The following is a 129,742-nucleotide window of genomic DNA, read 5'->3' on the forward strand; positions in this document are numbered from 1 at the left end:
AAATGTGCATTCCAGGACCTTTTCTGTTTCTAAATTGGGTAAATGGACTGATAGATATTAAATGATATCCTCAATGGCACAAGGAAACTTGATTTAAATCAGGAAAAAAAAGTCAGTAGGGCAGATCACCAATCACCATTAGTTCAAGTCCTCTCTTTTAATAGAATAAGCAGCCTCTAAATTGAGAAAAATTGCAGTGGAAGTACAATGTGGTAATTGAGTTCATGTTGTAATCTCCTTCAATGCACTAATATTTCAATGCATTCAAAGGCAGAACATACCAAGGCATGTTTAACCTCCCTTCATATTCATTTTCTTTCACAGCAGGCAATTGAGAAGCCACACAAAAGAGCAAACTCCCCATGTTTGATTTGCTGGATGGTCACTTAGAAGAAAGAAGAAAATAATTAAATCTATTCACTTGCAATTTGTATTTATAATGTATTCATGTCCAAAGCTCAGCCCTGGTTTTGCATTTCTATTTCCACAAAGCAGAGTACAACCTGATTTTTATCACACTTTCTACACCAAACTACAGAGGTATCCCATACTCAGAAGGGACATGGACCAAATATAAAATATCTTCAGGGAAACTCAACACCGCATGATGTCACAAAATACTCATAATTATTGTGCAGATAAAGACCCCATTTTCCAGAGTGTTTTCCTTGAGACAAGGAAATTCACACATTGTAAATTCCCTTGTGTAATAACTGGCTGTCCCCACTCCTGTCACCTCTCAGAACAAAGGCTCCTCATTTGTCACAGTCAGATTTTCTGGAAAAATCGTTTTGACTCCATGGCGAATCAGGGTCAAGACTCTGGAGAGAGTCACGAATTTTATTATTACCTTTTTAGCCTTGTATAAGTATCCTGTATGCTTTAGTATAGCATTCTTTAATATAATATACTATTATAAAATGATAAATTAGCCTTCTGAGAACATGGAGTCAGATTCATCTGGGAACACCACAAACAATTCTCTTTAATATAACATACTATTATAAAATGATAAATTAGCCTTCTGAGAACATGGAGTCAGATTCATCTGGGAATCCCACAAACACAAGACTCAGAGAAACTCTGATGGGAACGTGAAAATTATTTATTAGTGAAAAACTCCTATTTACAGAATAGAGGGTGTACAAGACCAGCACACCTGTGGACGTGGCTGTGCACCACAAACAATTCTCATTCAGAGAAACTCTGATGAGAACGTGAAAATCATTTATTAGTGAAAAACCCCTATTTAGAGAATACAGGGTGTACAAGACCAGCACACCTGTGGACGTGGCTGTGACATTTAACTGAATTTGGACTCTGTGGGACAAGGCTGCAGGTCCAGCCTTGCTCTGGGCTCTCAGGAGAGCTGCAAAGCCAGGTCTGGGCAGGGCTGGGGAGTTTTCCTTGGGGAATGTGGGCTGGAATCACCTGCTCTGCCAAAGCTTCTCCAGCAGCACCCAGGGGAGGGAGGGCAGGGGCACCTCGAGTGCTGGGAGCTCCTGAAGCCAGGAATTCATCCCCAGGGACACAGATTTAGTACCTGCTGAGGGAGTCACTCCATTCAGGTGACTTTTACGTGGCTTGAAATGTGTTCTTTCCACTCCATCAGCACTGGACAATGGGCATTTCATCTCCTTAATCAGAAAGGATTATACTTTAAAACCTGAGCCCTAAGGAAAGCTCTGCACTTGCTTCACACTTTTAAAGAGATGTGACCACGTTGGTAGGAACATAAAATATTTGATGCTTAGAGATAATCCTCCTTTTAGAAGTTTGTATTTGCCAGTTGTTCAGGGCAGTGAGATTTGTTTTCAGTTGGGTATGTTTGGGGGGGAAAAAAAACAACCAACAAATAAAAATAAATATGTTTAGTTTTGATCTAATAAGTTTTTACATTGTGTGGCAGTAATACAAATGGGGGAGAAAGTTTTAGAGCATAAACTCAATCTCCATTTAGTGATTTATCTTTAAAACTGCACTTTTACTCACAACATGACAACGTTAAATCACAGTTTCTGAAATAATAAATTATAGTAAATTATTAAAATCCCCAGAGAAACATTTCAGATAGTGTTTCTATCATATTTAATACAGTAAGTGAGAAAGAAAACTGTGGAATGGTCACACTTGTACTGTTATTTTTGTTCTTATGAATGGACTTGCACAAGAAAAACACACTTTATTGCCAGCCCCCAAGTCAGTAGGCTGGAAAATAATTAAATACACAGGAAATCTTATTTCCTAGACAGATTTTCACCGTGTTCCCTGATTAGATATCTTCCTGCATCCCTGTTGATTCCCAATAACTTCCTGAGCAAGGAACTGATATTTTGCCAGGAGAAATTTCACACAGTTTGCCATCAGATGCTTCTCACACACATTAGACCAACTCCATTGCACTTGCACATTTCAGGAAAAAATTCCTTTTGGGTTTTCTGGGCTGAAAATCCCTCCCTAGCTGCAACTACCAGAGTTCAAAAGGAAAAGATTAAAAACCACTGCTCATGAAGTCTCCTGCTGTTTCAGTTCTTACTCCAAGTCTGGAAAATACCTTGGCATAAAACCACAGCCACATCTCTCCCTGTTTAGTAGCTGCAAAAAGTGCCCCACTGCTTATTTTCCATGTTCAATTAAAGGTTTCAGAAAAAGCTGACAAACCACAGCTGGATCCCCAGAAATATTTAACATTTAATGTATCCTTTTCTTCTCAAATTTGATAAATGGCTCTGAGAAGTTCAATATTACAGGAAGAGATACATTAGAACTTGCTGAGCTACCAGGCATTCTGCATTTTTTCATTTGATCCCACACAATTAAAACATCAAGGTGATATTAAATTTTTATGGAGATTGATTCCCACAGATACTTCAAAGACTTTTTCCCCTTTACAAAGACATAATTACACAAAAAACACCCCTTTTCTAACAAAGTCAAGCTTTCTACATAGAAACTATTGCTGCTAGTCTGGATTAAAATAACTATGTTCTAAAATTTTAAGAGTTTATCATCAAAACCTCACTTTTATTACACAGTGAAGCATATTGTTACATAATTTTAACAATAATAATAGAAATACTTCTGACAGAATTACCTATAGCATCCCTGTAGCCATATTTGTAGATTGGCACAAGATAAATGGACTACGAGTTCCTATAAATGGGCTGAAAATTGTCCAGGCTGGAAAAATAAAAGGGTTTTAATTAATATCCTAAATCCAGCTGCCAATCAGTACCAGTGGCATGGCTGGGAGTGTTTGCATATGGACAAAGCATATATATAATTTACTTCATATTTATCATCAAGTGCCAGGCAGCAGGAGAAATTGTACTCAGCTAAAAGCATGGCTTAAATATTAGCTATTAAAATAAAAATAATTAAAATTAATACTTTAACTGCCTGTGTAAAGTCCAATTACAGCTGTAGAACCAGAAAACAGAGTGGTAAAGCTATTAAGTACTAATACAGCATTGTACTTACTACAAACAGAACAGCTCAATTAATTCAGTTTAATTACTGCAAACCAGCAGAAAATGTATCAATTTACTACATATTAAGTCAACAGTTTAAAGCCCAGCCAAACACTGATGCACAAAAACCCACAAGAGATGAGCAAGTGATAAAATTCTCCTCTGAACAAATGAGCAAACAGTAAAAGCAGTAACATTCCAAATTCACAAAGCTCAGCTGGGTAAAGCCAACGAGAGAAAACTGGTTCAGCTGAATTTTTGCTAAAGTAAGGGTAGTTTGGTTTTGGTTTTTTAAAATCTTTATATCAGGTACACACACAGAAGACTAATCTAATTTTCAAGCCAAAATCACCAATTCTTAAAACTTTTAGTTGTCACTTTGATTCATTAAGACTGATGAAAGTTGTTATTGATTTTGGGCAGTAAAATCCTTTAAAGCAGCTGTACAGAAACCATCAATATATTTTGGACTGCTTTTCCCAGAGCACCTCTGTCCACCACGACCTCCTGTTCCTCCTCCCTCCCCCAAGATCTTTGGTTCTATTTTCAGTCTGGCACATGACAAATTTGAATTTTATTTCCCCCACCTTTGTAATGGACAGCAAAGTGTTAAATTTAAGTTAGTTCAATATTTTCTTGAGGCAAATATAACTTTTTAACAAAAAGACTTAAAAAAAAAGAAGTATTGATGCACAAATTTGCATCCCAGCTGCAATTTCCCTGCATTCCACATTTAAAAAAAAGTATTGATGCACAAATTTGCATCCCAGCTGCAATTTCCCTGCATTCCACAAAATAAATAACAAAAAAAACCAAAACAAAACAAAACACAAACTACTTCAGCAAACTCAGCTCAGTGAAATTCAGGATTGGGACTAAAAATCATAAAAAGCCCAAAATAAAAGAAATAAAGAACAAGGGGGGAAAATGCATAGTGAATTGTGATTCGGGGTGGATAATGGCACACACAGCAAGAACATCCTGCCTACAGAACTTCTCACACTGTTCAACAAGGAATTTCTACAAACAGATTTCCAGGTCACTGACTCACCTGGAATTAAAACCTGGTCCTGAATTTGACACTTTCTACAGCAAATATTCAATTTTGAGCTCAAACTCAGAAAGAGTTCCTAAACAATCCTTTAACATGTCTAGAAAGGTGTAAAGCTGGAAGGCAAATTCACTGATAGTTTTACTCTCAGACACAAAAAACAACCCCTGGACACTTTGCCACCCTCCCTAAAAATCCTGAGAATTGCACAGAGCCCCAGACAGTTGTTAGGCTGATTTAAAAGCTCTCTGAGGTGAAAACTCAGTATAACCTGTTTATTAGCAGAGCAGAGCTCAAACACGAAGTGCCAGCAGTGAAGATCTGTGCCAGCACAGAGGTGTGGGTGCAGTCAGTGCTGCTCACTCCTCTTGTGTTCGTGAGGACAGCTCTGTCCTGGCTGTATTTCAGTTTTTAATCTCAGAAACAAAGGGCTTGGCTCTATCAGGTGTGGGAGAGAAGCCACCAAGGTGCCACCAAGGTCCCCTAAAGCCACCCCTGCCGTGGCCAGGACCCCCAGCAGCACCCAGGGACACGGCTGTGGTTGTCTTACAAAAACAACCCAAATCCCGAAAACCCACAGAGCAGCCAACACCAAGCCCCAAAGCCAATCCCACCCCCCAAACCATCAGCTGCTTCCAGTGCCACAGCTCTGGGCACGGCTCTGGAATTCGGGTTGGGTGCCTGAAGTGGGTGTGGATCCCAAACTGGCACTGACAGCACTCCTGTGATATGAGACACCGCAGAAAATGCTGACAGAGAGGAAACAAGTGACAAAGGCAAGCAGCAAGACCTGAAATCCTGAAACACTTCATCGTATCCCACTCAGGTTGCTCATCCAAGCAGGCCCAGCCCACTGCAGAACCGTCCATGCAAGAAGTGACAATTCCCTGACATTTAAGCAGAGTTATTTATTCTGAGTGGTGTCAGTGGGAACATTTGTGCTTGATTTGAAGCAGCATTTTGTCTCCTGAAGGACTGCAGCAATCACAAGGCAGGGCTGGAGAGTTAAACAGCAGCTCAGGGAGGGCAAAGCTGAAGATTGTAACTATTAGGCTCAGATCAGGATGTTTAAAGATAAGCAGAGTTGTCCCTCACTGAAAAGTCATCTTAATAATAATTCAAAATATGCTGCATCTCTGAAGGTGGAGTGAAAATAAAGAGTTTGCACACAATATAAAAGGAGAGGGAAAAGGATTCAGTCTGCCTTGCAGATACAGACTTGTTCAGGCTACAGCTGTACAAGGGAGAGAGAAAATCTTTCACCATTGCCTCACCAATGGGATGAATTTTATGTGTTCATTAATAAGATTTGATTCTGGCTGATCTGCTCTCCTCCTTTGGAACACTTAAAATTCTGTGTAAAACTCTGCTGGCTCAGCTGGAATATTGATGGAAAAGTGGGTTTTTTATATTTTTTTTATACTATCACTAACCTATTTTTCACTGCTCTCTAAAGTAGGCAACCCGGAAGTTTTGTTATGCAAATTCCAAAAACAATGTCACACCACTGGTATGTCAAAATGGAATCCTCAATAATAAATATGTTCAAGTCAGCCATGGTCTCAAAGTCATTCTTCAAGATTATTCCACTAATCATTTACAACACATTAGAGGTAAGTCTAATGTGCCATTAAACATTTGCAAGAAAAAAATTACTTTCACTGAATACATTACCCTCTGTGAAGTATTTATCCTGAACAATCCAGTAAATTTCACCACTTTTTTTCCCTACCATGTTCAAAAAGCTGATTATGTACAAGGTACAAGAATAATTCCAGAATGCCTAAAGCACATCCACTCTTTTTTTGTTTCTCTTCCCAGTAATCACTGCTACTGTCAGTATTTGGTTTATTGGCTCACATGAGCCTGTTTTCATCTCCTAACTGCCATGCTAAGATTTATTTTGATTCTTTCAAACCTTACATAGAGGTCAAAAGAAGACCCAAAAGTCTGACACGCAGCATTTCGTTCACAAATTACCTCACTGAAGGCAAACTCTGCAGTCTTGTCAACCTTGCTACTCCCTTGAAGCACACCCACCAACTCTTTTTCTTTAATTACTCTTCCAGTGGCAGACCCATGGAGTTCTCCAGTAATTGCACACCTTCACAGCTTTTTTCTGTGCAGTGTTAATGCCTGAATTCATACTAGCCTCCACATTTGTTATTAAAAGTTCCACAAATATATTGCCTTGGAATTATTACAACCTGAGGGATTTAGAAAATGTCACCAAAACATTCAGGTGCTTCTGCAGGAGTTGTTTTCCAATAACAATAAGAATGTATTAAAAGAAAATTAACGAGTCTTAATCAAGAATATACATATCATAAACAATCACCATCTTGCCTTTGTGAGCCTTCCTTAGAAATCAACAATATTCCACTCATTTTTAAAATATAATTAATTTTCTCAGCACAAATACTCATTCCATTGTACTAGCAGTGAATTTGCACTCTGTGATTCTCATTTTCAACTTCTCCTTGCTACCACACAGGCAGAACTTCCAGAAATTTCTAGTAAAATGTCATTTTGGGTCTCTTTGATAGTGTTGAGCTCTAACAGCTTCAGAAAACCCTTGGGGATATCAGCAAGTGTTTCATAAGTTTAGCAGCTGAGTTTTCACACCAGGCTGCATTTTCTGTCTTGTAATCTAAAAAGCCTACACCTGCACAGGATCATCAGTTTCTGCTTTCCACTGAGCTACCAGATGAAAATACTTGTTCCACAGCAAGCAGTAATGACACACTGTCCTTCCTGCAGGCTCCTCTGCAGAAGCAGAATGACAACTGGCACGCCTCAAACTCACACAAATCCTTGGCAGAAATTGCTGCCAGTGCAGGAAGGACAAAAGAACAAAATCTCTGCCACAAACAATCTACAAGTTTGAAGGTTAAACGTGAAAATTTCTTTTTTTCATACATTTTTAATGGATCAATGCCAGTTTGAAAACTTGCATCAGCTGTTTTTCATATAGAAGCAAATAAAAAGCTGACTGGCAAAGGCAAATCCAGAATTGTTTCAGGAATGGAATTTCCATCTCTGAATGGAATTTACTCTCCATGTTCCTACTCTTAAACTCCACAGCTGATGAATTCCATCCTTGTACCAGAATGTATTTACAAAATCAACTCTGGCCCAGATGGAGGAATTTGAGCCAAATCTTATTTTTTAGTCAGCAAAGAATCATAATACTTCATTAATATTTTACTTGCCAATATCTGAGTTCAAGGCCAGCTACAGAAATTGTGTATTTTTTAATATCCAGTGATTGGAAATTACTGTGAAACACCCATCAGAGAAGGGAATATAAGAACTTGCTTCCAGAACAGAGCCCTCCTCTTCCAACTCAAGACACTACCACAGGTTCTGCTGTAGGGGAATTTCACTGGGATCTTAAAAATTCCAAAGAGCAAATGTTTTGGGTTTAGTCTGAACTTTAGCTTTGGAGATTAGTAAAGGACATGCAAGATCTTACATCAGCCAGACATAGTGTGGCCGTAAATAAATTCAGGTGAGAAATCACAAAGAGGTTTTTTACCATGGGAAGGAGAAAGCTTTGTAATATCCTCACAACTGGAAGACAACAATTAAGCTACTTTTAATCAGCACAACTGATTTATTTTCATCCAGACAGAGCTCTTACATACACAGCTGACTAATAGCTAGGGAGAGGCAAGCTAGAAATGGAAAGAAATTTTTCAGCCAATGTTTCCAAATTCTTCTACCCATTCATTTTGGAACAAAAGGATATGTGTGTATGTGCTCCATAAACAATTCATCAATTCAAAACAAATAAATGCAGTGTGTATATTTCAAGCGTGTGGTAATTTTGAAGTAATTTCTATCATTTTAATTTAAAAATATCTTCTTGGAGATATTTATGATTAAGTATCAGCTGCAGTTACTTTGTGCAGAAGTGGAAAAAAACATCTGTTACTGAAAACCAGACCCTGAGCATGCTGACACAGTTGGAATCAAGTGAATGGGATGCAGGAGAGAACTCATAAATCCTGCCTAGGACAACACACTGAAGTTTCTTGAGCAGTCTCCAAACCAGAAATGATTGCTCAGAAAACCAACTTCAGAGTTCTGTCCTTTATTGCATTAAAAACTTGCTCTTGTAAACTGCAAAAGCTTTACCGGAGATCCACACCTGTGTTCTTTTGGTTCTCAAACCTGGCCAGATGTTAAATTGGCAAAACCTGGAGACACAAACCCCACCACTCTGTCAGCCACCACATATTTACTATTTCTGGGTGCCCTTGCAGACTGCGTCTCCCACTGGCTGCAGAGTTTGTGTGAGAGGATGCAGAAATCCATCCAGGATTGAGAAAATGCAGAAATTCATCCAGGATATAAAGGAGACTTTGTCAGAGATGAGGAAGTTCCCCACCTTCAATCCCTAACTGAAACCAGATATCATTACAGCATCCTTCAATTCAGCTACTAGATTGCATATTCTATATTTTTTAATTCTTTTTCTTCAATAATCATAGAAGAGGTGAAAAAAAAGTCATCTTGAGATATGTATATGTGACTGCTTAAAAATCTCTCTAGAGCAGATGAGAAAGAAATTGTTCCCAAATTCTGAATGTTTCACAACAAGTGGTGATTCCTCACCATCACCCAAAAAAACTCCACCAGAAAGAAGTCAACATGTTCAACTTCCAAAATGCAAAAGCATTCATTTAAAAAAATCAAGCCAAGCAAAAACCAAACAGAAAACTCAAGAAAACCACACTGTTTTGAAACAACATTCAAGCAAATGGCAAAGTTTCTCAGTGAAACTGAATTTATCAGATATTCCATTTTTAAAAATTTTGGATTTGTAGGTTTTTTTAAGTAGATTAAAAAAAAAAATCCCTCAATGTAAATCAAGTATAACACCAAAGGTCATCTGAGAATGAAAGTATCTTATTACATAACCTTTTAAGGTAAGAGTTGAGGAATATCCCAAAAGCACAAAAGAACTTCAGCATGTGAATAAATTCCATATCTTAGAAGTTGTAAAATAATTCAAAGGTCAGTATCTTATTACATAACCTTTTAAGGTAAGAGTTGAGGAATATCCCAAAAGCACAAAAGAACTTCATCATGTGAATAAATTCCATATCTTAGAAGTTGTAAAATAATTCAGTAGGACTAGAGCCTCATTTTTTTTCATGAAAGATGCCTATTTATGAAATGCACACTGAACACAAAATGCTCCTTTCCCTTCACTCACAGCTGCTGTTTGAATGTGTCTCCCAGGATTTGATTTGATCAGAAAAGCCTCGGTGATGCCCTCAGAGGGCAGGAGAGGACTGATGGCACCAGCTCTGGGTTTGCCATAAATCTGAACGAGCTGAACAACGGCAAACTCATTTTACAGACTCTGTTTCCATTACTGTAAGATGTGAAGTGCAATTGAATATGTAAAGTGTGGGAGCATTTTAAAGCACGGGGTGATCCATTCTGTCCCCAAACCCTCAGGCTGAATTCAAACAATGGCTGGAAGCAGCAGTCAGCACAAGCTCTTCATCATTCCTGACTCTAAGAGGTGTTCCTGGACTTAAGTCAACAGTTATTTTATTCAGGTTACATATTTACTTCAGGCAACTTTTTATTTTTAATTTCCTAATGCTCACTGGCCCTTTTCAGTGTAATCAACTGGACACAATACAGATCTAGTCTAAAAAATAAACCAGGATTTATTTCTAATTGGCCTCCTCTTTCCTGGCTTGGGACAGCTCTCGGGGTCGCCCATGGCACAGAGAACTCTGAAATTGCTGCTAAATGAGAATTTGTGGGCACGGGCAGCTCTGCTGCCTCCTGCACAGCCACAGACCCCCTGCCCCTTCCCTCACCTGGCAAGAAGCATAAATTAGCTATTCATATGAACCGTGTTTGATTAGTTCTCCCAGCTACCTGAGAGAGAAAAGGAAAACATGACAAAGGTTTGCCATTTGAGTCCCGCCGAGCTGCCGCACTAGAGGGCACGATTTAGCCAAAAATGTGCTTTAGTAGGCAGCGACGGGGTGGGGGGATGGAGGAGAACAAAAAGCTCTTCTCTAGAATGCAGAGAAAATGGCCAGCAAAACGTTAAAACTAATTTTATTAGAATTATCCTTTTCATCACGCCTAAAACAAGATCACAGCCAGGCTTTTCAGAAAGGTGTCCCTCCCTGTCTCCAGCACCCCCAACCCAAGAGGGTGGATGAGGGAAGATGTAAACTAAGCTTTAATGAAGGTGTGGCTGGGGAAAAGCTCCCCAAGAGCACACAAGTGTTCAGGGAAAAGAGCAGACTGGTCACAACTAATGTCTTGGGAAAGCCAGGAGAAATTATTTGGGGTTTGCATTGCATTTGCTGCAGTGTGTCCTTTCCATCATCACTTCACAGCCAGCAGCCTAAAAGGTACCACTCCCTTTCCAATCAAAAGGAACCCCAAAGGTGCCCAAAATCAGGATATTTAAATACAGCCTTCCTCCTGGAAGTGAAACCTGGAGGATCACACCTCCCCTGGAGCCAACGCTGGACAAGGACAAACCCTGCAGTATTCCCTGCAGCTCCCTCACCTCACTTAGCCCCACCCGGTGGGTTTGCAATCCAGAATCAAGCCCACAACCCAGCCAGTGGATGGCTCATCCCTTCCAAGCGCTACAACCGCTGCAGCGGCATCGCCAGGGCCAGCAAGATCTCTGCTGCAAAGCCTGTGATGGGCACGTCCACAGCAGAGACCCAACTGCTCCCCAGCACTGAGCTTATCTCAAAGGCATGTCGATGTTTCTAAGGCATTTCTGGTTTTCAGTAGGTTTCAGATATCAACAAGAGCCAGGGAAATGCTGCAAATGGAATTCAGCAATGCTCAGCGCTAGGGATGGTACCAGGAGAGCAGAGCATATTTTCTCTATAAAGCAGTTTAACCTCTGGCTCCCCAGCTTTAAGGCAATTGTGTTGCCTAATCAGCCACTGCATCTCTGGGTCATCTTCCTGCAGCTGCTGAAATCATTAGTCAGGGAATTGGTGAGGAAGCCGTGGAAACTCACAGTAACAGCAGGGAATAAAAGTCTTTAATGGTGATAACTCACATTGGAAATGACAATTTATGGCTTTTTACAGCATGTACCATAATTTATGGCATGTTGCATGCTGATGTAGATGTCTAATGAGTGTTGTAGGAAGCCATAAATCATCAGGGTTTCCAACTTTCCATTAAAACCTCATTTATTTCTCTGCTCCAGAAGTAAATCTGACAATAACCACACCCTTGACTTCCTTTATTAAAAGACAGATAAAAGACAGAAAAGGCAAGTCTAACTGTGGCCTCATTCAGGATTAATTCAAAAACCACTCTCCAATAAATACAACAGAATAAAAAACCAGATGAGACTCTGCTAAGAAATGCATTGACTTGCCTGATCTTATTTATTTTATTAACAACTGGGGGAATGCACAAAGAAACATTTTACCACATTTATCCCCTGAAATGTAACATCTCATTTAAAGAGGCAATATATAAGGGAAAAACAGGACAGGCAGGCTGTCTCCAGAGCAGCAAAATTCTCCCCACTGGTGGCTATCTCCAAACTTCATCTACTATTACAGGGTAGTGGAGTTGTAGGATTCATAAAGGTACAATTCAGAGCTGAAGACCCAATCTTAAATAAGTACACGCTACCCTAAAAAAGGTCTTAACATCGAGAAGAGGAAAAAAAATATAGAGAGCATTCTGGGGAAATAAAATGTTGAGCAATAAAAAAAAAAATTCAAATAAAATTAGGACAAGTATGCTATGTCTGAGTATTGTCTTAGGTTTGCCTGGGCTTTTTCCTTTGAGCATTATTTTCTAAGCCTTGGGTAAGTATTGGTCTATTTCAGACCAAAATCAAGTGAAATTTCCTGTTTCAGATGAGCTGTTTTAAGTTTCACCTGGTATTTTATTAAGGAATGTTCTTTCAATAGAAATTCTCAAGGACAGGACAACTGGTCAAACTCTCAGATCTGTTAACAACCTGTAGATCACTCACTGGATAACAACACAGATATTTATAATTTCTTTTTAGACACAGTTCTGATGGCTCATACATACAAAACAGTATTTATCCATAAACTCAAGTGCAATTAAAACCATTGAGATTATGCCAACCATAAAACAAACACATCTGGTTTATGTTTTAGCCGTAAATATTAATTAATTAAGCAGCACAACAGCTCCACAAAAGCAGGGATGGGTTTCAAAAGCAATCATTTTATTTGAGGCAGTCTTAAGAAACAACATTCCCAGGACTCCCTACAGAAGTCACCCATCTGCCCATGGGATAAAAGTTTGCAACACCAAAAGGCAAATTCTGTAGAACTGGAAACACAGCCCACATATTTTCTGTTAAGATCAGCCCAAGAGAGGAAAGTAAACTTCCAGCTTCCTGTTGCAGTAATTACATCACACGCATGGCCCGGGCAAATACAACAAAAGCCACAAAGCAGTTTGGGTTGGAAAGACCCTGCTGAGTTCACCTGATCCCACCCCAGCCTCAGAGCAGAGACAGTTTCCAACAGGATCTATATGCTCTCTATACTCCCCAAACCTTCTTCTAGAGGCAGGATAACAAAAACCATTAGCCATAAAATAAACTCAGTGCTAGAACACTTTGTATGACAAAAAAACGCAATATTTCTCAGTCTTCTCTGAAAGCTGTAACAGAAGTGTGTAATTCATGGAAACAGAATGAAAAGGACCCTGCTGGAGCCAAACATTTTAATTTGTCCAAACCAGAGCTCCCAGATCTGCATTATGCTAAGAACCTCCAGGTTATGCCCTGACTGCAAGAGTAAGCAGTTCAGCAGTTTCCAGATGTTTCTTTCATTGGTATATGTTTAGTGCACCCCCTGAGGCAAATTAAGCACGTTTGTGTTGGGACATGGAAAAAAGGAAAAGCAAATAAATGAAAGAGCAACACCTTGGGTGTTGTCCTGTGGCCACAAGTTCTACAAGGGGTCTACAAGGAGGCACCACAGGCAGGTTCCTTCACACCCTCACAGCAAAATCCCTCCTGAGCAGCACACGAACCCATCCTGCTGCCCAAGGGAGCTCTGTGATATCCACAGGGCAACGCTGGGGCTGCTCCTTACTCACCACCCAGGCAGCTCCACTCACTCCCAAGCTGCTCCACCTCTGGCATTCCTGCTCCCAGACAGGTGAGCCCCTAGCTCCACCCAACCCCTCTTACCCCCACACCAGCTCCTCCCTTCATCACAGATCTGAGCAGCTGCAAATCAAATTTCCCCTCCAATTCTCCCCAGGACCAATGAAACCCCAGCACACTGAAAACTGACAGCAGCCACAGCCCAGGTTTTATCCAGGTGAAAGGACTTGTCTTGAAATTCAGCTCACAGTGATTTCTTTTAAACACACTGCAATTATCTCACATTTTCTTCTGATGGTAAGATCTGGAAACACGAATTGCCAGTTTGGAGGGGAAAAGGTCAGGAATGGTTCTGAGCTACAAGGAAAGCACAGTATTCCATCTAGAGCACGCTGTCAGCTGAGAAAGCCTCAGAAATCTTGCACATCTCCAAAGCACACCACTCAAGCCCTCGAGCACTTCAGCCTGGCCAGACATGACAAAGCTTCCAGCTTCTGCTACACCTTCCAAACAATTCTCTCACAAAAATCCCATTCCATGCAGAGCCACAGACAGGACTGACCCCACGTTCTGAAAAGCCTCCAGTTCTCCTTACACAGCTGCCACTACAACGCTGCACCAAGAGCCAGAAGCAGCATCTGTGAAGCTGCAGTCCTTGCCACCATTTTCAAAGCTTTAATGATTTTATGGCATGTGGTTGTTTTCAAGGGTTCCCCCAGGACAAGGGAAGAGATGAGAATATTGACTCCATTAGAAGGCTGATTTATTATATTATGATATTATATTATATTAAAATACTATACTAAAAAGAATAGAGAAAAAAATCCATCAGAAAGCTAGAAAATAATTAAACAGAATAATAAAAGTCGTGACAGACAGAGACTCCGACACAGCCGGTCTGCGATTGGTCATTAAGTCAAAACAACTCAAATGAGACTAATCAAAGATGCACTTGTTAATAAACAACCTCCAGACCACATTCCACAACCATCATAGTTATTGTTTACATTTCTTTTCTGAGACTTCTCAGTGGAAAATCCTAGCAAAGGGAATTTCATAAAATATCATGGTAACAATGGGGGGGGTTTATCTACCAAAGGTTCCGTCTCTGCCACTTCAAAGTACAAAAGAGCAGCAGCTGCTCTCAGTGAGAGCTGTTTATCCACCATCAAGACTCTTGGATGGGAGGAGAAAGCAAAAGCAGGAACAGCCAGCCCTCCTCTTAAAGAAATTGAAAATTAATATATTTTTTATTGTATAAGAAAATCCCTGCCTGAAGCAACACTTGAACGTTATGGAGAAACTTGAGGAAATTACAGAGCTAAGATCAGCTCTCCAGGTCTGAAACAGAACTCCCAATAAGAAGTTCAGAGTCCAATTAATTAGACCAAAGTAATCTAATAATAAAATCTTGGGACAGCAAAGAAATCTGGAAAGGAAATGTCACTTATTTGCTCTTTACTCTTCCTCTACTAATAGAGGTGAGTTTTCCACATGCAGAGTTTCTTCCATATCCTAAGGTTTGGCCATTAAAATTACAGATTGTATTGATAAATGTGCACTTTAAAAAGTATTAGCCACATTAGGGATAGATGCAATTTACTGCAAGGCAGAATTTGTGGCCAAAGCCCCTTTTTTTCTAATAAGGTTGGGAGATTTACACCAAGTAAGAGCAAACTAATGAACAATCCTGATAATGCTTTAACTTATCCAGCTTTAACTCCTTCAGTAACTCCATGTGCAAGTCCTCAAAATGGTCAAATGCAAAAGACAAAGAGGAAAATCTGCATTTGGACTTCTCAGTTCCTCCAAGTATTTCTAGTGCTGGATCTGAAAGAAAAAAAGCTGGAGGAATGTTTATGACTTGAACTTAAAACCAGAATTTCAGACACTAGGAATGAGTCAGCACTCAGTAGGAAGATTTTGGGGTGCCAGACCAATCTCAAGATCTCTGTGTATTTAATCTCACATTTATAATCTAAGGACTGAGACTACAGATCCTCTTGGTGATTTATGAGCTGTGTGAGATCGAATGAATGGAAATCAAAGAAGCAACAGGTATGCACTGCCTGCAACACCCAAATCCATCTGCAGAAAAAAGAAAGTGGTGATGAAAGCAAGCAGAATTTTTAAAATTTCATTTTCCCAAAGGGAATTAAAAAAGATATAAACAGAAAAAAGTTAACTCCCTCTCGATTCATTTAAAACCTCTCTCCCTTGGAAATTACTAGTTCTGAAGGAAAAAAAAAAAAAGTCATTGGTGAAAATTTGGTTTATGCAAAAGTCATTAAAATTAATGAGAATATTTGATATTTAATTCCAAGGGAAAAAAAAAAAAGTCTATTTTTTCTGCATGAGAAAAATCTCCAGTGTCCCAGGAACAGGGTTAAGAAATAAACTATCAGGTATTGGAAGTCTCTGAATCAAACTCCAGCCTCAAATCCTCACTGAATTTTCCTCAGCTCTTTTTATGAGTTACCTATTTACATTGTATAATAAAAGTTGTTTCTCAGCACAGTAAACTTTATTTAGCCTATTCTTTCTGTCTAAGAAAAGATACTTCAGCCTCATGCTGTAGCACACAGTTTCCATCATAAAGAACGTAGGTGTGGTAAAGCTAGAAATTGATTTTCACTTTTCTGTGACCAGTGGACATTTCAAGGGGCAGGTCCCCTACACCCTGCAATATTCAGAATTCTGTCTGAAGGAGCTGCTGAGCTTGTGCTGTGCACACAGCTCACAGGGGACCATGCACATTCATGCACTCGTGCAGCTTTTGAGCTGCAACTTTTGCCTTTTTAGACTAGATCAAAAATTTGAATGAATGAATGTTTGAATTCATTGAAATTGAAAATTGAAATTGAAATTTCGTTGAATTTGAAAGTTGGAATGTCTGAATGACAATGTGACTGTCTAACTGTCTAATGTTGGTCTAACTGGTGTTTAATTAAATTTATTTAAACTGTAGCTGGTTCTTCCCACCCACTAGCACTGTTGGTGGGGAAGCACACACAGGGATGCTGCTCCATCTCAGTTTTTCACTCAGCATTTGATCCAAGGTTCCTCTCTGCCCAAACAAAGCAAACAAAACCCCCACCACTACTGCACACACTTTATTCTGCCAAAACTCCCTGAGAAATTCAGTCAGCAGTGCAGGGAGCTTTTGGCTTTTCTGGGCCTCACTTAAAAAGGGTAAAACCACACAGAGGAAGAGCTGGTAATAGTCAGCATTTCCCTGGCTGGGCAATTCCTGATAGAACCTGGCACATCAGCACACCCCAAACACCAAGAAAAAACCTCTCTGGGGGGATCCTAACAAGTTCTCAAAGGCAGAGTTAGGCATGCTGTTCTACACAGTTATTTTCATGTGCCTTTCATGGTCTTGACAAACGATTTTCAAATGTAAAAACTGCAAGGGACAGAAAATTCTGCTCTGAAACGCTGCCATTTCTTTCCCAGCTAGCCAGCAGAGATCAAATATACTCACAACATCTAATGCAAAGATTTTTAACTCTCCTTGAAAGGTGACTGACATTTGCCTATCCTGTGTTAAATTCCTACAGCCCACGGGTACGACCCAAAACACAGGCCATGATTAAATCTGTTTCATTAATAAAGAGATTTATTATTTACATTTGTCCCACACAAAGCTGAATGCACAGGGAAACACCCTTGAGCTAAAGCTGCCTTGTCACCTTATCAGGTAAATGAACCAAGAGAAAAAGCATTATAATATGATTTGTAACCCAACAAGAGGCCAGATATTATCTTGGTTCTCAGCAGACTTCATGGAAACAGCTTTGGGGCCCTGAAGAGCTCTGAGAGCTTTCACCTCTCAGCCTGTCAGCCAAAATATGTTGGCCCCACCAAAAAAAATACGTGTTGGTCTTGCTGAGCACAGCAGCTACTTGGATTTGGGCTTTGTTAAAAACAAAAGCAGCAAATTCCTCTGAAAAAATTAATATTGTTACAAAAAAGGAGGAATGTTTTGTATCATGTTCAGAGCTTATCCTGCTTCCATCAGCCTGCCCTTGTAGCCTGCAGGGTGACAGAGCCCACGTGTAATGCACCTCAAAGTTACCAGAGTGAAATTCATCAACATCACAAAAATGTCAGCCGGGTTCTTAGAGCTTAGAAGTAAAGGAAATAGCAAAGGTCAGTGAGGTTTGTAAAACAGGACAGAGTCCAAACACACTGATTGCATGTCTTAGGTGTTATTTTTTTCACCAAACATTCCCAACATCTCACAGGAAAGAAATTATATTTATGATCCCAATCAGAAAAGAAGCTGCCAGCCAAACTCAGCAATTAATTTTTTTTTCCCTTGGTGAATATTTACATCCCAGCACTTTACCTCGTCCTCTTTATTACTCTGCTGCTCATCTCAAAGTCAATGGTTTATTTCATTATTTCTTGCTGCTTGGAATGTTACATTTCAAACCAGGGCGTGGATTAAAAGCCAGCCCCTGTCCAGAGTGAAAGCAGAGCTGTATTTAAGAGCACCCTGGGCAGATGGAAGGGAAGCAGGGCTGCACCTGCAGCAACCATCACTCCTGAGCATCCTCATGGAGACAGGATCCTGCTGAGGAGCTCAGAGCAGAAATCTTCACTCCAGCAGCACCAGGGGCTTGGCTTAGTGGTGCTTTGAGTGTGCTGTGCACGCTCTGGGCACCAGCAAAGGAACAATCAGCATTTAACTGAGCTCATTAAACTCGGTCTGAGCTAGGGCTTTTCTGTTCCAGGAAAAGAGGATGGAACACAGACAGATTTAATAATATTAATTAATGTTTGTCTTCCCGTTCTTTGTACACTATGTAATATATATATATTTATCTTTACACACTGTGACATGGATTTTAATAGCTGGGAAATCTGCCTTCAGATCTTGCAGTAAGAAGGATGTAACAGGACTAAGTCTAAAAAGGTTTCCCAGAGTTAATGAGTATATTTGAGAGGGCCACAGATATAATTCACCTTGATATAACCAAGACTTCTCTGCTGTTAAAAATATAACTCTAAAATCAAAGAATATGCATTGATAATGACAAAAACTTTATATTTCCAGGATTCTTGCTGCAAAGTCACTTTGAAGAAAGAAGAAACATTCTTTAAACCAAAGGCAAGAATATTATCATCATAATTAATGGGTCCTACAAAAGGAATCTTCATCCCATAATCACATTTATTTGAGAGTAAAGCCCCACAACCTCAATAAACCTCAAGGTTTGTGCAATTAAAGCCCCATACTTTTAATTGTGCTAATTAAATGCAGTACTGAATAACTGACGTTTAAAAAAAAAGGGTGCAAGAAAGGTGTGGGGAGTTTGCTGTTTCCCTAGTAAAAGTCAGAGTAAACAAAGCAGTGTTTTTGTGTGCCATGCACCACATCTGTGCTCCCAGGCACTATTTAGTCTCTTTACAAGAAAATAAAGTTGTGCAGGACAAGAAAATAAAGTTATGCAAGAAAATAAAGTTGTACTGCACACACGGTGGCATGGACTGTGCTCCTGGCGGTATCACCCTTGGACAGGACACTCCTGTGTCAATCCATCCTTCAGAAATGAAACACGCTTGGAAAGGTGGGATTTTCTCTAAAACCCAGCAAATAACTTACATGGAAACCTTTAGTTTCAAAATCCCAGTATGAATCAAAAAATTACACATAAAATGGGACTTTGTCATAGCATTTACCTGCTGGATGCCTTCAACACACACAGTTTGAGAAGTGGTGACCAGAAAAGCTCTTTGGGAAACTCAGTTTTTTATTCAAGCTGAACCAGCTCAGTTTTGTAAATATATTTTATTTTTAAAAGGTATTTTATTAAAATACTTTTAATTTTTAAAAATAATTTATTTTTTTAACTAAAACACTCAGAACGTGACAGTAAGCACAGAGTGAAGTATAAAGTTCATGTCAGGGGTAGCGTATGTGTGATCTTGGCTCTTGGAAGAGAGGAAATCTAATCCAGATTTCCATTTCAGCAAAGATGTAGCACACTAATCACTTTTACAAATTGCAGGGAGATTCTTAGACCAGAAGTATTTACTGAAGATTTTCTTGCAGATTTGCCTGTCAATAAAATGTTGGTTAGAAGATTCTTATTAAACACTACATCAAGAGAAGATAAATACTAAGTCAGAGGAGAGTTTGTTTATGATTTTATGATGAGTTTTGAGGAGGCACGTAGTAGACAGAAGACTTAGGTATTTAAACCAATTTAACATAGGAAATGTGTCAGTTCAATTAGTCTGGAAAAAGAGAATTTTAATTTAAAAGCGTTGCTCGGTGGAGAGTCTGACTCTTCTCCCATTTATTACAAGACGTACAGAAGTGTTTTTTGTATCACTGACTGGTGTATTGATTAATTTCTAAAATTCATGTCCTAACCTAACAAATTGCCTTAGTCTGTGGCATCCCAAAAACACAGCAAGTTTGCTCAAGCAGTTCATCACACACGTTCTATCAAGAGAACTCTGGATTCCTTTTATTTGCACTCAGGTTTTTCACGAGGTGCCCAGAATAACAATGGTGTTGATTAGCACCAACCCTCCAACGCCAACATGGAGAGCTGCAATTTACCTCAAAGCTAATTGAGCACCCGGAATGTAGAACAAGAGGTACATAAAAACCAAAGGGAAATATTTTTATCTTACAAAGGAAGAGCTGGGAAGTCCCTGGAGGCAGAGAGCTGCCATCCATTCTGGGTCTGGGGGTGAAGGTGACACCACATCCATTTTCACAGTATTTCCATCACGGGCTGTGACAATGCACAGAGGAATCTCAGTGGCAAAATGCTAACATCCATTTTCTCTGCCGGGAGAAGGAAATGAAATGCAAAGGTGTCAGGTTACGTACAAACAACCTTTCAGCGCTGTTTAACAAGGTTCAGATGTAGCACGTTGCATTAAAATGAGTCATCTGCCAGCTGCAGAGCTGTGTTTTCACAACACTGCATTTCCAAGCCCACCGCACAACAAACAGCCCCACACACAAAGCTGCTCCAAAAGTCCCACTGATGCAAGGTGGAAAAGGTGGAAAAGCAGCAGCCAGCTTCTGCAGGAGCTGGGGTTAACTTCAGCCAGTGCAGAGGAGATGAAGGCACACCCAGAACAGCTTTGGAGCAGATTTTGGCATGTCTGGATTTGGGTAACACAACAGCAATACCAATAGGCCACCAGGGATTTTTATCTCAGTTATTGGTAACAATTTAAAATCCCCTGAGAAACCCAGTGCTTTCAGCACAAGCTTGATGAAGTTTTGATTTCAAAGTCAAAATATGGAAATGTTCAAGCAAGTCTGGTCTGTAATGATGCCTTTCCCTCAGGGAAATGACCCAGACAATCACTGGCAAGGAGGAGAGTAAGAGCAAAGGGAATTGAAGATGCACAGGCTGTTGGAATGAGACACTGAAGGGATTTTCTTGTCCCACAAAACCTGACCAGAGTCAGGACAGAGCTCACTGAAGTGAATTTCTTGTCAGAAGGCAGGCAGGGATCCAAGTGTCAGAAATCAGATGACAAGCACGGGTGATTGAATCGTGTGAAGGAGATGGAACAAAATCACAGGGAGAAAAGTGTGTAAAAGTGATCCACATTTTGTTAAGAAGCCTATTGAGAACATGCACTTTCTCCCTGCTCCCTGTGCTCTTTCTGCACCAGAGCAGCTGAAAAATCCAACAGTCATTAAAATCTCCATTCCATTCTATATAAAAAGGAAATTCATGTCAAATGCTATGCAGGATGGAGGCTAAAGCATAAGATGTGCTTTGTACAATTTAAAGCTTAAAAAACCCAAAGGTGAATGGAGCAGACTGCCTTTAGAAAGGTACAGAAAAGCAATTTCTTATAGTTCAAACTCTTTTTTAGGCATTTAATGAGGTAGGGAGACTGAGCATTCACTCTGAGGATGCTTTAGGAGTGATACTGCAAGGACACTAAAATGTTTATGCTACACATGTATAAAATTGTTACATAACTCCCTGGATCATAACTAATAATATCCACTAACACCATTAAGGCAGGTGGACTTACTGCTGCTCTGCTTTTCCAATAAATCCTCTTTTAGTTTCCTTGAATAAAGACAGACAAACCCAACTGCAGTTTCACAAACTGGGGTGATTCTTTATTTTCCTGTCCCATTCATTGTCACTCAGGACTTGCAGGGTCCTTTCTCTTGCCAGCTGCAGTCCTTGGCAGAAATGATGCTTTACTCTTAATTTAAAATGCCACAGGAATTGTGGGAAGGGGAACTCAGGTAGCTCTTTAATACCAGCAATGAAAGTTAATATAAATACACATAAACAGAACTCATTTTACTTGGACTGAAATAAACTGTGGGGGAAGGAAAGTGATTTCTCAGTTGCTCTTCAGTCTGCTGCTGAATTCCTTTTCTCTGAGTTGGTGCAAATTCACAATTCAAGGCTGGTTTTCCTGAATGTTCAATAATTACTGAGCATTTGGAAGTTTTGGGTGTTAAAAGAACCAGGGTTTGCATTTGTCTCACCTGTGATTGATGGAAGACTTACAGAAATTGGAATTTAATCTAGATTTGTCATCTCATTGCACATGACTGAATGCCATTTTACTGCTGTCATCTGAAAAGTTGTGTAATGTTTCTACCTCAGTAGAAAATGACAATATTTATAAAATATAATGGTATTTAATACCAGCCACAACTTTCTGAGAATATAATGTAAAAATAAAGTTTCATCAAGCATTTTCTTACAGAAATGTGTTATTAGCAGATTTAGAATAAAATTATTTTATTGGAGATAAGAATCAAAACAATGCTGTACACATTTATTTCTTTTAAAGACTTTTAAATGTCTTTTTAAAATAAATTTTCCCTAAAGAAGAAGATGTAACTGATAAGGAAATGGATAGCATTTTTTTTCCTTTTGGCCTTCTGCTGAACTTGTTCTCCCTTTTCATGAGGGGATCTAGACCTGGCCTGCCCACTCAGAATGATGTCCTGAAAGTGCTGAACAAGGAGGAAAGAAACTCTGGTTTTGTACATTGCATTAAATAGTTTGAAATCTTTTAACACAATTGTGACATTATTCTCTTTCATTTCTGTATCAGCAGCGCTTTTTGTTCGTGTACTGAAGGATTTGGAACTTTCATTTGTCATTTCAATTTTGCTATTTAGCTATGCTGTTTTCTGAGATGCAGTTCAGGTTTTGGTGAGCACTGAATAAAAGCAAGCAGTAAGTGATAGGATTAGGTTTTCTTGGCAGGGAACCTTTTGAAAGAGGGAAAAGAAGATCCCAGCTGAATATATATATATATATATATATAAAGTCCTTTGTTCTATACATTAAGAATTTAAAGAGAAAGTTCAGAAATGCAGATTTAAGATTGTTGCCATTTGACTTTTGTGAAGTGTCACTGTAAACGGAGTGATTTGGCTTTTCTGACACAATTATTAATTGCATTAAATAAGTGCTGCTTTGGCCACCTCTGAAGATCTTGGCAAGGCTGAGAGCCATAAATCTTTCAGTTCCTGTGTCAAATGCTGCCCTGATCACAGTGGCTGGAGCCTCAGAGAAGATGAAGTGCAGCATACATGTCTTTAGAATTAGTGTGCTCTCTGTGCCACGGGACTCAGCCCTGGCAGGAGGATGCTCTGGGATACATAAATCAGGAGCTAACCTGGATGTGTCCTGATTTGGGATGCTGGGATCCAGCTGTCTCTCTGGTAATATGTTCTTGAAGGCTTCATTGAGCCTGCTCTCACAGAAATGAAAATGCATGTGTTTGACACGCTCCTGTGCTCGGCTGGTTGATCAAAATAGATTTTTCTCAGCCTTTTTTTCTCACTCATCTTTTCATGGGCATCATTATCCATTACTTAAAATTATTCTGAAGCTTCGTTCCCAAACTTATTTGAATATGCCTGTATAATCTACACAAAGCAGTGTCCTTTTGGACATGTGATAAAAAATTAATAGGGCTTCACATTTTTTAACAGTTGGCTCCAGCTGCTGGATTTCTTCCTGTATTAAAATCACTTAAAATCTCTTTGCAGTTCAGTTCAGAAGGCAAATTATCTAGGAAGGGTAGATAAAGCAAAACTGGCAGATTGAGTATTTCCTGGTGAGATGTGTGTATTTTAAAATATGCAGTTCTGAGAGGCAACACATAAAACATGCATAATCTATTCTAATGAGATTCCAGAAAGTTCCATTCCCAGGTCTGAAATGTTTGGAAGTGATAGGAAGGAATGTGCAGCCTCAGATGGGAGCCTGAGTCCTGTGAAATTAGGGGCGAGTTATCTGTGCAGTCCAGAACAAAATGCAAACAAAATGCACCTGGTACTGTCCACACTACTCAGCAGCATAGGGAAAATGTCCTTTTTAACTTAAAATAAAAGAAGAACAAGAAGCTGAGCCGTGTTTTACTAAATATCCCACACTGCACTGTAAAATCACCGTGCAGAGAGCTCCTCTTCCTCTGCTCTCCCTTCCTGCCCAATGTGATAGAAGGGAGGAGAGGGAAGAGCAATTCTGTTCCCAATATTTTGGAGGCCGAAAGATGTTAATGGATTTTTTCTGGCATTAGGCAAATAGTCTGACAGGACAATGAATCATTTTTAAAATCTCTGCTCTCACAGTGTAAGAGCAGAACACTTCTGTGTTCTGCACATTTTAAAATTTTCAATAAGATAAATGATGTTGTAAGAGGAATGATTATTTGGCTCAGAATTGCACTATCGTTTTCAGTAATAATTTATTAGCAAAATATTTGAAATGTTTACATGATGATAGGTAGTGTCCTGTTTTGCCTCATATTTACTAATAAATTACTGGTAGTCTGTTAATTAATCCATCTTTTTTCAGTTGTCTGAATCTAAGAAAAACTTTTGAGTATTACTTAGGACATTTCATGCTATGAACACAGAATTCCACAGGCAAATTAAACCTGATATCTTATTAAATCAATACCAGATCTATTTATGTCAGTCCAGCAGAAATGGCCCTGAATAAACCCAAAATTTGAGAATGCAAATGACAGATTTCCTCAATGGGACACCTGGGGCAGCTGATGATGGGTACTGAAATGTGAGTTGTGTCTGGAGTCTTTGGCTTATTTTTCTGGGGTTTTGTTTAGGTTTGGGTGTTTTTTGTTGGGTTTTTTGGGGGGTTTCATAAGGGCATTTCCAGCACTGTTGAAGGAAATGTGAGAAAAAGATTCTGCCAAAAAAGAGCAATCATATTGTATCTTTATATATATTTTATATATATACATATATGTGTGTGTGTGTGTGTGTGTGTGTATAATATATATATAAACCTTTTATCTGTCCTTTGGCACAAACTGGAGTTCAGTGGGGTGTCAGACACAAAACTGAATTTGATTTTCTGAGTCCCTCTGCCGGTGACCAGCCATCCCTGTCCCTGGGTGCTGGCTGTGCTGTTTAAGTGCTGAGGTTCCAGTGGATGCTCTGAGAGAGGATCCAAACTTCCCACATCAATTCCTGTCCCTCCTGAGGCACAACATTGCTGGCAAGCTCCAGGAATACTCTTGAAGTCACCTTGTGATTTGAAATGCTCCATGTCTTTTAAATCCCAGCATATAATTGATATTAAAACCAAAAAATATCTGCTGTCTTTATATTACAGTTATATCAGCATTACAGCCAGCAGGAAAATCCCTCCTTTCCTGGCTTGCCCATCATCCTCTCTTTTCCCTTTTTTTTGTCCATGTACATGCTTGGGAGGTGCTGCTGTGACAAAAATTAGCCCTCATTTGTTTGCTATTTTAAAAGATAACTGCAAAGAAATAAGAACAGCAATTACTGTGGAAGCTGAGTAAGAGGCAGCACTCAAAGAGGAGGAGAAGCAAATATTTCAAAACAAAAATCACCTTTTTTAGTTGCACCAACCTCTGTGGCCACAGTTTGCAGGGACTGAAGTGCCTTTTGTAATTCTCCAACGTGGTCCTACTGTAAGCAATCAATACCTGGGCTTATCCCTCTGACCAAACCAGATTGATCACCTGCACCAGTGCTATTTTTAGGAATAATTCATCAAGGTTGTACAGACACCTTGTGCCTACAGCAACATTAACACCTTTGAAGCCTCCCCTCTCCTCCCCATCACAGTCAATCTTGCTTCAGCCTTTTACAGCTTAGAAAGAATTAATCTGTGGGTGCAAACAAGGCAAGGACAGGGTGTGCTGACAAGTCTCAAACTCACAGGAGCCATTTAACATCTCCTAATAAAATCAGAAGGTCCCTGGGTGACCCAGGCCGGGTCTCTGCAGGGGCAGCTGAAGGAGTTCCCCAGTTTGCTGGAGTTCCAGAGGCAGCTGCTGGCCCCAGGAAAAAGCAGCAGCAGAGTGATTATTGTCTGTAACCCCTCCTGATCCTTAGGCAGAACTTGTTCCACCCTATTCCTTCTTGTCCCACCCTATTCCTTCTTGCCCACTTGTGTCACAGACATATTCTATGAAAAATCCTTTTGCCAGGAATCTTTTCTCCTGAGAAGCTGGGAAGCTTCAGCTTCTTCATGTTGTGCTGCTGTGGAATGTGATTTGGAGAATTTTTTACCCAGCATGTGAAATTGTTTTTACTTGATGACCAATGACAGCCACCTGTGTCGAGGCTGTGAGCAGTCACAAGATTTTATTATAATTTCTTTCCTTTCTTTTCCAGCCTTCTGATGGATCCTTTTTCTCTCTACCCTTTTTAGTATAGTTTTAGTATAGCATTAGAATAGAATAGAATAGAATAGAATAGAATATTATAATAAATGAGCCTTCTGAAACATGGAGACAAGATTCTCATCTCTTCCCTCATCCTGGGACCCTCAAACACAACCTACACTTGTTCCCAGGATCTGGAGAAAGGCAAACTGGGGTTTCTGAGGGGGAGGCAGAGGGGATGGCTCTTTGCTGGCTGGCAGCAGAAAGGGGATCTGGATCCTAGAGAGGGATGGGGATAAAAAGGCTGCTCAGAGAGCACAGGAGAGATCCTGCAAACTCCAGGAGGGGGAGAAAGGCATTTCTTTCATTGAAATGTGGGAGGGGAAAGGGATCTTAGAAGACAGATGAATAGGATAGGCTGGGGAAGAGAGAAATCCAGAACTCTGAACCACTCACAATCCTGTGAAGTTTCTGGCAGTCCCTCGGGCCTGACTGACCCTTATTTAACAGAAGCTCACTGTAATTCCTTTGTGCTTCTGTGTCCTGCCTTTCATCCAGGATACTGCCTGAAATTCCAGGACAGTCTGATACTCCTCCTGCATGGAGGAGTATCCTCATTGTTCACTCTCTCCTGTGCTAACTGCTCCTGTTCTCCCTTTCCTTTGAATTTTGCATAATTGCAGAGCTTCCCCAGCCCTTATCACACACCTGGGAGCTCTCTGATTGTGAAAGGAACATTCTGTCATTCATTCCCCACCTCTGCTTCCCCTGCACTCTGGAAGAAACAAATAGATCGAGCTGCAATTAAAATTAACCAAGTCATGTGGGCTTGCCTGTGCTCCTGAAAGCTTTTCCCAGGGACTCAAGACTCAAAAAACTTGTTGAGAAATAGAAGCAAAATTATTTGTTAGCTGCAAACCAGGGCAGGAGCCCCCTGCTCCACCACAGTGCAGCTGACTCTGCTGCACCTTTTTCAGAAGAAGAATATAATCCATATTCTTGTTTACCAGATTTCTTTCTGAGCCATGGAAATTACCGTGAATGAGTATGAAAATGACAACAGAGAAATTGGATGTTCTGAGATGGGAGTTCAGAGGCAATTCCAGCTGCTCTTTTAACAAGAAAAGAATGTCAGATTTCTCACTGTGTGATTATACAGGCATTCCAGACAATTTTTATTTGTTCTTGGTATAGAATTGTGTTTCTAAACTTGATTTATGTCTGAAAATGGTTGCTGATGTTAGGCAGACCAATTCAAAAGAATAAATTCTTGTGGCTTGGGAAGCTTCAGTGCAGAATGTTTAATGGTTGATTATTGTGGATCATTAAACTCCTTTCTGGAATAGTGTTAAACTGGTGCATGGGGGGGTGTTATTGGTCTGAATTAATTTCATGTGTACTGGAACCATATGGGATGATTTCCTAAGGGATGTATTGATTACTTTATCTTTCTGTGATACTTGAAAAATTTTGGCTTAAAAGTGTTCACAAGCAAAGCTTTTTGTACTTCTCCTGTTCTACAGACAGGAAGGGAATGAAAATTGTTTCTTTAACCACAGAAGAGAATTTCTTTGTATTTCTGGCTGTTCTGTGTTATTGGCAGTTCTCTGCTGACCTCTTTTTCAAATCTGAAACTTTGGCTTTACTGTGGAAATTAAAGAGATTATGAATTAATTATATCCTCTGAGACAACATGGATTATTTTGACCCTGCATGACAATAACAGAATGATAATTACACAGTAACTTTTGTTACAAACCTGCTTTGTCCACATGGTACCAGATCTTGCCATGTGCATCCTGAGATGAACATCACTGCTGCTCAACATAACCCAGGCTGGTGGGTGTGATAAAATGGGAATACACTGAAATAACACAGGGGAATACAAGGAAAATAATACATGAAATAACATACACGGGAATACCTTGAAATAACACAAGGGAATACATTGAAAATAACAAATGAAATAACACAGGGGAATACAAGGAAAATAACACATGAAATAACATACATGGGAATCCATTGAAATAACACAGGGGAATACACTGAAAATAACACTGAAAATAACATGCATGGGAATACATTGAAATAACACAGGGGAATACACTGAAAATAACACTGAAAATAACATACATGGGAATACATTGAAATAACACAGGGGAATACACTGAAAATAACACATGAAATAACATACATGGGAATACATTGAAAATAATACATGGGAATACATTAAAATAACACAGGGGAATACACTGAAAATAACACTGAAAATAACATACATGGGAATACATTGAAATAACACGAGGGAATACACTGAAAATAACACTGAAAATAACATACATGGGAATACATTGAAATAACACAGGGGAATACATTGAAAATAACACATGAAATAACATGCATGGGAATACATTGAAAATAATACATGGGAATACATTAAAATAACACGGGGAATACACTGAAAATAACACAGGAAATAACATACATGGGAATACATTGAAATAACACAGGGGAATGCACTGAAAATAATGCATGAAGTAACATACATGGGAATACATTGAAATAACACAAGGGAATACATTGAAAACAATAAATGAAATAACACAGGGGAATACACTGAAAATAACACAGGGGAATACAAGGAAAATAACACATGAAATAACATACATGAGAATACATTGCAATAACCCAGGGGCGAGCTGTGTTCATGTGACAGCCAGACAATTCAGGCCTTGAGGCTTTGTAGCTCCTCTGAGAAATAAATGATCAGGGTGAGAGGCTGTAATTTAGTGAGGGAAGAGGGAATCCAGTGCTTCTCTTCAGGCAGGGCTGCAGCCCTAAATTCTGCTAGGATGAGGGGGTTAATAATTGAGAATACTCCCCTATCTGTTTCAGATTAGCCATTTCACTCTTTCTCACACTCCAACGTGAAAATCTTAGGAGGGCAAACCACTGCTAACACTGTGTTTTTATTTTTGATTTCTGCAGCAAGCAGCAAAGAAAATTCTGTCAGCTTAATCAGCCAGTATTATGCAAATGTGGGGGAAATTACAGTAGTTGATGTTTGAAGAGGGTTGTCAGCAGTGAAAGTGTTCATAATGTTTGATAAAGTTAAGGCCTTTTTTTTTGCAAACAAGTAAAAATAAAGCATGCATCACCACAATTTTCCATCCATTTAAGTTTTAGATTCCCAGTGAAACTCAAATTCAACTGCATCAAGTTTTGCCTAATCAGTGCAAGTAGCTGACCAGTGTTTACTGCTTGTGTAATATATTTTTGTATTGATTTTGTTCACTCTTTTCAACAGTTGAAAAAATAATGAACAAAACGAAGGAGGGGGAAAAAAAGCTGGAGCTGCATTAGCTGTGGTGGGGGCATTTTGTGCCCAAGGAATGGTGTGTTCACAGAAGAGAGCAGAAAATATGGACCTCCATATCTGCCTCTAGAGAGGGATGCTGGGTGGTGATGGCTTCATTGTGTTATTTTTGTGACCCTGAAATACCAGAACACGTGAGATTTATTGTAGATTCAGAAATAAATAACCACAGTGGGTGAACTATTATAAATTAAATGCATCAGAATAAGCTGGAGTTACCTAAGGCTTGTAGAATTCAATGGAAAACCTGGAAATTAAGAACAAGGGAATGGGAAAAGCTGCAGTATTTCCATCACTGGATGTTAAAAATGAAGAATCATAGAATGGTTTGGGTTGAAGGGCCCATCCAGTGCCACCCCTGTCATGGCAGGGACACCTTCCACTGTCCCAGGCTGCTCCAAGCTCTGTCCAGCCTGGCCTGGAACATTCCAGGGATCCAGGGGCAGCCCCAGCTGCTCTGGGCACCATGCCAGGGCCTCAAACTGACAGACAGAATCTCTGTGCAGATGGGTACAGCAGAATTCTTGCTGATTTCACAATGAAAAGTAAAATAATATGAAGTTTTTCCTACTGAAAGACACCTGCACTGCACTTGGAAATACCTGGCTGCTCCCACAGAAATCCCAGTTTAAGCAGGACCCTGTCCTGGGATTCAGGACTGGTGACTTTCCCTGTTTCAACAGTCCCATATCCTGCTGATTACACTCCTGTTTAAGCAGCTCTGAAAAAGAATTACCTCGTGGATCATTCAATTGAATTTCAACCTAGAAGTCTTTTCAGCGTAATTCAGTGAACTTTGATTTTTCATTAGTCTAAAATTGGAAGCTGAAATTGGTAGCATGTATAATTGCATGTCACAGTGGCTGCAATATACTTTACTTGCAGCTGTAGTTCCTTGATTTTCTTTTTGTGTTGTAGGGTACCTGCATTGTTGTGAAATAGAAAATAATACTTCTGAGGTAGCATGCATAAAAATAATTACTTCATGTACTGGGCTGCTCTGGATAGAATTCTTTTCTGTTTTAGAATTGCTTTAGCTAACTTACAGCTCTGTTGGTTGACATATATCAACAAAAATAGATGCAGACAGTCAATTATTTGAATTATGTTCAAAGGTATTCTCATCTCTGTTTTATAAGAAAAGAAATTTGAATGGAGCAGAGCTTTTGCTGTGCCAATTACTGCTGTGCAGCCTCCTGGGAGGACGGAGCCACTCAAGCCAGGGTTTTGGGGTTTGGGTGGTTTTTGGTTGGTTGTAGTTTGTTTGGTTTCTCACATTGTGGTCAAAAATCAGACCTGAGAGAACATCAGATTAATTTAGGGGTAAAAACTGCACTGACTTCAGCCTTTTCATCTGAACAGAGTCCTGCAAAAGCCAGTGTATAAAATACACTAAATGGTGATGCTGCTTTTGAGAGAGAACAAAAATTTGGGGTGGAGATCTTAAAGGGCTTTTTGTGGTTCCTATTTACAATTTCAATGCTGCTGTCCAAAAATCAGTACCTTGGACAGCGAACCCCGCAGAGTGGGTGGAAGATTTTGTCTCCTGGAGCAACCAGCGTGTGTTCACTGCCGTGGCTGAGCATTTTCTGCTGTCCCCAGATAAAGATTTGGGATTGATCAGGTCAGGGAGATTGCCTGTGCCTCTTTAGGGATGGGGGAATTGTGTGTCCTGTGAGGATTTTGCTCTGACAGAGAACTCACAGGCATTCATGATGCCATTTGCATTGAGAACACATTCCTCACCCTTACACAGTCAATAATTTTAATAAACCATAAAACAATTTTGCACTTAAAAGTTTTCTTCCCTTCCAAGTTTCTTTTAATGTGTCCACAAGCTTGATTTACTGTAAGGTAAAGAGACTTCCTCTTCTAAATCACCAAGATATTTCTGTTTTTTCATAATGAAATAGCTGGATTTTTTCAATCTCTTGTGTTTGGTGGCCGAAGTTAACCTGGCTATCTGTGTTTGGGAGAATAAAGGAAAATCTCTGAACACAGTGACAGCAAATACAACTGACAGCAGTAAGAAATTTTAAAGATAAATATGTGAGGGGAGAAGAAAGAATCCTTAATAAAATTAAGGGTTTATCAAGCCTTGTTCTTTGGCTGAAAATTATGTTTTTTGTATGTAATTTTCATGATATAAAGTGCTATCAATTACTGAAAATAATTCCTGGCTCCACAGTTACCTACTTCTGCTCAAATTGACTTGTCAAATATTTGACATCCAGATTATTCTCTCTGTTTGAGTGCAACTGCAGAGACTGTTATGGAAAAATACAAGCATTCAGAAATTCAGGCTTTTCACTGGAATTTCATATTAACATTTTAATATAGATTTCTTAATGTTTTCAAGGCACAGAGCAAAGAAAAACAAACTAACAGAGCTTCTGCTGGTGACCAACATACGAGTTTAGATGCTGAAAATCGGGTTTCCAGATTATCAAAGGACAAAGTTGCAAAGTACCAGGTGTTCTTTAGTTTATTGCAAAATGGAGCTGATTGCTGTTCTGGCTCCTTTCCTGATTTTCATAATCTTCATTGGAATCATCTAATAAATAACAAGCTGAATCAGCATTTTGATGAAGGAGATTATTCTAATAACAAATTAATAGGCTTTTTACCTTTGAGCAAAATAGCAGCCAGAGAACTCTTAAAGCTTTTGTTTCTATGAGCCTTATCTTCCCAGGAGGTTCTGGAGCTCCCAAATTTTCTTCATTTGACTGCACCAGGAGGATAAACTGCATTCCATGGCAGCTCTGCTATTTCATATTGCCCTTAAGAACAGAAAGCTCAAGCTTGAAGCTTCTAGAAAAACTTCTGTAATGAGCAGAACAGTGTAGGTTTATAAAATGAAGCTCATTTATTTAACATTTATTAACAACAATATCAAACCCAGCAACTAAGTCCCAATTAAATCCCTGACTGGAATGAATAGAGGTGCTCACTGGGACAGGGTGAGAGCATTGATGTGTTACCCCTTTGTTATCCTCAGTTCATCACCTCTCGGTATTTAAATTCATCCTAATAAAGCAGACTTTTAAAGAGAAATACTGGCAAGTACATGAAGGATTTGGGGGAGTGCTGTTCATGATCATTTCCACTTGTTCTGTCATCATCAGGAACCTTTAACATATTTCCCACAGTCCTGAGCTAAGGTATTTTTCTGTCTCTTTCTGGTTTACATTTCTTGTGCAATAGTGCTCCCAAACCTTTCCTTCTAATTCTCTTTCCCATGGGAAATAATAAAGGCTGTTTTGTTATCCTAACTTAAAAACAATCAATGAAATGAAAATGAACTGTCATCTAACAGAAATGCAAATGCAATCTGCCTTAGTCATTTCCCTGCCCTTGCTCATCAACAGATACCCTCAAAGAGCTCTCTGCATACAAGATTGCCTTCTATTTATCTCTGTTTATCTCTCTGTTTCATCTCCAGAGAGCAGTGATGCCTTCTGATTCTTTACAGACCCTACCAGAGTTACCTCAGTAATTTAAGATGATGCTCTATGACTTTCACCCAAAAAAACCCACATTAAATATTTCTGACAGAGCAACGAGATGTTGGGGGAAAAAAAAAAAAAAAAAAAAAAAAAAACCTCACAAATTACTCCTTGGAAAAAATAGACTCTAAAGATAGAATATAGAGATAATCTCATTTCAGCTTATTAATTATGCCTTGTAAGCAATGAATCAAATCACTGCTGTATAATACAATTACTGCTGTAATTTGTAGTCATTACAGTTTGCACTGAGGTATAATTGTGTAATTCATTTTCTGCAGGTTATTGACAGAGAAGGTCTTAACAACTTCAGCATGGAGGCTTTGGGTTTGCTACAGTTTAATTTGCAGATCATTAGCACAATAGACCTAATAGCTTGCTGTGCCTACCCATCAAGGAGTTATTTATGTTTGGAGCAGGCACAAAAGAGAAAGATGAAGAAGAGACTGGAGGTAGAGGCATTATTACCTGGTGCCTGGCTCCCCTTGCAGTCTGCAGCTCTGTGGCATCAGTCCTGGGCAGAGTTAATTCTCTGGTCAGCTGTATCTCCTAGCAGCTCGTTTGAAGATGAGGTGGCTTTCCTGCCTGCAGTGAATTATTCCAATTAACAAGTTAATATTTTGGCACAGTCGTCTGCATCTGATTAATGTTCATTAAATCAATCGTGATTTGATTGAAATACATTTTTAAGTGTCAACCTTCCCATTGAAGTGGAGCACAAGAAGTGCTGTTCCTGCTGACACCTGCCATGGAATAAAATATAACAAATAAGTCATGTTCCAACTGTGGTTTTTCTTCTGGTTCTGTTAAATATCTGTCCTGACTCTTATTCATGGTGGCTTTGGGTTTTTTGGTTTGTTTTCCTTTTTTTTTGTTTTGTTTTGATGTGTCTCTACAGTATTTTAAGAATGATTGTTTTCACACTTATTCCAACTCCTTCTCAAGTACCTGGCTGTGCTTCTAAGTTATTGTGAGTACAATTATTCACAATAAATGCAAGATGAGATTAAATGTGCCCATTGAGGTGAAGGGGAGAAAGAAAGGATCTTGTACTTGACCCAAGCAACAGCACCCAGGAAATTTATATTCAGGATTATGAAAAATATATCCTGTATGGAAACCATAATTAATTTTCCACACTTCCTGCCATTATTGGAAATTTCCTTTAATTGACCATTCTCAATTAGCATGTTTTCATGGAGTCATAATTTCTACACCCATCTGCTGAGACTTACATACATCTTACACTGTATTTAGAAAATTATAAGAAATTATATTCCTTACTGTTTGCATGTGACTTTTTTTTAAAACTACTCTTTAGGGGGAAAGAAATAAATTTATAAGTTGCCATTAGGGCCTGCAACCAAATAAAGTTCTTCCATTCTTTTCCTTGATGCAAACTTTATCCTCAGAATGCCGAATTCAAATTGTAGAGCCTCAGAAATTCTTTGAAAAAATAATAATGGCAAATGTTGCTATGGTTACAGAGCCATTCCCATTTGCTTTGCTTTTCTGCCTCAGTAATGAAAGTGGAATGAGGGATTTTTATTCCAACTGTCTGTACCATGCTTTGTAGGGGAAATGCATATCACACTAAATATTCCCCATTAATTTTTGAAACCAGAATGTTTTGGGGGTTGGTGTTTCTGAAGCTCTTTCCCCCGTTTTCTTATTAAAGTTGATTAAAGACAAATATCATCTTAAAAGCTGCAGTGAAAGTGTGAGTTTTGCCCACAATTCCACTTGGATAAAGGGCAGACTCAATTTCTATCCTTCCTCAGTCTAACACCCCTTGGGTATAAAATACTGAGCTTGGATTGCCTTAATTTACTGAGTTACCTTATTCTCAGGAGTGACTGGCACTGGGGCTTTTATTTTAAGACTGAAGCACAGGATATCCTCAAGATTACTCAAGCTCATGTGGAACAGATAAAGTAGTGCTTTGGGATGTTCAGTTTTATCCCTCTGGGTTGCTGTTTTTTGTTTGGTTTGGTTTTTTTTTAAGTTGTACTTTTGTGATCAGCTTGCATTTCCTTGTCCTTCCAATAACACAAACCTCTGTGACCCCAGAAAAACCCTCACAAATGCTTCACTTCCCAAGGCACTTCCCTCACTGTCATTTCCACTGTGGCAGAACTTTAAACATTTGGGAAAATCTCCTGATTTTCTTATCAACAAAAGCATCATCAGCAGCATTCCCTGAGAATCAAAATGCATTTGGAAGCAGGGATTTGCAGCTGAACTGCTCTCCTGAGGGCCATGAGCAGCTCTGTAAGGCAGCAGAGATGTGGCATCACAGAATCACCCATGCCTCCCCTGGGGCGTCCAGTCCTGCTGCAGAGAGATTTTTGGGAAAAGACAATGCAAATAAAGGCACAGAAACACACCAGAGATTGTGCAGGGGGTTCAGGGTTTGGGGTTTTTTTTCCCCCAAAACCCCATTTGGGATGAGAGCAGGGTTCCATTTCCCAGGAGCTGAAGTCCTGCACTATTTCACAGAGCCCCGTCAGGCTGAGGTTCTTTGCTGTCTGCCTCAGTAGCACAAACATTTGGAGTGGGGATGGCAGCAGGACCCTCATTAAGGTTTTCTGATACTTTTCTTAGTAACAAGCAGTTCTCACTAGCTCCCAGTTTTGCCGAGCAGCTATGTGAATTTTTCCATTCTGCATGGCTTTTCTAGATTCTCAGACACACACCCACACAGAGCCAGATTCCCTGTGATGCTGGGTTCCAGTTTATTTGATTATTTCAGCCAAAGCAGTTGAGAGTTAACCTAAGGAAGCAGTATATTATTGTGGGTTTATTTTATTTTGGGGAATATTTTCAGGGTGGATTTCAGTTTCCCTTCATTCTCTCAAGCCTTTGATTTTTGGAAGACTTTGCTGCAGAAACTACACTCAGTGGACTTTAGCACTTGCCTGCCTTTGCTGCCCCCACGAAAACCTGTCCACATTTTCTAAACCACAAGACTAAGATCTCCAGCTAATTCCTGGGCAGCATTGGTAATGAAACCGAGCCCTTCATGAGTGTTTTTGCCTGGATATTGTCTGTTCTCACACAGCAACTGCCTGTGCAGACTCCTAATGAACCTGCTCAGACTGGGCAGGCAGGAAGGGGAAAGCTCTGGGAATTTGCCAGCCTGGGGTGCAGCAGTTATTCCAACTGTCTGTACCATGCTTTGTAGGGGAAATGCATATCACACTAAATATTCCCCATTAATTTTTGAAACCAGAATGTTTTGGGGGTTGGTGTTTCTGAAGCTCTTTCCCCCGTTTTCTTATTAAAGTTGATTAAAGACAAATATCATCTTAAAAGCTGCAGTGAAAGTGTGAGTTTTGCCCACAATTCCACTTGGATAAAGGGCAGACTCAATTTCTATCCTTCCTCAGTCTAACACCCCTTGGGTATAAAATACTGAGCTTGAGTTGCTTGAGCATTTCCTACTTGAGGCTGGAAGGAGGGGTGCAGAAAGAGGGCTGGGAGCTGCTGCTCCTCTGAATCCCCTGCTGATGTGGGGGACAAACCAGGCAGGATCTGAATGTGGACACTCTGAGCAGTGTCATAATCTAAGAATATTTTAAAGATCCCAAGTAACTTGGTGCCTAAAGCTTCCTCTGACAGAAAAAGTAACTTACAGAAGGGACAGAAGCCTAAAAGTGCAACAGCTGCCGTGCCCTTGGGCTGGGAACTTTAGTTTGAGAGCCAAGCAGCAGCAAAGGACACGGAGCAGTTTGTGATGGAGATCTGAGGCTTGCTCAGATTGCTCAGATTTCCTGCTATGTGCTGACAGCACAGAACTGGGGAGATAAGAGGACCTTTGTGATGTGCAGGCAGAGCTGAGGCTTTGCAGCACTGTAAAGAAAGAAATAAGTGGGTTTTTTTTTTCTTTTTGCACTGGCAGTTGACTGGGCTCTTGAGAAATGGGGAGGAATGGAAGAGAGGAATTGCAGGAATTTTAGAAATGGAAGTTAAAAGTTGAGAATTCAAGAGGACTGCAGATAGGAAGGTGAGTAGAAAAGGGCTGAGAGGAGTCTGGTATTTCAGGAGGGAGAGGAGGGGACCCATGAGATTCTCAGACTGCAGCTGACAGAATAAACATTGTGGAGAGCAGAATAAAGCTCAGGAAAGAACGCAGTAGAACGAATTTTTCCAATTTCAGAAAGAAGAAAGAGTTTATCCACATAAACTTGCAGAGTCTGGATTTAGAGTTGGACAGCAGCAGAAAAATCAGCCACTAACGGTGTCACACCCAAAGCCAGCCATGCCAGGGAGGGGTTTAGCATTTGCTGCTGCTCCTGTAGAATTAGTTAGGTGATGATGATGATGATGATGATGATGATGATGATTATTATTATTATTATTATCCAATATTTAGCTGTGTTTCTTAAGTGAGAGTCAAATTATAAACTCCTTCAATCTTTTCAAATTATAAAGTGACCAGAAGTGGGTTAATCTGGAGTACAGTTGATATTCACTGCTCAGGGTTTACTCTGACTGACCTCTCAAAAGCACAGAAATGGACACTGGAGCCTTTAGAGACAGCTACAGACCCAAAAACTTGACTGAAAAGCCCCTGTAATATGCTTGAAAAAAAATAAAGCCATTTTTGTCCAAATATATTATGGAAGCTGCCTTAAACAATAAATGTTTCTGATTCTTACTTGCTAACACTGTCAAAGAATTTGGACACTCTGTGCAACATCATAATCTAGGGATATTTTAAAGATTCTGAGAAACTTGGTGCCTAAAGCTGCTTTGACAGAAAAAGTAACTTATTCAAGTTTTAGTTTTGTATTTCTGTGAAATTTATCTTCAAATATTTGACTGAAGTTTTGAGACGTCTCTCTTGATTTCGTGAGATGTGAAACGTTTAATTAAAATTGACTTAAAATCTAAAGAAATACATGGAGAACTGGTTCAGATAACTTAAACACGGGGTAGGGAAAGACTTTATATATTTGCATATTTTATTGCTGGATATAAAAAGCAATTTTTCAAATAAATGCTAGTTCTTCTGAGCCTTCCACATTTATCTGCAGAAAGATCAAACAGAGTATGAAATTTCAGAATGCTCTGACTTCCTGAGCTGCACTAAAAATATTTTAGTTCTGGCTGTCCAATGTAAGTTACTGGAGGATGTTCTGTGATTTAATTGGTCTCTACTGGTTTTATGCTCAAAGGACAGTTCCTTTCAGATAGCTGGCAAAACTCTTGTAAGAAAAATAGCAATCAATATCTAAGATGGGGTTATTAAAGGAAAATCTTATCTTCTTTGTCTAGCTCAGTTTAAATTTTCATACATTTTTTCAATTGTAGTCACTGAAATAATTTTTTTAATTATTAATGCTGCTCTGTCTGTAATTTTATGCCCTTTGTTGTTTCCTTGAACTGACTTCACTGTGGGATGAGAGCTGCTGAAGTTTAGATTGACATCCTTTGCCATTTCCCAGACAGAATTCCCACCCACCCCAACGCCTGAACCTCTGAGAGCAGCACGAGCACCCCTGAGCACTGGGAGCATCTGCAGAGAGTTAAATAAAGAGGATTTTAATGCCTTAAATGATTTCCCATTTAAACCTTCCCAGCTGCTAGGAGATGTGTCCTACTAAAAACACTCTATGCTGTCCAAATATGCTGTTTTATGAAGTATAAATCATTTTCCAAGTGATTCTTTATCTGGGTTTTTACTGTTTACACCTGCAGATATCTAAAATTTGCCATCAGTCTGTGCATTTTGGGCCTGGAGCTGTCTTTGTCACACCCCACACATTCCCTGGTGTGACAGATTTATACACACAAATTGTTTTGGTTGTCCACACCCCAAAACCAAAGTGATTGCTGATATCGATTCTTGCTTAATACAAAGGGTGATCACAGGATTATTAAGGTTGGAAAACATCTCCAAGGTGACCAAACCCAGCCTCCTGGAGATGGTTGAGTGGGCATGGTGGTTTTGGGGCAAAGTGCCACCAGCTCCACTCATTTATTGAACCCATCCAGGGTTTGTGGTTCCTCCACTTCCCTGGGCAGCTCATCCCAATGCCAGACCACTCCTGCAATTAAGGAATTTTGGAATTTTTCCTTCTATCCAACCTGATTATTGATTTTTACTTTAAAAAAAAAATAAATAAGAGAGAGAGAGAGAGAGAGAGTAAATAAAAGAGAGAGAGAGAGGGAGAGAAGCTGATTATTGAGTGATTCTTTATCTAGTGAATTCAGCCCACTACTTACAGTGAATGTTAGAATAATCAGCTTTTAACAAGTGGAAATAAAGGTGTAGCAGGAGGGCAAAGGAGTCTGCAGAACTTCATATGTTTTTGGCAGGTGGAAACTCATTAAAACTGCACATGCTTGAGGAGGTGGCAGACAGATTCTGTGCTGCTCTTGAGACAATGCTCACAGAAATATTCCTGTTTCATCTGCCTGATAAATGGTGATCTTGGAAAAGAAAGCGGTTCTTCTGCAGGCAGCTGTGCAATTCAGTGCCTCACACTTCCCCTCTCTGAGCACCATAAAGATGAAGTCTATTGCCTTAGACATTTACAAATCAAATCTTTTCATGCCACTAAGTGCTGCCGGAGAGAAGCACAGGTGGAAAATCCCTGCTTGGCTCTGGAGGGAGGCCAGCAGCAGGGCTCCCCCTGCCCCAGCAGAGCCTGCACTCCTGAGCAGCACCAGTGCTGAGAACAGCTCTGCTTTTGGCACTTCCAGTGCTGGAAGAGGGACACAGCTCCAGGATGGCTAACTTCTCATTTAAGATTACTAACTTCTCATTTAAGATGGCTAACTTCTCATTTAAGATGTATAACTTCTGATTTAAGATGGATAACTTCTCATTTAAGATGGCTAACTTCTCATTTAAAATGGCTAACTTCTCATTTAAGTCCTGCACTTCGAACCAAAACCCACCTGTCCATCCCCTCTCTGATGCTGCAGCTCTGGGGTTTGAGCTGCACTGCAGAAATATCTGAATTTTATGGGTGGGATTGCTTTTTTAATTTATTTTTCCTTTTTATTTTCTTTTTTATATATATATATATTTATGGAAGCACAGGCGTTTCTTTTTTCTGTGTGCACACACAGCTCCCAGCCACAGGTTTGGGGAAGGGCTGAAGGTCTGAGGAGGCTCTGGAAGGGGCAGGGCAAAGCCCCTGCCTGGATTGCAGTTGTTTTTCATCCAGTGCCACTGGCCATGCACCTGCATAAAGCTTCCACACACTTTAATAATTTGGAGGATTTTAATTAAAAGGAAATTATAGCAGTTCTGTCACTCTCCCCTTTCTTTTTCTCCCCTTTCTTTCTCCCCTTTCTTTGTGGAAGTAGATAAACTGATTGAACACTGTTTTCTTTTTTTGGTCTTCAGTTGTAATGTTTCATAATATCAAACCACCATCAGAGCACTCACGACTAAAACAACAATGTCAATTTGATTTTAGTTTAATCTAATTCAGGATAGAGCTTTAAATCTTATATAACACATATGGCAATCTTTATTTTTATCTTCTGGGAAACTTATACCAAGAGTTTGAAGCAATTTAAGCCTTTAAACTGAGAATTATATCAACCCAAAGATTGGTCAATATTGGGACAAAAGCTGATTTTTGAGCCCTCAGCAGATCTGGAATTGCTCTCATGAACTGACCCCCAGTTTTGTTCTTTTTTTTTTATTATTTTTGAGATATAAAGATGTGAGTGGTATGAAGATGTCAGTGTATAAAGTTCTTTCTTCCACAAAAACACAGCATGTTAAAATTCCAAGTGATAGAGGAGGCTTTTCTGGCATGTAGCAGGAAATATTCTGAGTGACTCCAGCATGGTTTTCCTCTTGTCAACAAGTTAATTTGAAGAAAAATAGCTGTGCTTCCAAAATAATAGTGTCTCCTGTCATAGAATTGCTGAACACTTGGTTCTGCTACACGGATTTTTATTAGAGAGAAGCAAGACTAATTTACAAACATCAAGAGGCAGAATGTGATAAACCTGGCTGTGCTTGGATGTTTAGAGAATCTGCACTGTCAGTTTAGCTACAAATGTGCTGTGGCAGTCAGGAACACTTGCCAAACTTCACTGCAGCCAAAGCCCACTTTGTATTCTCAAAGGATTTCTTGGTTTTCTGAGACAGACAAAGGTCATCAAGTCTGACTTGATGTATGTCTCCATCATCTGGGTATTCAAAAGACAGAAGCTGAAGTCCTTGAAGTCCATTGCAGCTATTCAGCTACATGGATTAGAAATGTACACTTGAATTTCTTTCGTCTGGTATTTTCATTTGAGATGTGCAAGAGAGGTGGAGGGAAAGAATGAAGCAGCAGTAATGGATTAAAAAAGCTTTTAAGCTCATCTGAAAAAGAAATATATTGCATCTATCCATCAGTTACATTGCCCATGACCATTTTAAAAATTCTAAAAGTCCAACACCTTTTTGACAGTGTCCATAAATGTGTACTGTAATTCACTGCTTCGTTCACTATTCTGCACTGATGCAAAATATATGAATTCATAATTGCCCACAGCATGGCTGGAGACCCACCTGAGTTTTGCTAATGACAATTTCCCAAACTTCTCGAACTCTGTCAGCACAGCCTTCAGTAATTTGCCTCCTTTTGTATTCTGATGGAGCCTGGAAACAGCTACAAAATCTGATAGTGTGCTCCTGGGTCTGGCTTTGCGTGGCCTCGTTGCCTTCTTTCTCCTAAAAAGAAACACATCATTATGACCTCCCTGCCACCTTTGTGAACACAAGCTGTTACATCTCTCTCTCTCTCTCCCCTGGATATTTTTCAGAACTTCCACATGGACTTTTTTATCACTGTTCACCTCAAAAGATCCAAGGCACCTGCTGAGGTACTCCCTGTGCACCCCTAGTCCTTGTGATGCAAACACTAAATGGCATTTACAGTGCAAAGCTGGTTTGATTTTTTTCTTCAGCAGCAAATCAGAGGGTGGATTTTTAACTCTAAGGACACCTTCTTGTCTCCAGAAAGAGATGGAGCACTGCTACCTGTGCTGCATGTAAATGAGAGTCAGCCCTGTAAGCGGGAGGCTGAGCGCGGGGCAATTCTGACCTCTGAAATGGATGTTGTGTTTATTAGAGCACATATGTATCCCAGCTACAAATCAACACTAAATTATACAAGTCAAGGCCTCTTTGACTTGAAACAGCTGCTAAAGGCAGAAATCAAACACACAGAGACACCCAACAGAACCCAGCCCTGGCAGGCTGCAGTGGGAGCTTTCAAACACCACCCAGGGCTTTTACCAATAGTTTTGCTTTCACTTTCATCAGTGTAAAGGCATTACGTGATTCTCTCTGAAAATAAAGATATCCAAGGAAGATGAAATAAGAGAAAAATCTATATCTGAATGTATTATTTGCCTGTTGCCTCAGAGAACAGCTCATTGCTGCAGTGTTCTAACGAGCCACTCTGTGCTGGGCTCTGACTGCATTCCTAATGACACAGTTCTGCTCTCTGCAGTCTCAAACAGCATTTCTGTAGTGGCACACAAAGGCAGAGCACTTTACTTTTGATTCCACAGGAAAAGTTGGAGGATGTTCAGAACTCCCAGCCTCAGCACGTCCAGAGCAAATTTGCTTGGACAGAAAGAACGAGGGAAGGGGAAAGGGGAGAGGGGAAAGGGATTTCAGTTAATGCAGAAGGGAGCTGCCACCCCAGACTGGCACATGGGACTGTGTCAGAGTCAGGGATCTTGGTCCTTGCTGGGCAATTCCCTGTGCCTTCAGTGAGAGAGAGGGAACATTGCAAAAAAAGTGCTGTGAAGTGACTGAGGCAGTGAGAGAATGAGGGAGGGGCTCAGGTGAAACCATGACCAGAGTCAAAATCCCAGAATGGTTTGGGCTGGGAGGGAGCCTAAAGCCCATCCCATTCCACCCTGCCATGGCAGGGACACCTTCCACTGTCCCAGGCTGCTCCAAGCCCTTGGGCACTAGTGAAACCATGACCGGAGTCAGAATCTCAGAATGGTTTGGGCTGGGAGGGAGCCTAAAGCCCATCCCATTCCACCCTGCCATGGCAGGGACACCTTCCACTGTCCCAGGCTGCTCCAAGCCCTTGGGCACTTCACAGCTCTTTGGGCAGCCTGTGGCAGAGCATCACCATCCTTCCAGGGAGATTTTTTCCTAATATCTACTTCAAACTTGTATATTCACTCTTACAGGGGAGAATTTTTCCTAATATCTACTTCAAACTTCCTCCCTGTCATTTGAAGCCATTCCCCCTTGTCCTGGCACTATATGCCCTTGTAAAAAGTTTCTTGATGAAAGGTATCTAGGCAAAAATAATTTAGTTTTTCTCCTGGCTTTCTCAGTCTCTGCTAACCTGAAGTTTTCTGAGGGAGAGGACAGGAATAGACATTAAATCAGACCTAAGATCTTCCTCCTCTCACCCCTTAATGAATGCCATAAAACCCAGGCTGCTGGGTCTCTCATTATCAGGTAATCATGCTGGACCTAAAATAACTTCCCTTCTGAAGCTTTATCAGAACCTGACCTTTCCTTAAAACCTTTTTAATAAATTGTCACTTTCATATGAAATTAATCTTGGAAAAAGACCTGGCCAAGGGTTTGTTCATGGACTTTTACTTTAGACATCAGCATGATTGTGCATCCATGGCTACAAACACACTGTCCTCCCAGCACTACTGACCAACCAGCATTTTAATTTTATTTTCAGCCATAGGCTTTTTTCCTGATCTTTTTGTGTAACTAAAAAGCTTTGGGAACTATAGATACAGGCATAATTAATAAAGCCTCGTGTATTTATGGCAGTATTTTAAACTTCTCAGTGGAGCGCTTCGATTTTGAGAGCAAATGTGTAAAGTCTCCATCTCTTTTCATGCCAGTCTGATAACAGAGGAACAGTTTCAGAGCTCTGTCACTCCTTTCACATTCTGTTTACAATAGCAGCCAGCCTTTTTTGCTTTATACTTGCTTGAACAGTTATCTGGCAATCCTGGGGACTGGTTTGTGCTTTTCTCCCGTGGCAGGAAAGAGAACCAAGCCATAACTATACCACAAATAAATACCTGAGAGATTTAACCTCTGGCCAAGTACAGGCTGAGGATAGATGGCATTGCACGTGCCTATGAGCATCACCAAAATAAGCAGAGTCTCCTCAGGAAGCTAGCAATACATCACACAGTAACTCCCAGCTGAGGAGGAATTCCTGGATAATCCCCTCAAACACAGGCACTGCCAGGATTCCCTGCACCACCCAGCAGAGCCCTTCACTGCTGGACACCACTGGGTTATATAAACCCCCACTAAGTAAAGCAGCTTATTCTGAATTTATGGGTTTTGTCTGACTCACTTTCCTCAGAGTAACACTGCTCCCTCACTGTCCAACAGCTAAAGAAGTTTCCAGCATAAATTCATCCCAGGACAAGGCATTTATACCTGTCCTTTGCTAAAAATCAAACAGCAACTAAGCAGTGAAACAAAACAAACAAAAAAACCCACAGAACCCAACAATCCACCTTTTCAGCAGCTCAGCCTTCTGTTCATGGGTACAGCTAATAGAGAATTGTTATGGTAACCTGACAAAGCCAGAGTCACTGTGATATCAGTCTTTGTTATCAGCATGTCAGCCACCTAATAAATACATTCCATCATCTCTGTGGGAGTTTCAGTCATTTAGATGGTAATTCCTCTTCATAGGTATGTTCTACACCAGGTGCCAAATATAATCATCTGTAATATTACTGGTGATGTATTTTAACACTTTTCATGCCCCTACACTTGTGTGTGGTTTCATTATGTAGGAAGTGTCTCAATTTAAATTTGTATGTCCCATCCACGCAGGACATCTTCCTCTTGAAACTTGAAAACATTACTGCACTTCTGAAATGCGACAGCAAGGCAAAGTAACAAAAATTTATCTCAAATCCAATTAAAATTTTTTGAGCAGTCTAAGCTACCATTGAATATATTTTTATCCTGGTCTGTTTGTGAAGGGTCCTATGAGCTTGGTGGTGTACCAGAAGTGATTTTACAATATTTTCTTGTCTCAGCTTTAGATATTCAGGGTGCTTCTCTCCAGCCTGCCAGCCAGCTGCAAATGGCTCTGCAGCTGTCTCTCCACACTTACAGATTGGCCTTCTGGGAGGGAACAGGGACCAAGTTAGAAGATGGCATTAATAAAAGCTAGACAGGCTCTCCCACATTTTGTACCAGACTCCTAATCTACAAATCTGGGCCAGATCTTTCCCCAAGTACTTCTGGAAGCTTTTCTATCCATGGTGCTGTAAATGTGTAGCAAGGAACAGTAATTTTAGCTGATCTTTTAGTTATTTTAGTGAACATGTATATAAATTTTGCATAAAGAGAGATATTTAGAACTGTATCTATAACTTTACGGTGTTTTTTAAAGAGTTGTTTGAGTAATACAAGCACAATCTTTTTCAGATTTCAAAGAGAAGCAGACTTTACTGTAGAGGACTTCGGCCTGTAGCAAAGTGGGGGAAGGGAAGGGCTGCTAGCAGTATCTGCCATTATTGCCAGAATTTTCAACTGCCAAATCCATAACACTTTAGGTCTGAAGTTTTCTGAAGGACAAAGCACAGCCCCTATTAATTCCCATCTTAAAAGTTCCATCTCCAAAGTCTGTCTTATTCTTTGATGTGTAAAAACTGAAGTGCATCCAGGATGAGGACTCACCTGTGAAAACATGGCAATTAGTTCTGCATGAAAGCAATCAAGTCAAATTCAAGAAGAAGAACAAGCTCTTCTGTCTCAGAGACTGTCCCAGAAGACCCTGCCAAAAGGATGATCAAGAATACTGGGAAATATTTAACAGCAAAGGAATATCTTATTTGAAAAATAAAAGAGTGGTCCTCAAGCCACTCAATTTTTGGTCTAAAGAGTTAAAAACCAAACAGCAGAACAAAACTTTAAAGTGTTAGGTCTGGAAAAAATGGAAATGAGCTGGAATTTGTATTCTGAAGAAGAGCTAAAGTAGAGCAAGAGAAGAAAACAGCTGCTTTAGGAATACAAACACTAAATTTATGGATGCTGAGAGGACAGTGGGATTGAGCTGTTTAATGCATTGTGTAATGCACCACAAGTGTTGGCTTAGAATATTTAACCAGGAAGGCTAAAAACTTAGACCAGGCTGGACAAAGTTCATGAGTGGGTTACCTCCTCATTCTTTTTGATTATTTTTGAATTATGTATTTTCCTGCTCAAGCCTGGAAAAAAAAACTGTATTGCAATAGAGAAGAGCCTCAGAAGTAGCAGTGGCAGTCCCAGGCAGTGGTGAGTCCCTGGTGACACTGAAGTGACACCTGGCCCAAGCCAGGCCAACAAGGTTTGCTCACCCCCACAACAGCCACCACAGCATTTAATTGTTGCACTGCATTATTACACAGTTCATCTCCTAAATGGCTCCTTCAGAAAGCAACAAAGAGCAGAAATGCTAAAACCTAACTCAGACGAGAAAACACAGATTTAATTCCAGGAGTGGAAGTAATGTAATGTCACCAGGGAATCCAGGAACAGGGCTGTCAGGGATGTGGGGGGTTCTCATAGGCTTGCCACCAAATTTTAACATCACTTTCTCATTCTTATTTTTTACTTTCTGTCTCAAATTTGGTTGCTTTAATCACCTTCAAAATAATAAAAAGGTTACCCTACACATAATAATGTATAGGCTAATATAATATTATCTATTTTTATATATATTGTCTGCTACTTACCCTCAAACCAGCTGCAGCAGGTAAAGGAAGAAGGGGAATTTTGCCATTTTGATTATCTGTTGCTATTCTGGTTATCCTGACAAGCTCTGCAAGTCTGTACCAGTGACAGAGGCCTGGACAGAATTAGAGTACATTAGAATTAGAATTAGCTAATTAACACAAAAGGCTGCTAAAGCCTTCTATCCCTACAAGCATGTTTATACACACACCCACACTTTGCAGCACCGGACCAGACACAAAACCAGATGAACTTTAACTCATCCTCAGGAACAATTTCTGAGCTCACAGCCACCACACACTCCTGCAGTCAGCAAGAGTGGAATCTGGATCACTGGGCAGTGAAAGGGATCCAGGTATGCCTGGAGGAATCGGCCACTGAGGAGTGGCAGACTGCTTGTGACATAAGCCAATAACTGGTCCTCTCAGGAGAAAATGCTGTGGAGAACAAATGTCATTTCTCTGCAGGGAGTAAATGAGCAGAACTCTGCTCACTGGGACTCTTGCTGCTCACTGAAGGGTTCAGTTCACTGGCAGCACGACTTGCTCTGTTACACACGCTCCAGTGGGGCCAGGAGAGCCTTGGTGCTCCTGCCTCGAGGACAGAGCTGCCTTAAAGTCATTGCAAATGGAGCTGAGCCTGGGGAGACCTCATCAAACCCCTGAACAACCAAACATGACAACAAAGTGCATCTTCCCTGGAGATGGATAAACAAAGTGCTCAGCAGTGAGGAGATGAGCCTTCAGGTGACACAAACCCACCTTTTTCCACAGTCACACAGAACAAAGATCTGTGGGAATCCTCTGTAAGTACAGTTCTGGCTCCTTCCACCCTCAGCAGAGATTCACCAATACAAACCATCCTCTTTCTATTGGCTGTGGACAAAAATCTAAAATTAAAACCGATTTTTGTGACTGTTTGCTGAAATAATCAGTTTTATTCTTGTTTACAACGACTCCAGCACATAAAAGAAACCTCTGGATCCATTATCAGTTTCGCTCTGCTTGCCAGTCTCAGCTATTTATGATGCTAAATTATACAGCCCAAGTACAAAACCAAAAGTTGCCAAAAATCAGGGAACTCATAAATTGGGAAAGCAGAAGAGGTAGGAGGGACAAGCTAATGCCATTAGAAGCAATGGCTAGCCTCCTTCAAAAGCATAATTCCATGTAGTGTTCAACAGGTCAATAATCAATACGTTTCATCCATTTGAGTATAATTCAGCAGGCTCTGTCCTGTGATAGCTACTGCCAAGCCTACAATTATTTTTTTTTTTGGTCCTATTGCAATGATTTTTGGTTAGCTAGCCTCCTTCAAAATAAATCCATGTGCTGTTCAACAGGTCAATAATCAATATGTTTCATCCATTTGAATATAATTCAGCAGGCACTGTCCTGTGACAGCTACTGCCAAGCCTACAATTTTTTTTTTTTTTGGTCCTATTGCAATGATTTTTGGTTGTAGGATGAGTCCCAGTTTCTAAGAGTACCCTAAATTTCAAAAAACCATTCTGCATGTTTTCATTTGGAATGTAAATGAAGCAAGGTGTTTTTATACCATGTCCTACTTCTTCCTCATGTATAAACTCCCTCTATAACTACTTATGATTTTAATTTAAAAGCTAATCTTCTAAAATTAATATTAATTAATATGACAAATTTTTGTATTTTGTATTAATTAATATGGCTTTTTTTTAAATTTTGTATTTTGTATTTCCCTACCACCTTCCCCGCTCTCAGTTGCAGGTTTGCAGCTGGAATGGCTCAGCCCCTCTGCAGGCTGCCTCACAGATAACAAATCTGTGCCAGCTTGCTGAATAACCCCAGAGCTGCTCAGCCACTCAGAAGTGCTCCATCTGTGAGTCCATCCATCCATCCATCCATCCATCCATCCATCCATCCATCCACAGAGCCAGATGCTCTGAGTGCCTCACCCACCTCTCCTGAGGGATCCACATCCCAAAAATGCTCCTAGCAGAGCTGCCCTGCAGGCAAAGGCAGCCAAGCCCTGCCGGGAGCCCCCAGGGTTTGTTCACCTGGGCAGGTGCAGTGCTGGCCTCTCAAGTCAACTTTGCTGCTGCCACAGATAGAGGGAGATCTGCAAAGGGGGTTCAGCAGGAAAAAATTAAATTATTCACTGCAAGCATTCTAACAAGAATGAATAGAAAGCAAACATTTCAGCCAGGAAGGAGAGCAGGTCAGAGATCAGGCAGATTCCATCAGACCGACGAGTTAAGGTTTCTCTTCACATCCACGGATCTGCCATCTCCATTGGTTTGCCACTGATAGGCATTTAGGCAACTCAATTATTCTATTATTGAAATTAGATAATGAGATAATTATATAAACTTCCTTTCTGAGCTCGTACATGCTCCGATGACACAGGTTGCAGAAATATTCCTGCCAAGAATTTGATTATTAAATGTGAACTTGCTTCAGCAGAGATGCAGAAGTGCACTTGATTCTTTGTCACACATCTGTGCAGCTCTTTTTTAGTTCAGCACAAAGTTCAAGACATGGGATGTGAATCAGCAGCTAATCATTTTCCAAAATATTTGGCTTATAAATATTTCCTTAGAAGAAATATTCTCTTTTAACAAAGGATTTTGTTGAAAAAGCTTTACTTTAATTTTCATTCTCATGCTTTACTATGCACAACAAAGAAGTTTTTAATGAAAGATGTAAGTATTTTATTACTTACAAGTCACATAAGCCAACAGACTATGTTTAATGAATAACCCTTGCAGAAGGTACCAATGCATTTTAGTAGTTAAATTTCCAATAAGATAAACATTCCATCACTCAAATACCAAAGCTGCTGCCTTGAGCTGCTGGAACATTTGTGGGAGCTGAAGTTGCTGCCTCCCAGCTGTTTGTTACCATTACTGTTTTGCCAGAAATTGCCAGAATGGGATGCTGCTCAGGCAGCAGGATGCTCAGTACCAGGATTCCCTCATCTGTCCCAGGGGAACATCAGCCAAGTTAACTCCAGTCCAACTGGTCCTGCACTGTGGGGAATCAAAAGGAATGGAAGGATTTCTTCTAAAGAGTAAATGTTCAGTGTCACATGCATTTTATAACATGGTAAAAATAAATGTAATTATCAAAAGAGCTGCTCCAACACCGAGCCCTTTCCATGGGCTGCAGCTGTTCCCAAACTGCTCCAGCATGGGTCCCTTGCCATGGCACTCAGTCCCTTCAGGAACAGGCTGCTGCACTGTGGGTACCCTACAGGGCCACAGATCCTGCCAGCAGCCCTGCTCCAGTGGGGGATTCCCACGGGTACACAGCTTTTTTTCAGGAATCCCTGCTCAGCTGGGCTCCTCCCGGGGCTGCAGGTGCATCCCAGCTGCCTCCGCAGGGGAAGCTCTGCCCCAGAGCCTGGAGCAGCTCCTGCCCCTCCTGGGGTCTGTGGGGCTGTTTCTCCTCTCTTTTCCAGCTGCAGCTGCTCCTGTGCACAAACTGTATCCCACATCAGCCCAGATGTGCTGCCACTGTCACTGCCAGGCTGAGCTGTCCCCAGAGCAGCCCCACACTGGAGCCTTGGCTCTGTCAGACGTGGAGGAACCTTCCAGCAGCTTCCACGGATCCTGCATTCCCTCCCTACCAAAACCTGCCCATGCACAGGGGACAGAGGTGACCCAGCCTGGCCATGCACAGGGGACAGAGGTGACCCAGCCTGCCCATGCACAGGGGACAGAGGTGACCCAGCCTGGCCATGCACAGGGGACAGAGGTGACCCAGCCTGCCCACACACACAGGACAGAAGTGACCCAGCCTGGCCATGCACAGGGGACAGAAGTGACCCAACAGCCACACCAGCAGGGTTCCAAGATCCAAACAGGGCTGCCAGGAGCAGGGGCAGTCAGAGCTGGGCCACGCTCAGTCTCCACATCTGGAAGCCTCTGCCCAGAGGCACAAGATTTGTCCTCAGCAACTGGAGCCTGCAGAAGGTTTAGATGTCTTTGCATCACACAAATGCACTCTGTTTCTGACATAGCAGCAATCCCCAATTACAGTCCTGACTGCAGGAATATGCTGTTAAAATCATGAGAAGGGAAAAAAACTCCAGTTGAGAGAATATCCTTGATAAAGCAGCAGTGGCCTGGGTGTCAATTAGGCCTAGGGACATACAGGTTTTTTAATGTAAGACAGAACTGCTGGTTTTAGTCATACAGGTGGATTCATTTATAAATGCTGACCCCGACATATAATTTTCAATAAAAGCTGTGCTTTTCTATCTAATTTCCATCTTTCAGCTGAGACATTAGCATTTCTTATTCAATGTTCTTCCCTCTCAAGCATTACCTCAGATTAATTGGCACCGTATAAAATAAGTTCCTGGGTGCACAATGGTAACCATGGTAGCCTTCATCCTATCTTCACAATGCATATGCAATTCAGTTCTCAGGAAAACATAATTAGTACGTAGCATAATACATTCTCTCCAAACACATCACCGTGCTAAGAAATACACTAAATCAAAGCAAATGATGCCTACAGCCTCCACCCAACTGGGCTCCCGTTGCTGAGCAGTTACATTACAAGTGAATATACTCTTAAATAGTTTTGCGGCAGCATCCCCGACTTGCACAATGTGCTTCTCCCCCCCGTGTGCCTCTGCTTTCCGGCCAAAGGGTGGCAATGTTCTCCTGGCTATCAACACACAGGCAGCAGAACTGCATTCCTGCAGGAATAGGAACATCTCTTTGCAGCCAAGGCAGAAAGATCTGCATCATTAACTGCACTGCTAACTGGGTCCCAGTACATCAGCACTGACCCCTTCAGCTACAGGAACAGAAATATTAAAATACAGTTTGGGCTGTTAGCCAACGAGCTGTGTGAAAGTACATTCACGTGGATCTCCTGATGGGGAAATTAAAAAGCATATGCAGCTTAAAAAACCAAGTGTGTTCTCTGTTCCTTATCACACATAATCAGGCCCTGCTGAGGGTGCTCCTGACGTGTTTGCACAGGACAATCGCTGCTGTGCAGGCAGAGAGAGCTTTCACAAGCCTGCCTGCCCAGAAAGTGCCACCCAGCCCCTTGAGATTTGTACAGAAGCTGATTTAACTCGTTTGAGAAGTTTCCCGTGGCTCCTTTGGGGATTTGCCAGTTGTGAGGATTGAAATAATCTGGAGCAAACATCTGCAGCGAGGCCGTAACAGCGCACGCACAGAGAGTGGCAGGGGCACAGCAGCACGGGACAGGCTGTGCAGCTGGCACTGCTCTAATTAGTGCACCACCAATCCCTGCACTTAATGGCACAAGCTGGGAATAATCTCATGCAGGAATAAACTGCTGCCCTTGTGCTGGACCCACTCCCACGATTACCAAACACGGCGTGTCCCACACCCAGACATCCAGCCAGATTCCCTCAGACACTAAAAGAGAAATGATGTTTTTCCTGGTGTTTTACAGGGGAAAAGTTACACTTAGAGACCTAGAGAAAAAAAAAATCCATTTTCAATGCCACCAATTATTGTCTGTTAAATTAGTGTTAGCTACAAAAAGCAAGATGAGAACCACTTCTGCACAAAACAGGAGGAACAAGAGTAAGGAGGTGTCCAAACCTGTCCAGGATAGTTGGTACTTAGCAAACATGAAAATAATTGAGTTCTTCATCTGAACACATATTGGTTTGTTTACTGAAGTGTTAAAAGCCTGGGATATCAGTGTGTCAGATGAAATGCAGACCTCCACTGTAAAAATTTCAGACAACTGATTTTGGACCCCAAATCAACCTAGCAAATACGATACCAAGCAGTTGCCTGGTAGTTAACTCATCTCATCCCAGAATTCTTAGCCATTTCCATATTTACAATACAGATCTTCACTTTATCCCTGTGAAGTACTGTACATTTGCATGAGAGGAAATACTTTCCAATCCACACTAAAAACTCTGAAACAGTTCTAATATTTTTAAATGCTTTTGACAATCCTATTTGACCTTTCCTTTATACCAAGGACATGCTGTGGACACTTTTCTCTTGTGCCCTGGCAGTGCTGCTGTCAGGACAGAATGAGCTGACATCTCCACTCTCTCACTGCCACCCCTGCAGGTGCCAGCCTCGTGTCCCAGTCTGCCAGGAGAACACATCACAGCCCCATTTCAGACATTCATGGCAAAAAGGAGCATTATGAGCACAAAATTCCAGCCACCCACATGCTAATGATGCATGTGCATCTGATTCCACACATTTTGACTTTTAGATATGTCAGGAAATGGAAATGAACATTTTTGTCAAGTAACAGTGCTACAAAACAACTTTTCAGGTAAAAATGTCATAATTTCAATTATATAGAAGCACAGAAATGCCCTCTGTTAACACTGTAACACTTAAGTAGACAATCACACTTTCCTTTAATGGCCACTATAAAATCTATTTGGCAAAAAAATGGGGACAACTGGTAAAATGGCACATTTTATGTGCAAAAGCATGCTAGTGCAGGAGCAGCTATTTATCTTCATACAGGTGATGACATTTATTTCATGCAATTACATTGGCTAATCTATCAAAGAAGTGTTGCACGACACCAACTTTACATTTTTCTGAAGATACAGCATTTCATTACATGTTTTGTCACCTGGTCTCATCATGGCAGCAATTCAAAGAAAAGCTTTCAAGTGGCTCTGATAGTTGCTGGACTCACTGCACTCACAGCTATCCTGGGACAGAGAAAAAATGTTAATTAGTGAGCACAAAAAGGGACAAAACAACACGACCCAAGGCTCAGGTAGCAGAGTTTGGGAGCAGGATGCTCACAGACACTCTGCCACACGTTTCATTTTCTGTTACATAAACTTGGCTTTGCTTTCTGTAAAACGCCCAGGCAAGACTATCTGTGACTGCAGAACATTTTGAACCCACCCTGCTAAAACATGGATTGCTGAGCCCTCAGAGTAAGAGGATTTTATAACCCATCACATGAAAGGTAAATATAGCATGGGGGTGGGGGAAAAAATCAGTGGCTGGATCTTGGGAATGATAATGAGGTACACTCAGCTGTCCCATGCCAAATGGCTGGGGGAAATCTTACAGACGTGTAAGTAACAGAAATACAAGTCAAATGTGCTCCTATTATCCTAAGGAATATAATTTAGGCATTAACAGTGTAAAATATTGAAATATTTTAAATGCCTTTAAAGAGCTGAAAACATATTTTCTTGGTCATTAACTGCTGAACATTAGATTTTTTTTTCCATTAAGATTATTTAATGTTTGTGAAATTATTTAAACACCATTTAATTACTTGAAATTCAGAATCATCTCCAGTTTCAGTCATCCTTTCCAGAGAAATCTCCTTCAACTGCCAACACACCACATATTTACCAACCATGAATGTCTATATTTAGTGAATAAATGTATGCACTAGGAAGCAGTGCCCCTCTCAAAGTCTCTGGCTTTTGGTACCAAAAAAATATGGCATGAGAAACACCTCCCAAGGAAAGCTGAAAGTGAAGAGCCTAAAAAAATGCTTCTTCCACTGAAGTGCAGTGAAAAGACAAAACCAGCAGCATTTTTTCAAACAAAGGAGAAGCTGTTGAAGTTCCACAAGCAGAATTTCACACCACAGATCTTACACAGAAGCTGCTCTTTTTCTGCAAGCCGAAATGCCAACTTTCTGGATCAATATTGCAGATCCACAACTTGCAGATGCAGTCCCAAGGTATAATGGAATGCAAGATGCCTCCAGACACTAACTCAGAACCAGGCAATGCAGTTAAAACATCCCAGTGATTTGCAAACCAGCAAGGTTTTATGAACCACTTCAGATCACCTCCCATATTTTTAAAGTACTATGTGTACATTTATACAACAAAAGGAAAATGAAATCAGCATGACACCAGCATTTGTCTTTTTGATGCCTGCAGCACACTTATGTCAAGATTTCTGCCATAATACACCTTAAAACTTTCTGACAGTTTGCAGATTTCTGAGCATTCTGAAAGTGTTCAGAAGCACTTATGGTGCGGGCAGTTATTTTTCTCATTTGGGGAGGAGGGATGACATTATTAGAATTAGAGATATATTTTGCAGTAATTTCCCTGGTCTGCAAGTACAAATAGAGTCTGTGCTTGCTGCCATCCAAGCATTACTGAGTTGACCCCTTGTCCCAAGAGCTGAAACTAAATATAGTCCATGTATTGCAGATATAAAGTGAAGTTCCAAAACTCATGTTTAAAATACTTACCAAACCTTACAGTGATTTTTATTCCATTTTCTGGCTACATTCATGAGCATGAAAATCATGTGCGAGCTTCCCAGTCAGCCTTCAGTCCAAGACTCCTCTCCTATGCTCAGGAGTGTAAAATACTCTTTTTTTCTTTTTTGTTAAGCCAGATGTCATTAAGGATAAATGGAATAACAATTATACATAATTATTATACAAATAACAATATATATAACATATATATATATATATGTGCATGCAATGCACCTTCAGGGACACAGGTGGTGGTTTCTGCCACATAAAAAAATAAGGTCTCCATTAGGAAGAGGCTGGTGACAGTGGCTGCCCAAGTGACAACAAAAGGCATGGCAAGAGTTTTGCCACCAGTGTGAGCATTACAAACTCTGACACCCATCACTACTGACTTTTTTTTACCAGATCACATTTCACAGTGTGTCTGAGAATCGCTAATTGCCATCAACAATATTCTGTTAGTAGGTGCTGCAGCAGAATATTCTGCCACACACATTCAAGTCCCTTTCAGCAGGCCAGCCAGATCAGTTGAAAATAGGTGTATTCAAGGTGTGTTGTAAAATGCAGCAATGATTAACTGTGAAATAGTCACTCAAGAACTGAGTGTTTTCTTTAAACAAGGCTGGTTTACAAATGCTGTCATTTCTCACTACAGATAGGAGCTGTCATTCAGGGGAGCTGTCACTGCAGTGACACACTGCAACGTGAGCTCCGGGGTAATTGTGCTGATTAGGAAACAAAATATTCATGTCCCGTTTGAATGAATGGGAAAATTGTAAGACAAATTCGTGCTTGGTTAAGTTAATAAAGCACCTTGTCTTCTGATGTGTTCCTGTGGGAAGTGGGAACCCAAAAATGTGCATCACATGAACTGACTTCAATGCCTGTTCACATGGAACACTCTGTTCTTTCCAGGGTGATCACTTCAAGGTTATTTCAAGATTATATATCCAGTTTCTGGAAAGGAGAGAGCGCAATGGATCAAGAATAACAATGCAGTAGCTAAATACTGAAATGTAGAGCTGTCAATTAAAAAGCAGTAAAAATTACAAATAGTCCAACAGAAATGTATGATTAACTTGGGGGGTCTTTTCCCTCCAGTTTTCTGGATGTTCCAAAACTGGGCAAAACCAACATTTTTATCAAGAACAAATACTATGCAAATCTGCCGTAAGTACTAGTTTATTTGCCATAAATACAGTGTACAGAATCTTGAGTCAGAACAAACTTAACAAAGATTGGACAGCTGACTTTCCCTGCCAAGCTAACAATCTCTGTAAGAGTCTCTTTTCTGGAGAACTCCTGAGAAACAGAAAGAAGGAGGAAGGCAGCTTACCCTGCTATGCTAAAAGCCACCAGCAATGGCTAATTCTCTCTCTCTCTCCTTTCTCATTCACAATGGTGCTCTTGGAAACAGATTTATTTTGTACTTCAGTGCCTAATAACAGCTGTTGTGCATTTATTGTCCCACTACCCTGACACAGTAATGTTATCCTACTTAACTCTGTGACTCTTCCTGACACAAAAACACACCCACCACGACATTCTCTAATATGGAACCAAACTGGCAGGGACCTGGGGCTCCAGGGCTCTCCCCAGTGCTCACTGCACTGCATTTCACTCCCCCAGTGCTGATGGGTACAAGTCACCCCAGGGTCATTGCTAACAATCACAGAAACCCCAGCAAATAGGAAATGCCCCGTTTTAATGCCAGTGTTGGCAGAGCTTTGCTTTCAGACACAAGCATTTAAAGCAGCATTGCTCTGTTGTTTTATCCCTCACATTAGGGATATTTTTCAGACACTCCCAGAGTCCATTTCAGTTCAACAGGACATTGGCTTTAACCCCAACATTTCTAAGTCCCATTCTCACAGAGCTGCCCTCACCTTCTGCTCCCATCTCCACTGATTTCCTGTGCCTTTGTCAGAATTTGATTCACCCATCCCATGGCTCCTCATGCAGACCCCAAATGGTGGGCACAGACATGATTTTCTCAACACAATTCTTCAGCATTACTGAGCTCCACAAATTTCACCATTTTTCCAAATGGATTTGACTGGGAAGGGGGTGTGAAAATGAGGAGAGACACTAAAAGCACAATGGGCTCGTCCACAATTCCTATTTCCTTCCAGAATCAAAGAAGACTCATTTTATACAACTTTCTCAGTGTCTGGTACTTTTCAAACACAGATGCTACACACAGCTAGAAATCTTCATTTGTTTGTAGCAAGAGATTGTTAAGCATAAAAAATTAGACATTTCTAGCAGTCAAGTCTTCTTCTCCCTAATTACCCTTGAAGACAGAGTTTAAAAAGTCAAGCTCTTACTAGGTACATGACTTACCTTGCAAAGTTCCTTATGGAAATTCTCATGAATTTCCCTTTTTATGTCCGAATCTTCACGTGTTTGTAACCTGGTACAGTGAACTGGTTTAGAGTTTCATTTAAAAGAGAAAAAAGGGGGGGAAAGCGACATGGGGTGGTGGAGCTAAGAAAGGATATTTAGAAAACAGAGTAAATATTAGTCATAAATAGTTTAGTTCATATTTTCTTCTGGGTGAGCAATAAACAGAAAAAAAAAAGCTGAGAACCTATTTTCAGCCATATTTTTCTATGATCTGCAGTTGTTATGTCACACAAAGTAGTACTTGAAAGAAATTCTACTTGTATTAAAAATGAAAAGCTTATGTCTCTCTTATTTAGGCAAAACCCCCACTGTTCAGCAGGCATAAAAGTATTTGTTTATTCGATCTTGTTACCTATTCTGTAAGTTTTTATAACCTTCTAAAACATGAAGTAGCACACTGTGTAATAGCTTCTCCAGTTTTCTCTGAAAATCCTTCCCAAACAGTAGCTTAAGCTCTTTAAACACTTGTCCAACATTCTCTGCATGCATTGACACCATGGAATGTCTTCCAATAATAAAGACAAGTAACAGCATGGTATTTTATTTTTCATTTTCCCTGAGCTCTAAGTGGTATTTGCAAGATAATGATTACTTCATGAGCAATTAACCCATCGTGTGCTTAAGACAGAAGCTGTTTATTCTGCATTTTTACAGCCAAAACAGAAAGGGTGGGGTTGATTTAACAATCTCATGCTGATTACTTTTGGTATTAATCTGAAAATCTTAAATCAGTGGGACTGCCCTGAATATTCCTGAAGGCATCAGCCACAGAGGAACGTGTCAGCCTTTTCTTTCAGTAACAAAATGAAATAAAGCAAGGAAACGAGCTGGAAGGAGCATGTCATAAATATTTTCCAGAGGAGACACCGTTCATGCATTATTCCTCTGCTCACAAACTGGCTGATAGGCACCAAGTGGGCGAGCAGGAGGATGCCTGCTCTGATTCCTCTTTGATTCTCAGATTATTTTGCTCTTACAGAAGCAGCTGAGATGAACGCACAGGATTCTCTGTTTGCTCCCCAAACGAAAGCTTGTCTCTCCCTGAGCTTTCTCCAGGACAGAGCGAGCAATCAGGCTCTGGCTGTGGGCAGAGCTTGGTGTCCAGGGCAGTGCTGGCAGCCAGGCACAGCCCAGTGCTCCACCTCAGCTAAACCAGCACAGCAATTCAGGGTGGATCTAATCCAGCCTTAAAAGGCCATATTTGAAAAGAAACCATTTGGAGGAGTTGCTCATCTACCTGCAGAGCAGCAGACAGAAGGCCAAGAGACCTTTTAAAATAAGACAGGGACTTCCAAATTGGGAACATCTCAATACTGGGAAGGTCCACAATTCATTTTTCAAACCAAAATACCGACCTACAGCCACGTTCTTTGAAAAATAATTATGTTTCAGGGTCACATAAAGCTTTGGAATTTGGTTCTTCTGCAGTTATTGTAATCATAGCTCCCAGTCAAATTGAAGAGCACGAGCTAATTGAGATCAGAAGGAAATATATTCAGCTCAACCCCTGTTGAAGCACTGCCTCCTTCTTCATGCTGACTTCTATTTGAACATGGAGAAATGACTCTTTCAAAAAAAAAGAAAAGTGAATTTGAAACCACTTGGGATCAGCAGGATCAAAAACCAGTCACTACTTCTTGAAAAGAACTGGTCAGAGGAAAACTGAATCAAGGGTAAAGCAGCAGGGCTAAGACCTGGGTGAAAAATAAGAATACTGATCAAATTTGTAGCATTGCTTTAGTCACTGCTCAGACACTTTAGGCAAGAAAGAGATTTGGGAGGTAGATTGTCAACCAATACCACCTCAGACAGCTCCAGTGCAGCTGACTTACCCAGGTTTACAGAAGCTTTCTTCTCTGAGAATGAAGGATTTTCATAAATCCTTTAAGTTTCAAAAGTGAGAGGAAAGAGAGGCAGCTCAGGCTGACAGGGAACACAGAAACCATCCTCAGTGCAGGGAGAAGCACAAACACACACAGACCACCAGAACATCCCAAAAACTCCAACAGAAACAAGCTATCAACCATCAAATCCGAAGCAGAAGAGTTCCCTTCAGCCCCCCAGCTCTCTGGTTTAATTACTGTCCATTCACTCTCCAGGCTGCCCCTTCACATGAAGGCTTCTTAAACCTGCAAAACTGAATTTTTTTAAATTTCATATTTATTGCTGCTAAACACCCCTTCAAACCTTTCTGGAAGAAAGTATTTAGAAAAAGAAATCATCATTATTTCATAAGGAAATCAAACTTGCATGCAATCCTTGTTCTCTCACAGCCTTTCTTGTCTCCATTCTCTCAGAGAACTTTTAAATCTGAAAAGCCAGCCAGACTCATGTTGGAAGGATTAGTTCTAAAAAGAGAGCAACATAAACTCAGAAAAGAAAAAAACCTCATTTCCACTGTCCTTGAAAAGAACAGAGAACTACAGAACTATTTTTGACCACAAAGCCTAAAAAAAGGAAAAAAAGTTAAAAAAAAAGGGATCAAATAATTTAAAATCAAATAGATATTTCTGTATTGAAAAATATACTGAAATAATTCCAAACAGGAACAAAGAAGAGGCTCATCTCTTCCTGACTCCCATAGTTTTAAAATCCATGTCTTACTCTGACAATTCACATTGACTTCTGGCACAAAGGATTCCAACCAACTGATAAAAAATATTGGTGAAAAAAACCTTAATATTTTAAATTAAGATTAACAAACATATCACATTGAAATTTTTCCAAAGATTATGCAATGGCAGGCTATTTAATAAAGTTTTCATTTTTTTCTTTCTTGAATTCTTCATCCCAAATGTTCCATTTTGGTTATTTTGATATATATTTTATATTCACAATGAGCAGTTTGAATACAAGAAGAGAACACAAATGGAGAAGGATGTTCCTAATATATCAATTTTAAAAAATTCCTGACATTAAAGTTCTTTCTTCTAAGGTTAAAAATCCCTAGGAAAATCTGGATAAACTCTGCTCCCTAGACAAGTTTACTACCATAAATTATTAGTGCATTTATCTGCTAGTTTGTCACACATATTTTTTTCCTCCAATTTTTCTACAAAATTAGGGTAAAAAATAACTGGAGGATCTGAGTCCTTAAACAATAATCTGCTCCCCGGCTACATTTTAAGGTTCTTTTTATGCAATGTAAATATAATTTCTGGTAGTTCTTAAAACATTAATCCAAACCAACAAGACTTAAGGGCACCTGCCAGTTCAGATTTCTGAGCAGCATTTAAGCTGACAGCAACTGTACACTCCTTAAAAGTCAGTTTAATTTCTACATAGTGCAGAATAATTCTTAAGAAAGTCACTGAACTCCTGCTCTACCGGAGACCCAGCCAAGGCATTAATTAGAAGCATTATAGGTACCAATTTAGTAAGATGCTGGTTTCTAGTGAGGGTTTGTGGGTATCAGGTTTTCTCTGCCCAGCAGCTCACAGTCATTACAGCTCCAGAGAGGAGTTCAGGGTTCAGGCAGCACAAAAGCAGCACCTCCCACACGCGTTACTGCACAGCAGAGGAGGAAGCTGCTGGATGGGGAGTGCTGGGAAAGAAATGAGAAATAAATTCTGTGCAGACGTTTGCTGCACCTTTATGGTGAAGTGGGGCGAAGAGAGGTCGGTGCTACCAATACAGCCTCCACTGCTGCCTTGGGAAGGCTGCCCTAGAACAGGGGCTGGATGCACAACCTCCACTGCTGCCTTGGGAAGGCTGAGCTAGAACAGGGGCTGGATGGAGTTAAAGAATGAAAAGGATCTCCTCCATGGATGTATGTTGGGCAACACAAGAGCCCAGCCAGGGATAAAACCTGAGCCATCACCTCATGTGCCCAGGAATTGTCACCCCTGCGAGTCATGGCTGGACACTCCACATACATTGGGATGTGGGGATTTGGCACAGCCTTGGGACAGGATTCATCAAGCAATAATTTTGCTCAGAGAACCCCCCCAGCCTCTAAGACCCACATCTGCACGACAGATTGGCCAGCACAGGGGAGGTTCAAGATAGCATTTCTCAAGATGGTTTTGCTCTGCTCCCGATGCTCCCTCCGCAGCAGCTCAAAGCAGGGTGTGCTAAGACAGGTCCAATTGCAGCTCTGGAGTGACAGAGACAAACGAGGCAGGAGCTTCAGGAATGTGCTGCTGTCACAGCACAGAACCCAACTGACATTCTGACTGTGACAGACACACAGCACATTTTTAGTTAAAAGTCTGGAATTAGACAGAGAAGGCAATAGTTACACACAATATGCAGCTAAAGGATTACTGAAGAATGTTAATTAAAACATTTTACCCCATTTATTACTCATGCACTATCCATAATTCATAGATCTTGGAGAAGTCAGACTAATTTTACCATAATGATCTCCTTAAAGATGGCTGATAATTGGGAAATAGAATTCTTACCAGAACTTTGGGGGCTGAAGCTACACGATGAAAAACAAAATATCAAGGAACTCAGATTTTTAGATACTGAGCTAATTTCACAGAAAAGAAAGCTTGCATATTTAGCAGGAAGCCATCAAAATTCAAAATAGAAGCCAGCTTGAAATAAATGATGTCTTATTTTAGTAAGCAAATTTTGTTTAATTGCTCTTCAGAAAGGAATTCAGCTTGTAATGGAAGATAAAGTTTTCAGTGAGCAGTGCATAATAACAAGCATAGCACAAACATAGCACAATAAAAACCATTCCAACCATGCATAAACTCAGGCCAGAGCATTGTGATTCCAAGATATCAGTCATCCTTACTAAATCAGGGCAACGTTCTGACATGAAACCCGAACTGAATGCTCCTCTGAAGGACATTCAAATCCTTCTATAATACTTAAACCAAATTCACCACGATGCTATTCCCATTCTGTGCCTCTACACTGAAATCAAACAGCTATTTTAATTATTGCAAGACAAACAAGAGTTTCAGAGAGCTGAGGCCCTTTGGAGTGGTTTTGTGCCTGAGTTAACGAATGCAGCCAGTGGAATTCAATCCTCCCAGCTCCCTGCATTGCCACAAAGAGCAAAACCAGAGATTTTCATGCCTTCTTATGGGAAAACTCTGCCTGGCTGCTATCCTCCCCCAGCTCTCTCCCTGCTAAGAAACAATTGATCTGTCAGAGCTTCAAGATGGGCTGATGAAACCATCCCAGGACTGCAAGGATTACATCCCAGCATCTCCAGTCCACTTCCTTTCTATCCCCACTTCCACACAAGCTATTTAGCATGTTCTGTTTTGTTTGTTTGTTCTGAAGTTCGTCTTTCCTCATTAGAGACATTTGCATTCCTAGGGAAATGTGCACCTGATTTACATATTTGTTAAATCCAGGAATATAAACAGTTTTGAGCATTAGTACACTGACAGAATGTCACGATGTAAATAATGCAAGAGTCTCACAGTGATTTCAACACATCTCTCTCAGGCTAATTTGTACGAGTGCTCTGCCTTGTGGCATTATTAAGAAAATTATTTTCATGCAAGCCAAAAAAAAAACAGTTACAGAAGAGAAAAAAAGTCTTAACTTAGAATTTTGTCCAACTTCTTACAAAGAAAAGAATTCAATGAGTGAGAGGAAAACATAATATAAGTCAAGCGAAAAATGTAAAGAACTGGAGTTAGAATTTCCATTCCTTGTGAACAGTGCTCTGCTGCTTGCCAGGTCTGCAGAGAAGCCTCTTGAGAGCAGAGCAATCAAACCCCAAGAAATGCCATTGAGTCTCTCAACATCTGAAGAGCTGAGAGCTGGATCCATCCAAGAATCCAAGCTCAGATGAGCTCCAGCTATTGCGTTATCTCCTCTATTGTCAGCCACAGAGCAACCAGGCAGAACCCTCAAACAGAGACAAAACCACTCATCTTTAAACAGAGAACTGTCTGTGCCATCAACTGACCTCAGGACTTTCCTCTAATTCTGTTTCTGAAATGTTGTTTTGTGGAAGTCAAATCACACCTTGATTTCCACGGGCCCACAAATGGCATGCAGCTTCTGAGATTGTTTTCTTCATGGAAAGAACGTTTTCCCTTTTTTTGTGTCTTCCTGGATCCTGCTGCTCTCCTTTGAATCCAGAGAGAGCTCTACCAAAGCTCAACACCACCAAATATTTATTTTTAGGTAAATAAGCTGCTGAGAAACACCCATTCAGACAGATGAGTGACTTCAGGTTACCCTCAAGCAAGTCTGTTTTAGGAGATGCATCATCAAGTATTCTCACAGGATAAAGGCAAAATGTTCTTTTTCCAAAAAACTGAAGATTTCAGCCCTAGAATGTTCATGGGAGAGATGGGAACCAAACATGTGGCTGTAATTCTGCAAAAACAACATTACTGGGCCTTCAGAGGTTAAAATTAGACAAGTCATAGCACCATAGTCCCTGCTCTGAAAACTTCCTCCCATCTTCATTATCCTTACCCCTTAAGAAGAGGGCATTAAATAAAGTTGATTCTGTATCCTCTTACAAAATAAAAAGCATACTTGCTTTCTCATAAAGCAATAATAATAACTTTATATAGGATCTATGAATATAAATAAGCACATAATCATTATTGCTAAATATAGAAGTACAAAAAAAACAATCCTTTATTTTATATATTTTTTTCCTCTGCAAAAATAGGGGTTATTTAAAAATCAGACACTGGTACAAACATATTGAAAAAAATCTCTATGTCATAAACACAGTCATGCAAGTCTGGCTTTGAATATTAACATCTCAGATTCAGGATTTTAAATCATGTGTAGAGTGTGTATACAGTGAAAAACAGAATATTGTTGCTCAGAAGATTAATCAAGAACAGAAGCCAACTTGGAAAAACAACCAAAAAACCAGATATACCTTCAAAGATATTTTTCCTCCAAAATCTTTAAATCAAGCTAAACATGAAAAATGAAGTCAAATACAAATACACCAAGAAAATCTGAAATATGACAGATGAAACAACTGAAAAATACCCAGATGTGTATTTCTTCAGCTGACAGACCAGAAAACTGGCGAGCCTTTGCTTAGAAGAGCTTCACCCCTGGCCTGTTTGAACAGGATGTGATGCTTTTTCCTTTTCTAAGAGGCTCAAGAGCATGCTGGCAATGGAGTATTCTGTAATTTGTGCAGATAGGAAGATTTCCATGCCAAAAGCATGGGTGAGACAGAGCTGATGGCCGGAGATGGAAAACCCCAGGCTGGAGATCAGAGGTCATGCCTGGATTTATCTTCAGGCTTCTGGGGGAAAGGGGGAACTGGGGCACAGCAAAGGAAATAGAAGAAATAGAGCTGGAATTATGGAAACGTGAGTTTGCAGTGGTAGGTTTAGGGCTGCAGTGAATTTTCTTGGATTAAATGAGCCACGGGCTGCTAAAGGAAACAGCAGAAGGCCAGGACAAACAAAGGAAAACCTTTGCCTTTGAAAAGTCTTGGGAAATGTTTCTCTGGAATTCAAAGTACTGAGAACAGCAAGGTCCTCTCGTTAGGAAATCACACAGTATCCAGCCAAAGTATATTTATAGGTAAAAGTGAGGTAAGATATTATTGTTATCCCAACATCCATCTCCTCTCAGGTACTACAGAGCAAGGCCATTAAATTTCCCAGATTTTCACTGCTGTGTCTCCAAAACTGAGGATGTCAAAGCCCCCATGCCAAGGATAATTAATTTCTTATGTCTGATCTGATTGTAACTAAGTAGTGATACACAGAAACCATTCCCTTCTGCTTCCAAACTCATGATTTGCCCAGACACAAAATCTGAATTTCAAATTACCAAACATAACCTGGATGCTTACAAAGTTGAAAGAACGAGCCAATTTGTGGTGGCCAGTCTCCATCATTTTGCTTATCTGGGGGAAAAAACAAACAAACAAACAACAATCCACAAAAAAAATCACTTAAATATTATTTTTGCTACTTGACAGACACAGGAAGAACAGCCCACAGCTGACAGCCAGACCCTTTGGATGCAGCTTGCTTGGTAAAACTGCTTTGCCATGATGTGCAGATAATGAATAATTTCCATACTCTAAGAACACACTTGCCTTTGTGTTCCTATTTAATTTACAAAGTCTCAGCTCCTGTAAACAAATGCATCCAATGTTTTCTCTCCCAGCTTTCCTCCTCTCTGCTTTAGCATTTCTTGCCTTGCAGAAGAATTTGCCCATTTTTTAGTTTTGCTCAGTGTTTTATAAAGGCGAGAGGCATTTATAAGGCAGATTTACAGAGCCTGCAGTCAGGTGGGTTTCTGCTGGTGTGGCAGCTGAACATATTTTCTTACCCTAATGTCTGTGGAGTTGATAGCTGCAGTCAGATAACAACAGAAAAGCACCAGCACTGGGAGGCACACGAGCAACCCGGGGAAGTTATGGCTGTTTAATGGGCACAGGTTGTCCACTGTGAAATTTTTAAAGCATAATTCACAAAGCAATGAGTCACTGGGTGAGGAAGCAGGCAGTTCTGGTGCAGAACAGCTCCAGAAAAGCTGTTATCCCCTCAGTGGAAGAGGTGAAGCAGAAAACTGGAACATTGACTCAGCAAACGAGGGCACGAGCACATGCTGCCACAGATGCTGGGGCTCTGAAGGCTGATTTGCAGCTACAGCTATGAAATGCAGAATTTCAGAAGAATTTCATTACCTTGTAGGTTACAGCCAGCCAAGAGAAAATTGCTGCTTACTGAAAAGCAATAGTGGCTGCAGAGTTGGATTGTGCAATGTCCATTTCCATTAATAATCATCCTGCAAGTAATTTGAATGTTAATGAGAAAGCAAAGAAATGAGTTCTCAGAGAAGGCAGGCTGTTGTCCACTTGAAAACATCGATACTGCAGGAGGCAGTGAGAGCATTCTCTGCTAAGATTTCACTATAAATATTAATATGCCTTATATTACTCACTAAATCACACATGATTAGGGATGTCAGCATTTTGTGTTGTAAACACATGTATTACATGCAGAGCTAAGAATGTTTTATAGAATTTTCTTAAATGCACAGCTAGGTGCTGCTAATATGCCTGCCACGATAAAAAAAATACATTCAATTTCATGTTTTACATGAAAACCTTAAATCTTTTTATACATTATTAAACTCCATGCAGGAACAAGCATGTTTAATAGAAATATTTCCAACAACAAGGCCTTATCTCCCCTAAATTGCGGCCTTGTTTTGAATTCCTTCCTTAGAGGAGAAAATTAATTTATTAGAGAAGACACCAAAACAAGCAACAGGAACTGCATGGTTTTCTGTGAAAATGGGCAAAAGCACTGCAACAGTTCTTTATCATTGCTCATTCTTCCAAAATGACAACTTTATATAACACTAGCAAGAGCTGACTGCTTCCTATCCCGTTGTACTGACAGCTTTTGGCATCAGCAATTATGACTCAATTTCAAACACCCCAGAGAGAGCATCTGAGCGTGAGCACCAGAGAAGGACCAGCTCCTTTTTAATCAGCTTTTAAGAATAACAAAATGGCATTTGAGTTCTGCCTGGTCATTCTTCACCTTCTGGATTATCTGGGGGGAAAAAAACAAACAAAAAAACAAGCTAGTAGGCAAATGAGAAAGGCTCAAAAATGCAATTAAAGCAGAGAAGAAGCGGAGTGAAAAAGGCTGAGCAGAGGGAGTGGAGAACGGCTACTGCTGTAAATCTTGAAATGACAGGATGCTTATTCCAGATGAAGTAGCACTTACTTCCACTAAAACCAGCCATTTATTTCTCATGTTTCTTCCCAAATAGGATAAACTGGAGGAGGGAAGTTGGTAAATTCTATCTGCATAATAATTCAGGCATCGTGTGACAGCGTATTTCTCACCAGCTTCCCGAAATAGTCTACACCCCACAGAAGACTTTCATGTTAATAAAACCACAAACACCAAGGCTGATCAGCCCCAAATGATAGGATTTGTGAGCAAACAAGACAGATTTGTGGCAATTATTTTTCCTTATGCAAATAAATTTTCATTTTTCTCTGCTAAAACACAATAAGCATATTCCAGAATCAACACTGGGTGTTACCAGACCAGTGAATTTTTCAATTTTGGGGTGTGCAGGTAGTCCAAGGGACAGCACCTGCTAATTGTCTCCTGCTGCTTGCTTTTTCCTTATCATCCATCTGACTTCCTACCAGGCAGCTGATATCATTGACACTCCTGAAAAAATACACATTAATGCCAATATTTCAATTGTAACTGTTAAAAGCTATTATTTTACAAACTAAGTTCTGTTAAATGAAATTACCCTTTCAATTCTGGCTTATTCTGGGGTCTGTGCATTTGTATTCCAGTGAAAGTTATGTTGATAACACCATTTTATGTCTGTGATCACATAAACTAGGCTTTTTGCAGAGGATTATGGGGTGTAGTGAGTGCCCACAGATGTTACACAAATCCAAAATCATTTATCTGCTGGCAATGAACAGTGAGAGTAAGAAAGGTGCAGTTCATCCACGGGGGAAAGTATTGCATCTTTTTATAAGCCTCTGCCTAATAATTCTCTTTAAAGTGCTGATCAACTTGAGCAATTGGGACTTCCCACAGTGACATCCCCACTGAGTAAAGATTAACAGAATTTTCAAGGAGCAGCTCCTGGCATAGTTCCATGGTGGCCAGGCAATAATGGCACAATGGTTCCTCCAGTTTAAACTGTTTATCTTGCTTACACAAAATAATTCCATGAGGTATGTTGGGCCGTCCTCTCTGATTTAGGGATCCAGCCTTCAGAAGAAGAAAGCTCAAAGAGAAGTGGGTTTGGAGTCAGAGCCATTCTCACAACAAATGTTCATGTTTTTGTCCTCAAAGGGTTTCATAAGCTCCTGCCCTACATCCTTCCTTTGAAAACTCCTTGTCTTGCTTGTAGTTTTGGGAATGGGATTCTGTCATGGCTCACCCACACTCCACCACAGAGGGGAGAAAAAATAAAAAACCCTCACACTAAACTGCACTGATAGAAAACGGAACCACACTGGGCTCTGGAAAATCATGCCAAGGAGGTGATAAGCAAGGTTTCATTGTGTCCTTTTTCTCCTCAAACCCATTCATTGCTCAGAGACTCATTAACAGATGACATCTGAGCCAAAATTCTGCCCTCAGCCATTATCTCAAAGTGAAAATATGTCAGGAAGATTCATCTGGACAGCTTCTCTGCAGGAACACGCAGGGCAGGATAAAGCACGCCCCACAGGAGACATCCCACAGAGTTCCTACAAGTTTTCAGCAGTGTTTCAGCCTGGGTAAGGGATTCCTTCAAGGGAATGCACCTCCCACCCCCCTGAAGGTACAGCTTTGCAAGCCTCCAATTACAAGGCTCGGAACATAATGAGCTCCCTGCAGACTTCTTCCCAACACATGCAGAGAAATGTGCAAAATAGAAAGTAATATTGCTAATTAGGCAGGAAAAAAGCCCTGTAATTCTCATCCCCAAGCAGCTGGGCACTCGCCTTCCACTGAGGGCAGCAGGGTGACCTTGTCCCTGTAAACCTGGCCCTGCTGTGGAAGAACTGCAGGGCACAAATGCTTACGTGGCTTTCTGAAACTCCACTCCTGCTGCTGGGACACCAATGGCTTTTTTCAGGAGCATTCTCTACTATCTGTACCATAGATGGGAGCTTTCCAACAAGTGGCCAGCTCCTTTATTGACAATTCTATTGATGGTTTAATAGCAGAAAGAGAAAACACAGATAAACTACAGTCACACATGAAGCTGTTTCCTGCAGCACATTGATTAGGGAGTGGTGAAGCCATCAATGGCAGTCAATCTAGAAAATCAAGTTACTACTACAGTCCTCAATGATCAGCTCTTTCCTGGAACTCTTTGCATTTTATAATTTAACAGACCTTTTGCTGTTAAGATTACCTTTAATAAATGAGGTTTAGTTCAAGCCATCTTAAGTTCCTGCTGAAATATAAATTCAGAAAGAATTATTAAAACACAGAGTGACCATCCATAATTGAAAAACCTCTATGAGGAGGCAGGAAATAATAACTCATCATAAATGCAATTTAATTGTGGTAAAACCTTGACGGCTTCCTGGATGTTTTTAGGGAAAACAGTTTCTCTGGAAATACCAATGCAATAAAGCCCAACTTCCCCACAGAAACAGAAATCTCATAAGTTGGATCATGCATTAAAATCTTTTCAGAATAGCCCAACTAGATGTTTTGAGAACACTGGAATTTCCTTGCTTTTGTGTGGCAACAGATTTCTCCTGCACTAAATGTCAGAGCTGCCAGCACCCTGCACCTATTCTGGACCAGGAATCTGTGCATCTGTCCTGGCTCAGTTATCTTTACTCATTAACATGGTCTGGGAGCTGGGCATCATTTAAAATCTTGGATTCAGTATGACTTGGAATAGGACATTTTTAAAATGCCAGCTTCTGCAGGCTTGAAATTAATTTGGAAATCAATTCCAACATGACTGCCATTGTGGTGCATTTCTCTGAGTATAGACATTAATACATTTCTGCTAATGAATACTTAAACAGAAAATAAAACATTTATAACTGAAGGGTAATAAAGTTATGTAGCTGAAAAATAAGACTTAACATTAAACTTGATCAGAAATTTGAAAGCTGTTACTTATTTCTTCGTGTTTCCCTGAGCAGTACACTCAGCAGTGAACTCAGCAGTAGAGTGCAAGAGTCTCATTTAAAGAAAGAAACACAGAACCAAACCTGACTAACAGAAAAGGAGGAGGAAAAAGAAAAAAAAGAAGGAGAGAAACATTGGGAAAGCAGCAGCAGAAATTCCTTCCCAGTGCAAATTCTGGTATCAAAAGTCAGGCAGAGCCTCCCAGCTCCTGAAGCAAAAATAACCAATGAGAAGCACAAGACAAATGGCCCTGCTGCAGAGTTCTAGGCTGGAATGCACCTCACGGGTAATTTGCTCTGAGAAATTCCTCTGCATGTAACTTCTTTCACACATAATTAAGAGCTGCCAGATTTCAGGTAAAGAGTTGCTCGAAGTGGGATAGTAATTGCAATCCTCCACCGGGAATAGGTGTAATAAATAGTAAAGATCTCCCAGGAAACCTGCCTTGAAAACAGAACTGCTGTCTCTGTCACCTTCCAAAAGCACATGGAAATCTGCTATGGTAATTTCACTCAGAAACAAAGAAAAACTTTGCTGGATGGTGCTGTGCATAGAAACGTGTGTTAGAGCAAAAAGCTCCAGACTACAGAACAGATTCACACTGGCTGAGTATTTTGTAGGGCTGGGTGAAGGTGCTGTTAAAAAGGTTGGCATCTCCCAGCTGAAGTCTTCCTCCACTTCCCATTTGCACCTCATTTTTCACCAACATTTTTAAGGAACAAAACTGGCGAGTTCTTTGTAAATAAGCAAGATTGCACTTTTTAAAGTCAAAAAATCTACGTGCAGCATTTTTGCTTGCTCCCTTTCTTTTCCCACCTGAAACACCCATGTGTATGTGCCTTCCATAAAGCATGTCTGCTGTCCTCCCTTCCTACCTCACAGCAGCACTCCCAGCCTGGGTAACATCACAGGAACCCTCTGAGGGCAGGCCCTCTGCCATTCTCAAGAGATGTGCTTGGAGTGGTGTGTTTCTCCTCCAAGACCAGTATCTCCAGTGGAATTTGTCTGATGGGAATTTTCCCCTCAGGGAATTTAGCCGTGATGGGAATGCAGCTGCATCCCATCCTCCTTGTTCAGAGTTAAACTCCTCACTGCTTTCTCCTGACGACTGCTGGGAGCCTTGGACATTAAACTGTTGTACAGAACAAAAGTTAATACAATTAAGATGTAATGCTTTGAAAGATGACCCATGAACCCAGACTTTAAACACATTTTTGCCTGCTACAGCTAAATGGGCGTTTATCAAATGCTGTAGAATAGAAAAAGGAAAGTGATGAACACCTCATGCAGAACAATTGCATTTTCTCCTCTCTAACAAAGTAACATTCATCATCGCCTCCCCTCCCTGCCACATTGTCCTATTTTCTTCAAGTGATGCATTTGAAGAATGTTTTACCATTTTATCTGTCAAACCACTCAAGAGAAATCAATAATCTACTGGAGCTCACTAATGTTTACATCCACTTTCTTCCACTTTTATCAGCCATACTTACAGTGATTTCAACCACTACCTTCCCTAAGTGATGCATCTTCTCACTTCCACTGATACTGAGGTTAAATCCTTTCAGCCCTGCTCCTGCCCCACATCACACTGTCACACATTCCTGCAGGTGCCTTTCTCTGGATGAGCACAGGACAGCCACGAGATGAAGGTTCACAGAGGTCTAATTCTTCAGGGTGAAATTCCCATGGCTGATATCCTTGCAGTGATCTAGGACAGCCTTAAGTTATAGCCCCTTGGTTTTGCTGAGGAGTGAAAATTCTGCTGATCTTCCCCCAAAGATTCAATTAATAGTTGGGTAAAACTACTTTGAATGTATCAGAGATAATGCCAAGAACAGCAGGAAAGAGGCTGGAATGGGATTTTGAAACATTATTCAGGGTTTTTTTTTTATTATTTCTTAAAGAAATGTTAATGGAACAAGCCTAAAACACATCACATTCCCAACTAGCACTGAAGATGCTTCTGTGAGAAGAATTTTTACTACCATCTCTACACTCCTGAAACTTTTCTGTTCTGCTGAATAAGAATGGAATAAAATAAGATTTTTTTTATGAATTATCCTATTTATAGCTTCCCCTTATGGTCTTGTAGGGCACATGCCTCCAATTATCAATAATTATGTTCACATTGAAAATCTCTGTTGAACTCTGGGGATATTTTCAAGGCTTCTAAGATATCAGGCATATTTTAAAACTTTTGTTTCATAGTTGATAATTTAAAAAAGAAAACCAAATTTGATTAGGAGTTAACTCAGTTAAATTCAGCTTGAAAGCAAATCCTTTTAGAGTCTCAATATTTCAATGGCTTTGTCTATAGAGCTTGGTGCATATATTGAAATAGTTTAAAATATTTAGTATTTTTTTAAGGGTACAGCTCTACATAAAGCATTCTTACCTGCTCTTCTGTGTTGGTGTATAATTTCTCAATTTACTTTAGACTGCAGCATTCCCTTTTCCCCACCCTACACACCAAAATTACACTTTGTCCAAAGGTGGTTTGAGGTACGAGGAAGTTTGATTGGAGATAAGTTCCTGAGAAAAGCCAGAAAATATGAAGAACAGAGAAAGAGTTTAATCTAAATTACATCTATTGGAAAGAGAAAAGGGGGGGCATCATGTGAATGACTGGCTGCTTCCCACACATCATGAACAGGTTCTGGTTCCTCACTGAAACACCTGGGAGGTGTCTTCAGTTTGTGTCTGCAGCCTGCAGACACAATGTTCACCAGCCCCTGCCAAAAACCCTGGAGGAGCAGAAGCCACTGTTTATTAACAAACATAAAGGGAAGCACTGATGTGCAGAGCAGTTCTGCCACAGAAAACACTGGTTAAATGATGCAGGAAATTAAAGGAGGGAGGTAAGGAACGGATCCTGCAATGAATCCTGGCAGATCTCCTCGGGGAGAAGTCAACGTGCTTCACATCCAGGCACCAAGAGCTGCATGGAGCCTCTGGTACCTGTCAGAGCTCAGGTGTGGCCTCACATTCTGGTCACAGCAGAGCAATGGACAACCAAAATAATCCCTGAGCAAACAACCAGGCTAAAAACAAGCCCTAGAGTTTACCACTACTTACTTTCAACAGGGATCATATGGAAACAGAGCTGCTCTTCCTCTTCTAGCACTGAAACATTTCTTGGAGGAAGCTCTGGCTGTGTACTTCAAGTTATGAGCAAAAGGTAACTTGGATAGATTTTTTCTCCTACAAATCTTAACAGGTTTCTGCATTTTTTGAAAGGGGTGTTGACAGAATTCACAAATGGGTTACAGTGCCAGAGAACAAAAAGGGAACTGTGATCTTTTATTGAAGAACTGAAAGCCCAAACTCAAAGACAATTCCAGCTTTAAAGAATCATAATGCATGAGATGTAATTTTCACTTGTCAAGGTGTATTTCCTTTTTTGAAGCCTTGCTTGGTTTATCCTGGCTGCAGAGCAGAATACAGAGCTTGATGTTCCAATATGTTCCAAGGAACCAAAGAATTTGCCAGATCTAGTCAATAAATGCATTTCTGTAGTGTTGAAAATCCTGCCCCATACTTAGGGCTTTTATGACCAAATACCTGACCTGCCAGGAATTTTCCAAAAAACACCTCTGGAAGCAGCTGTTCAAAGCAGGGGTTCTCTGAAAGAACTGGGAGATACAGACCTTTCAGGATGAAGTCCCAGTTTCAGTAACATCAGCACCCTTCTTTGGCCTGCCTAACAATGGCAACCACATAATAATATTTGCAAAACATTTATCAGATAGGTGCAGTAAATGCAAATTCACCTCAAAATCGCCTCCCAAAAGACCCACTAGGAAATTACACTCCTGTACTGTACCATACATGTGTGTATGTTGTACACACAGAGCTCTGGATGAAGCTTAAAAATGGAGAGAGTTTGTTCCTAAGAGAACAATGGCAAGACTTTCACTACCTTTTTAAAATAAGAAATTAAACAAGTAAGAAGAAATTAAATATCTGAAGCAGGAACAGGACTGTATAGAGGGGGGAAAGTGACACATTACCACATTACCATTTGGAGAGACATCTGTACTTTGCTGCCAGAACTCCTGAGGATTCATAATTGATAAATTTCCATGCCACAGTTCAAAGCTCACATGCCTAAATCACCAGTTATAGACTTTAGGACTGAAAGTCATAAATGCTGGCTTGGACATATGTCCGTTTGAGTTATCTTCTGTGGGATTTTGATATTCGGATTTAAATGTTACCACCACCATCCCAAATGCCTCTGATCAGCATAAAGCTAATTATATGCTGCTATTAAAGGAGATTATATTAGACACTGACAGTTGGAAAGGCCTAATGACCAGATGGATAGAAAAATAAGAAATCAAGCTATGTTGTTCTGTTATAAATTTGCCAGAATTTTTATAGGCATTTTTATCATCAGCTTCATTATTTCATCCTGCCATTAAAAAAAAAATCCAAACCAACAAACAAACAAAAACCACAAAATCTAAAACTCGAAGACAACTGGAAAAAAAGTCAAGGTAGAAAATGCACTTAAATTTAAATACTGTCAGCACAATCCATCATTAATCATGCAGGCATGTCCTGTTAAAAAGGTGAAGATTCTTCTGAATATCCAACATGAGTTTGCAAACAACAATCTAAAAGAATGGAACAAAACAAACATGCATTTGTGGCATGTGTGCAAATCCTCAGAGAGACGGTACTGACAGTGGAGCTGTTCCTATCAGGGAGAATAAATTAATTTAATTCCTCTGAGTCCTCCCAGGCTGGGATGACCAAGGTGAGTAAGAGAAGTTGAAAGGAACCTCTGGAAGTCATTTAGTCCAACTCTGGACTCAAAGGAGAGACAAATTAAAGGTTACTGCTCAGGGCCTGAAGTGATTTTGCATTTCATGAAGTGGGATTGATAAATTTCAGTCAAAAAGGTATATTTGTATCTCTTAAGAGAAGTCAAAAAATAAAAAGAAATGCAAACCCAAATTCCCTTTTCAGAAGTAAAGAGACATTTAGACAAGTTAAATTTTGACTCTTTGCACTGCCTTTTAAAACAACACCTAACCTACCATTAAAATCAACAAACCACTTTGGCAATAACGTGACCCCACTGCAAGAATGTGCAAAATTCGTAGGAAGGAGAGGTTTTTTCCTCATAACTTAAAAAGCTCAAAAGCTGAAAGCCTAGGCAAGCCCACAACTCAAAAAGCTTTTGTGTAAGAATGAAATTAAATAAAATATTAGTGCAAAGAATACACCAGACAACAGCATGGTTCCAAAAGGTCAGAATTTTCCACTCAAGCTTTGTTCTCATATTTTACACTCCTTCTCTGTCTGGTCAATGGCACTTCCTCCATTTGTGAATCAGAGATCAAAATCACCCTGGCTTGTATCAACTCGACCTTCAGACCCCCTTTTAGAATTCTGCAGTCAAACTTCTCACATGTAAATCAACAAAAACCCACCCACACAAACCCTCCACCTCACCTCAGCTCCATTTGTTCCCTTGATGGAGAAAAGACTCCCCCACCCTCCTGCTCCCATCACCACTATCCATGATCTCCAGTACTTTGTATTATACTCACAATAACTGGTTTGGAGATTGATTAATAATCGAAGCAGAGTTGAGGCATTTAATCAATCTGAACAACAGATTATTGCTTTGTGTACCACAAAGAAAGACAGATTATCCTTTTATTATTGATTTCCAGCAGCAACTCTACCGCCAGCTCCATTGCCTTTATTTCTAAATATTTTTGCTCAGCAAGTTTTCAACTTGCACCAGTCTTAAAGACAAAGAAAACATTTGTTGGGGCTTTATACTCATTGAGCAGCTTTCCACCATAATCCTCCTGCTTTTGCTGGATGATGTAGTAGGTGCAGCACACATTACCCTATTTACAATGCCTTCTTCCCTCACAGCAAACACTCACACCTTCCACAATCTCTTCCATCTTCCCTTGGCTCAGCTAAAATTGCTTCCATTTCCATTCCTAACACAACTCCAGAGGAGTGGTTATAATTTACAGGTAAGCACCCAAGTTGCATCATTTTCCAAAAGGGTGGCTTGGCACTGGACTGCCCAGATGGGAAAAGTATAATCAAAATAATTAATTCAAAATGAGAACCAGCTTGAGTTGAGCAGAGATGCACAAAATCACCAACACAAATCACTCAAATACCAGAAGATACAAAAGTCTTTATCGTCTTTAGACTCAAGTTACTGTTTAAAAACTTCAAAATGTAACAAAAACTCCCAGTAAGGTGAAAGGAGAAAAAGGAGAACTTCACTTCAATGCCCACAGAACAGGACTAAGTTGGTAACTCTTCTCTGCTGCCAGGGAAATTAATTAGAAGTAGGCAATTCTTCACTGTAAGTTAGTGAAGAACTGCATTATGCCACTCTAATGAAATAGTTTCTGGTACTGCATTGAGATTTTTAAGCAGAGATAGATTTAAAAGAGAGTTCAGTGGATTAGATGACCTCCTCCTTCAATGCTGTTTTTTTCTGATTGTGTAAATGCTTTCAAATAAATTATTTACAGGCATTGCACTAGAGAGAGGATTTGTTTATTCTCAGATTTACCAGAATGAAATCAATTTTATACGAAACATTTGTGTTAAGAATTTGCTCTTTAACCTTAACTTGAAGGAGAAAACTATTATTCTCTGCTCTAAATCTCTGAATGATGAGCCACGATGCTAATGCAGAACTGAGGCAACAGTGCCAGTGCCATTTTTCATTGTTGTGACTGGAGACCTTTTGCTGTGTTGACGTCAGCACACAGACACTCCGCTCCCTAAAGCTGCAACACCTCCTTTCCCACTTTTTAGAGTGAAAACATCATTCTTCATAATTCTTTGGGGAGTTAAAGAAATATCCTGGTTTAATCCTGCCTGCTTGCGTGGTGTCCGTTTGCTTTTTCAGAGATCTTTCCTCTTTGGGAGTGACTGTGAGGATTCAGCACTGCTGAGCTGCAGCTTCAGCCCCAACAACAACACAGAGCCCTCCTCAGGGGCCTGACTCTCCCTCTGTGACTGCAGCCCCAAGGTGTAATTCATTTAAAAGACCACAATACTTATGGATTAAGCAAGACAGTACTAAAAAGCTGATATATCCATAAATAATAAGGCAGCTAGTAAACCCACAACTTGTATTAATGTTGTTTAGTGCCCTGCTACACACAATCATAAAGTCATTATGCATCACTCATATATTACAAACCATAGAGTCATCAAGGTTCGCAGAGAACTTAAAGATCATCTGCTCCAACCATATTCCAGCACCACCACAGTCACCCCTGAACTGTGACCCCAAGAGCCACATCCAAACTGCAGTGTCACACCAAACTAAAACAAATCCGTTTTGGACAGAAGCTGAAGCACACTCTTTGCCAAGGATGTTATAGTTAAAGGATTATGTATTCAGTTGGCCAAAAACCCTAAGAATGTTTCAAACCATTTGTAACAGAGAAAAGTATTCCCAGCCGGTACATTTTTATATTTATTTCATAATTCTGCCAAAGCACACCCTGAGGAATTCCTCTCTCCTCTCCATTCTGGTTCAAACCCATCAAGCAGTGAGGCCAGGCTCTCCCTGCAGACAGTCTTTTCCCTTAGAAGAGAAACTTATTCATCTTAAATTGCTGTTTGTGCAATGCCTGGTTAGTTTCAGATTCCTTTTATTTAAAATTCACCTCCAATATCTGACCACTGTCACTCATAGATATTTATCTACTTCTTATTCTTGAAGTGCAGATGGACTCATGTCAGAATGGACCACGCCAGGACAGTTTGTTCTCAGTGTCTGCATCCATTCCAAGACAAGGACACAGGGGCAGGCCTCCAGGGCTGCAGCTGTTCCAGGGAAACAAATGGACAACAAGAAATTGTCATTTCTGCTTTCTTCTGCTGAGAAAAGAAAGGCACAATGTGGAGTGAGAACCTGCAGCTCGGGTGGGAACTGTGCCTTGTGTGAAACACAAACCTCCCAGCAAGGACCAGGAAAATTCCTGTGACTACAGCAGCCTCTGTGCAGCCTGCTGCTGTTCCTAAAATGAAAAAGTTGATTGAAACCAGGCCTGGAGCAAAGACCTGTCCTGACAGGATGCAGGAGAAGAAGCAGAAGACAGAAAGGAAGATTTGCTGTGCTCTATCTCATATATTCTGAAGATCTTTCCAGCAGGAAAGAGCTGAACAGACACAATTCAAAGTTCTGATTGTGGCTGTGTGGGCATTACCAGGATTAAATGGTGACAACAGCACTATCTTTATGCTTCTAATCCAAGGTTACAAATATAGATTGGTTTGATTCAGCCTTTTATCTAAATATGGAGAAATTGATAAAGTGTTCACACTAAAGGACAGTATTTCGTAGTGTCCCTCTGGATTTATGGCAGTGACTCCTGCTCTACTGTCATTTGTCACTAATCCAAATGAACTGCCAATTTATCAATTACTTCTTTAATATCTATTTGCTCCCCGTTGTCCAAGGCAGACAGGTTTGACTTGAACATTTTTCACCCCATCCCTCCAAATACTGTACAAGCTACAGCTGTGATTTGCAAAATTCTAGTTTAATTATGTTGCTTACAGCAACCAAACCAGTGAAATAGGAGGTTTATATGTATATTAGGAAACAAGAGCACAAAAGACATTTTCTACCTGTAGTTTTTCCACACAATAAACAAATTTTTCCTGTCAGATCCTTATACAAATGATGCTGTCAGTTCTGGATGTTTTCTGAAACATTAATATGAACGTGTGGGTCACAAGTGGTTCATATTTTCTGGTAATCTCATACTGTAAAGGAGTTATCTGATTCATTAATAGCTGCTTGATGGGGCCAGGGAGGGAGGGAGAAAGGAGTTCCCATTTATCACAGGAATATTTCTCTAAAATGGTGGAACTGGTAAAAAATTACAGAGGTGATATCACCAGCATAAACAGCACAGATCCCTGCTGCTAAAAGGTTTATGTAGGACCCTGCTTTGGGCACAGTAAACTTTTATTCTATTCTCATTTTAACCTGCACTACTGTAGGGGTCTCTGCCTAGAGATGGTAACAGTACTGAAGCACTATTTAGAACACTGAAGCAAGATGTATTTCATAATTAATGCATGAAGATAATTTTCAGCCTTGTGTAAGGTTGAGAATGCTCAATATACAGTAACTTGGATAACAAACTGATCTAAACATGGACTTTTCTGCTCCCAGAACTCTGATTGGCCAAGTCCTCTCTCTGAGTATCTGTAAGAGAATTGGCATCCTTTTGGAAACTGGAATTGCTTATCTTATCCCAGTGTTGTCTGTACCTGCTTTTAAACTGATTTAGTTTTTTGTTTAATCTTTTCTCTGGGGTTCCAACCTCCAATAATCACCTTTTCATCCACTCTTTCCCTTCAGCAGCCACACTTTTCACCTGTGGTTCTGTTTATTGGCAGCCTCAGGAATCTATCTGGAAAGCATTTTGCAGACAAAAGCACTCATCACTCCAGATCAGCTGGAAGCTGCATGGATTAACTCAGCACAGAAGGGAAATCAAGTCAATAAACCTCCTGAAAAGCATGCTAACATTAAATCAAATTCTGTTCCATATTGCCCATATTGCCCCAGCTTCTGCCTGGCTCGGGGCTGGCCTGGCAGGCATTCCTGTCTGCCTGGAAAACACAGCAGAGCAGATTTCTCTGCTGCTCAGCAGCTGCAGCCATCGCCACAAGCTACTGGTACCAACCTGCAAGGCCAAACATTTTAAGGACAAAAAGAAAGATTTCTTAAAACAGTTATTAAAACACACAGTTTTTCTTAGTTGAGGTGTGATGACCATTTCCATTTGTGTGAGCAGAACTCTTTGGAAGCAGAGGTCCTGTTCAGAGCAGAGCTCTCTGCTGATCCACACAGGCATTTGTTCTCAGGAGGCTGAGAACAGGCAAAAAAAAAAAAAAATCTGGTTTATGGTGTGTTCCATGCTTTGGCAATTTGTTTCCATTATATACTTGGTTAAAGACCTTTGAGCAGCTGTACTGGAGGATGTGGGAAGGGGAAAAAATACTGTTTAAAAAAAAAATGATGTTTCCAGTTGCCATAACCCTTTCAAATGGCTGAATAGTTTGGGGTTTTTTTCTGTACCAGGGAATATTTTTTACAAGCTCAATTGGAGAGCTTGAGAGAAAGAAGTACATGAAGTAATAGTGACAAAAATGCCCACATTTTGTCTGTGGGCTCAAGTCATTGAACTCTAAGGTGAATCTCCAACTCACCCCAAAACATTAAGAGTTCCTCATTTCCTTACATTCTGCCAGGGGAACAAGCTCTCAGTTTAAACTATGAGAGCTGGTTAAGGAATTATTTTAAAGTATCTATTAAATTCAGGTAATACAAAAAATACTCCAGGTCTTTATCAAATCAGGAGAAATTCTAGAGAAATGTTACTGCAAGCAAGAACATATGCTTATTTACCTGGAAATTTTCTGTCTTCAGCCCTTTTCCCTCTCCAAATCAAACCAAGCTTCAGAAGAGTCTCTTGAAGGAACTACTGAACAAAAAAAAAAAAAAAAAAAAAAAAAAATTCATCATTCTTTATGTGGTCAATAAAGTCACTGCAGAGAGCAGACACAAATGGAAGTGAAATTGCCACAGAATGTCCCTTTCAACTGAAAGCAAGCTCAGAAAAACAACACTCTGTGTGGGCAGGAAAAATGACTTTTTAAGGTCCTTACAGAAGGAAAAGTATAAAAAAAATATTGTGATGCCCATGATGTTTTGAGTATGAATATTTTCAACATTTCTCATGCACCTCCAAGGGATGTTAGCCTCAGGACTGGCATGCCAGGGATAGTGGTAGAAAAAGCAGCACAACACAGAGCTGAAGAGCAGATTTTGGCCAGTATCCCCTGCAGGAACACCAGCCACAAACAGAGGCCAAATTGCAGCCCAAGTGACCACAGTGAGTGTTTTATTTTGAGGTCCCATTCCATCTATCAGCCCCTGCAACTGTGCAGGACAGGTAAGGTCAGACCCAGCCACACAGGCAATTGATGTCCCTAATCACCAAGCATAAATGGGGAGCTGCTTTATCACCCAACAACTCAGTTCTGGGCCTACAGCAAATCCTGAGCAAAGATAAAATATATCCTTGCAGGCAATGGTGGTGGGAAGGTCTTTCACAAGACATTTTTTCCCTCTCTGCCTATCACAACACCAGCATCAAATGAAAAGAACAAATCTTCCATGAGGTTTTAGAGGATCTTTTGCCTAGGCAGCACCTCAAACACTTGCACATCTCACAGGTTTAAGATATTGAGTGCTGGGGGATGCACAGGTTACAGCTCCACCAAACCTGCCAACGCTGGAAAAGAACTCAAAAGCTTTGGGCAGATAGACACAGCCCAGCAAGGCAGAGCTGGCAGCATTCTACAAACTGTTTGTGTGCCAGAACGCCAACGTCAGCCCGTGAGTCAGCTGCACAGCCTGTGCTCCCTGGCACATGGACAACAGCCTTCATCAGAGTGACAGCCTGGGGACCACAGCCATGTCACTGCTGCTGCACTCACAGCAGCACCTGCATTCTCAGCAGTGCCCTGCATTGCCCACCTCAGCCCTGCTGCATCAGGCACAGCCCAAGGAGGCTGCAGCACACCTTCTGTAGCTCCTGAAAGGTGCCTGTGCTCGGGGGGGCTGGGCTCTTTCTCCAGGCACCACTGACACAACCAGAGCACACAGCCTCCAGCTGTGCCAAGGGAAATACAGGTTGGATATCAGGAAAAAGTTTTTTACAGAAAGAGAGATAAAGTTCTGGAATGGCTGCCCGGGGAGGTGGTGGAGTCACCATCCCTGGGTGTGTTTAACAAAGCCTGGATGTGGCACTGGGTGCCAGGGTTTAGTTGAGGGGTTGGGGCTGGGTTGGACTCAATGATCTTGAAGGTCTCTTCCAACCTGGTCCTTCTGTGAATTCTGTGAATTCATCCAGCTCGTGCAGCCTGGCACAGCCAGCACCACAGTGTCACTTGTCACTTGCAGAGTGGGTCATGAACTGATGCCATCCATGAGAGGAAATCAGCAGGGCAGAGACAGCACAGCCCTGGCAGCATGGCACAGCACAGAGCCACGGAGAGAGGGCAGCCAGAGAGCCACAGCAGCAATTCCCTCTGAACTCCCAGAAAAACACAGTTTGTTATGTTCTGCAGAAAGCTCACTTGATAAACCTGCTGTGCACACCTGCACTTCTACAGTTTTATTCTATCTGCTAAACACCTGCACATTTAGGACTATTTGTGCCTGAAGGCCCCTGTAGTAGCAGGGCCAAGGACATCTTTGAAAAAATTCAAATATCACTAAACTAATTCAAATTCATGTGAACACTCACTAAGTAGAATTAAATTGGTTCCAAAATATACTTCTAATAGTTGACAAATTAAATCAAGTATTTGCAACAGGCAAGCTTTCCGCATGTGAATTTTAATTTAGGAAGTACCGTGTCCAAAATGAAAAATCTAGCACAATGTCCATACTCAAGGGTGTCCAAGTGAAAAATAAAACCAAAAATGTCTTGGAATTCTGTTTATCATGCTGCTCTTTTGAATGTGTCTATTTTACACAATTTACAGTTGTTTTATACAACTTTCAGTGATTCCGTATGTATTAGGAGCAATATAAGCTTTAGAAGCCAGGTGTGCACTAGCTTTTCAAAGTGTGAAAGCAGCACATTTTCCCATGAACATATATTTTATTTATACAAACAAGTGTTTCATGATACCCAACAACATCTGGTATAAAATGTGCTTCATTATGATGGAAGAAAGTGTTTTCTTTATGAAACCCCTAAAACACACTGCCAAACACACTTCAGCTTGACCACAGATGCTGATCCCATCTTTGTTTGGGACCAACAGAAAGTTACATCTTTGACCTCCAACTCCCAGGCTCTCCAGACCTCTTAAGTTAATTTCCCATTCTAACAATGCCTGAACATATTCCCAACAGGAAATAAAATAATGCTTTTTAAGGATACTGCTGGTGTAGTAACACACAGTTCTTAGGCCAGAGGTAACTGCAATTTGAAGCAGCTTAACTCTTATACTGAGTTAAGCTGCTAAAAGGCATCAGTAACAGATGGTGATTTCTAAAGGTGAGGGTTTCAGTTCCTAAATCATTCATCACCAGCAAGCTGTAAAAATAAAAATAAAAATAAAAATAAAAATCATGAACTACAGCATGTTTTAGTAAAATCTTACCACCAGCTCAGCAGACAGAAGTTTGCATGAATGCTGCTCGGTGATGCACACTCACATTCACATCAGGTGGGCAGGGACTGTAAAATCAATCCCTGCTTGTTGCACAGATATTTGATGAGTTGCTCAATACCCCGAGCGTGGATCAGATTGCATTGCTTGGTGTTGTAAAGATATTTCTTCTCTGCTCTGTGTCAGATGGCATTATTGATTGCATTTAGCCGAAGCACTGCCATCCACCTGTGCCACTTGAGCTCCAGGTATAGATCTCTAAAAGATACAAATCAATGCTTCTATCATGACAATGAGAAAATGACTGAAAAGTAAATAACCTGTTTGTTTGCCCTAACAAGATTTAATGGCACACACTTCACTTCCATGTCTCATTATGAGGAGCTTGAGAGAATAACTATTTTTCTTTTTTGGTTCTCATATCTAATAATTTCAAATAACGAAACTCCAGACCCTACTTTTCTGAATTATTTGGTCACCTTGATAAAGTCACCACGGGTGTAAGAGCTGCTGATCCTCTGCTAGTCCTTAAGCCAGGTGTGCTCCACATGCCAAACAGAGTCACCCTGCAGGGGACACAAGTGACCTGAGCCAGGGGAGTGTGGGACACACCCAGAGAAGCAGGAACAGCGTGCCTGCCATCCCACCACAGCACAATTCCCCCTCCCAGTCCCTGCTCCCACCTTGCTGCCCTCCAGCCTGGGTTAATATTCCCCAAGCAGATGGCAGCTGCTGGTGGGTAGATAAATTACAGCCAGCAGAGAGCAGGAAGCTTGGCATCACTGCCATGGTGAAAAACTGGATCCTCAGGAAACAACATTATATATAAACTTTACACTGCATCTAAAAAAAAAACACCCTAAATTTTTGGGGTTTGCTTTACAAAGCAAGATAACAGTTTCCTTTCTTAACGCCTGAAGCTTGGCAATCACTCTGTTTCTGAACTGTATTTTTTCATTAGTCTTATGCTTCCAAATATAATCTATTATTTGGCAGCAAAGGCAGCAAAACATTTGTTCCCTCTCAGTACAGCTGCAACCAATTGGATTTTAAAAAATGGTATTGGCTATCCAGCAGCCCTCTATCATGTTGATTTTTCCATGGAAACAGTGTTATATTTTTTCCTTTGGGGGGGTGGGTGGTGCTGGGAACAGGATGCAGAAATGCATTTCCAGTGTTCTCTGCTTTTCCAGTTCTCATCCCTTCACACACCAGTCACAGGGCTTAGACCAGAGTCCCCAGCTGCACACTGGGAACTTGAAACTTCTTTCAAGTATATTTGTATGAAATTATCTTTTGTCTTTTCATTCTCAGGCATGCATGCACAAAAACGTTCAAACCATGTCATTATACCTAAAGATTCAACACATCTCAGAACTACCCAGCCAATCAGTGCCTGTAGCCTTAAAACTGTAACTCCTGCACACACTGGAATACCTGCAATGCCAAATGCATGTTTTATTTCAAATGAAAAGCTTATCAGGTATTACTGAGTAAAAATGAAAACAAACTAAAAATCCAGAAGTGGTAGGTAGCAGGTGAGGGGACAAGCCCTCATCTGAGCCCCCAGTTAAGGCATTTGCAGGGCTGGGGCCAGGGGAGGTGGGAACGGAATTCCTCCCATTCAGAATTGCAGTTCAACTCTGCAAAGCAGGATGAAAATAACACAGAACACAACTGCAGAGAGAATCAAACACAAGCGTATTGATTTACCAAATGTTTCAGAGCTGTAGGACTCATTTATCAAATACAAATCTGACTTCTGTTTTAAGGCTGCATTAGGAAGGGAAAAAAGAAAACCCACACAAAACCACATGAACTGCAATCACTGCTTGGTAAGAAGAGTTTATCCCACAAGCGTGGAACAAATCAGGAATGCTATTCTTGGTCTTTGGCCTCTCATGGAAATACTGACTTGATAAACTCACCAGGTTTCTTAAAAATTTGTGAGGTTTCCCAACCATAAACCCAATATGTTGGAATGAGCTCCATGATTTATGTAGGATGTGGAGGAGAGACTGTGATGCTAAATGAAGTTGTACTCTGCTGCTCCAGAATCCAGCTCAGGAACTGCCATTGATTCTTCTGTTTGACTTCATCAATATTTAAGCTACTCAACTTTGACAAACATTTCATAATGTAGTTTCTCGTAATTGTTCCTCTTATCTATAATAAATTTTCCTATATATTAAGTTTAATGAGCTATCCAAAGTACTCCCACCAGCTCAAAAACACTAACATAAGCAGGATTTGACAATACGATTATTTATCAGTCCATGGGACAAAGAATTAAAAATGCATAGGGATGAAACGTGTGTTATCATTCTGAGGATTTAAAGACAAAAGGAAGTTAAAATAAATAATTGGAACAATATAAAAGAACAGACAGATCAGAGAAAATACTCTCAGGGCATCAATGAGTAATTTATCAAAACAGCACATAATAAATGAAACTCCAGTCATAAGAGTGCCAGAGCAGTCTCCCTCCTCAATTCACAAGCAGCGCAGATCTGCAAGGCATCTATGCAAAAACAAGGCTTTGGGCAAAGGAGACAAATTCCCCCGGGCCTTCCTCCTCATCTGCTGTCCCACAAAGTCAAAGTAAGTTTTTGCTGCCATCATCTCCTGGTAGCACTGCAAATCAACAGAGACTTTGTTTTCTTATGAGAGTGAAGAGATTTCCTAAATTTTAACCAGTGGGGCCAGGACAAGCAGGCTGAAGCCATCAGTTTGGCATTAAGGCAACTAAAACTTATCTTTGCTTGACAAGAGCTTGACAAGAGTATGTGTCAGTCATTCCTCAGTGACTTTTCAATCAAGGCAACTGAAGGATTATTTAAAATAAAAAATCATCCAAATCAATGCAGCACTGCAGATAAAGTTATTTTAGTGGCTGACCCTGTGAAAAGCAGCCTTTAACAACATCTTTGAAGTCACTTTAGGGAGCACTGAGCTGATGTCAGCTTTCATCTGTGCTGGAGCAAGGGTGACTCACAGCAGATGCCTCATAACCAATCTTGGCACAACTCTGCTGGGTCCATGTGTATCCCATGGCTGGCTCAAAGGTTTGAAAGTGTGGAAAACCACGAGGTAGAAATCATCATCCTCATCATCATCCTAGTTTGGAATAATATGTCAAGGCTTGAAGGGCTTTCTTTGCCTTCCACTCCCCAGCAGTGTGACAGAACCACGGGACAGGGTTTCATTAAAATTAAGTTACTCTACAGTTTGACAACTTCATACAGTTAAGGATATACAGTTACCTCTTCCCTGGCCTCTTTTATTCAACTGCCAGTTTTTGATGGCAATGTGTCAAACTATTTTTTAAAAAATCATTGTTTAACTTGCACAATTCAAATTACTCTGCTTTTTGACCTTGCTTCACGCTCCACAGTAGAAACACTTCAATTCCAATAATCATGCTGTGTTTACACTCTGAAGTGACAGAACTCAGATGGCAATCAGATCTTCACAGAGTTTTTGAAAACACTTCTTATTTTCTAATGACTTTCCCTGTTCTGCTAGCAGTCCCCATCCTCCACCCCCTCCCCATCACACCCAAAACCTCACGTCCCATCTCCCAGGACAGTACTAGGTACCCAACAGGTGACAGTGCCCAGGCAATTGGCCTCACAAGGAAATGTTACTGAACAGTCAGCATGCACTTGTTCATTATTCCAGGCCCTCCAAATAAATCAAATCCATCCCACATGCAATTTCTACAGAGAACCAACATGGCCCAAGCACTGGAGGTGCCTCCAGCATCCTCATTTCTGGACTTGCCCAACACAAATTCCTTGTGACTCTCACTGCTGACACTTGGTTTGCAATCTCTTTGCAATCTTTTATCCAGTAACAAGCTCCTGTTGTTCGCTTTCATTTTTATTTTACATCCTCAGGGTTGACTTAACAGAAGCAAATCCAAAGTAGACATGTCTACCAACTGCACAAATTTGGCATAATAGAATCAGAAAATGGCCTGGTATGGAAGAGACCTTAAAAATCATCTTGTTACCTAAAAAAATCCACAGAAAACAAGGTAATGAACTTCATGTTTACACAACCACCAGTCCTGCACTCTTTATTACTACAGATTGCCTTGCCTTCCAGTTTTCTCCTACACAAATACTTGAATGAGAATTAGAATATGAAATTCAGTCACATCAGAAGAACATCCTGAAAAGCCCTGGATGTTCTGGAGAGCTCCACAATGTGCCCAGAATGATAACAACTCTCAGAACATTTACACCAAACAAGAGCTGTTTAAAAAATAAATAAACAAGGATAAAAGTGGATTCCAAGTAAAATCTTCTCCACTGGTATCTTATTATTGGCACATCTATGGGGCACTTCTGAAGAAATGTTATTTTAGAAACACAGGTTAGCATAGAAGGATCTACTTAAATTACAATTAGAATTCTCTTAGAACAGTTTGAGGACCAGAGTAACCACTGTTAATTCGTACATTTTTCTAGATTGTTGCATGCAAGTTCACCTAAGTGTTATTGAACTTGAGTTAAAGTAGCAGTAGTTTAATAATTTACCTTATTTCAGTAGGGAAAAAAATCATTTTTGATAAAGCAGCAACTTACAGAAATTTAAGCTACTTGTAGCTGCAAGCAATCACATGAATATATTCAAGCACATGATCAGTCTTCGTTGTATAACAAGCTCCACAGAGATTGTTATTAGTCACAGATAATAATTCCCACTGTTACAGAAAATCTGTGCTCAAAATAGTACCTCCCAAGGAAAAAAGTCATTGCAAAGGCAATAAAGCTTGGTATGACAATCCTCAAGTTGGGGAATTGGGAAGGAAAATTGAGAGCTTGCACAAAATCATCTGTCATTTCAGGAAAAGCAGCAAAGCAATCAGATCTTCCAAATTATGTTGCAGATAACATACTACAGTAGGGGGAAAACACCTCTTGTGAACTACAGAAAAATGTGAATATTTACCTTTTTAAGTTAATTTAATTATAAAACTATGGTTTAAGCTCACTCAGAGTATTAATAGGTTCCAGCCTATTAATTACAGTATTTTCTTGACATTAATTAGGTTGTGTAAACCAAGTGAGTTTCTTCTCTGTTGTAACTAAAACAATTTGACATTGAAATTTTAACCCTATTTTAAATTGGTCCTCTTTCCTCATCTGATACAGAGGAAATAGCCGTAAGCCCCAAATGGTTTGCTTGGTCAAACTGAAGTATAAATCCTGATAACTCACAGTTATCCACTGACTATTGGTGTATCAAAATACACCAATAATTAAGCAACTCTTATATTGCCACAAGAATAAATGCACAGTCTTAAAAGGCTCTTCAATATACCTTCAATTTGGAAGCATTTTTATCACTTCAGGTGAACTTTAGTTACAGAGATTTTGATATTTTTCTGGGCCTTTACTTTTTACTGTTACTTCCTTAGCAAAACATGACTTCTTGCCACTTGAAAAAAAGGTTAGCTAGGTTTTATCAGTAATGCAGAATTATTCATTCCTTTGGATTCAGTGTATTTTTTATGAGTTTCATCAAATGAACTTTTCTGAGATTCATCATGAGGATTTTTATTATGTTTACAGTTACAGAAATAGTTCAGTTTATTACTACTGCTTGCTGTTGAGAGGCTGATATTTCAGTTTAACAGGTCTATCAGTTCTCAAGTTTGTAACACAAATATCAGAATATAATTGTAAGATTCATATTTTTGTACTTATTGGCTTTGCGTATGATTTTACAGCTTGAAAACAGTGTGGTGTTTGAATCATGGACTACATATTCAGAATGCACTTATAAAACATGAACATAAAATAAAATAAATGGGACTAGAGCACTTTTTTTATTAGGAATCAGATACCTCTTTTACCCCAACCTCATTAATTATCTTGGGTAATATTATTTGAGTCATTGGCAAAAAGATTTTCCAGTTGACTCTGGTCACACGGGAACACTTCACTGCCAGTCCTGGTGAAGATACTTTTAAAGAAGGATTTAATCCTGCTGGTTTGGCATCAAAACTAGTGGGAAAACAGAGTATAACTGGAGTTGTGGGTGCAGTAATGTACGAACACAATTATTATTTATACAACTTGAACTCCTGTGCCCCCTTTTTCTCACTATTCCTGACAATCTGATTTTCTCCCTCCTTATGGCTCTTGTCCCCTCAGCATGTTCTTGCTGAGCTGCCTGTAGGGAAGCAGAGACAAGTGCAAAGTGTCCCTGCACTGCAGTTGATGGAACCATGGAAAAGGGTTAGGAAGGGCCTTAAAAATCAGCCCCTTCTCCCCTCTGCCATGGCAGGGACACCTCCCACTGTCCCAGGCTGCTCCAAGCCCCATCCAGCCTGGCCCTGGGCACTGCCAGGGATCCAGGGGCAGCCCCAGCTTCTCTGGGCACCTGTGCCAGGGCCTGCCCACCCTCACAGCAAAGAATTGTGCTGGATTTCTAAATTTGAATCCACCCTCCTTCAGTTTAAGGCCATTCCCTGTCCTGTCACTCCAGGCCCTTGTCCAAGGCTCCTCTCCATCTCTCCTGGAACTCCTTCAGACACTGGAAGGGCTCTGAGGTCAGCCCAGAGCCTTCTCCTCTCCAGGCTGAGCAGCCCCAGCTCTCTCCTTTGGCTGATAAACCATTGCACATTTTTTCTTTTCAACGTATCCATGGGTATTCATTTATTTTTGATGCCTTTGGCTGATAAACCATTGCACACCTTTTTCTTTTCAACGTATCCATGGGTATTCATTTATTTTTGATGTGATGGTGACAAAGGCGCACCAATGCCATTCTTCCACAGCATTCTCTAAACACCAACTGTCCCTAAACCCCACCTGGCAGGATTAGAGAGAAGTAGAGGAAGCAGATCCTGCTTCAAAACCACTTCATCCTCCAAGTGCCACCCACCTGTGCTGCCTGCTGGGAGCTCTGCTGTCACTGCAGTGACTCTGCCTTTCCCCCAGAGCAGTCCCCCAGCAGCTCCTGCCACTCTCATTAACAGCCCCATCAGGATGGGAGAAGCAAATGCTTCAAGTTCCATTTTCTCAGAAGAAAACTTTCACAGGGTAAGGAGGAAAAAAAAAAAAAAATAGACTTGTCATCCGAGTGAGTATTAATGACCATTTATGTATAATTTTGATTTCCCTTGATTTCTTAAGTAAATAATAGCAAGCACTGAGAAATATCTGCAAATGACAGAAATGATGATTTTCTAGGAAGAAGGAAGAAGTGGCAATATTTCAGTGGAATGAATGTGTTTTGGAGCTCCTCAAGGTAAATTTCATGGGAAAAAAAAAGGTCTGCTTCCCGGGGCAATCTCTGTACTCTGACAAAAAAGCCTTTATATCTCAGCAGCCCAATACTTTATTACCTTTGCCATGAATACTTTTTTAAAACATCTCCTGAAACATTGTATTCAAACTGAACCATCTTCCTCTAACGTGTAACATTACCTGCCTGATTATAATTTACAATTTTATATCATTCTGGTTTTATAACTCCACTGCTTAAATGCAACTAGAAGCTAATGGCTTCCATTTTATGCAGCTTTTGAAAGCAACATCCAACCTCAGCCAATACAGAATTTCTATATTGCAGTTTTATTTCACTTTCCACTATATGGAGCATCGCTTAGTATTTTTCAAGGTAGTTTAATATCTTGCCTCTGTAGGCTTCTATTTTGTGCTTGTGGAAGAATTACAGCAAAACTTGAGAAATGTGTAGGTTTGGAAATTATTTAAGCTTTGTGTTTCTGAATTACTGTCTCTTTGCACCAATCTTAAATTCTTTCAGTGTTCTTAATGGGGAGAAACAGAGAAACCATTTCCTCTATTTTGCTGCTTTTCCCTCCCTATAAAAATAACTGGTTTTATTCATGTGCTTAAGATCTCCCTTACATCTAAATTAAATTCAATGAAGTCAATAATATTCATTATTCAGACATTATTTTTATAGTATTGTAGTGTCAGTTCCTTCCCAATCTCTATTTGTTGAGTTTTTTGAGACATCAGACTGATTCCAAGCATGATTTCTCTCCTCACATTGGGAAACTCCAATTCCAAAGATAATCCACTCCACTCCTGCAGCACCTACAAACACTGAAATTTTCATCGGGGGTCTGCTTGGACCCTAAAAGGAAAGGCTGACATTTTGGGGATTGTTCATTGAAATTCACTTTTGGATATGTTCAAAGTGGCTTTAGGAACAGTAGCACAAAAATTAGCCCCAAACCTACCATAATCAGCAGTGTCTTTTTAGAGGATTAACAAAATGTGAGACACAGTGAAAAAAAAAAAAAGAAATTGTAATGCTGTGAATGCCTTATCTCTGTTTAATGATAAAAACAAGAAAAAAATCAAGTTCACCAATCAACTTTCAGTCCAAGCACAACTGGCAGTCCAGTGGTGAGTTCTTTAGCGTTAAGAAAACACACATTTTACTGAGCGAACAGCTTCAACAATTTGCAAGGAATGCTTTAATTATGATATCTTGCTGGTCACATAGAGTCTCAAATCACATTAATTATAAGAAACAGCACTGGTGACAGCTCTCACCTGACTGAGCTTGCTGCCCAACTCCAGTGCATTATTTCCACCTAAACCACTAACTGCCACTGATCAGGACCAAAGCACCAATGGAATTTACAGTAAGAACACTTAGGTAAAAATGCTCTTAAAATAGAGTGAGAGCAATTTCCCAAGCTTACTGCAACAGTCATTAAAAGCCAGAGCTGTATGTATGAGAAATTATTTGAAAAGATTCCTTTGGTAAATGCAGTTTTGAAAAGTATATCCTTTGTCATTTGTTGAAAAATCTGGAAAGGGAAGTAATTATGTGTAGCTTATTTATGGGCTACATTCACTGATTTTTAGTTTTTTTCTTTAACTGTGTGAGTAATTCTTTGGCAATATGCCTTCAAAGTTAAAAGGATGAGCATTAAATTATGCACAGAACATTTTAGCAAAGACTGCTCATGCTGCACACAGGAATAAGAATCCACATTTTGAATTTTATTTGGTCTCAGGATTTTAAATTGTGGCAGATAACAATCTATTAGCTCCCGAATTTGTAGATACTCTGCTGGTAAGTGTTTCATTTAATGCCTCTTCCACAGACTCTCCCCATGTTCTGATTTCCATTTAACAGTTTAAAGGAAATTAAGCTCTACAGGTTCTTGTCAGGTGATTTTAAATTCTAGACAGAACCAGCTTCCCTATCAAACATGTGGTCGTTTATTTTAAGTCCACAGAGGAAAAAACAAGTCTCAGTAGCTTTCTGCTGCTGCCCTCATTCTATCACTGAAACACAAACCCACTTCAGGGCTCCGACGGAACAGCAGTGATAATTAAACAGGGAGAACAGAGCCATTCCAGCTTCACCAAGGAAAGAGAGCATGGGGACAGCTCCAGGGATGTGGAACAGTCCTGGGTGACTGCGGGGCTTCTACCTGATGGCTGAGACAGCCTGGAGACACTGACCTGAGGCCATCTCAGAGACACTGACCTGAGGCCACCTCAGACACTGACCCACAGCCACCTCAGACACTGACCCACGGCCACCTCAGACACTGACCCACATCCACCTCAGACACTGAGCCATGGCTACCTCAGAAACCCACACTGACCCACGGCCACCTCAGAGACACACACTGACCTGACCCACGGCCACCTCAGACACTGACCTGAGGCCACCTCAGACACTGACCCACGGCCACCTCAGACACTGACCCACAGCCACCTCAGAGACACTGACCCACAGCCACCCAAGGGACCCACACTGACCCATGGCCACCTCAGAGACCCACACTGACCCACGGCCACCTCAGAGACACACACTGACCTGACCTACGGCCACCTCAGACACTGACCTGAGGCCACCTCAGACACTGACCCACGGCCACCTCAGAGACCCACACTGACCCACGGCCACCTCAGAGAACCACAGTGACCCACAGCCACCTCAGACACTGAGCCACGGCCACCTCAGACACTGACCCACGGCCACCTCAGAGACACTGAGCCATGGCTACCTCAGACACCCACACTGACCTAAACCCACCTCAGAGACCCACACTGACCCACGACCACCTCAGAGACCTACATTTACCTGAGGCCACCACCTCAGAGACCCAACACTGACCTGAGGCCACCTCAGAGACCCCGACACTGACCCAAAGCCACCTCAGAGACCCTGACCTAAACATACCTCTGAGACCCACCTCCTCAGAGACAAAGACACTGACCCACAGCCACCTCAGAGACCCATGTTGATGCCAAGGCCACCTCAGAGACCCACACTGACACAAGACCACCACCTCAGAGACCCACACCGGCCTGAGGCCACCACCTCAGAGACCCACACCGGCCTGAGGCCACCACCTCAGAGATCACTGCTGACCCGAGACCACCACCTCAGAGACATTGACCCACGGCCACCATGTCACAGTGCTGTGTGCCTCAGCAAAGGTAAGGAATGACAAAGAGTTGGTCTAGGACAGGGTTTTGATCAGCTGCTCAGTCAGAAAGCACAGAGCTCTCTTGCCTCAACACCGCCGCAGCAAGGCTGGGCCAGAGCCAGCCTCAGCAGCACCAGGAGGGATGCACAGAAACCTCAGATCACTCTCAGCCACCTCAGATCGCTCTCAGCTGAGCTGGCCAAAAGAAAAACACATTTCTTGCTCAGCCTGGCCTAGCTCTCTATCCCAACAGAGGTGTAGGAGACTGTGGCAGCTACCAGGGGTGGCCTCTCATTAAAATCATTACATTAAGTATTCAGTAAGGAAAAGATTTTCCATTGTAAATCTTTGCAGTAAAAGCTGAGGAAAATGTAAAATCAAAATGTAAAATCATTTGAAGACTTTTTGAAAAGAAGTGGAAACTTACAGTCCTGCCTAGCTAATGGCACATCACTGAACAGTAAACACTGTTTTAAGTGACCAGATATAAGTCATCTTAAGAAAGTAGAACTCTTTTATTCACACTCTGTCAGGGATCATTATAATAATGTACTAATGAGACATCTGCAAACTTTCTGAACCTTCCTTTTCTAGAGATCCTTACGAGCCTATTATCTCCAAGGAACACAAAAGGGAGTTTTCAGGAAGATAACAGAACCACAGGGCTCCCACTTGTATAAAACTCGCTGTGGAGCCACACCATCACTCCAAGTGCCAGAGGCCATTTAAAGTCAGGGTATTTCATGAGGTACAGGGAACCCTTTGGAGGCTCCGTCTGGTTGCTTGCACCATCTGCAGCACTAATTGGCACCTGTCTTGGCAGATTCAAATGAACAAAAGTAATGGAGACTGAACAGCATTTCAATCATTTTGGAGAGAGAACATTTAAGCCTTTACAACCAGTCCTGACAATTCTGTTACAGCCTCCAATTTGAGGAACAAATCCGAAAAAATCTAACATTGATGAACCATGCAGCTTCATCTCCTTCATCTTATTAGTTCTTGCCTAAACTGAGAGTCACAGGGAACAAGTTTTACTTTGTGGGGGATTTTCCCTTTACTTTTATTGGAGAACTTATTTGGAATTCTCCAGCCTGTCCTGGTGCCTGCAGAGCAAGGATGGGGCTGGGTGCTCTGAGAGAGCCGGGAGAGGGCTGAGAGAGAAAAGATGGAGGCAGGAAGGGTTTGTGCTTTCACAGGAAACAAGAGGAATTTCAAACCAAAAGCTGACTCAGGGTCTCAGCAATAGGTGAGCACAGAAGCTCCATCAGAGAAGGCATTTGGGTCACCTCAGCACTGGGATTGTGTCATTTTATCACCAACAAATTTCCAGCACTTTCACCCAAAGGTCAGGATCAAACCATTGCAAATGGCCTTACAAGGTGTTCTGATGAGCATCCAAATAATTTGTGTTGCTTTCAACTTCATCAGCTTTAGAAGGACAACTGCAGCAGTGACAATATGCATCAATTAAAAATAATGCTAAAAAAATTATTTTGCTTTTAATGCATTTTCTCTAAACATTCAGCTTTCAAGACCTGCAAGTCTTCCACAGCAAGATCACTAAAACAAACATATTGCAACATACTATCTCCAAAGCAAATGGAACGCAGAATCAAATGAAACAATGCCCTTCCTGGCAGCTCTTTGTAAGGTCACTTCAGGAGGAGAAGAGCAAGCACCTTGAGATCACCAGAATGCCCAATGAAGACTCAGGATGTCCCCAAGCTGACAAGTTTCAGTTGGTTTATGCTCACAGCTGGCACAAGAAGTTGAAATACCCTGCTCTTTGCTTTTGCCATACAGCAAGATTAAAAAAAAAAAAAAACCAACAAGAAAAAAAAAAAAAACCAAACAAAAAAAAAAACTTACTTGTAAAAAAATTCCATTTTTCACACACAAAAAAACCCCCAAAAAACTCACCCAAGACAGACTAAGCCTTCTGTCATATATTTAGCAGTATAAGCACCGTTCTCCCTTAATTTAAATTCCTTTTTCTGGTGAACACCTTGCCTGCTAGCTACAGGACATGATCTGTCACAGCACTACAGAGCCTTTTCATTTAACAGAAGCCACTTGCAGAGACTGAATCCAAAAAACAATGTGGGTCCCTCCATTCAGGTCAGCTGTGAGGAAATATTTGTTTCACCTCAGCCAATGTGTACTTTGGAAGCAGAGAGGAGGAAACAAGAAGAAAATGAAGAAAAGAGTCAGCAGGAGGTACAAGAGGCGAGATTACATTTCCACCTGCATGGGGGTTTGCAGCTAACCAGCCAGCCCCAAACTGTTCCACTTCGTCTGCATTTCCAAGAGGTTCCCACCGTGCAGAATAACAGCTCCCACCTTCTCTAACACCCACTGAAGTTTGAAAATGAAAGAGAATGAGTTTTTAAGAACGTGCAATTTTGATGGAGCACACTGTGCATCTACCTACTGTAAAGAAGTAAGTTGCTTTATCATTGCTGTGGTTTCAGGGAGCTGAACACCACTCAGCCCCTCACTTCCTCACCCTCTCCCCAGTGAGATGGGGGAGAGAGGAGGGGGAGAAACCAAAATTTGTGCCTTGTGATAAAGATAATTTAACAGGGCAGAAACAGAAGGAAATTAATAATGCTAAAATAATTAGAATATAGAAAACGAGTGGTGCACACTGAATTGCTCAGCACACACAGTGATGCCCAGCCAGTTCCCCAGGCAGGTTTCCCCAGTTCGGGCACAGAGCAGGAATGTCCCTTTGGCCACATGGCCCAGCTCTGGCTCTTCCCTGCCTCCAGCTCACTCTTCTTTTATCCCTTACAAAACAATCTGACTTCCAACACTCCTTCTTGTGTGCAAGATGACTGATGCTGGCCCAGGATGGTTCTTTGGTGCAGCTGCAGTGCCTGTAGCCAGGGATGATGGAGCAGCCACTGTGCCTGTTGTGACTTTGGCAGATCCAGGGACATCCTCGTCCCTTGGAGCCCTAAGCAGTGTTGAGCAAGGCTCATTAGCCAGGGACAGCACACGGCAGTGATTTCTGTCTCTGTGGAACTGCCAGAGCAGCAGCAGCAGCACACTTTCCAAACGTTTTATTACGTCTTCAGGATTTGTCACTTGCTCAAGGGTGAAATTCCAAACTTCTGGAGGTGATTTTACACCCTGTCACTCACACCATCCAGCCTTGGCTGGGGTTCTCAAGGAGCGGCAAAGCCCTAAGCAGGACACTGCACGGCAACAGCAGCGCGCTGCTTTCAGCATCCTGGGGAGACAGGGAGCTCCCAGGAGCGGAACCAGGCGGGAGGAGAGGAGGAGGAGGAGGATGGAGGAGGAGGAAGGAGAAGGAGCCTGCGCAGGGAGGGCTCGGCACGGCGGTGCAGTGACCGAGCGCGGCCGACAGATGGCGCCCGAGGCACGGGCAGCGAGCGAGCCGCAGCTCCGGCACCGCCTAAACCCGGCTTAAACCGGAGCCTAGAAATACCCTCAGCCACGGCTCCAGCACCGCCTAAACCAGAGCCTATAAATCACCTCAGCCAGTGCTCCATCACCGCCTAAACCCGCCTTAAACCGGAGCCTATAAATCACCTCAGCCAGTGCTCCATCACCGCTTAACCAGAGCTTAAAAATAACCTCAGCCACAGCTCCATCACCAACCAAACCCAGTTTAAACCAGAGCTCTAAAAACAGCCTCAGCCATGGCTCCATCACTGCCTAAACCCGCCTTAAACCGGATCCTAGAAATAACCTCAGCCACGGCTCCATCACTGCCTAAACCTGGCTTAAACCAGAGCTTTAAAATAATCTCTGCCGCAGCTCCGGCACCACCTAAACCTGGCTCAAAGCAGAGCTCAGCCATAACCCCAGCCCGGCCCAATCTCTGCCTAAACCTGAGAGGTAATGCAGTTATTCCTTCCCAGTTTTAAATCCATGGGTTTCTTGGCCTCAGCTTTGGAGCTCCACAACATCCCCTCCTGTATCAGCTCTAATAGCATGCACCACTCATTAGGCTGTAAAAATTAACTTGGAATTTTAAAAAAATCTAAATTCTTTTTGTACCTGGGTAACATTTTGTTTACTATGTAATTATTTTTTTTATTAGTTGATTTAGTTCCATTTATGTGAAGCCTTTAACTGATCATTTTGGAGGCATCCCTAGACAGAGAGTTAATTGCTGCACAACAATATTATTTGCTAATTCACACAGAGACTCACATCCTGTCTTGTTTTGCTTCCCTTGTTTCTTTGGATATGATAAAGTATCCACAAACATGGTTAACCCCAGGGTTGAAGTATTTAGTTCTGAGAAACTTTAATACAATCAATTATGTTTTGAACACAGGGAAGCAGGCAAAGGGGGAAGTTTTAATTACCATTAGTTAGCACAACAGTCCTGATGCACTGTTTGATTACATTTTGTCTAAAATTCCCTCGATATTTCAAGTTCATTACCAAGATATTTGAGTTTCTCTGCATATTAACTATTTCAGTATAGCACTTCAATACAGGCTCTCAAAACTAATTTTGTTGAGTTTTCCATGAGAAAAGGAGGCAGAGAGAGACAGAAGCATCTGCTCTAAAATCAGTAGATGCAAAACCATATTCAATACTTTCATAAAAGAATGCTAAAATTAATAAGTCTGTATTCCATGGACAAATTAGCTGGGTTTTTCTGCCAGGAAAAAACACAATCCTAAAATAAAAAAGAGAGATGCCAGCAAATCAGTTCTGTTCTGTACTGAACATAATAAAGAAAACTCTTGTTGTTCGTTAGTGTTTAAAACAAAGACTAAAGCAAATCCCAAAAAAACTGAACAGAACCCAACAGAAGACCCAACAGAAGACCTAAAAATTCCAAAATTCAACACCCTCCCAATTAAACTACCATGGCTAAATCATTCCAGCGAATTAAAATTGGGTTTCTTACAGCCAAAGAACTGTCCTCAGCACTCATTGTTGTCCTGCTCACAAATTACCTTTCTGATCGAAAAGGAATTCCATCCCACGTATTCAAAGCATTTATTTATATTTATTTTATTTCTATTCAAAGCCTTCCTCTCTCTCCTACATGGACAAAAGGCTCCCATGACAAAGGGGTGCCAAAGGTGAGCTGAGCAGATCAGAGCTGCAGTTATAAATGCACCTTCCCATGTCAACTTCCATCAGTGACAAATCTGCAATCCAAAGGAGACCCCTAAGCACAGGGATGTGCTCTTTGTTGCACACCAGACCCAGTTATTGGCATGCTCATGGTGTCACTGGGTTAATGCTGCCTCCAAATCTTCTGGATTTATAAATCTTATCTCCATTAGCTTCATTTCCAACAATCCCAAAATGCATAACAGTGAAACTCCCAGCTTTGGCTTAAAGACAAGATCTGCTTTTGCAGATCAAATTTCATCCACATTTATCTTAATTTCTGATCTAATTTGAAGCCAAACCCTTTCTAGTTCTAGCAACTAAATAAAACCCCAACACACTAAAGGGATTAATCCCTTCAACTTTCTCTTTTAAGCTTTTCTTACACCAAATGTTATATTTAAATATATTTCTCAAAGTAAACCATGAATTTTTCCAAGCACAAGTGAACAGCCAGTACCTGCTATTTCAAAACAGTAGAAGAATGGGTGGAAAAAACCAGTAATAATGGAAGTTGGAATACCATTCTTTGCCATGACTTGGGGACAGGAGAAGGCAGATGAGGGTCCTGGGGCTCCCTGACTACAGATCAGCCATCCCCACTGCAAGGTCACTCCTCCTTCCTAGAAAATGCAGCTGCATTGGAAAAGTAAGCAAAGCACAAAATTAAGGATTAGTAACTCTACAACCTGCTCCTAAGTTATCATCTTGTCTTTTGTGTCCCACACGTTCAGAGGTGCCAGTTTACAAAGTCACTCCTCTGCTCACCCCTCTCCTCCTGGGCTGGGTTTGCTCACACACAGCCTTCGGAAGCACAGCTGCAGCACCTGCCATCCATCCTTACAAAACACATTTTTGTGCCTCCTTGCCACACCTGAGTTCCCCTGGATGAGAACAGCTGGAGCCTGGATATCATACACTGAAATGTTTATTTCGATGCTATTGATAAAATGGGAAATCAGCTCCAGTCAGAGCCAGCCACTGATAAGGGAGCTGAGATGAGAGTGACTGATTGAGGCATGCAGCAAAGAGTTAAACCAGAACACAGCACCCTTTGAACTCCACTCCATATGGCTACTCCCACCACAGCAGATGGTGGAGCTATTTGTTTTCTGTTTCCTCTTGATGTACTGTTTTCTGTCTTCTGATAAGAATCACTGTGGCTAAACAGCAAAACTGACAGCTGCCCATTGCTGCTGTCCTTTCCTCACAGCTTGCTAGCTTCAAGCTCAAGAACACTGCTGAAGGAGATTGCTCATATGCTGCAGGCTTCCCAGTTGCTGTTTTCCTGCTTCCCACTCCTCCTCAGAGCAGAGCTTTGCCTGGCTCAATAATCTCACTGCTGGGGAACAAGAGCAGGAGTCTCCAGAGGAGCCAAGGGCTTGCTTACAGGCCACAAACACTGGATAAAAAGAAATTGTTGGTGTGCAACATCTCCTTACAACACCCAGTCAGAAGTCCCAAATCATGGTATATTTTATCTTAGGTGTCTTCATAAAAACGACATCAAAATCCCCACAAAATGCCTAAGTTAAGCCAGTTCAATTTTAGAACTTCAGACAAAGTTATGGCTTTCCAAGTAATTTAGTTCCAGCCCAACTGTGTGCCCCAGGAAAAGGCTTTGTACAATTCCAGTCTGTGCCTGACTCCTCCTTAAAGATGAGGTTCATATTTTATTCAGGTCTTTCTCAGTCACTTCCTTCTCCACCTCAGAAATGACATTTTGGCTGCCAAATATCCCAGGAACATGGCAGTGAGCAAGAGCTGTGATAATTCCCAAACTGTACCCAGATAATGGATACAGACATATTTCATGCAGATCACAGAACAGCAAAGTCTTCACTACATTTTCCCTATAATTTATTGTATAAAACAGAGATGAGCCTAGCAAGTGCAGCAAAGCCCCACAATCATTTATATAAGATAATGACAACAACGTGCATCCATTTACAATTTAAAAAGACATTTCTGGGGATTATTTCAGCCACTGTTGAATGAAGTCATTAGCTTTCATTTCTTGGTACAGCCGACTGAAAAATGACCCAAGTGCCAACATCAAACTGAAACAAGAATTATGTACTGCTAAATTATAAAACAATATCCTTAATATAGAAAAATCAATTCTGTAGGCAAGGTGGAAATTTGTGGAAATGCCTATTTGGCAAGAAATAAGTATTATTCATTCTTTTTGATATTTCCCAGGAGAGTTTAAACTTCTATATTTATTTGAGTTTGTGTAATCCAGCCTCCAGACAAGTGACCACTGCAGCAGTGGCTACACACAGGTTGATGGTACTGGCTCAGCTGTGTCTTTTCTCCCTAAAAGTAATACTGAGGTAACTTCTAGGATTCACCCCACAAATCCCAGGATCCTGGGCTGATGCTCACTCAAGCTCTTCAAAAGTGAATTTTACACAGCATCAGTGGGAGATTTTCTGTCCTTGGCTGCTTTTAGAGTTACAGCAGTTTCAATGTGAAATGCAGCCTTTCAAAGAGGCATTTCCCCAGCTGTAACCTGAACTCCAAGCTGCTCATTGTCCCAGCACCAGGCTCCTCAAGGATGATTCACATGTGCTGTAACAACATAAAAACTTCTGCTATCAGTCTGAGTCTAAAGCATTCACAAATATATTTGCAGATTAGGTTTGCTGGAACCATTTCCAGCACTGAGGAAGATGTGTAGTTGGAAATTCCAGTGTTGTCTTACAGTTGTTTTCTCTTCTTTTAGACCTTACTTAACCACTTCAAGGACCCAGGTGCCTTATTTGGTGGCTGTGCTTGGACAACTCTTACAACTTCCACTGCCATCTGCTATCATGTGCTGTTTATCATGTGTGAATTCTTTATATTTCAAATGGATTTGGCTTAGTCCCTGAGTTGATCACCAGACTTGTGCTACATCTGAACAGCAAATTCCTTTTTCTCAGCACTGACATTTCACCTAAGGAAGAATGAGCAATGTGGAGCATTTGTAGGACCTCAGCGAGTTCTGCATGCTGATGGACACTAAACACTGCAGAACATTCTGCTGCTGTTTGGGCTGAATCCTCTCTTTCTGTATTACACCAATATGGGCCATAAGCATAATCCCATTTTTGAGTCTTTGTTAACATCTGCACTCCCCACAATGTGCTGTGGCTTGTCCAGACTGGCCAGGCAGGCACACACTTCTTCAAGCACACAAACCTGACACCCTGCTTTGGTTCTCTCTCTATTTGCCACATCAGATGTGAAGCATGAATGGTCCAGCAAGGACAGGGGATGCTCATGCAGCTGGATGCAGAGGCATCTGCAATTCTGCAGGGGCACAAGGTTTGCTGAGGGATCAGTCATTGCCAGAATTACTCCAGGTACTTATTCTGTGCTATGCACACTGTCACAGGGAGGTTGTGTTTCCCTGGCAACTATCAAACACATTGCTAATGTCCCTGGAGGATTTCTAGTCAATAATGATTTCAGCCCTTTCAAGCTCATATTTTAAACTAACTTTTTGGTTAGCTTAAGCCTACCTCCAGTTTGTGTATTTAATTTATTATTGTCAGCTGGCTGAACATTTTTGGGAAGCAAAGTTTTTAACCTTAGTTCTCTGTAGAAATTCAGAGCACCACCTCTGAATAAATCAGAGATTTCGGTGAGAAATAAAAACAGGCAAGAGACTTCTCCATCTTTCACAGAAATCTAGAACCAGACTGAATTAAGGTGAATACTGAGATCAGATGACAAACACCAACTCCCATTTATGTGCTTTTTTCCTCAGGTAACTCCTACATGGAGAACAGAACAGCAAATCCAATTTAATTGCAGAGATAAGGACAGTCATTGAAAACACAAAAGTAAGATGATAAAAAGCAGCTGTAAACTGAGCTGGCCCCAAGATGATTTTGTTTTGGTTCTGGGGTTTTGTTGTTTTTTTGTTGGTGGTTATTTTTATCTTGCTTTTCTTATCACTCTGTCCACAAAAAATGTGTGTGACTAGTACAATCTGCCTTGTGGTTCTTAAAATGAAAGATTCATAAAAGTGCACATATAATTAATCAATATTAAGAAATATTGGGGGGACATACTAAATTTGGAACCATATGATCCCCTTCAAGGGACTTTCTTTAATAAGAGGAATTTATGGTATCTAAAACCACTAGAAGGCAGCCCAGTTATTTTCTTCGGAGCTGGTATTTTTCCTCACAACTAAAGCTTTGCTGTAGAAGAACCTCAGCCAGAAAATAGTTTATGGGAAAAGGAAGTCAATTGGTTTTGTAAGCTATAAAGGTCAAAATACTTCTGTGAAATATTCCCTTTGGAAAGCTTGGAAGCAACCTTTTCCTCCAGAAGTTTATGACAGCTGGCAAAGCAGGAAGACATATGCTTTTTTGTATTGCCTAAATAAAAGTGACTGATCTGACTTATTAACACTGATTCTCTCAAGATGCAAAATAGAGTTTCCAGCCATTTTATGCTGTTCTTAATATTCATTAGCAATATCTGCTTTTAGATGAGCAATATTTATCCTAAACATCTGTTTGCAGGATCAGTTAGAGGATTTACAAGACACACTTCCAAATTTATTAGCTTTCATGGAAAGTATTTTTCAGTCTATTGAAAATGATTAACTGAAGCTTTCAAGGCTACAGAAATAAAAACAAGCACTAAGGTCTGATAAAAGTCATGCTTGTAATTATCTGATTCATAAAACAGAGAAGTTCAGCTTCTTCTATTTTGAAAAAGCTTTTCAGATTTTTCTTTTCCATACACTTTTAAAACCAAGGAAGAGACTATTCTATAGTCTGAAAATAGAAGAGTACATTCATTGTAGTAGATAAAAGAATAATAATAAAATAAAAAAAAACAAACACCTCTAAGTAAATGACACAGACATAAAAACAAGAGCCTAGTAGAAATTCTTACTAAAACCCCATATACCTTCCAGAATAGGCAAGACCCCACAATTCCTCATGCAAAACCAGACTGAGAGAGTGGGACTTGCTCAGCCTGGAGAAGAGAATGTCCAGGGAAACCTTGGAGACTCTTCCAGTGCCTTGAGGGGCTTCCTACACAGGCACAGTGCCAGGGCAAGGGGCAACCCCTTCAAACTGAAAAGGGCAGGTTTGTATCAGAGATTAGAAGGAAATTCACTCTCAGGACAGTGAGGCTCTGGCACAGATTGCCCAGAGAAATTAGGGGTGCCCCTGGATCTCTGGAAGTGTCCAAGGCCAGCCTGGGTCAGTGGAAGGTGTCCCTGCCACAGCAGGGGAGTGGAACAAGATCAGCTCTAGCATCCATTCCAACCTAAACCATCCTGTGATTTTATGATAAAAGGAACAAATGAGAAAAAAATCAACAATTAACTGGGAATCTTTTAAAAATGGGTCTATTAAATCCCACTCAGACTGTCTATAAAATAATCTAGAATCTCCAGATTTTTCCACTAACCCTCCTTGTTCTGGACAGCAGCTGAAGAGCAGCACAATTCCAGCACCAGCAGTGAAGCTGGTTTGGGGTAAATTCTCACTCATGGACATGAGAACAGCCAAGCATGGTGGGCATGCTGGTGACACTGAACAGTGTCCCAGAGAGAGGCACACGTGCAAGGGGGCTGCCATGGAGGGTGGAAAGGTGCTCGGGAACTCATGGAGGATGGAAAGGTGCTCAGGAACTCATGGAGGGTGGAAAGGTGCTCAGGAACTCATGGAGGGTGGGAAGGTGCTCAGGAACTTATGGAGGGTGGGAAGGTGCTCAGGAACTCATGGAGGGTGGGAAGGTGCTCGGGAACTCATGGAGGGTGGGAAGGTGCTCAGGAACTCATGGAGGGTGGAAAGGTGCTCAGGAACTCATGGAGGGGAGGAAGGTGCTCAGGAACTCATGGAGGGTGGGAAGGTGCTCAGGAACTCACCCCATCACACACTCCTTTCTGCAGTCACCCTCACTCCCTGCTGAGCACAGGCCAGACCTGCAGAGTGCCAAAAAAAAGGCATTTCTTGGGCAGACATGTTTTAACCAATACTCCCTGTCAACATTCACAGAAAGCACTAACATTTTGTGCACATGAAGGCTGCTTGGCTTAAAATATACAGTAAATAGGAACTGGAATGTTATTAATGCCTTCAAAAATAGAAGCTGTTAGACAGCCATGCTATTCATGTTCCTCATACAGACTGCCCCACTTTCTCCCTGTTCTGTATCATCACTAATACTGCATTCTCACTTACATGGTTAAGTACACAACTTTTTTTTCCCTCCCAGGGAGTTTTTTCTATCTCTTTAATACAATCCAGCTGTCTAACACTGGGACACTCTCCTTATAATGAAGCAGCAAAACGAATATTTTCAAACTCACACAGTAAACAAACACTGCCATGCAACACAGGTTTTGTCCAGCTCATCTTAACCAAAGGGCATCTCCCTTTCCTTGTCAGCAGGCTCAGTCCTGAGCACACACACACTGCAATGTAAATGAGAAAATTTCAGTTTTGCTACACTCCAAAAATCCTCAGAAATATCACCGGTAACCACGAGCAGGTCCAGCAGGATTACCACTGAAGTTCCACAACAGAAAATAAAATTAAAGCTCCCCCCCACAATGGAATTGCTGCTTCACCACCAGCCACTGACTGCCCTTCCACTTCAGTGGAACAAAACAAATTTTTCTCTTCTCTTTCTTAAAACAGGTTTTCATCAGTATTACAGTGTTCCTAGATGAAGTCAAATTACAGGAGTTTGTTTGGTTTTACTTTACCTAATACATCTAAACAATGAACTGATCAATAGATCATGCTGTGGTTTTCTTCTAAATGCAAAATATTGCAGCCCATTGTTCTCCCGTCAGATATCTCATCCTTCTTTGCTGAAGCCTCCCTGAGAGCCACCACGACTTGCAGGTGCTGTACAATTAGCTCAGAGACTTTCAGGGCAGTGCTGGTCAGCCCAGCCTCAGGTACCCCCAACCCCAGGGACTTCCTCCGAGTTTTGGAATCTCCTGCTGTGCTTTCTATTCAGTACAGATCCCCCCGCCAACCAGTTCTGGGCTTTGCTTCTCAAATTACTCCAATAATCACATATGGGAGAATTAAGAGCCAAGCCAAGAGATAGAAAAGGGATAATGATAGAACAAAAGGATAAAAGGAAAGTATTGAGGAAAATCAAGACAAAATACAGTGATTTAACCCACATTATAATGTGATATCTGAAGAATAAAATTCTTAAGAAAAATTCCTGAGGACAGGAAGGCAGTTGAGGCTGCTGGTCTTTGAATTCTAATGTGCCAAGACAGCTCTTTAATCTCTCAGCCTATCTATAGTAACATTCTGCAGTTCTACAGAGCTAAGCTATTTTTTCCTTTCCTCTCACTGTTCTTCCCATGCTATCTAATGCTAATGTGCAAAGCAAGTAATTGACTTGCAGCAAAACTCCAGTTTTTCTGTTATTCTGTTTCCCTGCCTGCCCTTTCCAGGGATCTCAGTGAGGTTTGCCAGTGCGGGGTCAAACACTCTGCACCATCCTGCCCCCTGTCCCTGGAGGTCTCCAAAAGCAGAGGAAAGCACAAGAATGATTTCAGCTGGATGTTCACACAGGCCAGCTGCAGCCAGTGTTTTGTGTCTGAACAGATGCTGCCCCAGCCTCAACAAAGCTGTGTCATAAAATGCAGCGTGTTGTGGGAATGGATGCATTCACTGATTAACCAGATTCTGCATGAAGTGCTATTTAGTGCAGGTAACCAGGCAGGAGTTACAGGAAACTGGAACAACCTCTCTGTATTCACAGTGAAAGGAAAAAAAAAAAAAAAAAGAGTCTTGAAATTACCTGATTCTACTAAGATCATACAGCAACTCATTCACTTACCAGAACTGATCTGGCCAGTATAATTCCTATTTTCTGGCCCTTCCCTGTGAACAGAATGTGAACACAATTCTAGCTCAAGTCCCCATGGTCTTTAGCTCTTTTATAGTGTTTCAGTGTTCTTTGGTATTAAATTCTGAACATTTCTGTGAAAACCCAGGAGATCCCCAATCCTGCAGAATTTCAGCAGACTGCATTTATTCTGGAGATGTGCTTGTTGGTCCCAAACAGAGGAGTTACAGTCCCTAAAGCTGTACAGTTGGCATCTTCCTTACAGGCACATCTCATGCTTATTTGGAGCTACAAAGTCTTGCTCCAAACCATGCAATTATAAGTAAACAAATAGCCACAAATTTATTTTGTCCCATTATGTCTTCCCTCTCCTCTGAAGGCCTTTATTAAAAGGAAAGCAAAGCCAGGTCTCAATATTTAGTACTGAGTGCTCTTTGAGAAACTTTAGTAACCAAATCTGTCAGAGAGAAGATGGATCATTGTATACAAAATTACACAGCTCATCACTCATCTGTAGCCTCAAAATGGAAGGGAGGGGCAGGAATTTCCATCACCTAAGTCACTTCAAAGCAGTCCCCAGCATCATTTTCAAACTCAGACTATGCCATACCTCCAAGAATGTTATAATATGACTTATTCTGTGCCTCAGCAGCGACACAAACATCAGTTAAAGTACATTCCCAGCAGCCAGTGTTTTTTTTCAGGTTGGAAGGCATTTAGAATTCACATGCCTACATTACCCTTTCCTTCTATTCATTATTGTCCTATTTCCAAGATCTTATTTCCACAAATATCTTCATGCACCTTGCTGACTTTCCCTCATTTCCATCTTCCTTCCTGATGGCACATCTAGGAATTCATGCATAGAGCTGGTCGTCCAGATGATGACAGAATCATTTCTTCAAAAATAAACATAAGAACTCTGCCTTCTAAGGTTATTACTTTTATTGGTTCTTATTTGAAAGAAAACAGGGAGAAAAGGGGAATGCAAAAAAAAATTCACTATTGTGCTGGTGAGAACTGTGGCAGTAAAATGTGCTGAGTAAAAAGCAAATGGAGACAGGAGGCTATTTAAAAAGAGGTACCTGTACAGCAAGTATTTATTAAAACATTAACCTTTTCTGAGAGGGTCATTAGGGGAAGGGAGTATGTTTCCTATATACAGCCCTGAAGATCAAGCTTAGGAAAAAGAATCTTTATCGTGAAAAACTGCAGGGAGTTTAAAATATATCCGCATAAAAGAATTTATAATCAGGTAATTCCTCCGTATAAGCAGTTCTGATAAAGCAACTTATCTTTACTTCATCAGCTGATAATCCTTGTGTCTCAAGGGCTAGCTTTCTTAAAATGAAAATTGGGTAGAATTCCCTGTTGAGAAATGAATCCATATCCAATGAGCACCATCCTTTTGTATGAATTTAAATCATCAAGCATACAAATTCTTGAATTTCATGTCCTAACAACAAAAATTGTTTCCTTGGAGAGCACACTTCTACACTTCTATGTATTCAGTGTGATGCATTTAGTGTTTCTCACATCATGCTTATTTACACCCCAGAAACTGTTTAAATGATTATGCTTTTCCTTCTTTTCCATCTCTGCATCAGCCATGAATACTGAACTGTAAAATCACCTTTTGGGACCTTAATCTGTTGCCAAGGATACTGGGGATATAATTATGATTTTATTGTAGACTTACTGAAAGACTTCTCTTTGTTGCAAGTGCAATTCAGCCTCATCCAGTGTTAATTGCAGCTCCACACCCCCTTTCATCCTGCTATTGTGGAGTGCTAGGAAAATTATACACCAACACTCCTGAGACTCTGATTCTGGGTCTGCTCCATGGACTGGGAACCTGCAGCACAAAGGAACGACTTCCTGAAGGTGAAAACTTCTGCTGGAAATCAAACCAAGTGCCACCCTAATGGGGGCTGATAAAGTCCACACACCTGGCCAAAGGCTGCTGCCACTGCCAGTTCTGGCTCTGGGTGTGCCCAGGAATGCAACTGAGCAAAATCTCCCTGCATTCCCCAGTGCTAGCCATGGTTTTATCAAATTCCACTCCAACACAGGTGTTATCGCTGCTCACGTGCAGCTGGGACCTCCCTGGCCAAAGCTGCCAGCTCCCAGGAGGAAATATCAATTCATTTCCTAAGGTTACCCTTCAAAGAGCACAGAACTTGAAGGAAAACTCAGCCAATTAATTGTTGCAATTGTAATGATAAAAAGCAATGGTATGGAGACTCAATAATGGAGGGAGGGCTGGTGTGGGGTGTTCCCCCTTGTTTATTGGGGGTTTGTCTATTTTTTTATTAATTTTCCAATATTTTCATGGAGCAATAGACTATTCCACTTCTTAGAGCTCTGAAGCTTGGTACAAGTTCTGTGGACTCATTCTTACCCCCACTCTTATCTTTAAAACAAAAGAACTCAAATGAGAATGGGGAGACAACAAAAAAGGAAAAAAACCCGCATATCCACTAAAGGTGCAATTCAACCCAAGCACATCCATCAAAAAGATGAAAAACATCACACACAGGGAAGAAAAAAGCACTAAAGGGCTCAAACATCTTGGAGAATTTCAAATTTCAGACCCTAAATTTACTGCTTCAGGGATTTCCCATCACTGTTGAGGAGCACACCTTCTGCAGCTGGCCTACAGGCAGGTCCAGCTCACAGGTGGAGGCAGCTCAGGGGCACCAGGACATTTTTGTGCCACATTTCAACCCATGTCCATCCTGCTTTCTGCAGCTCCAGCAGCTCAGGGGCACCAGAACATTTCTGTGCCACGTTTCAATCTGTGTCCTCCTGCTCCCTGCAGTTCCACCCTCCTGGTGGCCCTGACTGATGTGCATCCAGCAGGGCTGTAAGGTGGATTATGGAACAGCTCTAAGCTCTCATGAACTGCCTCCAAAAATGCTCCTCAGTCAACTCAGCCATGTTTTCCATGTGAACCTCAAAAAAATTAGTACTTTCAGATAACACCCACACGTAACACCAACCAAGCCTTCACAAACATTTATTTTTTTAAGCATTTAATTGCTGAAACTGAGCCTCTTTCATGCTGTGAAAAGTTTGAGGTGTCATCAATGCAGCGCCCTTACCTAAGAGCAAAAAAATACCACGTAGCCTACTAATTTCAGCCAAAAAACCCACTAAAGAGCCAAAATGCCCTCGATGCACTCTCACTTTGATCTGTTTTCAAATACTTAATTGTTTACTCTTTGCACTGACAATGCTCAGTGTTAGCATCACTAGTAGACATGAAGTGGCTTAAAATATTTGTGTTTCCTTTTTCCCCAAACAGAGGCCAGTCACTTTAACATAAAGCTGGTCTGTGATGCAGAAAGGTGATTTAATTAGCCCTGTGTAAGTAAGACACTGCAATAACAAACCCCTTTCCACCCTCCTAAGCACAGGCTGCCCTTTTTTTATTCTTTCTTTTTCTTTTTTTCTTTTTTTTTTTTTTTTTTTTTTTTTTTTTTTTTTTTTTTTTTTTTTTTTTAAAAACAATTCGTCGCTTGTTTCACGGTAAGATTTCCTCTCTCTGTGGCCGGCAGAGGGAAGCATCGCATTCCCAAATGCGGCACAGGGATGCAGCAGCACAGTCTGAACGTTTCCTGGTTAAGCTCCAATAAGAACCTTCCCCAAACGCTCCCTAAAGCTCTGAGTGCCTCACAGGACAGCGGAGATGCCACAAACACCGCAGGGACGTGATGGAAATACCAAAGCAAGCTGCACTTCCCTCACCAGGTGAGGTCTGAAGTGAGAGAGGATCCACATCAGGCAACATCTGTGAGGGGCAGATGGATTTTGGCATGGATGTTCTATTCAGACCCAGAGTTTGGGTGGTGCTTCTTCATGTTTTTCCTTTAGATGTTCTAGAAGATCACAGTAGTAGTTAGAAGCATTTGAGGAAGCAAATCCCTAACTATTCCATATTTTCCTGCTTTCATCTTGAATTTATTCCAAGTTGAAGGTACATAAATTCCTTTAAAATTAAGTTAAGCAGGGAATTCTGCTTAGGAACCACATGAAAATAAGAACTATTAGAAGGTGTCCTTCACAAAACACTTGTTTTCTAAAACATGACTTGATATTTAACACTAAAAGAATACTATTGTAATGGTTCTCTCAGATTTGTGGAAATCCTTTCTGCTCCTAGCCTATTGATTTTTGGCTCCTTCACAAGGCCAAACCTTGAAGGGAGGCCCTCACACAAATTTAAAAAAAAACAAAAAACAAAACAAAACAGATTTCAGCAGTAAAAAGCCTCTTGTAATCCATCATGCCTTCTAATTTTTGGTTTGTATTCATTCCTTAATTAACATGAGTACTCTCTGCAGCGTCTTATTTGGGAGCACTGGAAAAAGCTGAAACAATTTTAGCAATAATCCTTCTTCTCATCAACCTACTCCCCTGTTTCAGTTCTTTTCCTTTCAAATAAAGCAGTGCCAATTCTCCCACTTGGAACAGAAAAAAACACTGCAATAGCCTCCTTTAGCAGGGCTCAAAACCAGAAGGGGACACCAAGTGATCTGCAATTTTCTCTCACCTTATTTCTGGCCAGCTTCACCTATCAGCCAGGTGACTCCTTTACAGCTCCTTTATTACTCTGCTAATAGACAGGCTCCAAACAGCCCCTTCGGGGTCACAGCTTGCTGCAAACCTGCAATAACAAGCCCTGAATCACATTTCAGTGACATTACAGGTTCAAATGTAATTCTGGTTTGGATTGGGACAGGCATTCTCTGCTGATCGTGGCCTCTCCAAGCTCAAATTGCTTCTGCTACATGTGGAAGCTTAATTGGTTATTAATTGCCCCCTGTATTATTTGAGATTTTGAAATGCTTTGTCCCAATGACCTCTCCTCCCACAGTTATTGCTGCCAGTCCACAGTCACTTGTTAACTTCTATCAGACAAAGAAATACTGGGTTTAAATTAATAAAGCCTTAGCCTTCAGGATGAAGAATTTATTACTAGTGTTTAAAATTGTATATCTGAAGTAATTTCATAAGTAGTCTTCAGAAAACTTTGATTAGCAGAACTTGAGGCAGAGAGAGCCCTGATTAAGGGGGATTGAGTCCTTCCAGTCCTTTCTCTGGCACAGCTCAAACACAATACTGGACTCTTCCCTCCATAAAAATCAGTCACTGGCTTGCAATATTTTCAACAATTACAATTTCCAGCTGTGCACAATCATAAATGTATTTTTATACAGAATATACAGTTTTATAATGCTTCTCATAAATTATTTTTGCAGCTTTTTCCTCTAGTTACACACTCCTGGATGTTTCCATACAATGCCTGGTTTCCTGTCCCATCATCACTTCCTATCTGAAAAAGCTCCAGAGGGCATAAATCACAATGCAATCCATGAATCTGTGCTAACAGCAATGTCCTTTCTGCAGGCTCAGGAAGCAGTGGGGTGGTTTGATGTTCCTTATATCCATAACAGAACACCAAGTCATGCAGAAATATAGGAATTATACACATGGGAATAAACACAATCAGATCATTGCATTTGTTATCGAATTTTATATTCCTGAAAAGTTCAGATACTTCCATCATCTGGATTTTAAAACTGTGGCAAACTCAGGGTCAGACATGACATGATGATAAAACTCATTATTCCATGCAAAGTTCCCATTTCATGCTGTTCTCTCTCTCTCTGCAGCTCTGTGCTCCAGAGGGCTCAGCTGCCCTGCAGGGACACTGGTTTCTCTTACACAAGTCTGGTTTTGAGGTAAAGCTGAATCAACTTTAACTTTTTCCATGGCCACGACACACCCCAGTGCCAGGACCAGAGTATTTCCATGTGCAGGATTCACTCTCACCCCCATAACCAGCATTTCTGTGATTGCACACTGTCACCTCTGCTTTCTAGGACTCTGATGCACTCAAGTTTCAGAGGAGACTCTCCAAGCACAGATCGAGACTTTTACTTTATCCCTAGGCACTACAAAACCAAGAATGAAGGGGAATTATGGAATAGCACAACTGAGGGGGACTAAAGATGAGAAAGACTCAACAGATCCACTTCTGGTTTTAAGTCAAGCCTTGCTTCTACTCCCTGCCTAAATTATAAATTCAAACACAGCAGCACTACATTGTGGAAGAATTTCTCAAGGACTTCAAATGCAAAGAAAGAGGAACAGTATGAGAGGAAATTCAGCTGGTGACTCGGACACTGTCTGCCTCTGTCCCCACATGGTCTGTGCTTCCAGCTGATTTCAGCACTGCAGGAACATTTTTCTTCCTCATGGGCCTGTTTCCAAAACTGGCAACTTAGGGAGGTGCAGAACCTGGCTACTGTTTTGTACTGGTAAAGGTCAAAACCTGAATTTCTTCAATAGCAATCAGTGTTCTCTGTGGAGGATAAATCCACGTGGGTAAATCATGAGCATCTCCTGCTCTTCAAAACAAAGGTGCTCTGGTTACCCACAGGTGCCTCTCCCTTCAGAGAGCCACAGCCTCTCCAAAATTCTATGTCCTGTCTACAGCTTAAACACAGATTTTAACTGCAATGACTTGGTGCTCTCCAAGTGTCAGATCATTTCTAGAAAGTTTTATTGCAGTTTGAGCTCCATCTTCACTTACCTTGTTGATTTTTCAAATACCTGAAGATGCAATAATGTCCTGTACCATTAATTTGTGCCTTGTTTATATTATGGTTTCAGGGAAAAAAAAAGAAAAAAAAGTTTATCACTTAATTACATGATGCCACTATTAGTGAAAGCAATTGGTGCTTTTCAGCATCATTATGAAAAGGAAAGTTCATTTCAAATTGTGTTTTACAGAATTACCAGAGTACAGTGGTGGTGACCCATTTCCCTTTAATGATTATTTCCAGAGCAACCAGCAACAACATTAAATACAACTAAAAAGTCTGGCATGCAACAAAGCTGAGTGGAAATAATTAGCAAAGACTCAGCTATGAATTTGTTTTCTCCTGGATACAATTAAAATAATAGTGCTGTAGCCTCCAAATCTTGTGAAATCTCCAGGCAAAATCAGAGAACTTCAGAGACACAGAGCAAGCTGAGGTGGTGCAAAGCTTTGGTTTGCTTTTCAGGAGCCTATTTAAAAGTGTTCATAAGAGATAATCAGAGAAAACAGAGTTCCTGGTTTACTGAGAAAAAAATGTAATTGTATGTAGAAAATCTGCTTCAGAGAGAATGCTGAAGATCAGATCACCTTCATCACTCAGTGTGACATGTTCCCACTGCTTATTTACTGTTCCACGAGTCACTTGGCAGGGAAAACAAAGTCATCTTTAATTATTTAGAGAACACCAATATAAGCAGATGACAGAGGACAGTTAAAGCCTTCCCCAGTTCATGTTACAAACGCTGTGCTGATTCTGAGAAAAGGTCTGATAGAAACCCAGAGGCTTTCTTCACCAAGCTCCTGAACTATCTCTGTTGTACTTCCTCTCTTTTTTCCACCCCCATTTAAATCCAATTTCCCCCAGAGATCTCAAAAGACAGCCTTTAAAACCTCTGTGAAGATGGGTGGCAATGTAGGGGAGAGCTCCATGGTACTCAACACCGTGGTTTCAATACTCTGTATTGAAACAGCAGAAATTATCCCTTATGCACCAGAGAACCTGTGAGGGAAAGAGGAAAGCACCTCATCTGCTGGAATGATTTCAGAGTTTACACCTTAGATATGAGAATTTGAGCAAAACACTTAGAGAATTCAGGCTTCATGAACTCCTCTGTTCATCATATTAATTATCCTTTTACAGCCTTGGTTTTGTTTTTATTTTTATGATCTTTTAAAACTCCCAAAGCATGAGCTATTTGAATCTCCACTTACTTCTATTTGAATATCTGCAATCCCAGCTTAGAGAAATCAAGGCGAGTTCTGCAATATTTTCCAAGTATCCTAACAAGCACCTGCAATGCTACAAATCCAAATGAGAACTTCAGGTGTGTGCAGATTGGATGGCTAAAACACAACTTGATTTTCACAACCACGTTTGGTTGGAAGCTTTCTGCTTACTCATATTCCATTCAGCCTTAAATACTTTAAAAGAGGGTCTCTCTTTTCACAAGAGGCTGAAATCTGCTTAGATATATGGAATGGAAGGTGCATGACTCAAAATAGGAAACAAAACCCCTTATCTGGTGACCCAGATCGACTCTGTAAACAGGTGGGAGATCCCATTGCTGTCATGAACATCTGAGTTATTCACTTGATACACTTATTTGTAATATAAATAATCCTGTGCAGTTAAGTACTCAGCTTTACAGTATCTCATAATCTTGTTGTACTTACACGGAGTAAGTATCCATTACCACTTGGAACACTCATTTAGCTGCTCAACTGACTGCTTAATGAGGTCTGCAAAGTAAAAGCCTTATCTGCAGAAAGCCAGTGTAGGAAGAAGCATGTATGCAGTCCTTTCTCCAAAGCAAAGCAAAGTATTTGTTCAGACTTAGTGTGAAAAGGAATTAAAGAGAGTGTTCAGAAAAATAGAAATGAAATAACAGATGAAATACATATGTAGTATTCTCTAATAATGAAAGCAGTGTTTTTTCCCACTCATTGAATACTGTATTGTTAGAATTTTGTCTCTATAAATACCATCAGGCTTTCAAAACTTCTCTTAGGAGCTAGGCCCGCTGCCTCACCCCCACCAAACAAATCCTTTAAGAGTTCCGTGCAGAAAAAGGGTCCAGTACAGTTCCCTTCCACAGCTTTTCTTGGAGTGCTTAATAATGACTCAGTCTGGTCTGTGTTTCAGCTCCAGAAATGCAGTGGGACATCAGCTGCATTCACTCAGGTTTTAATTAACAGACTGGTCATCATTAAATGTTTAAAGGATACTGGCAGTAAGTGCTGAGTACTTCCCTTTCACTCACCACTCATTTAGAGCTCCATGCAGGACTCCAAAACAAAACCCAAGCCGTTACAAACCCTGCCACTGCTGCCAGCAGCTTCAAAGCACAGCCATCAGCTCAGAGGTGCCCAAAAGGGATCAGCAGAACCAGAATTCCCACAGAGATTATACAGACTGCTCACCACACATCTACAGCATGACTCAAAGGCCCTCAGCCACAACTATTTGCTACCTCAGGAACCTAAGTTTAAGTGTTCCATGAACTTTTATTTGTCATCAATTGAAAAATATTGTTTCAAGCAGACTTTGAGTAATTTCAATGCTTTAAGTTAAGTTTATTCTTACTTTGCTGCTTAAGAGCTCACATTTTTAAAAGCAGTAATTTGTCTATATTTACTTTTTCATTAAAACGAAAACATCTTCACTGATCATGCAGCAACCAGAGCACTTAATCCTTCCTCATGTGACAGCATTACTCAAAGATCTGCTATGCAGCAACCCTTCCATCTGCAGGAACACCACTGGCACGACTGAAAGCTTCCTTCTAGCCCTGTATATGCACAAGGAGAAGCTGAATAACGGGTCAAACCCCATAATTTGTGAATCCAGCAGCCCAAAATGAGCTGCTGCCACCCCTCTGCTCAGGGCCAGCCCTGGGTGTGCCCCAGAGCTCTGCTGATGTGTGGTGACACAGCAGCCCCCAAAGGAAGTGTGACAAAAAGCTGCTTCCTGCTCTCTGCTAACTGTGGCCACGTTATTCATCAGTAACTAACAACAGCTTCAGTTTGTCTACACTTGGTTACACGTACTGACATATCCCACAAAAAAACAAAACAAAAAAAAAAAACCCAAAACAAAACAAAACCACCAAACTCAAACAAAAAGAAACCCAGGAAAGCTTATATAAAATCCATATGGTTTCTCTTCCTATAAATACTTGTTTGCACTGTTCACACAGGTCTAGCCTGTGCTTAGGACGCCTGTAAATCAAGGTATTTTTCCCCAGTAGACCTCATTTCTCTGCCCTTATGGCGCCACAATCACTGTCAAGTGAGTTGGTGTGACAGTTGTATGAAGTCTCCAAATCACCGCTGCCATTTCACAAGAGAACTGCTCTCATGAAAGGCAGAATGCAGTGAGTTTCCTGATGAAATGGGGAAAGGCAGCATCAGCTGCAAACTGGAAAAGCTCTGAGGCACAAAGAGTGAACTGCAGCCAGTTTGTAAAAAGAAGGGCTGGGTGGGAAGCCCACATATTCCCAGGATCCCTGATTCTTCAAAGATGAGGTTTTCCCATTGTTCTCTTCTCCCTTGCCTCATCTTCCAGCACTGTTCCCACAGCCCTGCAGCTGCTGGGAAGCAGGCAGGAGGTGGAACAGATCTGAGGGGCAGAGCAGCGCTGCCCCACCGTGACTAACACCCCCCTAGTGCCGCAGTGCACCCAGCTTTTACTTCACACCAGAGAAACAGAAATGAAAAGAAACAGGTCAGTGATGTCAGGCAGGTGCAAACTCCGAGATAAAACCACCTCTGAGACAGGGTAAGAATAGGAGGGTAAAAGATTTCTCGTTATCAGTTATGAATCGGGTGAATTTCAGCTCGTTCAGGGCTGCTGGCTGGGAAGGCTCAGGAAAATGAGCGCCAGAACATTCCTGAGAACAGGCAGTGCTGCTGCAGGGAGTGCAAACCCAGAACCACCGAGCGCTTTCTCTGCCCTGTGAGCTGCTCACAGCTCCACATCTGAGCACATTCCTGCAATGCACCACTAAGGAGCCTCCTAAAGGAGCCTGTCCTTTATCAGTATAATGAATAATTCCTGCCTAGTGTTTCAGCTTGTTCTCATTTGTACGAAGCATGCATTTGCCTGCTGAATAGAAAGTCCAGTCAAGTTTAAGGTACAGACAGGCAGAAATAATAACCCTGTACATCTGAATAGCACTTGTGGTCATCAGTGCAAGACTAATTAATACAAGAACTACTTTGGAATCTTACTTTGACTTCTAAAGAGGACACTATACAAACATGATACAGTTGTTTATGAAGACCTTTATATGGCAAAAAACCCCCAAACTAAAACAAACCAAAGATGCTATGGATACTAACTACCTGGACCACTTCTTTCCTCAAAAAAATTCTACAACCAAAAAGATTGGACATTTTTAATAATTAAAGTGTATGTTTTAGAAGCAGATATTTCATTTCAAGCAATACAGTTTTTGCATATATCCTTTTTTTAAGCCATCTTATTATGCAAAAAAGGAGCTGCCATCTTAGGAATGTGTTACAGGCAAATGTTAATGCCCTTGATGTATTTCATTTTAGAGACTCAAACCCCTCTATTCCTTTGTTCAGTTTTCAGAACAGGATACTTGATTCTGAAAAAGAAGCTCTAAAATTCTCATGCTTGTGTCACTAAACCCAGATTAACATAATCCTGGCTGCTGTGCCTCACTTGAACACTTCATTAGCTTCAGTTCTAAGTACATTAGCCCAGGACCTAACATTAAATAACTGAGTTATTTAATAGTAATTATTTCATTGTGTTTCCTGCACTTAATTAGTAAATAAAGATGCAGAAACCAGCAGCAAAAGGCACTGAGCTGTCCCACCTGAGAGGGAAGCCCTGGAGCTCTGCTCACAACTGGGCATTTCCCTCTCCCACACAGAGCTGGGCACTGGGAACTCCATCGTTTGCTTTCTGAACGTGCCAGTCACTTCTGATTGTCCTGTTGTTTCTGTGGAACATTATGGGATGGATAAAACCCATCTGCCAGGGCAGCCACACAGGGAAAGCCCAAGGTTCGAACAGGAACAAGAAAAAATGGTTTCCTCCATCTCAGTCAAGTGCCCAGCTGCTCACACACAGAGTACTCTGCTCCACTAAGCTGAGATGATAACAAGCTTCTTATGCCAGCTTAATATAAGAATATTTGTACAAAAATAAGTGGAAGCATTGGACATAACATAGCAATCACACTGAAGCAATTCCAACAAGCTGCTGCCAAGCAGCTCCTTTTGTTTATCATAGATCATATTAAAACAGAAAAATTTACTGGGCAAGTGATATACAAAGAACAGGAAGGTTTTTTTCCCAAGTTATTGTTGTTGGGAAGAAATGATGAATATTAATTAATATTATCTACCACTTTATTTACTAATGTGAGTTTACAATACACCACCTAAAAAGCTGAACAACATCCAAAGACTTTTAAAACTGCTATAGAAATCATATACTTCTAGTTTTGGATGTTTTTGTCACTGTTTAAACACTGGATGTGTTTATCCAATACGTTGCCCTTAACTGCTCTTGTGCAGGGAAATTATATTTTTGAATACTTGAAAGATTAATTACTAATCAACAATGGATGTAACATTGTAAATCTCCAAGTTTGCTGTGTTGTGCTCCAGAACAATTACGTGATGCAGCTGTGGGGTCCCTTACAAACATAACCTCACTACAGTGAACACTGCAAAATGTTTCCTGGAATGGGAAGAACAAGGAAGATCCAGGCTGTTTTTTGTTCACATAAGGAACACGACAAAGAGCCAACAAAGTTTTCACTGATATGCAGAATTATCTGCTGGGGTTCTGACTCATAAGCAGCTTGCTGCTATATTTAGCAGCAGAGGAATGTTTACTTGATTACCTCTCCTATAACAATAAATAAGATTTTACTGCAATCTGTGGAATGCACTGTTAAGGATTTCAGGGTATGTGACATAACTAATGCAAGGCCCAAACCCCCCAATTAACCAAAGAACCCATTATAAAACTTAAAATAACCTCTGAGTTGATAGAAACTGGGAGTTGCTCACAATTATGTCATCTCCCTTATCTAAACATTCATAGGGCCAGAACATTTTTACCTGGAGTCGGTCACCATGACCAAGTGCCCATGTAATTGCATTAAGGGACTCTGTGATCTCAGATGAAACCTCCCAAACACTCCTCAGACCCAAACCCGAGCCCTGCAGCCTGGAATTACTGAATTTTCTATCAGAAGGCAAATCTAGATAAGAATTTTTTTAAAAAAAGTTAAGCAGTCCTGAGCCTGAGCCCTGCGGTGTCACCCTGTGTCCCTCCAGCCCAGCCAAAGGGAATTTTGGGCACTGCTCTGTATCAAGATTTATTCTGCCTTCTCCTGTTGCAGCACACTGCAGCCAGGGCTTGTTTAACCAGATGCCAATTAGAAATAAATATAGTTTTGTATTGCTAGGAAAAAAACCTCAAGGAACACTGGTTTACAGAGAAAAAGCCATGATGTTCTGGAAGCCACCTACAGAATCAGCTCTAAGAAGATCCTTAGCTATGGATACTGGCCTGGGACAGGCATTTGTTATGAAGGAGAGAATAAATGGGTTTGTTAAAGCAAAGATTGACTTTGGAAAAATAATTTCAAGAGTTAATTTAACAGGTTAACCGTGGCTAATCAGATTACACTAGGATTAAATTAGTAGAGCACAAAGAGAAATTTGAGTCATAATAACACAACGGGATTTTATTAATTACTTAAGAGTTTCAAAAAACTGGTTTACAACTACACTAGGTTCATAAATAAAAAAAGAAATAACTAACAAAACCACAAATGCCCTTTTGAATTCACAGGATGACCTAAACCCATGAGCTTATTTTAAATACTACAATACGATGCAAAAAGGACCAGAAATAAACAAAAACATTCCTCTTGACTTCAACTGATTGGCCTAAAAGTAATTAAATGCAGGAAAGCTCTTCTGCTGCTATAAAAAGACTGGATGCTGATATTTCCCATGCAAATGAGACAAAAGCCATGGCCTTGTATAATTACAAATACAGGCCAAGAGTGCTGCTAAAACACAGCCTCCATCACTGCCTGGGGCTCTGCTCAGGCACCCTCAACACAAACATGAAATGCCAGCAGCTTCAAAGCATAAAGCAGTAACCTAAAAGCAGAACGCGGATTAAACAAGTTATTTCATCAGGAGCAGCACACTCACCTGCTAACAAAACACCTGGAAAATCCTTGCTGGCCACACAAAACTCCTGGGAGATTAAAAAAAAAAAAGAGTTTTTCCTGGCTGAAGCATTATCATTGCTACGTAGATACCTTTCATTAAGTTGTGCCTATTTTCACTTAATTTCTTATTAACATTTTCCCCTTTTTAATCCTTAAAGCACCAAAAAGCCCAGCTCAGGCTGTAATTCTGCCTTGTTCCCTCCTCTGGTTGTGGTTTCCAGCCTTCTCACAGCTGTTCTTCAAAGCGGGGCCGTTTCTGCAGCCAGGCTGGGCCAGCTCAGAGCACGGAGGTGGCTCCTGGGTGGGAAGGGGCTTCTCACTTCTCTTCCTCCCCAGACCCTCCTCTTGTACCACTGCAGGCGTTTCTGAGAGCACACGATAGGCAGGCACAAGGGACTGAGCTAAAATCAGCCTTTTTTTTCAAGCAAGGGAAATTTTAACCCCGATCACTTTTGCAATCCCCTTAACACCAGTCACATGAGCATTTGGTGTGCACAAAAGCACCAGGAGACAGGAAAGGGTAACAGGCAGAAACAAAAGAATCAAATTCCTTTCACAGCAGTCCTAATGTTCTAAAGTGGTACCAAAGACAAAATAAAATCTGAAGTAACTTCCAGCTAATAACGTTCCATGAGCAGAATTATACATGGAAAAGGAAAAAAGGAAACTTTACAGCAAAAATCCCCCCAACAAGCAACAACCATTTACATCACAGAACCCCAAATTCCAGCAGAGACAAAGGCCAGAGAGCTCCATGCCAGTTGCACCCCTTTAGCCTGCAGGGAAAGCACTCAGTGAAGTCTGGAATGAGCTTCTGGTCCAGCTGGAACCCTGACCTTCCCTGTGCCATCAGACACCTTCAGCAGGTGACACAGCCACCCCCAGCCCTGAGCTCCCTCTTGCTGCTGCTGGTTCTCTTTCAGAGCCTCTTGTGGACAGTCTCACCTCTCTCCAGCTCTCTGTGAAGATTGCAGTGATCTCTCCTCTGGACTTTAACTCTCTCTTGCTGTGTTCTCCTTGGACAATTTCATCCCCAGATTTCCATACCATTTATATTCTGAAATTTTAAGACTGTCAAAAGCACCATGTTCTTCAAAAAAATGGACAATAACCATTCCTGCAAATGGAACCTGTACTCTCCTACACATGAAACTTGCATTTTTTGTCCCGTTCTTATCACTGGAGTTGTGTCACCTTCCTGTAATGGAACAAGCACCTGCCAGGTGCCTGGGGTCACGTTCCTCCAGAGAGATCTGTGCAGGAGAGGGTTTTGCATTGGCATCTTTGGATTCATACTGAAGACTCAAAGAACATGATGACGAAGAGTTCTGACCCAGAAATGGGCAATAATATCCACTGATATGGCTGATGAGCTTAACTTGCCCCCAGCCTATGGACTTTGCCCTCTTTGCACAATTTCTATTGATCTTCAACCACATGCCTGAGAACTGGAGCAGCCAGGTGCTCAGAGCTGGTCCCTAAGTCAGGGTGGCAGCAGGAAAGGATAAAAAGCCTGCCAATTTTCACAATATAAACTGTCACATCTCCTGGACCAGAGCACTTGTAGTGGAGAGTTAAAGGTGAGAGAATAGCACTGGTAATCTCTCACTGCCACATTTGTGCTCATCAGTCTGCTGAGCCAATCCTCACTTGTAGTGTCCCCAGCATAAATGCCAGAGCTGGGGACACTACAGGTGAGGATTGGCTCAGCAGACTGACCTGACAGAGAACTAGGGGTTTTTTATTATTAATTTATATTATTAATTTCTTTATTATTAATTTTGTATCACAAAAAACACTAAGGCTAACCAAATCTGCATGTGGATGAAGTGAGGGCAGTACAAACCACTGCCACCCTGAGAGTCACCTCTTCTTACGTTAAATCAAGTCTAATGTGTGTTCTCTTGGGCCAAGCCTCCAACTCATCTTCAGCCACTTGTGTGATCAAAAATAGACAATTGTGCATGTGCAGGACAAGATCAGAGTTAATCTTGCTTCTCACTACTTTAGCACATGCTATCTTCATTCTTTTAGAAAAAGGACTAAGTGAACAAGCAAAGAATTTTGATTATTGCTTTTCACAAGTAAGTTCAGTGTGAGCAATATTTAAGGAACTAACAGAGACAAAAGGAAGAATAATTCAGAACAACCTAAAATGTAGAAGAAGAGCAGATCCTTGTTTTCTGTCAGTATTTTACACAGTCACATCCTGCTGGAACTGTGCTGGATGACAAGGATGTATATGTGACTTCAGAGTCAGGTTTTTCCCTCACAAAAGATAAACATGCAGTTGATTTCAGTGAAAGTTACTAAAGACACTTAAGTTAAACCCAAATATTGAGTGAACCAAAATCAACACAGGGAGTACACTAAAAACATCCCTGCTGAGCATAATTCTTCTCATTCCTCAAAGCTGCAATACCTGCTTTTCAAGGTATTTACCTCTGTCAGTCATTTAAATAACATGATGAAATTATATAATAAAATTAGTTTGCATACTAAATAACTGCATCATACCACTGGTATATCCCCCTTGAAAGAAGCTGTTTAAATAATCCCACTGTTAGCTCCTGTAAAAGGACACACTTGTAAAATGTGTCCCTTTCTTTCTTGTCCCCAAAAATAGGCTTTAGTGGAGTTAGCTTAGGAAAAGTTAGCAAAGGAAAAACCTCTGGTCCAGGTGTGGTGACGGAAGTCCCTCCATACACCCCCAATAAATGATATGAGCTACCCACAGGGCAGAACACTTAATACAAAGTAAAAATCCCTCTCTTTCTAGTAAGTGCAGCTATTATTAATATGCTGAATAGGCAATGACCATGGGTGAACATTCCACAAGTTTTTATCTTGTTCTTCCATTGAGCAATTTGAACAAAGATTTTGTACCATGATCTTTAGCTTTAATCAAGCCTATTTTTGTCCATCTGCTGGAAGCGCTTCATTAGCATTACTGATGCCTTCACCATGTGCATTATTTCCATCAAAATGAACTTTATTTCCACCCAGAAATCTGCTTGTTGAAGTACAGGCTACGGAGAGAGACATTTCAAGCTACTCCACTGATAATTATTCGTTCCCTGCACTGCAGAATTCTTCTTTGTTAGGGGTTTGTGTCATGTACAGAAATGATAAACACTGTGATAGAGCTTTCTTTGTAGACAAAATAAATAAAATAGGAAAGTTCCATTAAATGCCCAGCTTGGTTCTGTTGTGCTTTGAGTGGCCATGGGCAGTTATAGAAATGTGGTTTATTAAGAAAATTGCTGTGGTATTATACATGTGGTATTACACTTTTCACAGTTTTTGTGAAAAGCTGTGAAGATGTACAAAAGCAGGATAAATAGAAACATCTCTAGTGCTGGGTGTGGTCAAGGGAAGCCTTGTAGTAAATAAAAGGAGTTTATTTTGAACTGTTCAATCATGTTTGAGAAGCAAATTGTGCTGGGAGATACGAACTTCAAAAGATATTTTCTAAAGAATTTGGGGAAGGTCCCACAGCAAGATAAGCTGTGAGCTCTTTCATGGGGCTGTGGGGAGATGTGCAGAATAGAGGGGAAAAGCCTCCAGGACCTTCGAGGGGAAAATGAAAGTCCCAGTGTGGAGAAACAGCTTTTCAGTTTCCTCCTGCAGAACTGCAGGCAGTGACAGAATTGCACGGTCAGAGTCAGATAAAACAGAGGTGCTGGGTGCCTAAAACACCAGGGATGACAGAGAAAGAGTGAAAAATGAGTAGCTTTTACTGAGACCTTCAACACCCTATTTAAATCCACAGTTACTGTTGGGATTTGACTCTAAATCAAAAAGATGTACTATATTCTTAAAAATTGTAACTAGGGTAGCACATATGAATAATAATAATAATTGTATGTTTAAAAACTGGAATACAGTGTTTAGCAGCAATGTTAACATTTTTCTTTCTCTCTGTACAGATCATCTCCAGTTCTTTCAGGCTTGGAAGAAAACACGAGACATGTTTTATGAGACAAAAATGTGTTTTATTAACATTGAGCAGTTGTGTCCTGGAATATAAAATGTTGGGGAAAAAACAGAAGTATTAATGCAAAAAGTTCTGATCATTCTATGGAATAGGATATTGAAAGGTAAAGGGAAAAAAGAGAATCAATTATTAACTAATTACCATTACTTCATGTATCAACACTTTGCTTAGTTTTTCTTGTGGGAAAAGTCCAAGATCAAGCAAAATAATTTCTTCTATTTTTACATTGTCCTCTGAAATAACCCTGTGCTATTTTTCATACATTGCTTGTTTCTAAAAAGCATAAATGGAGCAAGAACTATGGTTTTTTACTGTTCTGTTAAAACATGAAAGCAGAAAATCTTTTGGAGAAGATAAACCTCATTGGGATCTAGAATTATAGACTGAGGGGTCAAAATGGAGAAAAGAGTGACAAGACAATTCACCTAAATCAGTTCACTGCTTCAAGGAGGGGAAATAATTCTAACAGGGAAGTAACACTTTGGAAAATATATAAACCTAAAAACTGTATTGATGTTTTGTTTCCTAAGTATTAGGGGAGCCTGGCCTGGAGTAATCTGTAATGATTTTTTTCCAGATTAAAACAATTATTCAGTTTAATGAAAAAAGTGTCTTAACACAAGTAAACTTCATATTTTTACTGTATCATTTCATAATGGTAGAGCTCATCCAGGTTTAGATTTTAAATCAGAGCTGGATTTAGTCAGTCAGGTTGAACTGGAGGTTTGCTGTAAGCACAATTACCTCCCCAACATATTCAACATGAAATCTTTCCTAAACAATAGGTGGGAAACTCAACTTCCTCTTCCTACAAGGCAAAACGTGCCAGTTATCTTGGAACTGAAAAGTTTAAAGCCCACAAAATGAGCTGTGGGGCAGCCACCTCACAGCTGGTTAAAAACAAACTGCAGCCAGGGAGAATTAAACTTGCTGAAGTGTCATCCTGAGCCATTTAAAGGAATGTTTAGAATCAGCCGTGGTTTTAATTAACATTTGTTAAAAGGTTAATGTAAGATGTTTTAATGTACCTTCGAATCACTAAAAAATTTTATACATGTGTGATAGTCACTTCTTGTGGCTTCATTTACAGAAACACTACAGTGTTCAATTATTGCCTATAGAAAACCAGGAAATTATGGTTTAGATTAAATAAAGTTTTAGCAAACAAATAATTCTTGGAATTATCAGTGAGTGGATTTTCTGTGCATTTGAGTTTGCATATAAATAATATTTATTAAGTAGTCTAAGAGAGTATTGTTTAGAAAGCGAGGGAGTTTTGTCAATAGAGACTATCTATTCATATGCAATTAACGCTCTTCATTTATTTTAATTGCTTAGCAGTTAATACTTCTAATCCTATTTTCCCACCTGTTAAGATAAGCTATTCAACCCCATGCTTTCCTTGTTATTTACCACATTCTCATGCACTGTCAACAAGCTTAGACTGATTTCCATCTGAATTTTAAAAAATTCCTAAATGTAAATCGATTCCAACTAAAACTGCAAAAAGGAGGAAGAGACAGGAGAGTAAACATTGACTGCAGTGATGAGACTGATGAAGAAGAGAGAAAAGCTTCAGAAAAGCCTCCAGCTGAACAGGAGCAGGGGAAGGACTGCGGTGTGTTCTCTGCGGTGCAGTGGCTGTGCTAATGACACAGAATTTCTGGATGAAAAGCTGGGAATGTACTGCTGGGTGACTTAGCAACATATTTCCTGTTTGTGGTTAAGTTAAATACTGTGTGTTTTCTCTTCTGGCAGCGTACAGAGTAATTACTTTTTTTCTTTTTCTTTTTTTTTTTTTTTTCTTCTCTCCAGTGCAGTTAGGACAAAGACTACAACACTGTTAACTTTCTTCTTCAGTTCTAGAAATGTGGAGAACAGACCTTTTCCCAGGGACTGAAAACTCAATCACTGCTCTGGTGATCTGTCAACTGCACTTTTCCAGCAGAAGCCTATGCCTTGTCTGGCAAATGGAAATTCTACCACTGACCTACGAATTCTCACAAATCCAGAGTAATTTTCCTTTTTGGATGTAATTGGAGTGAGTGCCTCCTGCAAGCCTGCATGACTGAACTTTTGGTCTGTTTAGAGGGAGAGAGTTAAGAGCTGCAAGATCTCATATTTCTGGGTTAGCCAGTCATCCTCGGAGGCCTATTTCATCAGTTCAGATATAAAATCATGCACGTTTTGGGGATGCTCAGCATGCCTCATGCTTATCAGTGTCTGATCATTTTGCTGTCAGGTAATTGTGTGATCTCTGAGAGCTGCTGTGGTTGTGTGACCGAATGGGACTGAGATTACACATACGGAGAAATGTCAGCACCTACAGAGCCGTGGCTTTTCGGAGTTACATCTTCGCAGTGTTGTGAAATGATATTTGTAATAAATAGTTCGGAATCCATTTGCTTCAGAGATGAAGCCGAGTTAAGAACAGTTTGTACAACTACTCGTTTCCACCCTCAGGCCACACTGTTGCTCTCAGAGTTGAGCCAAAATACTGCATTGCAGTGTCTGCCAAAATGAGGTTTGTCTGCCTGCCTTAGGCAGAGTTGTGGTTTTCTGGAGGGGTTTTTCTTTGTTTTGTTTTAGTGTTGAGGGGCTTTTCCCTGTAAATGTTTCCTAATTGGGATAGCTACGTTATTTCCCTTCACTCCTTTTGCTTGGAATTACCTGCAGAGTTTATGTGGTCATAAAGGTCCTTAGCTCATACATGGAATATTTGCTTCTCAGTCCTGGAAACTGGAGTGGGGTGGAGGAAGAACACTAAAATGCAGCAGTATGACTAAAAACATTTTCAAAAAGCAAGCAACAGGCTTTAACTTCTGCTGAGGAGGCTGTGAAGTGGATCTAATGGCACTTGATCTACGGCAAGCTTTTCAAAAGCAGGCCTCCAGCAAATCCTGGAGCAACGTTTTGTACGACAGAAACAATTTTAAGCCACAGCTGAAACCTCAAAACGGAGACTTGCAAAGCGTTTGTAAATCAGAGTTAAAAAACGAACTAACTCTGGTAAGCAAGCAGCCATCTGTCCCAGGAGAGCAGGCAAAGCCAGGAAGGGGAACCAAGAGCAGCTGTGGGATGACTTCATCACAAGATGCAGCTGCAGCCTGGTGGCTGCACATCTTTTCTGCATCACTCAGACAAGGGTACATTAATTACAACGCACCAGCACCACAACAGCAAATCCCTGTGGTGTTTTCAGTGATGTGTGGTGTCCCCACACCTGACTTCAATGTTCTTTTTTCATGTTTTGCTAAAATCAGGAATGTGATCTGAGTTCTACTCCACCAAAACTAAAGGAACTCAAGGCCTGCCTGTACATTTGCTCAGTTTTCTCGATTTCTCACATGCGCACTTGCTTTCACTCACACCACAAATTATTTTTGGCATGTTGTGCCAGCTGCTCCTGAATCTTAGAGGTCAGTTAAAGTAGAGGTTTTACTGAAGAACACTTGGCTAGTGCAGTATGAGCAGCATGGTGGCAAATTCAGAACATTTGAGGACAAAAAGTTCTTGAGCACTTAAGAAGTTATGCTGAACAAATAGTGCTACAGAATTTGGTTTAAAACCTCTTCAATTTGTGCATGGATATGCCAGGCTGTTGGAAATTCTTCTCTGTTTTCTTTGAATGTGGACTGACTGAACTTTGTGCTCCAGATATGGGTGCTGCTTAATAAAGAAAAATAGAGACAGCAGAGAAAACCTAAAATGGTCATTAGAGCTAGTTGAAAAGAAGAAAAAAACAGATTTGAGCATTTCTTTTTAACAAACCATCGTTAAACTGGTGCTGTAGAATGATATCCTGTAAGCTATAAATGGATGTAGTTGGAAATTACATGGCATTGCCTGACATGGCAAAAAAATAATTACATTAATGATTACTTGGTTGATTTCATCATTAATTTAATCATTACAACTTAGGTATGTTTAAGATGGTATCATGAACTATGCCCAAATTATTATTGTTAAATCAACAGAACGAGAAAAAGGAAGATTTATACAGGAAAGAAGAGATGGATCTCAAAGGAAATTTTAGAACAGAGCAGCAAGCCAGAGCTGGCTGATTTTATAACCTCCTAACTTCTGCTGCCAAGATTCTACTTTGATTTCAAGACACCTGCCAGTTTTAGAGCTGTCCTTTTATTTGAAAGCTGGTATTGTCAGATTTTATCAACAGGTTTTCATAGCTGGATTGAAAAGGTAAATATTTCCCCTAGTACTCAGGTAAGCCTCAGAGAGTCACGAGGAATGGAGAGGCTCCTGAATCTCAGGCCCTGAATCTCTGTGTATGTGTTAGACAGAGATCAGAAATTCACTATAGTGTTGTGTTTGCTTTTTGGGACTCTCTCCTGGAGGGCAACAAATGGATACATTTATATCTGAATGTGAACCCCAAAGGATCGCCCTTGTCCCACCAAACCAACAGATCATCATGGTGTTCATGGCTGCTTTTTCAATATAATTTAGCAGTACAGATTCACCAATACCAACACAAAATGTGTATTTTAATTTTAAAAATAGCAATGATATGGAAATGAAGACATCTGTCAACACGACACCTTTAATAAGCAGACATGACCCGTGATTTTCCTGTCTGTGCTCATACAGAGCATCCTGAGAGACCTTCAGTTTACACAGCCAGGCTCGGCCGAAGGGATTCTGGAATCCACAGAAATGCTTTAAACAGTTTTTCCTTGCTGTAATCCACGGGCACGGGCAGATGACTCAGATATTGTTCAGCCTGGAGAAGAAAGCGGCAGCTTTGGGGTGTTCAAAGCGGCTTCCCAGAACCTGCCAGGAGCCTTCACCAAACACTGGGCAAGACAATTTACAAGAGCAGTAGTGACAGCACACGGAGGAATCGGTTCAGACTGGAAAAGCGAAGGTTTCGATTCGATATTAGGTGGAAATGCTCCCCAGTGCGCACGGGGCGGCCTCAGCACAGGCTGCCCAGAGCAGCTGCGCCTGCCCCTGCATCCCTGGGCGTGCCCAGGTGAGACGGGCACTGCAGACACCTGGGCTGGCGGCAGGTGCCCCCGCCCACGGGGGGCTGGAAGGTCGGGCAGTGCTCGGCTCCTCCCAGCGCACCGTGCCATAACCCCGGCCCGGGCGGCGGCCGAGCCCGGCCCCGCTCCGGGGGCGTTCCGAGCGCCCCTCACGGCTCCGCCATTTGCTGCCGCTGGCGCAGGGCGCACGCGCGCGCCGCCCGCTCAGGCGCGGTGGCTCGG

General features: G+C 40.9%; 2 long non-coding RNA genes across 2 annotated transcripts; both read right to left on the minus strand.

Moving 5' to 3' along the window:
• Positions 1-33,674: 33,674 nt before the first annotated feature.
• On the minus strand, positions 33,675-46,976 carry LOC121331851. Its single transcript, XR_005952072.1, has 4 exons — positions 46,883-46,976; positions 45,846-45,942; positions 41,703-41,864; positions 33,675-33,757 (listed from the first exon to the last, which is right to left on the minus strand). It is a non-coding gene; the product is annotated as an uncharacterized LOC121331851 (long non-coding RNA).
• Positions 46,977-47,705: 729 nt separating this feature from the next.
• On the minus strand, positions 47,706-120,827 carry LOC121331852. Its single transcript, XR_005952073.1, has 3 exons — positions 120,498-120,827; positions 104,718-104,774; positions 47,706-47,755 (listed from the first exon to the last, which is right to left on the minus strand). It is a non-coding gene; the product is annotated as an uncharacterized LOC121331852 (long non-coding RNA).
• Between the last annotated feature and the right edge of the window lie 8,915 nt (positions 120,828-129,742).

Source organism: Onychostruthus taczanowskii, unplaced genomic scaffold (genome assembly GCF_017590055.1).
Source record: "Onychostruthus taczanowskii isolate IOZ18803 unplaced genomic scaffold, ASM1759005v1 scaffold13, whole genome shotgun sequence".
Classification (NCBI taxonomy): Eukaryota; Metazoa; Chordata; class Aves; order Passeriformes; family Passeridae; genus Onychostruthus; species Onychostruthus taczanowskii.